This window comes from Neomonachus schauinslandi, chromosome 10, assembly GCF_002201575.2.
Source record: "Neomonachus schauinslandi chromosome 10, ASM220157v2, whole genome shotgun sequence".
In the NCBI taxonomy this organism is placed as follows: Eukaryota; Metazoa; Chordata; class Mammalia; order Carnivora; family Phocidae; genus Neomonachus; species Neomonachus schauinslandi.
This window is the reverse complement of record NC_058412.1, coordinates 75,786,150-75,927,169: the sequence shown is the minus strand read 5'-3', so window position 1 is coordinate 75,927,169 and position 141,020 is coordinate 75,786,150. Positions and strand designations below refer to the sequence as shown.

The window sequence follows — 141,020 nt, the reverse complement described above, 5'->3', positions numbered from 1 at the left end:
AAAGGATCAGGGAAAAGCTGATGGATAAAGAAAACCAAGGAAAACTGTTAAGCCCAAAAATGGGGCCCCTAAAGTAGAAAACCTACACCATGGCACAGAATATTTAAAAATATAATTTAAGAAAACCCACATGGGAAAGAGATAGTCTTTTAAACAAATGGTGCTTGAAAAATTGAACTATTCATATACAAATTAATTCAAAATGGATCATACAGCTAAATATAAGAACTAAAACTGTAAAACTTTTTGAAGATAGGAGAAAAATATTCATGACCTTGGGTTAGGCAAAGAGATCTTAGATATAACACCATAAAAGAAAAAAAGTTGGGGGTGCCTGGGTGGCTCAGTTGGTTAAGCGACTGCCTTCGGCTCAGGTCATGATCCTGGAGTCCCGGGATCGAGTCCCGCATCGGGCTCCCTGCTCGGCAGGGAGCCTGCTTCTGCCTCTGACCCTCCCCCCTCTCATGTGCTCTCTCTCTCTCTTTCTCTCTGTCTCAAATAAATAAATAAAATCTTTAAAAAAAAAAGAAAAAAAAAAAGAAAAAAGTTGTATTTCATCTTAATTTAAAATGTTCGCACTTCAAAGACACCATTAAGAAAATGAAAAGACGAGCCACAGACTATTTGCAAATCATATAGCTGATAAAATACTTGTATCCAGCATATATAAAGAACTCTTACCACCCCATAATAAGAAGACAGACAACCCAATTTAAAAACTGTGAAAAAAGAGCGCCTGGGTGGCTCAGTTGGTTAAGCGACTGCCTTCGGCTCAGGTCATGATCCTGGAGTCCCGGGATCGAGTCCCGCATCGGGCTCCCTGCTCGGCAGGGAGTCTGCTTCTTCCTCTCCCGCTCCCCCCTCCTGTGCTCTTTCTCTCTCTCACTCTCTCTCTCAAATAAATAAATAAAATCTTTAAAAAAATAAAAAAAATAAAAAAAAAATAAAAACTGTGAAAAAAATTATACCACCAAATAAATTATTAACAAAATAAAAGAAGATTCGAATCTACCCATGAAAGAGTACAACACGTGCCAGGGACAACTGACCCCAAAGGATCAACACTTCAACATATCCTGGTGAAGTTAGTAGACTTGCAAGATAAAGGATATTTGGGCAGCTGGACAGAAAGATCAAGAGATTTACAAAGAAAAAATATCAGAAAGAGATAAGGTATTGGTTATGAAACTTTAAGAAGCCATAAACTTCTAGAGCAAAACATGAGAGAATTCCTTCATATATTTGGAGTGGAAAGGACTTTTCTAATTATGACTCAAAAGCCAGAAGCCATAAAAGTAGTTTTGAGTACATTAAAAAAAAAAGTCTTCATGGGAAAAAAAATCCCAAACATCAAAGACAAAGATAGGAGACAAATATGGGAAATATACTTACAGCTCATATCATAAGGGCCTAATCTCCCTCAAATATGAAGTGTCCTAGAAATCAATAAGAAAATGACTAGTATCTCAAGAGAATAAAAGAGAAAATTACATAAACAGGCAATTAAAGAAAGGGAAATACAAATGACTTTTAAACATACGAAAAGATACCCAACCTCATTTATAATGAGAGAAATACAAATTAAAACTACATTGAAATACCATTTTCACTTACCAGACTGATAAAAATCCAGAAGTTTATACCAGATTTTGACGAGGCTCTCAGACGTTGCTGGTGGAGTGTTGAGTGGTACAACATTTATGGAGGATTATCAGTCAGGGTACAGCCAGAAAAAGAAAAAGACCATGGTAGATATTTGACATAGAGGGATTTAATAGAGAAAATGTGTTGAAAGGGAAAGTGAGGGGGCACCTGGGTGGCTCAGTCGGTTAAGCGTCCAACTGGATCTCAGCTCAGGTCTTGATCTCAGGGTCGTGAGTTCAAGCCCTGTTCTGGGTTCCATGCTGACCCTACCTAAAATAAAAAGGTGGGGTAGGGAAGTGAGCTTCCCCAGAGATTAGTAACAGGAGGAAGAAACTACTGTTTCTAGGGGCTGGGGAACAAAAGTCAGGCAGTGGTGTGACCACAGACAGGCACACCATCAGAGCTGTGCTATCGAGGTAGCTGCACAGGATGCTGGAGCCACCAAGAAGGTGACGCCCAACCAGCAGTTGCATTGCAGGGGAGCTGCTTGGCCGAGGCTGGAACCATGGAGGAGTGGCCAGCAAAAGCTGGGATCTCTGAAGGCATGTAGCTACTTCCAGAGATGCCTCCTGAATCGGTGGCAAGAAGGAGGGAGAATGAGAGGCAGAGAGGCCAAGTGAAGAGATGGGGAGATAGAACAGAATGACAGCATCTGCCCTTTTATCAGCTGGCATGGGAAGGTGGGAAATGTAGTTTGCAGGTGTTCGGCCCTGAGATATTAAATAGAGCAAGGAAGGGCAAGAATGAACCTTGATCTAGAGCAGAGCATTCAGTCTCTCCTTGCTGGAGATGCTGAGAGCAAACAAGAAAATGACCAGCACAGGGGGGTGCCTGGATGGCTCGGTCATTAAGCGTCTGCCTTCGGCTCAGGTCATGATCCCAGGGTCCTGGGATCGAGCCCCATATTGGGCTCCCTGCTCTGCGGGAAGCCTGCTTCTCCCTCTCCCACTCCCCCTGCTTATGTTCCCTCTCTCACTGTCTCTGTCAAGTAAATAAATAAAATATTAAAAAAAAAAAAGAAAATGATCAGCACAGAGGACAGTTTTGCAGTATCTGCCAAGATGCAAATACACTTTGACCAATTCCACTTTTTTTTTTTTTAATTTTTTTTTTTTTTTTTTAAGATTTTTTTTTTTTGACAGAGAGAGACAGTGAGGGAGAGAAAACAAGCAGGGGGAGTGGGAGAGGGAGAAGCAGGCTTCCCGTGGAGCAGGGAGCCCGATGTGGGACTCGATCCCAGGACCCTGGGATCATGACCTGAGCCGAAGGCAGACGCTTAACGACTGAGCCACCCAGGCGCCCCTCCACTTTTTTTTTTTTAAGACTTTATTTATTTATTTGTCAGAGAGAGAGAAGAGAGAGAGAGCAAGCACAAGCAGGGGGAACTGCAGGCAGAGGCAGAGGGAGAAGCAGGCTTCCCGCCAAGCAGGGAGCCCGATGCATGGCTCGATCCCAGGACCCTGGGATCATGACCTGAGCCGAAGGCAGACGCTTAACCGACTGAGCCACCCAGGCATCCTTGACCAATTCCACTTTGAAATCACTTATGCAAGACTATATCTTGACACCATTACTTGTAATAGTAAAAGATTGGAAAAGTTTGTGCAGACTTATCAAAAGAAAAGAAGGTGCGTGTGTACACACACACACACAAGCCCCCCTCCAAAGAATAATATAAGGGCGGCTATTTTTAGATATTGCTGAGATAAATAGATAACAGCAAGAAACTATGGCGGAGGGGCGCCTGGGTGGCTCAGTTGGTTAAGCATCTGCCTTTGGCTCAGGTCATGATCCCAGCGTTCTGGGATTGAGCCCTGCATGGGGCTCCCTGCTCAGCGGGGAATCTGTTTCTCCCTCTCCCTCTGCCTTTCCCCCTGCTCCTCATGCTCTCTCTCTCTAAAATAAAAATAAATAAAATCTTAAAAAAAAGAAACTATGGTGGAAAATAGTTTGATGGTTCCTCAAAAAGTTAAAAAGAATTACTATGTGATGCAGTGATTCCACTCCTAGGCATATACCACAAATAATTAAAAACAGGGACTCAAACAGGTATGTGTACGCTGATGGTCATAAGCAGCATTATTCACAATAGCCAAAAGGTGGAAACAACCCAAGTGTCCATCAACAGATGAACGGATATACAAAATATGATACGTACATACAATGGGATATCATTCAGCCGTAAAAAGGAGTGCAGTTCTGACACATGCTGTCAGTTGGATGAACTTTGAAAACATTATATTAAGTAAAATAAGCCAGACACAAAGGACACATATTACATGATTCCACATATATGAGGTATAGGCAAATTCAGAAAGACAAAAAGTAGAATAGAGGATTCCAGGGGACAATGGAATTTATTGTCTAATGGGTAGAGTTTCTGTTTGGGATGATGAAGTCACTCTAGAAATAGAGGTGATAGTTACACAACATGGTGAATGTACTTAATTCCACTGAACTGTACATTTAAAAATGGCTAAAATGATACATTTTATGTTATGCCTATTTTGCCACAATAAAAAAATTTTAAAGATACTATGAACAATTTTATGCTGCAAATGTGAAAACTTCAATGAAATTTATAAATTCCTAGATGAGTTAAACCTACCAAAATTGACTTAAAAAAATAAATAGAAAAGCTGACTAATTAAAATAAATCCATATTTAAATCGCTGCATTAAAAAACCCACCAGGCTTATATTTAGAGGTGAGCCCTATCAAACTTTCAAGGAACGGATGATTACAGTCTTACCCAAATACTCACAGCAAGTAAAAAGAGGAAATGGTCCTCAATTTCATGAGGCTAGCATAACTTTGATATTAAAACCAAATGAGGACATTATAAGAAAGAAAATTACAGATTCATCTTGTTCATACAGATGCAAAAATCCTAAACAAAATATTAGCAAACCAACTCTAGAATGTATAACAAAGGTGAAAACCCAATTATACTATTGTAATTGCACTTTATATTATATGTAACAATTATATGTGAGTATATATAATATACTATCATATGTGAAGTGATTATAATATTAACTCAAGGTAGACTATGACAGGTTAAAGATCAGTATTTCAATCTCTTGAGCAACCACTACAACTAATCCACAGAAGCAGAGCCAGTAGAGGAGGCAACTGCAATACTAAAAACAAAACGAAACACAGAAAAAAACACTGGGTTAGAACAAAAGAAGACAGGAAAATTCCAGCAGGCTTTTTGTAGAAACTATCGAGCGGATGCTAAAATTCACATGAAAATGCCAAGGAACCAGAATAGCCAGAAATTGTATTATTTTGTTAAAGAACAACAAAATTGGAGGACTTACACTACCTGATTTCAAGACTTGCTTTAGAGCTATAGTAATCAAGATGGTGTGATATCGGCATTAAAGATAGACAAACAGATCAATGGAACAGAATAGAGATTCTAGGGGCGCCTGGGTGGCTCAGTTGGTTGAGCGTCTAACTCTGGACTTCGGCTCAGGGTGGTGAGATCGAGCCCCGCACTGGGCTCTGTCCTCAGCACAGAGTCGGCCTGTCCCTCTCCCTCTGCTCCTCCCCTCCACCTCTTAAATAAATAAAATCTTTTTCAAAAAGAGATTCTAGGGCGCCTGGGTGGCTCAGTTGTTAAGCGTCTGCCTTCGGCTCATGTCATGATCCTGGGGTCCTGGGGTCCTAGGATCGAGCCCCACGTCAGGCTCCCTGCTGGGCGGGAAGCCTGCTTCTCCCTCTCCTGCTCCCCTTGCTTGTGTTCTCTCTCTCTCTGTCAAATAAATAAATACATAAAATCTTTAAAAAAATTTTTTTAAATTATAAAGCTTGTAGAATGAAACACAGGAGAGTATCTTTACGATCTTGCGGTAGACAGTATTTCTTGGACCAAATAATGTACTACTATAAAAGAAAAGATAATCAACAAATTTGATTTCATCAAAATCAGAATTAATTAATTAATTTTTAAGTAATCTCTACACCCAATATGGGACTCAAACTCACAACCCCGAGATCAAGAGTTGTATGCTCTTGCGACTGAGTCAGCCAGGCGCTCCTCAAAATTAGTATTTCCTTTATCAAAATTAGAAACTTTTGATCTTCAAAAGACACTGTTTGGAAATTGAAAAGTCAAGCCACAGAGTGGAAAATATTAGCAAAACAGATTTGACAAAGGACTTGTATCCAAAATGTAAAAGAACTGGAATGCTACATAAAAAGATAAACAACTCATTGAAAGACTGGCAAAAAACTTGAGCAGTGCCTTCACTATAGAAATATATGTGAGCATGAAAAGATGCTCAGGATCACTACTGATTAGAGAAATGGAAATTAAAATTACAATTACGGACAATGTCATACTCACTAGAATGACTCAAATGAAAAAGACCAACAATACCAAAGTTGGCAAGGATGTGGGGCAAGTACCAATCTCAAACACTGCTGTGCGGGTGTAAAATGGTACAAATACTTTGGGAGATTGTTAGCTATTTCCTTTAAAACCCAAATTTTGGGGTGCCTGGGTGGCTCAGTTGGTTAAGCATCTGCCTTCAGCTCAGGTCATAATCCCAGGGTCCTGGGATCAAGCCCCGGTCGGGCTCTCTGCTCAGTGGGAGTCTGTTTCTCCCTCTCCCTGCTGCTCCCCCTGCTTGTACTCTCGCTCTCTGTGTCAAATAAATAAATAAATAATTAAAAAATAAAAATAAAACCTAAATTCCACTCTGAGGTATGTACTCAAGAGAAATGCAAGCACATGTCCATAGAGAGACTTGTACAAGAAAGGTCACAGCAGCTTTATTCATAATACTCCAAAAGTTGAATCAATCTAAATGTCCATGAACAGGAGGATGGGTAAATAAACCGTCATATCCACATAATGAAGTACTATCAGAAATAAAGAGGAACAAAACACTTATCCATGAAACAACATGGGTGAATTCCTAAAACGTTCTGCTGAGCCAAAGAAGCTGTAGAAAAAGAAAGAATCATATGTCTGATTTCATTTACATGAAGTTGTAGGAAAAGTAAAACAAATCTATAGCGATAGACAACACAACAATGACTGACCCCAGGGACTGGGGAGACTGACTGAAAGGGGGCAAATGGCAGCTTTCTGGGGTGATGGAACTTTCTTCCCCTGGTGGTTACATGGGTGTATTTCCAAAATTCATCAAACTGTACACTTAAAATATGCGCATTTTATTGTTTGCAAATAAGACCTTAATAAAAAGAAATAAAAAGTTGTCATTAAGATGAAGATGAAAAGCCCCAAACTCAGGGAAGGTATTTACGATACACCCATTAACAAAAGATCATTCCCAGAAAAAATAATATACAAGCCAGTAAGCAAAAGACAGCCAAATAGGGGCACGTGGGTGGCTCAGTCATTAAGCGACTGCCTTCTGCTCAGGTCATGATCCCAGATCCTGGGATCTAGCCCCGCATTGGGCTCCCTGCTCTGCAGGAAGCCTGCTTCTCCCTCTCCCACCCCCCCTGCTTGTGTTCCCTCTCTCTGCCAAATAAATAAATAAATAAATCTTAAAAAAAAAAAAGACAGCCAAATAGAATGATGGATAAAATATATTGATAGGCTCTTTTTTTTTAAAGATTTTATTTATTTATTTGAGAGAGAGAGAATGAGAGAGAGAGAGAGCACATGTGAAGGTGGAGGGTCAGAGGGAAAAGCAGAGTCCCCGCTGAGCAGGGAGCCCGATGCGGGACTCGATCCTGGGACTCCAGGATCATGATCTGAGCTGAAGGCAGTCGCTTTACCAACTGAGCCACCCAGGTGCCCCATATTGATAGGCTTTTTACAGATGAGAAAAAACAAAAGTTTGTAAACATATGAAAAGATGCCCAACCTCCATTTGTAATCAGGAAAATATATATCAAGATCTTACAAGATACCATCTTACATCCAGCATTGGCAAAAATTAAAAGGCTGGGCAACATCAAGTACTGGTGAGAAGGAAGAGCAAAAGAAATTATACCAAATTACACTCTCATCAGCTCAATATGAGAATTTCTTTTGCTCTTCCTTCTCACCAGTACTTGATGTTGCCCAGCCTTTTAATTTTTGCCAATGCTGGATGTAAGATGGTATCTTGTAAGATCTTGATATATATTTTCCTGATTACAAATGGAGGTTGGGCAACATCAAGTACTGGTGAGAAGGAAGAGCAAAAGAAATTCTCATATTGAGCTGATGAGAGTGTAATTTGGTATAATTTCTTTTGCTTTGAATTCCTCTTTCACTTCAGGGTATATAATTTAGAAGAAGTCTTGCACTTGAGACCAGGAGACATGAACAAGAATGTTTATAACACAATTATTATAGTAGGAAAAAAAGATAAGTCCCAAGTGTCTACATATACCACATAATTGGTGCTATAATCATACAGTAGAATATATACAGAAATGAAAATGAACTTCAGCTACACATACCAACATAAAAAAAACCTAATATTGAGGAAAAGATGGAAAACAGATGAATACAGACTGAAAAGTTCCATTTGTATAAAATGCAAAAAATAGTATGCTGTTTAGGGTTGCATACATTGATGGTAAAAATTAAAAAGTAAAGGAAGGGAGTAATTACCATGAGGGTCAGGACTGTGGTTATTTCTTGAGTAAATGGGTCTGGGAAGAACACTGAGGGAACTTCTAAGATGCTGACAATTTTCTATCTTTTAAGCTGGGTGGTGAGTTCTGGGGTACTCATTTTATTCGTCTTTAAACTGTATATACACATTTAATATACTTTTTGTGTATATTTCATAATTTAAAAACAAGTAGAATGTTAGGCTAAGTGAAAGAAGCCAGACACCAAGGACCACATATTGTGAATCTACGTGTATGATAAAATATCCAGAATAGGAAACTGCACAGAGACAGAAAGTAGATTAATGGTTGCCTGAGGTTGGGAATGCAGGGGAGAAATAGAGAGTGACTGCAAGTGGGTACAGGGTTTCTTTTTGGAGTGATAAAAATGTTCTAGAACTGACCATGGTGATGGTTGCCCAATTCTGTGAATACACTAAAAACTACTGAATTACATACTTTACATGGATGAGATGTATGGTGTGTGAATTCTATTTCAATAAAGAGCTGTTCTTAAAAATCCAGGGGAGTGGGATGCACGGAAAGGCTCTCAAGGGGCGATGAAATTAGGAAGCTGTTGAAGAGGAAGTTGAGAGCAGTGGTTCTCAAACTCTAGCATACATCTGAATCACCTGGTGGCCTTGTGAAAAAACAGATTGCGGGCCACCATCCCCAGGTTTTCTGATTCTGTAAGGACTGAGCTGGGGCCAAGAATCTGCATTTTTTTAAGAGAGAGAGCACACATGAACAGGGGAGGGGTGGGAGAAGGGGCAGAGGGAGAGGGAGAGAGAGAACCTTAAGTAGGCTCCTTGCTCAGCACAGAGCCCGATGCTGGACTCCATCTCACGACCCTGAGATCATGACCTGAGCCGAAATCAAGAGTCCGATGCTTAACCAACTGAGCCACCCAGATGCCCCTCAAATCTGTATTTCTAAAGGTTCCCAGGTGATGCTGATGCCCGGCCCAGGGACTGCACTTTGAGAACTGCTATTCTATACAGCCTGGTATAGGTGTTTAATAAGCATATATTGGATGAATGGATGAATGGATGGATGGGAGGTTGGTTGAGTGTTTGGGTCAGTGGATGGGTAGGAGTGGAATGGATGAAAGGGTGGATGGGTAGATTAATGGATGGATAGCAGGTGGGCAGATGAGTAGCAGAAGACGGTTGCATGGATGGATCAGGGATGGTTCAGAGTAATAGGGAAGAAGATGGGGCTGGGGAAGTTGTAGTGTGGAATGTAGCATAGAGAAGAACTTGGAGTGAACGCCTACTTTCAACTCTTGTCGTGGGCTCACCACCCACTAACTGTGCAATGTTTGGCAGGTGACTTCACCTCCCTGAAGCTCATTTTCCTCATGTGAGACATGTGGGTTAACAATGCCTATGAATTTCCATGAGCTAATACCCTTAAAAGGGCCAAGAGCAGAGCCTGGCATGCAGTGGATGCTCTCTACTCTTGGGTTGTATCTGACTATTACCATCATATATCACTGGACTGTACTGTGTGGTTGAGACGAGAGGCTTGTAATTCAGGTCCATCTTGTTTCCATAGTGGCCAATGCTGACCTCGAATTGGATCAGGTCCTTAAAGTTGGGCATCATGGTACAGGAAAGGAAGATGACGCACAGCCCATACTTCTGGCGGTGATGGTGCCTCTAAAACAATAAGCCCCCACATCCCCAGTACATAAGCCAAGGGATAAACAAGGCTCTAGAGACAGGCAGGGAGCCAAAGATGAGGTGCCCTGTTTCTTTCAAAAGCTATCTTTGCTTCTCTTCAGGGCGAGCTGGACCATCTTTGAACCTGTGCCCCCTCAAAATCCTGCCTTGACTCCCGCTCAAGGGCAGTTCCTCCCAGGACCTCTATTACCTGGTCCCCTCCTCCTAGCCACCTGGGGTTCCTTTCCTTCCTGAAAGGGAGGTTTCTCCCTCCAAGGCCCTGAGGGTCAGGCTGGGCTCTGACTTGGGCCACCTCATCCCTCTCCTTTTTGCTTCAACGCCCTCCCCTGATGAGACCTGGCGTGGGCAGGGGTGTGGTGAAGGTTGCACATGCACGCACATCTGCTCTGGGCTCTTCTCCAGCCGCCTCCTCCCACCCTGCCTCCCATCTGCTGGAGGTCCTCCATCTACCACGTCAGCCAATCTCACTTCTGTGGCCAACCCCTGCCCTCCTCTTGAGCTCTCCCAGTCTGTTCACTAGCCCAGGTCTGCCCTGTCATAAAAAACAACCCTCCTTCTCCCCTCTGAGCCTCTGCTGAGCCCCCATCTGATCTTGTCTCCTTCCACTTTCCAGCCAAGTTTCTGTGCACTTGCTTCTATGCAGTCTGCAACTTCCCCTTGCACCTGGGCGGCCTGGCAACTCTCCCCTTAGGGGGCTGCCTCAGTGGTCCTCTTTGCAGACTCTTCTGCAAGCCCCTCCTCCTCCTCCACCTGCCTTAGGCCGGGGCATCCTTTTACCCACCTACTCCTCCCAGGCACTTCCTTCACAACCCTATGTTCAGATGCTGGTGTGCTGACGACACACCATCTGTCTACAGCCTCGGGGACTGATTTTCATGGATGTCTCATCAGCATATGTCAACATTGGGATTCGTTGTCTCCCTCCCCCCAGACCTGCTCCTCCTTCAGGGAGCACGGATGCCACCCTGACCACCTTGCCACCTGAGGCAGAAAAGGGGAATCAGCTTAGAGGAGTTAGCCTCATTTCTTATGGCTTGTTGGTCTTTCGTTCTGATCATTCTGTTTTCAAAGGGTCTCTCTCTGGAACCTGCTCCCTCCTCTCTGGTTCTCCTTCCCATGACTGTATTCCCATTTTTAAAAATAAGTGGGTGGCTATTCTTAACACTGTTCCCCCTGCCCCTTCCTGCAGCAGTGGTCTTCCCCAGACTATAGGAAGAAATAAAAACTCCTTAGAAGATCATTTCTCCTTAACTAGATTGCACATTTCTTAAACAGAAACTTTATCTTGTATTTACTGGGTCCCTGACCACCCGGGATTTGGCACAGCATGAAGCCCTCACACGGGCTTAGTAAAGACTCAGGCAGATTGACCAAACATTCTCAGGCACCCAGGAGCTCATTCAGCTTGCGGCCGGGGCCTCTGCAGTCAGAAACAGGACCCGCAGTAGATCTGGGGTGGGCAGAGGGGCTCTTTCTTCCTGGGTTACCTGTTTCCTGTAGTTACCTCTATACTGGTCACTTCAGAGGAGAGATCCTTCCTCTTAAAGTCTTGATGGGAAGAGACGTGGGTGAATAACTCCAGGAAGACTCGGCCTCGATAAGTTAAACCATCCTTAAGAGGGTCGGGAATATTCTAGGGTAACAGGAAGGAAAATAGTGAGAAAAGGAATGAGAGAAAAAGAGCAGATAAATCTCCCTTGACACCTCTGCAGCAAAGACCGAGTTGTCTAGTGACTTCCTGCCTAGGGCTGACCACAATCCCGGGGCGGAATTCCAGACACCCAAAACATGCTGTGCCCAGAAACCTCTGGGCCCTGACCCCTTTCCATACCCCGAGGCCCATTCCTCCTCTTCATGCATTCCACTCACTAGTCAACCCCAAGTACCTGTTCCCCGCAAACGCTTCCTGCTCGTAGGGGGCTCTGATAACTACAGTGTTTGCGCTCCCAGTCTGGCCAATTAGAGCATGCCCCGCCTCCTTGGCAAGAGTGATTGGTCCAAGGGAAGTACACATGACATAAGGCAGCCAATTAGAATGCTCCCCTGGCCTTCCCTATTAGAGGCTCCGATGGCTACTTGTTCGCAGGGAGGCCTGACTGCCGTAGGAAAGAAAGCAGACCAGGCTGAAGAGCAGCAGAGCTGAGAGATGGAGTAAATGAGAGAGACTCTTGATGGCATGGAGGTCCCGGTGCCTGCAAATCAGTCCTCACTCAGAGTTTTTCCCAGCCCAGTTCCCATCTTTTAAGCCAATTGGAGTTGGCTTCCTGGCCTTTATCAGTCAGTCTTTAACCGCCCAGTGCTTTCTACATTAACCTATGCTGTTTTTTGTCTCCATGTCCTTTCCACCTGCTGGAAATCTTACCCGACGTTTCATCTCAGTGCTCCTTCCTCAGTGAACGCCCAGAGCTCTCCGTTTCTTTCTCATGCCACAACACACGTCCCATATACACATAACCGTTTACACACAGGTTACATGTCCTCTACCAGCGTGGTGGACAGACGCCAGGGTTGGGCCCTCCCCTGGCACTTCCCAGGCCCCAGGGCCTTTCATACGGTTGGTATTACCTCCACTGTTCCCTAGAGCTGTCATGAGAAGCTTACAGTGCCTTCTTCCTGGATCCTGAAAGGGGCCTTTTTACCCCCACGAAGAGTCAGGAAGCTGGGGCCAAAACAGGGTAGGAAGCCGGAGTACGTTCCTGCAAGAAAAGAGGGTGAGGGGGCGGGGCCAGGTGGTAGAGGGGCAGAAGGCAGAGGCTAGGGCGGAAGGCTTGCCTTCTATTTCTGCTCCGGTGGATGAGATCTGGTTGAGGAACAGGCTGACGGTCCCAATCTCATCCTGGCAACTGTTCTTGGGGCTGGAAAGAAACACATTCTGCAGGCTGAGCCGCTGGCCCAGCTCTGATTATCTCTTCCGCTGCTTGTTTTTCAGCCTCCACGCCTGGCTCACCAGTCCAAGACTCTGAACTTGATGTAGCTGGAGAGGCAGGGCAGCTGCAGGGGGAAAGCGAGAGCCAGGGTGGGTGCATGCCCGGAAGGTCTGGTCCTCACAGAGACTGAGTGCAGCTGGGAAGTGCCGGGTCTGGGTCCAAGGCCTGGCTCAGTCACCAGTAAGCCATTGTCACCAGAGCCAAGATGGATTTACCATGGGAGCGTATAGACCTGTGGCTGTGGGCCTCCCCACTTGCATGGGTCCCTTGCAAAGCCCTGGGAGAGTTCTACAACTCAGTTCTACAACTGTGTCCCCTTGTTGCTTTGTATTCTTATTCTTTTTTATTTTATTTTATTTTATTTTTTTTAAAGATTTATTTATTTATTTATTTATTTGAGACAGAGAGAACGAGAGAGAGAGAGAGCACACGAGAAGGGGGAGGGTCAGAGGCAGAAGCAGGCTCCCTGCCGAGCAGGGAGCCCGATGCGGGACTCGATCCGGGGACTCCAGGATCATGACCTGAGCCGAAGGCAGTTGCTTAACCAACTGAGCCACCCAGGCGCCCTGTATTCTTATTCTTAAAATGGCCCAATTGCATGAGCTTCAGGACCGAGACCTGACTCCACCCTGACCATGGGCTCAATGATTGCAGTCCTCATACAACCCTTCACTGTCACCAACCGTCTCACACAGAGGTTGTGGCTTAAAATGTCTTCTTCACGGTTAGCGGTTAACTTTTATTTTTATTTTATTTATTTATTTTTAGATTTATTTATTTATTTGTCAGAGACAGAGCACAAGCAGAGGGAGCGGCAGGCAGAGGGAGAAGCAGGTCTCCCACTGGGCAAGGAGGAACCAGACGCGGGACTCGATCCCAGGACCCCAGGATCATGACCCAAGCCAAAGGCAGACACCTAACCGCCTGAGCCATCCAGGCATCCCAGAGGTTAACTTTTAAACAGTAGGACAGGGCGCCTGGGTGGCTCAGTTGGTTAAGCGACTGCCTTCGGCTCAGGTCATGATCCTGGAGTCCCGGGATCGAGTCCCGCATCGGGCTCCCTGCTCGGCAGGGAGTCTGCTTCTCCCTCTGACCCTCCTCCCTCTCATGCTCTCTGTATCTCATTCTCTCTGTCTCAAATAAATAAATAAAATCTTTAAAAAAAAAACCCAAAAAACAGTAGGACATCTATCCCCTCCAGAGTAAATAATAGTAGCTGCTGTTGTGGGAAGGGTTTCTGTTGTCCCCTGGCTGTGCCGAATGATCTACATGGATCATCTGAGTGACTCCTCCCAACAACCCCATAAGCCAGGTGCTGTTATTCTGATTTCTAGACAGGAAAACTGAGGCACAGAGAAACTGAGTTCCTCAAGTTCTCTTTAAAAGCTCTCTTTAGAGTTCCTAACGACTCTGCCACAACCCAGGGAGGGGTGTGATTGTCCCTATTTACAGATGGGGAATGAGGCCCAGAGGGGTAAAAGGGCTTGTTCAGGGTCCCACAGTCAGGGGTGCAGTCACGACTGGAACCCAAGCTTCTGATTCTTATCTCCACTCTGCCACAGGGTCCCCTCAATTATGAAAACAAAAACCAATCCGTGTGTAAAACGGAGCTGCTGGGGTTGAGGCCTGAGTGGGACGCAAATCCTCTCAGTTGGGGCCCCTTCTCCTCAGAGCACTTCCTGAGGCATGGCTGAGAGTCCCTCGCATTCTCCATTCTACTCGTCCATTCTCCCCTTGCTGAGGAGCTGGGGGCCAGGGCAGAGTAGGGAAAGGGTTTTCCAGTTGAGCAAGTGGTTAAGAAGAAATGAGGAAAGGCCCCCTAGAATTGGGGAGATGGGCACCGGAAGGCATCCAGGTCTTCCAATATTACAAATTCTCCACATTCACATTCATGGCTGAACCATCTTTTCATCCACCCTGTTGAGAATTCTCTTCCCCTTTCCCAGTTCCTTGTCTTGACTGCCCTCCTGTCCTGGGGCCCTTGGATTGTAAGCTGGCATACACCCATTTTCAGCAGAGTTTCCCCTGCAGGCTGCCTTGTTGGGGCCCTGACTGGCTGGCCTCAGATGCTACTGTCTCTGTAGTCACCCTGCCATTCAGAGTGAGGGTCACATCTGCCTGCTGCATTTCCACAGGGCTAGTGACAATCAGGCTTGCATCCAAATGGCTCCAGCCTAGGAGACTGTGTTATGTGGGAAATGGGTGAGGGCCCAAGGGGTGTTTGGACATCTTTAAATGTTGGAAGGCCTCTTTCAGGGATGAAGGAGGGCCCAGCCTGTGCCACTGGTTTCTGAGCCTAAATGCAGCTGAACATGAGGGAGGACTTTCGAGGCTCTGAGCATCCACAGAGCATCTGAGGATCCTGGCCATGAGCCTCATCACAGCCAGAGACAGGTGGGAGGGATCAAAGACGGAGGATAAAAACTAGGCTCCCTTTAAAATCTCTTCCTAGGGCACCTGGGTGGCTCAGTCGGTTGAGCATCTGCCTTCGGCTCGGGTCATAATCCCAGGGTCCTGGGATCGAGCCCCACATCGGGCTCCCTGCTCAGTGGGGAGCCTGCTTCTCCCTCTCCCTCTGTCTCCCGGGTTGTGCTCTCACTCTCTCTGTGTCAAATAAATAAATAAAATCTTTAAAAAAATAATTAAAAAAATAAAATCTCTTTGTACTTTAAGAGTCTATAAAATTACTCAGGAAGGTAGGGATTATGAAGAATGGGTTAAAGATGATGCCTCACTAGGAGGCAGACTAGGGAAGCTTCTAGCAAGGAAGAGGGTCCCAGGAGAGTAGAGGGGAGTTCACGAGCTGATTTTACGTCACACAAATTTAAGGTATAAGGAAAGCAAAACACCCTCTGGGTAGCCAAATAGAAGCCACACAAAGTTCTATGCACTCATACTTAATGACAGTGCTCAAGCTATCTCAGAATTTCGTACTCTTTTTCTACACACAGTTCTTAGAAGCCTGGCATGGAGTCAAAACGCAATCAAGGCTCTCTCAGGGCTTTAAGAGGACTGGCATCCACATTCATGATAGGTGACTGAGAAGGACTGAAAAGCTCTAAAAATCAGACTACAGAATCCCACAAAGAAAAGTATCTTGGAGCCATTTAGTGTAGGAACAAATAGTCCCTACTCCATGTATCCCATATACTATGTTCCCACAATACCTCTAGGCCATTAACAAAGAGCTATAATTATCTTCAGGGCACTTCGCCTAGAAGATAAGAAAATGCATAATACGGGCGCCTGGGTGGCTCAGTTGGTTGGGCGACTGCCTTCGGCTCAGGTCATGATCCTGGAGTCCCTGGATCGAGTCCCGCATCGGGCTCCCTGCTCGGCGGGGAGTCTGCTTCTCCCTCTGACCCTCCCCCCTCTCATGTGCTCTCTCTCAAATAAATAAATAAAATCTTTAAAAAAAAAAAAAAGAAAATGCATAATACAATTTAGATTTAAATGATTTTTTGGTTTTGTTTTGTAATGTAGGTGAAAGGGCATTTTTAAGTTTTTGGGAAAGTTCAGTTGTATGGCCCCCTCATTTCTTAATACTGGACAAATAAAATAAGTTTTCCGAAATCTGTCCTGGGCTTCCTCATGTTCCCTATCAGGCAGATCTCACCCCCACTCCCCGCTGCCCCCAACGGTCCCCACCCAATGCTTCTTGGCCCCTACCTTCCATCCACACCCCTAGACACTCAAACTTGCCTTCCGTTTGTGGGCCAGGGGGAGGAGGGTGGTCAAGATGGAATAGCACGGGGTGCCTGGGTGGCTCAGTCAGTTAAGCACCCGACTCTTGATTTCAGCTCAAGTCATGATCTCAGGGTCATGAGAGCAAGCCCTGCATCAGGCTCCAGGCTCCACACTGAGCGTGGAGCCTGCCTAGGATTCCCTCCCACCCTCCCTCTCTCTCTGCCCCTCTCCCTGCTCTCTCTCTCTCTCTCAAAAAAAAAAAAGGATGGAACAGCAATACCTGAATCTGGAAGGTCAGGATCTGGTTCCATATCGGGTTCTCAGTCTGGGTCAGCACATTTGTCTTGAGCTAGGAACATCCCAGAGCACTGTCGGTGCCAGCCTGACCCCTGCTCCCTCCACTGACCTCACCTTCCAGCCCTTTCAGCCCAGCCCACAGATGGACGCTGTCTCTGGCACAGGGCTGACCATGGGAATGGTCTAAAGACATTTTGACAACTTCTCCTCAGCTACAACTTCAGTCCTTTGTATATCTGCCCAGATCCAGATTCCCTACTATTTGTTTTTAAATCATCTTTCAATTGACTTTGTTCTTAAAGAGTCTTAGGGTTATTAACTTTAGTATATGAGTGCATGCACATAGATTTTGTTGGATAAACTCTACAATCCCAACAGAAAAGTGAGCAAAAACCATGTCGACTATGGCAGTACACAATGGCATACCCCTTTCCAAAGCATCACTTGACTTCATTTTTAAACCTGACTCTGTTCTAAGCAATCGTGTCAGTGAAATCAAGGGTTGGTTGGACTGGTTAAACTTTTTAATACATACTAGAAAACCACAGAGATATTAAAATTTTTGAAAATTGTGTGCCACCTACCACCCAAGAGCATCTCACCTAGACCTGGAGCACCCAAACCACCTTTAGTGTGGTGGTTTTAAAATATGTCCACAAATCCTTTGGTACAGCTTCCTTTGAAAGGTAGACACTAATCTCTTTCCCTTTATGTGTGGATTGGATTTAATGATGCTTCTAATAGGTAGAATATGGTGGAAACAATGGTTTATGAATTCTGAGACAAACCTACTTAACTTTAACCCAACATTCCCCAAATTTGAACATAGGATCCTTTTTTTTTTTGCATGGAACGTCCATCAGCACACTTTGGAAAATGCTACTCTCTATTTATGGAGGATTATGGAATGTCAGCAACTCTCTTGCTCAGAACCTTCAATTTCTAGATGAAGAATCTCAGGCCCGAAGAAGACAGTGTTTCAGCATTGTTTGTTTGAGGGCATGTTGTTTCATTCACTCATTCGTGCCCTTCATGTACATTAGGCTTTCAGTGGGCACCTGCTCTCCATGCAGGGCTCTGTGCGTGGCTCTGGGAGACAGGGTGACTGGCCACGGCCTCCACCTTCACAGACTTCCTGGTCCAGTGGGGCCACGGCCCACTGATGGGGGAACTGACATCCGGATCCGGGGGCCCTGCCCACCAACTCCAGCCTTCCCACACACTATCTAGATGACAATTTCTCGAACCCTCAGACCCTTTCTACACTTACCTTTTCCCCAATTAGCTCCACCTCCAACATAGGATTCACTAAGTGCTGTTTCTCTGTGAACAAGAAGTTACAAGATTTCTGAGACAGCAGCATTTTTTTTTTTAAGGGGAGGACATGTAGAGGTGAGGTGACAGAATGACTGTCACACCCCTCTGCCATCATCTGGTGTGGTACCCCCCCACACCCGGGCAGACCTCCCCCATCTCCACTCTATCTCTATGTGTCATGGCCCATAATTGCAGCGAGGGTGGGTGCTGGCATAGGGAACCGGGAGTTTGCATCCAGACATCAAAGACAGGTCAGGGGCATGTGGCCCATTTTTAAGAGTATCTATGGGGTCTTCATGAAACAAATCTTAGTGGATTTCAGTCTCGTCCTCTCGCTCCCACACCCTGAATCTTAGGTTCACATCAAAATGGAACAGGGAAGCCCCATGAGAATCCAGGGTGCCACTGTGTAGGGAACCTCAGGGTCACTCCCCCCCCCCCCACCATCCTGACTCTAACTGAGATGAAGGTCCTCTGCGCAGTAGATGAAGAACTGTAAGTAGGCCATGTTGATTGGGACCACTGTTGACTTGAAGATCTGAGTAGTGGTGTCATCAGCCCCATAGGGCAGCTTTTGATCTACCTGCAGAGACCAGAGACCCGACAGGGTAGAGTTATAGGATGGTCAAGGCCATGGCCACCAGATTTGGCTTCCCGGCCTTCCACTTGGTAGCGGGGAGGGAGGGACAACCCTCAAGTGACACAGCAGGCAAATAAAAGCATGTGAAGATCAGTGGCCACTCTGAGGGCCAGGGGTACCCTATGAAAGCAGCCACAGTAAGAAATGTTGTTGGGGTGTCGGGGGCAGCCTCACCAGAGCCTGGTCTCCCACACCGAGGACACAGATGGTGACTTTCAGGTAGCCTCTCACACCACTGCTGGGTTCATTCGGCTGGCAGAGGCCTAACCATTTCCTCATGAGTGTGTGACCTGAAGGGGCAGAGGGCCCATGGGAGACCGGCCTCCAGTCTCCATCCTTCTTCCCTGAAACCAGTCTTTGTTTCTGTGGGAGAGGGTTGTGGAAATGGGTCTCATATATTCTGGTTCCCATACAGTAGCAGAGGAAAATGGGAGTCACTCCTACCAGTAAGCAAAGCTAGTACACTCAGCAGGCGTCAGCCATTGCCTTTAGGAAAGAGAGAACCCTCTTCCCCATCCTGGGAACTCACAGTTGTTGTTACTCTCCTGGTCTGAGAGAGGCAAGCATTTTCCCTAACCCTAAGCTCCAACCTTAACCTGCTATGTATGTTATGGCCAGATCATATGTTATGGTTACAGTGGAAACCTCTACTCAAATGCTAGTTTCCGAATACTGGCCTCAAAAAATAGAAATTCAAACCAAGGCTGTAATAAAAGTTTAGCATTTGACCCAAAGGGATGCCTTGAGTTTTGAAGAGAAAGATGTTATCATTATAAATATTATCAAATACAGAAAATAATTCATACCCTCTAATAGTCTCCCCTCGTGTGCTGAACATACAGGGATTTTGAAATATTTGGACAACTGGCCTGCTTTTTCTCAGAAGGCACACGCATTTGCAACAACTGATACCTACCTGGAGAATGGTAGATAAACCCAATATCGGTCTGAAAAGACAAGAGTAGAGTAAGGATTAGTTAGGGCCTCTGGCCAAGATGTGCAATATCAACAAACAATAGTACTGTACTGACAGTATTAGCCACCAATGCTTAAGAATTTGCCCTGCTCTAACTCCTTTACTCTTTACAACAGCCTACACATGGTCCGTTACCACCTCCACTCTGCAGAGGAGGATACTCTGTGAGAGAAGGGCCTAAAGTCTTACAACTAGTAAGTGAGGAGGTCTGGATTGGAAGGATTCTCAGCCACCACACAGCACTACCTGGCCAACACAGCGTTGACTCTTCCTTGGGTTGGGAAGGGTGTCTCCCATCCTGGGGAAGAGGCTGGTCAAGGGAGAGGCAAAGAGACTATGGGCTTTCCCTTTCCCTTGGGAGAAGGTTTCTGCCTGAGGCCTGAGGGATGTGGTACAGGACTGAAGGTGGCGTGGGGCAAGGCACTGTGGTATATTCAGGTCACCCTTGTATCCCACATCTGAAGGTTCCATAGAGCAGTCCCCAAATTCTGCATGTTAGGCCTGCTTTAAAAACTCAGTCACCCCTTTGGGTTAGGTAGGCCAAGATTTCTTAGCTACAACAACAAAAGCACAATCTATAAAAGAACAGTTTGATGAAGTGGACTCCAGTGAAATGTAAAACTTCTGTTCTTTGAAAGACACTCAAGAAAATTGAAAGACCAATCATATACTGGGAGAAAATATTTCCAAGTCATATATCTGATAAAAGGACTTGTATCCTGAATATATAAGAAAATCTCAAAACTGAGTAGTAAGAAAATGACCCAGTGAAAATGAGTAAAAGATCTGAAGATTTATTTAATTTTGAGAGAGAGAGAGAGTAGGGGGAAGGGCAGAGGGAGAGAATCTATCAAGCAGACTCCCGGCTGAGCAAGGAGCCAAATGCGGCGCTCGATCCCACACCCATGAGATCATGACCTGAGTCAAAAGAGTCAGTTGCTTAACGGACTGAGCCACCCAGGCGCCCCAAATGAGCAAAAGGTTTGAACAGACACTTAAAGAAAATATATAGATGACAAATAAGCACATGAAAAATGCTCAACATCATTAGTCATCAGGGAAGTGTAAATTAAAATCACAGCGAGGTAGCTCTACATATAATTAGAATGGCTAAAGTAAAAAAGATGGACTACAGGAGGGGTTGATGAGAATGGGGGGCAACTGGCACTCTAGCATACACTGCTGGTGGGAATATAAAATGGTAAGGCCTGTTTGGAATTGTTGGGACAAAAACGGTTAGGAATTTTCTCTAAAAGTTAAATATACACTTACCATATGAGCTACTCAATCCACTTCTACATATTTACCCAAGAGAAATTAAGATTTGTACAGTAAGATTTGTACAGTAAAGCAGCTTTACTGTAACAGCCAAAGACAAAATAATCTCATGTCCATCAACAGATGAGTGGCTAAACAAATTGTGATAAATCTATAAACGGAATACTACTTGGCGATGAAAAGGAATGAATTATTGACACATGCAGTGACATGGATGAATCTCAATTATGCGGAATGAAAGAAGCCAAACCAAAAAGGGTATATGCTGCATTATTCCATTTATATAAAATTTTAGAAAATGCAAACCAAGCTATAGTTATAGAAAGCAGACCAGAGGTTTCCTGGGGATGGGAGGGGATGGCATGGGGCTGAGAGGGAAGAATAAAAAGGCACACAAGGAAATTTTGGGGGATGATAGATGTGACAGATATGTTCATTATCTTGACTGTGATGATGGTTTCACAGGAATACAAAAATTATACATCTTAAAATATGTGTAATTCACTGTATGTCAATTGTACCTCAATAAAGTTGGAAGAAAACCAAACCAAACCAAATCCAGGCACCCCTAATGAAGCAACAGATCCAGGCAGTGATCATCAGTGGCTGTTAACAACATAAAAAGAGACCAACAGACATTCTGTGGCTCCCGCTGAAGTCATTTTGCCAAGTAATAGACCTAAATCTGGCAAGCCTCTGGGCAGAGGGACATGTGAAATGAACCTTCAGAGATGCAGTCAGCAAAATCCAGACTGGAGGAAAACTCTAGAGGACAAACTATCCAGTTTCCTTAACAAATTACAAGGCGGGGGGGGGGGGGGGGGTGGTGGAAATGGGCAGGATCCACAGAATCGAAGACCTAAAAATACATTTTATTTTATTTATTTATTTTTTTTAAAAGATTTTATTTATTTATTTGACAGAGAGAGACACAGCGAGAGAGGGAACACAAGCAGGGGGAGTGGGAGAGGGAGAAACAGGCTCCCTGCTCTAGGGAGCCCGATGTGGGACTCGATCCCAGGACCCTGGGATCATGACCTGAGCCAAAGGCAGTCGCTTAACCGACTGAGCCACCCAGGCGTCCTAAAAATACATTTTAACTACCTGCAATGTATGCACCTGGTCTGCATCCTAACTTGAACAAACTGTGAAAGGAATTCATAAGATAATTAGGGGAATTTGAACACTGGCTAGTTTTCGATGTTATCTAGGAATTATAAAGGTTTTAAAACGTGGTAATTACATTTGGTATGCTTAATAAAATCTTTATGTTTTAGAAATACATACTGAAGTATTTAAAAATAAAATGATATGGCGTCTGAGATTGGATTCAAAATAACCTAGTGGGTAGGGGAAGTGGGCCAGGTGTAGACAAAACATCACTGGCAATGAATTAGTGAAGTTGAGTGATTGGGATGTGGGAACTCAGGATACTATTCTCTCTGCTTTTGTGTATCTTTGAAATTTTCCAAAGAAGTTCTTTTTAAAGATTTTATTTATATATTTGAGAGAGAGAGAGAATGCAGGGGGCAGAAGGAGAGGGAGAGAATCTCAAGCAAGAATCTCCCTGCTGAGCTCGGAGCCCCATGTGGAGCTTGATCTCACAACCCTGAGATCATGACCCAAGCTGAAATCAACAGTCTGGTGCTCAACAGACTGAGCCACCCAGGCACCCTTCATGTCTATAACTTAACAGTTCATATCACTGGTCACTGTCTGAAAATTGTGCAGTGGTCTTTGTCGAAAGTACAACATTTTTTACCTCCTGCCACTTAACCTCTCAGGAATCTCTCAATCTCTAAGCCTATGCTGCTTTTTTTTAAAAAAACTTTTATTAATTTATTTGAGAGAGAGAGAGTGCACAGAGGGAGAGGGAGAATCAGACTCCCCGCTGAGCAGAGAGCCCCATGTGGGGCTCGATCCCAGGACTCCGAGATCATGACCTGAGCCAAAGGCAGATGCTTAACCCACTGAGCCACCCAGGTGCCCTGCCTATGCTGCTTCTTTAAGGAACAGGTCATGACTCTTCATGTGCGTATTACAAGTTGTGAGAAAGAAACCTTACTTTGATTTGTCCTAAATGTGCCTTTCCCAAGGTGGAAGCCTTTTTCCAGGGGTTGCCAGATTTGGCAAATAAAAATACAGATGCCCACTTAAGTTAGAATTGCAGATAGGGCACCTGGGTGGCTCAGTTGTTTGAGCGACTGCCTTTGGCTCAGGTCATGATCCTGGAGTCCCAGGATCGAGTCCCGCATCAGGCTCCCTGCTCATCGGGGAGTCTGCTTCTCCCTCTGACTCTCCCCCTTCTCATGCTATCATTATCTCTCTCAATTAAAAAAAAAAAAAAAGAATTGCAGATAAATGAGGACTTCATTTATAGTATACATATGTCTCCTGCAATATTTCATGAGGAGCCATGCAATATTTGAGGCATCCTTATATTTAAAAAGTATCTGTTATTTAAGCTTCAAATGTAATAGAGCATTCTGTATTTAATCTGGCAACCCTACCTTTTCCCAATCTTCCTGGATTTGGAGAATCTTTTTTAGCCCTTCATGACTGTGTCAACTTTCCTCATCTCTCAGCCTATGTCTTTCCAAAGCAAACCTTTTTATTCTATTCTCATAGGCAGCAATTTTCTCTGTGTTTCTCTGCCTTTTTGGATCTTCTGCTTCCATTTCCTGGAGGCAGAGATTCGAAGTGTGTCCATAGTATTATAAGTTTGGGGAATTCAACATGGCACATAGTGGTACACACTTTCATCCTTACAATGACTCTGGTTTGAGTATATCATTATTCCCATTGTATAGATGAGGAAGTAGAGGTTCTGAATAACTTGTTTAAGTCAACCCAGTTGGTAGGTGGATCCAAATCTGGATATTTCTGCATGAAAATTCAAGTTTTTGCCCCTAAACTCGGGCACGGAGCCCGTGGTAGGTCTCTGTTTCACCAAACCTCCTCCTTCATCCAGGGCTCACTTGGAATCTCCCGATCTCTGAGTTGAATCTCAACAGTGTGGAATTCATCACCTGCAGAAAGATCTCAGTTATTCACATCCCCCATTTCTCCCACCCCCATGGGAGGAACTGTAAGGGCACATTAGGGATTCTCCGGGATCTACTCAATACTTCCTAGTGGCCCACAATACCACATAAGTTTTCTCATTTAATTCTCAGAGGTACCCTGTGAGGTTCAGAATTTTAGTTCCATTTAACTGATGAGGAGGTTGATCAGAGGGTTCAATTCATTTGATGAACCCAAAGGTCAGCCCAAAGCAAAGTGTTGCACTCAACTTTCTCCATGGCATGCTGTCCTGATCGTTTCCCATGTGCCTGTGTTCCCAAGAACATGTACACTCTTCAAGGGGGAGGCCTCCTTGTTCTCCTTAGCCCTGTGCTGGGCACATAGGAGGTACCAGATAAACATGTTCATTGCTGTTACCGGGCTCCCTCTGGTTGGGGAGTGGAATGTCTCATGTTGAGGGCACATGTGAGGGGTCCTTTGGCGGCATGAGAATCCTGGCACATGAGAAGGGGCTCTTTTCTTCACCAGGGCCCAGCTCAGGGCCTAACAGTTGGCATTCCATAAGATTTGTTAAATGAATGAATGGGGAGTCTGGGTTGCCAGAGTGTGATAAAGGCAGTGGAGGATATGCCTTGGGGTCAGAAGGACCATCTGAAGTGACTGGCTATAAGGGAGGGGTGAGGGGCTGAAGTCTTTCCCAGAATTGAGGTGGGACAAGAAAGTGGGCCCATCTTGTTTGGCTCCTCACCTGAATTAAGATGGTCTCATCAAATAACTTAGCAGGCACCTCATAAAAATTCTGGAAGAAGATCTGAAGCAGAGAGAATGGGGATAGGGGTTGGATGATATTCCTTTCACCACTTCACCCAGGGACTCAGTAAGCCTGAAGGCTCAGAATAGCATGCTTCTTCCCCAGCTCTTGCCCATTTCATGCTCATGCTCCTCCTCCAGAAGCAGAGGCTTGCCCAGCTCCTGGAGGGTGTTCTGCCAGGGTAAAGGGCAGGGGCAAGGGTTCCCAGAAGCATTTGTCAAGAGTGGCTCAAGGCCCAGCTAGCTGCCCTGGGATGGAGTCCCGAGCCTCTGCCTCCTAGAGTGCCCTGTCAGTCCACTGCATCCCCAGCCCCTGCTGCAGCCAGAACCCTCTTTCCTAAATGCAAACCCGGCCCCATCACTCTCCTGCTTAACTCCCTCCATGGCTCCCCAGTGCCATCTGTGACAGGGTCCCAGCGCATTTTGCAGCCTTCCCTCCAGCCACAGCCATATCTACAGTTCTGCCAAGTCCTGCCACTTCTTGTTTCTAGGCTTCCGAAGACACTATAGCTTTTTTCTGAATTTTCTTTCTCCACGATGTCTCTCTTTCCCTGGTAGACTCTTCCTTCAAGGTTTCGGGAGCCCTTCCTGAGTCCCCTCATTCCTCCCTACTCTCACTGTGCTTTTATCTTTTTATTTATTGGCCTCTTTACCAGTTAATTCAGTGAGTATTTATCGACTTCCAACTGTGATCAGACACAATGCTATAGCTTAGGGCTTCAGCAGTGACAAGATGTAATGGTCTGGGTCTGCATTTCACAGCTGCATTAACAGCACCTCCAGATCTCTGCTAATCCCAGTTTTGCACCATTGTCATTGTCTATGTGTTCACAGGCCAATCCGCCCCCCACAGACTATTGGTTCCTCCAATGGGAGGTTTCAAATGATTTTGTCTGTATTCCCAGTGCCAGGCAGTGCTTGGCCCTCTGTAGGCGCTCAGCCAATGTTTGTGGAAGAAGCAAGCTTGCCTGATGCCTGCAGGTAATGCCCAGCCCCCAGCTAGCTCCCGGCTGGCCCCCTTGGCCCAACTGCCCTGTTCAGTTCTGAAGGGCACGTGCAGCCCACCTCATTGAAGAAAGGGTTGTTTCCCATCTTGATCCGTGTGTTGTGCTGGTGGCCTCCGATGACCACCTTCACCGTCGGCTTGATGTTGTTGCCCATGAGCTGTCGGGCTTCAAACACCTTCACTCGGACCTACAGACGGGGGGGGAGGGGGGACACAGGAGCACCTGAGGCTGTGGCCCGGGCCCCCTTCTCCAACAGGGACTCTTCTCTAAAAGAACAAAGTGTTCTGACAAGAGGCATCTACTGGGGATGGGAGGAGAACCACAGGGAGCTGGACTGCCTGAAGGCAAGTCCAAGAAAGGCCATGGCTCCTCCTGTTTCCTCTTCTGGGAACTGTCCCCTCCACTGCTTTGTCCTTTTCATCTTCTGTAGACTTAGTGTTTCTCAATTGCAATGGGCTTGTTACAGAATACAGAAATGAAATCTAATCTTTCCCAGTTTTTTTTGTTTTGTTTTTACTTTTATCTACAATCTTTTTAGAGAACTGAGAATTTTAAAGTTCCATGCCATTGAATCTCTGATCTGTGATTTGCTCTCTCTGATTTGTGATTTATTCTTCCCCTTTCTATACTTTACTGGGGCTTCAGTAAAGGGTCTATGACATCTGAGCCTAGAACTAGAAGGCGGGAGGGAAGAGCAATGCAGAGCCCAGGAGAGACCCTGGCCGGCTGAGGCCCAGGGGGAGAAAGAATGAAGATGGCCATGGCTAGGAGGGCACTGGTGTGGGAGCTTGTCATCTGACTGTGGGTAGTAAACAACATCCGGCTCTCCCAGCCCAGGCTGTGGCTCGGCCTTTCTCCATGAGGCCTCCTATGTCTCTAGGAAGTCCAGTGACCCTTTAGGGATCGATACGCATGCAGCTACCGGACCCTCAGAGACAAGAGTGGGCCAAACCAGGCAAACAGGTCGCACGTCAGGATTTTGCCCTAACCTCTAGGACAGAGGAGTAGTAGTGATTTGGGCACGATGACCCTCTATCCTGGGCAAACCAGCCTGATGAAAAGGGATGGGGCCCAGAGGGAGAGGAAAGGAAGGTACTCCAAAGGAGGAACAGCATGTGCAAAGGCCTGGCAGCTAGAGAAAGAGGCTTGAGAATGGGGACTGCAAGGTGTCCAGGATGCTAGAGCAGGGTGGGGAAGGGCGGGGGCAGGAGACAGAGTGGCTTGCAGAGATAGGTTTGTGTTATCAAGGGCCTAGGAAGCCATTGGAAGGAGTTTGGGTTTTGTCCTGAGGACATTAGAGCATCCTCATTTTTAAAAATTTATTTTTCATTTTATTTTATATTTTAAAATTAAAGTATAGTTGATACATGATGTGACATTAGTTTCAGGCCCACAACATAGTGATCTGACAACTAGATATTATACTACTATGCTCACCACAAGTGTAGCTACCATCTGTCATGGATATCCTCATTTTTAAAGGACATTTTTAAGCAGGTGCATGGCATGGTAAGAATGACATCTTTGAAAGACCACTTTGACTGAAGAATGGACAGGAGAGAGCTGGAGGCTGGGAGTTCAGGAGGAGCCTAGGAGGTGGTCCAGGAAAGCGACGGTGCTGGCTCAGGCCAGGGAAGTGAAGTGGTGATGGAGAGGCGGGGGCATTTGGGTGGTATTAAGAGCTAGGACTTGGCCATCGACTGGATGCAGCGGGGAGGGTGAGGAAGAAGGCAGTCAAGAATGACATCCAGTCTCCTGGGCAGGTGGCAGGCTGGGGAGCAGGTGAAACCATAGTAGAAATCTTAGGTTACAAGTTACAGATCAGAGGGAAGTTGGTGAGCCATGGGATGAGGGTTCCAGAAGTCATAGCGGGAACTCTCCTCAGCCCTTCCCATACAGCTCATTTTGCCATGAACATGGCTAGCCTTGTGTTGCCAACAATCCCGAGGACTCCAGGCCTTTTGCTCTGCCTCCCCAGCACTTGCCAGGGCCTGTTGGTATACATAGAGCCAACAGCGCCCCCTATTGCCGCAGCAGAGCTGTCTCTAGCTTCAGCTTCCTGCAGAAGTGGCTCAGAATGACCCCGGAGGAGCATGGGATGCAGTGAGGCTCTGAGGACCTGTAGCTCTGGCCCTCTGCCATGACCTTATGGAGAGACGGGGACGGCCTGGGATCACAGTGAGAGTGTCAGGTGAATCAGCCCAGAATCCTCACCTGAAAGTGCTGAGGCTTCGAAGACAGAGCCGTGGGCATGGTGGAGTTGGGGAACATCAGTTTCTGCCTGGCCACCTCTCCTGCACTTGGGCCCAGGAGGTTGCCATCGCCTGAGGAAACACAGTCTGGGTGGGCCTTCAGAGGCTGGGGCTCAGGAGGCTTTGAGGCATTACACCCATTTCATTGTTCCATCCCCAGTGACTAGCTTCTGACTAAAACCATGGCCCAGAAGTCCTGAAAGGGGCACATATCCTTCCCAGAACATTCCCATGGGAACCTCCTCTTATCCTCAGTAACCCTGGGCCGCATACTCTACATGTGGGGGCTCTTGGAAATGGCCATCCTTGCTTCCCTCCGCAGCCCACTGGAGGCTGGGCCTTATGTCTAGAGATGACAAGTGGAAATATTGGGGGATACATACATATATATATATATAACCTCAGCCAGGTGTCTGGAGATCTGGCTTCTAGATCCTAACTTGGTCACAGTCCTTCTGTAGGCCTCAAGGGATGGGTCCCAAAGGTCGCAAGTGTCCCAAAGAGCCTATCCAGCTATGTTTGGAGAAGAACAGGGGTAAACCCCGAGGACATACCTATCTTCGACGTATCCTGGTATCTCACAAGGGTCACCTGGAGAGTGACAGTGCACTGCAAGGCAAAGGCAAGGGGGGGGGGCTGTAAGCCAGATCTTGCAATCCTTGGCCAAGTCATAACACTGGAACCTCGCCCAGCCTGGCCAGGTTCATGCCCAGTTCCCCTGTGCAAAGCGATGCTGGCCATGGTACAGGGCCACGCCATTCCATGGGACCTGTGAAGTCTTGGGTGGAGGGAGGTTATAAACTGGTAGGGAGAAGCAATGGGTTATAGTGGAGGGAGTTAGGAGAATAGAGGAGGCATGTGGCAGTGGTGGTGACAAGGGGGTACAGCAGGGTGGGGAGGAGAGGGAGAGGTGCCTTGGGACCAGTCCAGAACCGCTGATGCCAAGAGCTCTTCTCCTAGCTCAACATCTCCTGGCCTCAGGTGGGGACTCCTGCAAATACCTCTTAATTGACCTCCTGACCTCCAAGTGCTCTGACTACTCATCCTACCTCTAGACCATCGCCAGAATTGCCCCCTAAAAATGCCCTAACCGATCAGAGTGAAGTCACAGCTCACCAGCACAGACCATAAGGCCCCTGGTCTCAGCTAGTCTCAGCTCTCCCACCAGCCCCTTCACAGCCTCCCAACCCCCATATGCCAGCAGTGCGGTAGCTCACCCTCCCCAAACCTGCTGCCTGCCTCTCTCTCCCTCCGGCCTTCACACATGCACCTTACACCCTTGCCTGGGATTCTCTTCCTTTCCCGTCCGTGGGGCAAACTCATGCCCGCTGAGAAACTGAATAAACAAATGGACAACGACCAGATCTTATGTAAAAATGGAACTCTGACCTACAATCTGCAGCAATTGATTCAGGAAACCAGCCCAATAAATCTGCAGTAACCCGCCCAGGAAGCCAGCCTGCTCTAAGTCAGCCTTGTAGGAAGTCAGAGTACTCCTCTAGCAACCAAACAATAGCCCCATCACAGTTGGCCCCAAATTGTCAGGACTTGATTCATAACTGACAGCTTCCCTCATTTCTGTCCCTTCTTCCCACTTAGGACCAGCCAGAGAAAGCCAAATACACACCCCTAATCAACCACATAGGATGCCCGGCTCCTCGTTGGTTCACTTATAGCTTCCCCTGTCCAACAGCCTCCAATCAGGGCACACTGGGAGCCTTCCCTGCTTCCGCTGTACAGCTTCCCCCCTCCTCTGCCTGCCTCTGAGTCTCTGCCAAAATGCAAGTGGTGGTGGCTGATGCCCTTGCTCTAGCCAGCTCTGCATAAATAGCCTTTGCTTATTCTCCTTCGGTTGGTCTTCGCTTGTTTCCATTTATCTTTTTTTTTTTTTTAATTTTATTTATTTATTCATGAGAGACAGAGAGAGAGAGAGAGAGAGGCAGAGGGAGAAGCAGGCTCCCAAGGAGCAGGGAGCCCGATGCGGGACTCGATCCCAGGACCCTGAGATCATGACCTGAGCCGAAGGCAGACGCCCAACCATCTGAGCCACCCAGGCGCCCTGTTTCCATTTATCTTAATCATGTCCTCTGCAAAGGCTTCTGTGACCTCCCACACGGAATCATTCACTTTGTCCTGTCTTCAGTGACCTAGTCTACCTGCCCCTTGTGCTGGACCTTTTGTCACTGGGAGGGATGCCTACTCCAGTGGACGTGGGCTTCACTCAGTTTTGTATCTCAGGCCTAACACAGGTGCTGTCATCCAATGGACAACTGACTAAATAATCAGTCTAAAAGGATGGATGTAGGGGTGGGAGGAAGGGTGGGTGGGTGGAGGGGTGGCGGGATGGGGAGGTCAGGGAGATGATAGCAGTGTGATGCGGCCTCCTAGGGCAGGAAGCGCTCTCTGGTGGGGGCACTGGCCCCCAACTTCACCGGCTGCCCCCACTCTTCCAGCCACCCTTCCTGGGGCCCAACTCACATCTGTGGACATCATGAGATGGTTAAGCAGGTTCAGGTCCTTCACGATAAGGACCTCACTCGGTTTCTTCACCAAGGGCTGGAGCAGTATCGTGGCCAGGCCAATGAACCTGGGGAGACAAGGAGCACATATGAGATCCAGAGTCAGGGGACACAGTGTCTTCTGTCCCAGGCATGACTTTATCTAGAGAGGGTTTTCTCTCCTACAGGCTGTGCTGTCCACAGAGAGAGGCTGTAGGAAGGAGGCAGTGATGTGGAGAACCCACCAGAGGATGTAGGGCTCTCATGTCTCTGAGAACTGACTTTGGGGCTATGAGCAGTGGGTGGCTCTGCCCTGCCCAGCTCCTTCCCAGAAGTTCTGCTCCCACACTCCTCCTGAATGGGAGCAGTGCCAAGTAACAGCTGATTGGACCAGGGGCTGGACACCTGATGGAAGCTGGGCCAATCAGAGTCTCCGTCCTAGGAATTTTGAATGGGGCCACAATAGGAAGCCAGGATCCGGCAGAGAGAAGCAGAGATTTGAGATCCTGTGGCTTCAGGATCTGCAAAACTGTCCCTGGCTTCCCAGGTTCCTGATTCTGGTCTCTCTGCACTCCCAGCCTCACCACCCTCCAATAAATCCCCCACCTTTTTTTTTTTTTTTTGGTCCCATTAGCTGGCTGGAGTGGGTTCTGGTCCTTGCAGCCTGAGTTATGGATTCAAGCCAGGAGATGCAGCCAGGGCTGTTGCTTTGGTCAGAGAGCCAGCCTCCTGCCTTTCTCTGCCTCACCTGTCCTTCTTTGCTGCGCCCATGTCCCGAAGGATGATTTGCAGAAAAGAGTCATTTTGTAGGGGGCGGTCCCAGAGGTACCAGATCAGGGTCTGTGGGAGGCACAGAGAGATCAGCATCCTTCCTCCACCCTCCCCTTCCCATCCTTCTAGAAAATGGGGAAAGATGCAGGGAACAGGCTGGCCCTGTGTTTCTCTTGAACTAAGGAACCTCTCTCAAGTCTAGTTTCCTTTTTTTTTTTTTAAATATGAATCCTCAACCCGGACTTTTTTTTTTTTTTTAAGATTTTATTTATTTATTTGACAGAGAGAGACAGCGAGAGAAAGAACACAGGCAGGGGGAGTGGGAGAGGGAGAAGCAGGCTTCCCGCGGAGCAGGGAGCCCGATGTGGGGCTCGATCCCAGGACCCTGGGATCATGACCTGAGCCAAAGGCAGACGCTTAACGACTGAGCCACCCAGGTGCCCTCAAGTCTAGTTTCCTAAGAGGATGGCATTAGCTACCTTTCACCAAGGTGCTGAGCATCCTACCTGGGCTCTGCAGTGTAACTGCAATATCATGGGTGTGTCAGGAGTGAAGGGGTGTGGGGACCCGGGGTGGGGGTGGGGGACATGGATGGATGGAAGAGGAGAGGGATGGATCCTACACAGGGAACCCTGTCTCTGCTTCAGGTTTCTGGGAACATGAGTATGGCCAGGTTGGACAAGATGGCCATATCATGGTCCATCCTCAGAGTGGAGGAGAAGGGCCAAGAACAGCTATGGGCCCTCAGGCCCACACAGCCGTATCAGCTCAGGGGCTGCTCCCAGTCCAGACGCCCTGGACTTGGGGAAAGCTTGTGCCGCTCCCGGTCCTCTCCCTAGAATTCTGAGCATGGCCAGGACCCGACCTCACTCTTAGGGTTGTCATTGCTTCTTTTGGGTTTGTCCTGATGAGTTTTACCTCATTCCATGTGGGGTTATTCCCTTCCGCTTCATGAGTTCTCTTCTTGATATCTGCGAAGATACCAAGGGGCAGTTATTGGTGGCAGGAAATATTTCAAAGTCTAGGTTGAAGTGTGGTAAAGAGAGGTAGGACTCCAAGAACACTTCAAGTCTATGTTGGAAGATGTGATATGGCATGGATTCTTACGCTGGGGGGTTTCAAAATTTCTCACTTTTTGTAAGAGTAACATCATGCCATGTGACAGATGCTGTGTTCACTTCATTTTCTTCCTTGGAACGTAGTTCCTAGCCATCTTGCAGCCAGGTGGTGCCTTGTGACTCGTTCTGGCCAGTGCAGCGTGGGAGCGATTTTCACCACTGCCACGACTGGCTCCTAAAATCTCCCATGACATTCTTCCTCTCCCCACTCCGCACACCCATCCTCACCATCTGCGGGCAGGGTGGTGCCAGGATGATTTTGCAGCCACAAGCAACAAGCAGCTGGTCCCTAAACCGCTGCTTGGAGGAGCCCCTCAGGATTGCTGCCCCCCTTGATGCAGGACTTGGTGTGAGCAAGAGGTAAACTTTTATTGTATTAAGGCACTGAGATCTAAAGTTTTATTTGTTACCAGAGCAAAGCCTAGTGGACCCTAAGACATGCCAAAACATCTCTAATGGGTTAAAAGTTCTTCATCCACTAAAATTCCCCTCCTCCAGAAACATCTTTAAAAAAGAACAGCTGATAGCCCTGCAAAGAACCTTTAAATTGCTAAATTACTTTGAGATTCTTCCCAAGGAAAGAATGTATGAAAGAGGGGGAGACAGTGTGTGTGCAAGCATGTACCTGTTGGGTAGTCGGAAGGGGTGCAGGGTAGTGGATGGTATATGGGGGAAGAGGGGCTCAAAAAGGTGAAAAAGGAATAAAAAATATCAAACAAACATTCAGTTATTAAGAATTTATAGGTAAATTTGTGAGCAAACCCAGGAGTCTGGGACTTAGGCATCTTTGTAAGAGGTATTTCTGGGAGGAGAAAGATCACGTCCGTGGGATCGTAGGAAAGAAGGCTCAGAATCAGGCTGTTCCCTGGCTCATGGCAAAGACACACTGAATGTCCACTATGCCTCTCTAAACCTGTACCTGGGGACATAAACGCGTATGGATTGTCCTGTGAGCCCAGAGTCCCAAATGTCCACTCTCCGAGGGGTGTTGTCACGTTCAGTGAGCACAGTTTCACAAACCAGAAAAAAACTTAAGGTCTTCATTCTTTACTCATACCTATTATAGAAACAACTGTGCCTTCTTTCTCTTGACCCCGATTTTCTCACTCCCCACACGTGCTGGGAAACCTCATTTGCCCATATCCACCAGCAGACAGACTGTCCATTTCTCTTGCCCTTCTTCCCTTCCTGCTCCCAGCTCTGTGTTGTGTAGACACGCTTAATCTCTTTCGTGTTGCCTCCTAAATCCTCTCACCCCCCCCCGCCCCCCCGCCAACCTTCTTGGACATTTTTCCTTACCTATAAAAAATGGAGACAATAAATCTTGCCTCATTTGCCTCATGGGATTGTTGTGAGGAGCAAAAATCATTATGTTTACGAAAAGGCTTTGTTGGTTGTAAAGGTCCCTCATTAGGATCGAACAGTTACTATTGGAGGTTGTATGAGAGCTGTACATATATTGTCTTTTAAAATCCTCACATCAAGCCTATGAAGCAGGTGGTTTTTTTTTTTTTTTTTTTTAAACCTCAATGTGTGGCACAGTCCTAGTTCACAGAAGCGGCTCGGGAAGTATTAATCTTCTCTTTTTCCCGTAGCCATTCCCCTGGAAAAAATGGGAGGCAGAGATGTCATAATAGGAGAAGTAATGGCAATAAAGCTAAGTTTCTTCGAAAGAACCGGATGATGTCTACCCCGCCTTTCTGCCACACAGGGCATCTTTTACAGAGGAGGGCCCCCATGAGTCTATTTTTTCACCAAGAGCATGTTGCCTCTCAGGGCTCGTCTCCCCCATCCCAGAGCCTGGCTCTCACCTCGGAAGTAGGCAGACACGCAGGGTCTGGGTGGGGGGCTGAGGGGCGGGTTAATCGTGGCTGACTCCACCACAAGCCGCAGCATGTCCTCCCCCTACTTCCCTCCTTTTCTCTGCAGCGGAGCCTCCTTCTTGGAGCACCTTGGTCCAACGTTCTCCCAGGGCTCACGGGGTGAGGAGAGCCCCGGGCCTGTTGCTTAGCAGTAGAGGTGATGTCACAAAGGTGGGAGGTTCTTGGTTCTGGAGAGGAACGGAGGGGAAGGACAGGAGGAAGTCACAAGGAGTACGAAGCCAGTGGCTTGAGGTGACTAGGCCTGTACAAACAAAATGATTTGGCTGCTTGGCGTTTCCTCTTTCTTTTTCTTTCTCTCTTATTCTCACTGTCCCTCTGATTTCATGATCAGGTATAAGGGTAGTGTTTCCTCTTTATATAAATAAGCAAGTTATCTGGAGTGAATCAATGCCAAAGTCCCACAATTTAAATGAGAAAATAAGAGAAGTGAGGTGATACGGGAAAAGGAATAGGTAAATCAAAGACCATTTCAAGGACAATTCAGGAGAAGCCCTTCTTAATGCATAAGCAAATATGTAGGCCTCTTTTTTTTTTTTTTAAAGATTTATTTGTTTATTTGAGAGAGAGAGAGAGAGACAGAGAGAGAGAGCACTGGGGGAGGGGCAGAAGGAGAGAGAGAATCTTAAGCAGACTTTCAGCTGAGCTTGGAGCCTGACACAGGGCTCGATCTCACAACCCTGAGATCATGACCTGAGCTGAGATCAGGAGTTGGACACTTAACCAACTGAGCTCCCCAGGTTCCCCAAGCCTCCTTTTTCTAAAGGGAGCCTAAGTCCAGATATGAATCTGTCTTTAACAAAGGGAAATGAGCTTTTTAATTAATGAGCTTTTATGCCAGCTGATTTTAAGGTTAAAAAAAAAATCTCAAGGTCAATACAATTTTGCTGTGGCATCTTGACTGCTCTCAAGGCCTCTCGTCATGAGGATGGAGTTGGGTCATTTGCTCTTGTCTTGTCCACACTAAGCGTTTTACTGCTTCAGGTTTGAATATTGTATAAATTACATCTTATCCAATAGCAGGAAGATTAATGGACGTTTTAAAAATGTGTCTTAGTTGATGAAACAATTGAATAGTAAGCTTACTGTGCCTTCTTTTTTTTTTTCCCTAAGATTTTATTTATTTGAGAGAGAGAGACAGAGAGAGTGAGAGCATAAGCAGAGTGAGGGGCAGAGGGAGAACCAGATTCCCCACTGAGCAGGGAGCCTGATGCAGGGCCTGAACCCAGGACCCTGGGATCATGACCTGAGCCAAAACCAAGAGTTGGATGCTCAACCAACTGTGCCACACAGGCTCCCCTAAGATTTTTTTTTTTTAAGTAATCTCTACATCCAACATGGGGCTTGAACTCACAACCCCGAGATCAAGAGTTGCATGCTCCACCAACTGAGCCAGCCAGGCGCCCCTAACATGAACTTTTATAATTTAGTAAGAAGAAGATGAATACTCCCAAGGAAGATGAGGGAAAGTTTACAATAGGTGATTGCCAAATGGACAAACAAAATGATGTGAAAAAAAATTCAGTCTCTTTAATAATCAAAGAAACTCAGTGAGATACCATTTATCACTTTGCCAAATTGGATTCAAGAGCCAAAAAAAAAAAAAAGAGAGAGAGAAAGATGTAAAAAAAAAAAAATTCAAGCCCATTAATAAGCAAAGAAATCCAAGAAGATATCATTTATCACCTCCCAAATTAGAAAAGAATGAAAAACAGTAAGAGTGACGTGCTGAGGAAGGAACAGGGGCAGAAGGAAGATACGAATCCCTACACAGCACCAATGGGAGAATAAATAGAAAAAGAGCAGAAGCCTGGCCTGGGATAAGTGCCAGGGAGAGAGAATAAACAGTGGGAGACAAGGGGCAGGCACTGCTCATTTTGGGTCACTTCTTCTAGTATTAACCTCTGTGTTTCTAAATAGCATCCGTTGAATTTTTCAATTTGAGACACTGGCTATTAAGTCAGCTCTTACCCCATCCCTCACTCCTTCCTGCCTTCTAGTTTCTCTCTCCCCCAGTTCCCCATTCATCACTTTCAGACATGGCTACTGCTGTTTATTATGCATGTGAGTTTAGCTCTCTCTCACTCTGCCTTTCCTACATCCCTGCATCCTCTTCTCCCAATACAATTACCCCTCATCTGGGGACTAAACCTACACCCAGTCTTTTCATTATTATGCTGATGTATATTGTTTCATTGAAGATCAAGGAATATACAGTTGACCTCTGAACAACATGGGCTTTTTTTTTTTCCCCATGAAAAGAGTATTTTATTGTTTTTGTTCATACATGCCAAGTTTCAACTTTCAATAATAAAATTCAATAAATTTGATTCCTCAATCATAAAAACTTGCTTTACACATTATTTACATGTTGCCAAAGTCTACAGCCACATAAAACATCACAAGGATTTGACTCTATGCATGGTACCATCACACAGAAGGGAGCTGATCAAACAACATACAATCAAAGATTAAATTGAAGATAGGCACCGTGTATTTGGCACTGTTCATTAACATTATAACACCTTCCTCTGAGAAACAGGTATTCTTTTTTTTTTTTTTTGAGAGAGAGAGAGACTGGGGGTGGAGGGGCAGAGAGAGAGAGAGAGAATCATAAGCAGGCTCCATGCTTAGCATGGAGCCTGATGTGGGGCTCGATCTCATGACCCTGAGATCAGGACCTGAGCTGAAGTCAAGAGTCAGCTCCTTAACCGACTAAGCCACCCAGGCACACTGAGATAGGTACTCTTAAGCCACAAGATACCAGAATTTTGCTATTCACATCAAAAGCAGCTTTCAAACTTTGTGGTAACAGTAATCAGTTTAAAGAAACAAGATACAACCAGAATTGGGAATGGAATTCAAACACTCCAACTTTTTGCTGTGCTCCAAGCTGCCATTCTTTTTTTTTTTTTTTTAAAGATTTTATTTATTTATTTGACAGAGAAAGACACAGCGAGAGAGGGAACACAAACGGAGAGTGGGAGAGGGAGAAGCAGACTCCCTGCCGAGCAGGGAGCCCGATGCGGGACTCGATCCCTGGACTCCAGGATCATGACCTGAGCCGAAGGCAGTCGCTTAACCAACTGAGCCACCCAGGCACCCTCTTTTTTTTTTTTTTTAAAGATTATTTATTTATTTATTTGAGAGAGAGAGAGCACATGAGAGGGGGGAGGGTCGGGAGGGTCAGAGGGAGAAGCAGACTCCCTGCCGAGCAGGGAGCCCGATGCGGGACTTGATCCAGGGACTCCAGGATCATGACCTGAGCTGAAGGCAGTCGCTTAACCAACTGAGCCACCCAGGCGCCCCCAGCTGCCATTCTTAAAGTCAGTTTAATTTGATGATTTTTCCATTGTGAACAACTTGGGTTTGAACTGCATGGGTCCCCTTGTACGTGGATTTTTTTCAATAAATACAGTGCAGTACTGTAAACTTATTTTCAAAATATTTATTTATTTATTTATTTATTTATTTGTCAGAGAGAGAGAGAACACAAGCAGGGGGAGCAGCAGGCAGAGGGAGAAAGACTCCCTGCTGAGCAGGGAGCCCGATGCGGGAGCTCGATCCCGGGACCCTGGGATCATGACCTGAGCTGAAGGCAGATGCTTAACTGACTGAGCCACCCAGGCATCCCAACCCTATGATTTTCTTAACATTTTTTTTTCTCTAGCTTACTTTATTGTTGGAATATAGTATGTAACACATATAACATACAAAATATGTGTTAATCGACCATTTATGCTATCGGTAAGGCTTCTGGTCAACAGTAGACTTAGTAGTTAAGTTTTGGGGAAGTCAAAAGTTATACATGGATTTTCAACTGTGCAAGTTGGGGTGGTCGGTGTCCCTAACCCCCATGTTGTTCAAGGGTCAACTGTACTCTAATTCCATATCCTTTTTTTTTTTTTTTAAGATTTATTTATTTTAGAGAGACAGAGAGTACACAAGCATGTGTGAGTGGGGGGGAGGGGCAGAGGGAGAGACTCTTCAAGCGGATTTCCCGCTGAGCACAGAGCCCAACCTGGGGCTCGATCTCACCGCCCATGAGATCATGACGTGAGCTGAAATCAAGAGTCAGATGCTTAACCAACTGAGCCACCTGGGCGCCCCCATATCCTTTCTTATATATAGCTTTGTGTTTTCCTGTAAGTTAAGAATTTGTTTTTTCATTTGCTTGCTTATTTTGAAAGTTTGACCAAGTCTTCCAACATCCTTCAGTAGCTCTGTGATACTCCTTTTTTTTAAATGTTTTTTTAGTTAATGTTTTGTGTTTTTAGATAATGTTTTTTTAGTAATCTCTACACCCAACATGGGGCTCAACTTATGACCCCAAGACCAAGAGTCGCATGCTCTTCCAACTGAGCCAGCCAGGGCCCCTTACCATGTTTTTGGTGTCACCATTGAGTTTTTAGCCATTCTAGTGGATGTGAAGTGGTAAAGATTTATTTTTCATCTTGAACCATGTCTCTTGCCTTGGTGTCCTGCTGTCAACGAATCCATCGATCATCAATCAGTCAACACAGAAACCACCCCCTATGTCCTGGGCTATGTTCTCTGAAGGATACAAAGAAGGTTAATGCCCCTGACTTTGAGGATCTACTCTTTACTATCTATGGTCAGTACCAAAATTCTTACTGGGGCATTTAGGGCCCTGCAGGCTCTGGCTATGTCTCTTTCTCAACTTCATTTCTTTCCACTTGGTGACCACTGTTTCCTAGTTATCTTTTTTTAAAAATGTTATCAAGCTCCCTTCTGCCTCTCAGAGCCTCCCCCCCCCCCCCCCCGTTCCTTCTCCTAGAGATCTTCTCTCCCAGCGTATACCATGTTACCTCATTCTGCTCTTGGTTTCAGTTTCAGTGTCACCTTCACAGGGACACTTACCCCATCACCCAAGCCAAGGCTGGCTCACTGTTCTGTATGCTCATCACCTTGCCCTTTAACTAATCACAGTAGGTATGGTGGGGAGTGGAGTTGTGAGGGGTCAAATGCCTAGGTTCTGGAGCCAGACTGGTTTCTAGTTCTGCCTTTGATACTTACTAGCTATGTAACCTTGGGCAAAATACTTTACCTCCCTGGATAGGACTATAATAAAACTTAGCATATAAAGCCATTGAGAGGGTTAAATGAAGTAGGTCATTTATGTCACTTAGAACTTGTTTGGCATTCTCTAAATGCTAGCCCTTATTTTCACGGTTGTAAATTAAACAATTATTTATGTAGATTAACAAGAAGCATGCCTCGTCAGTGCTGTATCCTCAGCACCTAGCATAGGACTTATTGCATAGTAGGAATTTAAGAAATATTTGTGAACGAATGACTGAATGCCAAGTGTATCCTCCAGGATATCAGAAGGAAAGACATTTTAGAGAGGAGATGGCCAACTCTAATCAATTGGTAGTGACAACCTAGAGTCCTGTATGGAGAAAATGATTTTGAAGTTGCACCTGGGGTCACAGTGGACTGTGATTGATTAATCATGTCCGCCAAGGCACTGGAAAAACCTCTGCAAAGAAAGTGTTAAGGGTTTGACCTCTCTGCTATAGAGAACACTCACTATCCTGTTGGAAATCGTCCAGAATCGTGAAATGACCAGTTTGCCTCCCCACTCCCGGACCTTCCATCTTTCCTCTGGGCACTGAGGGCTCTGTGTTGCATTGCACACACCCTCTGAAGCACTGTGTTTCTTTCTTTTGGCTGGTCTCTGGACCTACTTCCATCAGTGTTATCTCAGTTGTCTCAGTCCTGCCCTGAGAGGCAACCAAAATGAGCTGAACCAATCCACTAATCACCCCAGAATGACTGGACTTGACTCTTGATTGTTTTCCACCCCAGGAACACCTACACTTAATTCTAGCCTGGGGGTGGGGCGTGTGTGCCTGTTTGTGGTATAGCCTGGGTAATGAATCCAAATGCCAGGGGGGCCAAGGACACCTAGTGAAGGTGGCCAGAGTGAGGGCATATGCAGCCTCTATGCCTGCCACGCTGGAAGGTGAGTCCCGTGCTGCCACAGCCTCCAACTTTTTAAGAGAGTGCATAAATCTGGATTTTTACATGAAATCTCCCTAGTTTAAAAATGTTTGCAATTAGGGAAACCTGGGTGGCTTAGTCAGTTAAGCACCCAACTCTTTTTTTTTTTTTTAAACATTTTATTTATTTATTTGACAGAGAGAGAGGGAACACAAGCAGGGGGACTGGGAGAGGGAGAAGCAGTCTCCCCGCTGAGCAAGGAGCACGATGTGGGGCTCGATCCCAGGACCCTGGGATCATGACCTGAGCCAAAGGCAGACGCTTAACGACTAAGCCACCCAGGCACCCAAGCGTCCAGCTCTTGATTTTCGCTCAGGTCATGCCCTCAGGGTCTTGAGATCAAGCCCTGCCTGGGCTCCGTGTCCAGCGGGGGGTGGGGGTGTGGGGGGTGGATCTGCCCAAGATTCTCTCTCCCTCGCCCTCCGCCCCTCCCCCACTCGCTCTCTGGCTTGTTAATGCGCACGCACTCGCGCGCACGCGCGCTCTCTCTCTCTCAAAAAAATTTTGCAATTAAATAAAATTTTAAGAAAGCAGTGGGTAAACCAAAGAAAATGGTATTGGGCTGTACTTGGCCCATTTGCTGTCCCCTCCTGGGCCCTTACTAACCTTTCCAATCCCTCTGCAATGGCCTGGTCCTTCAGAGTTCAACCTTAGGTGACTTCCCCTTCATGACATCACCCCAATTCCTTCGTGGTACATCTTTCTTCTTGTAGGACACTCTGGGGACCCCCCATGGTAATTACCATCCTGAGATCTATTTGTACTCCTGCCACGTTACCAGAATTACTCATTTCATTCTCTCAGCGGCCCAGTGAAGTACTTGCACATTTAGAGATGAGGGGGGACGCTGAGATCTTGCTGGGGTCATAAAGCCATGGAGTTAAGGGTTGGAGCTGAGATTCCAACCCGCCAAGTCTGATCTCTACCTTGAGCCGCAACTGCCTCATTAAACTCCTCAGCGGCAGGGCGGCGGTCTCAACTCTGGACTGAGTGCTGACTTTCTGCTTGGGAGACCCGCGTGCCTCCTGGTGCTCCTCTTCCCGCCTTCCCGCCTTTGTGGCCGCAGCCACTCCCTTTCCGGGTTTTGCCGCTCACCGCCCTCCTCAGGCGATAATCCGCTTCCGCATTTTGCGGGGCGCCGGGCGTGGAGGCGGTAACGCGCACGCGCGCAAGGATCCGGCCCGGGCCGAGCGCGCGGCCCGGCCATTGCGGGTGAGGGAAGGGCCGGCCTCGGCGGGGTGGCGGGGTGGCGGGTCCGGCGGGTTGCGGCCCGGGGTCGGGGAGAGCGGGGGTCTTGGCGAGGGCTTCAGGACTCCCGGGGCATGCGGGGATCGGGGGCTAAAGCCCGGGGCCAGGCGGCTGGGGTCGGACGGGCGCGTTGGGCCGGGGACGGACTTGGGCCGCCGTGACGCGGGAGCCCGGCCGGGCCCGGGCCCGTGACGCGGGCGGGAGGCGGGTGCGAGGCGGCTCCTCCTCGTCGCGAACTCTCGGTGACCTTGGCCAAGTCGCTTCATCTTCCCCCGAGCCGGCGCCTCCGTCTATACAGTGCGAATTATAAGCCCTGCCTACTAGATGGGGCGTTTCGAGGCTCAGTGGCGAGACCCCCGGAGGGGGACGTGGAGTACCGGGCGGTTTGCCGGGGACTACCCACCCTGGGGCGGGGGAGAGGGGGCTTCCTGGGATAGCGTTTTGCTGCAGCCTTTGGGCAGGAGCTCTCATTTGGGTATTTTAAGGACTCCAGGGTATTAGCAAGTAGTTGCAAAACTTTTAACATAAGAAAGAGGCTTGAAGGGCTTCCTAGAGGCCCATGTTGCCCTGCTGTTCCTGGGGTGCTCCCGCTCTGGCCGCGGAGACGGCTCTGAGTATTTGGGGAGTGGTGTGAAGCAATGGAGCGACGGAGCCCCTTAGCTTTGGAAGAATGAATGTTTGTGATTCGTGTTTGCCAGAACCCTTCCTGCCTGCATAGGAATTTGTGGTGCTGGCCAAGCAAGTTCAGTATGTGTCCATGTGAGGCCTTTGTGAACAGTGGAGTCAATCAGCTGTCCAGTAAACGAATTTTGTAGGGGTTGAGTATGGAGGATCCTGTGGTGCCAATAGCCTTTTTTGGGGGTGGTGTGGGATCTCAGGAGCCCTTCCTATGGTGGGCAAGGGTCTGTGGTGTAATGGATACCCAATTATGAATGATAGAAAGTCACAAAAGTAAGAAGGATATTAGATACTATTCTAGGTTGGAAGAAATTTAGAATCTTTGAATTGCCTTAAACCGAAACTTTTCACTGCAGGTGACTAGCATGCAGATACCCATTCTCTGACTTGCTGGCCCTCTACTGACATGGCCCACCGGGGTGGGGAGAGGGACTTCCAGACTTCAGCGCGGCGTATGGGCACCTCGCTGCTCTTTCAGCTTTCAGTGCACGAGCGGGAGCTGGACCTGGTTTTTCTGGATCATAGCTATGCCAAGCCATGGAGTGCCCACCCCGATGCCAGTAGTGCTCGCCCCACGCGCATGCTCTTTGTTACTCCCCGGAGGCAGCATGAAAGTACCATGTGAGTTTGGGCTTCTCTCCTAAGGGCTGCCCTTGCCCTCTAACTGGACAGTAATCAGATGGTGGGGATTAGAAAGGATTTTATTGTGGGAGATTGTATGGGGGCCTTGGATATTTACTTAAGGCATCTCTGTTAGGCAGCGTGAGGTTATCCGGCCTATATGTAGACATCTGCATTCAAGACATCTAACAAGTTAGGAAAGCAAACAAACAACATATTCCACGTAGTTAATAGGACTTGTATGGAAAGAGGATTATTTAGCTGGTGATGAAAAAGACAGAAGAGTTGATTTTTTAAAAATTGTCGCTCAGGATTAGACTCATTTCCTTTACTCCAGTGTTCTGGCTTGCTCCATCACTGGCAATGATAACCTTTTTGAGGTAACGTGATTTCCTTTTTCTGGCTTCACTCAGCAAAGTTTAGGAGCATATTCCAAGACATATTCCGCCTTGCTTTCTCTCTTAGCTTGTCACCCACGGGTTGATGTAAACCCTTCCTAGGTCTGATTGTATTTTCAGCTGGCCTACATTATAGGGTAAGGACTTTTTTTTATAAATTTACTATGTAATATGTGATACAATTACATTTGGCCTAAATAAACTTGTTTAGCAGTTCTTTTGAGCTTTAAGTTATTCTAATTTTATTTCAAGATTGATTGATATATTTTATTTTGATGATCATATCATACCCTTAATAATTTTGTAAACTTTTTTGGGGGAAAGAGACTTTTTTTCTTTCTTTGTTTTAATCTAATCGAATGTCTTATCTTTCCTCTAGGACAGGTTTTAGGTTTGTTGATGAATAGAGATCTTGTATTTTGCTTCTTTACATCTCCTATTGAGCCTTAATGAGCTAGAGATACCATGATGTGTGTGTTTTAAACATGAATAGAATAGTGGTGTTTTTTTTGTTTGTTTGTTTGTTTTTAAAATTTTTTTTTTTTTTTTAAAGATTTTATTTATTTGACAGAGAGAGACACAGCGAGAGAGGGGAACACAAGCAGGGGGAGTGGGAGAGGGAGAAGCAGGCTCCCGGCCGAGCAGGGAGCCCGATGCGGGACTCGATCCCAGGACCCTGGGATCATGACCTGAGCCAAAGGCAGACGCTTAATGACTGAGCCACCCAGGCGTCTGGATTTATATTTTTAAAAGATTGCTTTGAATTTTTGTTGAATAGATACAATTCAGTAGTGGAAATAGAAGACCTGCTAGGATGCCATTGCAGTAGTGGGGGCCAGAGATCATGATAGGTTGAGTAGAGGCAGGAATAGTACAGATGAAGAAAAAAGGATGACCTTGAGATGTGTTTCATAGGTAGAACCAACAGGACCTGCCGTGGTGAATTGGAAAGACAGGGAAAAGGTGAAATTAGGATGAGTCAGATTTTTGGCTTGGGTAGCTGAGTAGTACTGTGAGTTGGGGAAGACTGGGGGATAGGTTAGGAATGGTGAAATCTGGAGTTCTCTTTTAGGCATACAAGTCCAAGTGCCTAGCTCAGTGTCTGGTCCAGAGAAGGTAATCAGCTCTTTCATCCACCACCAAATCTAGCTGCACATATTTCAGTTCATTTCATAATGATGTAATTATTCCAGCCACTGGGAATAGATGCAATAAGATCATCATTGGGGTCAAAACGTTAAAGTGATGTTTGATAGACAGCCAGTAGACCATTTTTTTTTTTAAAGATTTTATTTATTTATTTGAGAGAGAGAGAATGAGAGAGAGCACATGAGAGGGGGGAGGGTCAGAGGGAGAAGCAGACTCCCCGCCGAGCAGGGAGCCCGATGTGGGACTCGATCCCGGGACTCCAGGATCATGACCTGAGCCGAAGGCAGTCGCCCAACCGACTGAGCCACCCAGGCGCCCGCCAGTAGACCATTTTGATTGGCATAGAATTTTGAATGACTAGTTTGGTGCAGTGAAGAGCCCTTATGGCACTAGGATTTAATTAACATTTTAAAATATGAAAGATCCATCACATATCCATTTCTGTTTGTTTCTGTTCTAGACTCCTTAAACAGTGAGTTAAATAAAGTGTCTACATTCCAGGTGATTTGTCTTAGACAATCATAGGCTTTTATAGCATATAATTACCAGTTGACTTGCTTATGAAAGGGGAAGTTTGTATGAATAATTTAAAACCAGCACTGTCCAACAGAACTCTTTGCAATGAGAAAAACGTTCTGTATCTGTGCTGTCTAATGTGGGAGCTGCTAGCCACATATGTCTATTGAGCACTTGAAATGTGGCTAGTGTAACCGAGGAACTGAATTTTTAATTCTGCTTAATTTTTATTAATTGAAATAGTTGCATGTGGCTTATAGTTACTGTATTGGAAAGTACATCTAGGCCGTCAACTGTTTGCTTTATGGAATATTTTTGTCTTTTAACAAAAATAGCTGTTTGTCATTTTTTATGTAGACGCATTTTAAAATGACTTTGTGTGCTGACAGCATGTCAGAGGGCAGAGATCTAGACAAGTGTGGGAAAGATGACTTTGGATCATAATTTTCTTGTGGGTATAATGTGCTTATGCATACTTTCAAGCTGATTATATTTAAAGAGTCATTTTTTGGCAACCAGATGATCGTTAAACACCTGTGTTGTGTGAAGTACGTGTGGCCTGGTCCTATTTCCTCACCTGTTTACAGTGAATCAGACGTCCCAATAGATGTGGAGACAGTCACATCAACTCCTGTGCCGCTCTATGACAATCAGAAGGCACGCAGCGTGATGAATGAGTGTGAACGGCATGTCATCTTCGCTAGGACCGATGCAGATGCCCCTCCTCCACCAGAGGACTGGGAGGAGCATGTCAACAGGTAGGCCACTGCTCAGGAGGACTGGTCACTGCAGGGGTAATGGTCATCGCATTGTCAGTATTTTGTATCATCATCTTCATTGAAACACATCTACTAGGAGTTTATTTCATTTGTAGCCACACGAGTGAGAATGTTTTCTTAACTCTGTGTTATAACTCTTAGCTCAGGATGCAGTGAGGTGCTTGAGAGGAGGACTTTTGTCTCAACCTTCTTTGCATCCTGACCCTAGGACACTGCCTGGCACGTAGTAGGCATATAATAAATGCTTATTGAATAAGTAAATGAATTGAATATGATAGGTATGACTAGTTCTGTATCTTATAGTGTAGGCTATGCTGTCGGAGTTACTCTGCCTACAAACAGACAAGCCATTAAATAAGAGTACATTTGTAAGATACTGTATTTATATGGTCTATAACTAGAGTAATGAAAATGTTTTGGAGTCACTTGAAAAGCTAACAGATGTTTGATTTGAGTAGCTTTTAAAAATAGATTTACAGTCTATGGTTTTGAGGGAGTTTTCATGAGTTTGTTGGCTGATTTTATTCTCTTGCTTCCTGCTGACCCAGGGGACTCCATTCCTCTCTGGCCCATTTGTCATTGTTCCTTTAACATACGTTTATTTTATTTATTTTATTTTTTTTAAAGATTTTATTTATTTATTTGAGAGAGAAAGAATGAGACAGAGAGAGAGCATGAGAGGGGGGAGAGTCAGAGGGAGAAGCAGACTCCCCGCTGAGCAGGGAGCCCGATGCGGGACTCGATCCCGGGACTCCAGGACCATGACCTGAGCTGAAGGCAGTCGCTTAACCAACTGAGCCACCCAGGCACCCTAACATACATTTATTTATCTTTTACTTACTGCAAACAACTTTATGAAGATAAAATTTACATACCATACAATTCACCTGTTTAATGTGTACACAATCAGTGGTTTTTAGTATATGCACAACCACAGTCAATTTGATGAACATTTTTGTCATCCACAAAAGAAACTCTGTACCCTTTAACAGTCACTTCCCATTTCCTCCCAATCCCTTCATCCCCTGGCAACCACCAGTCTACTGTCTTTCTCTCTAAATTTGCGTATTCTGGACATTTCATATAAATGGAATCATAAAATATGTGTCCTTTTGTATCTGCCTTATTTCACTTAGCATAATGTTTTCAAGGTTCATTCATGTTGTAGCATGAGTCAGTACTTCATTCCCTTTTATTGCTAAAATTCCATTGTGTGGGTATAACACATTTTGTTTATCCATTCATCCATTGATGGATATTTGGGTTGCTAACACTATTTGACTATTTTGGATAATGTTGCTATGAACATTCATGTGCTTTTTTTTGTGGACATGTGTTTTCAGTTCTCTTGCATATATACCTAGGAATGGAATTGCTGGGTCATATGGTAACTCTGTTTAACTTTTGAGGAATTTCCGACTATTTTCTAAAGGGGCTTTGCCATTCTACATTCCCACCAGCAGTGTATGAGAGTTCCAGTTTTCCCACATCTTTGCCAACGCTTGTTATTGTCTGCCTCTTTTTTTATTATTACCATTCTAGTGGATGCAAAGTGACATCTCATTGTGGATTTAATTTGCATTTCCTTGATGGCTCTATCTCTATCTGCTGTGTGTAAGGGAATGTTAAAATCTTCACATCAAGAGTATGTAGGTGGTAAACTTGCCATAATGTTGGCGAGCTCTTGTTTTATAATAATGGAAGAGGAAGAGGTAATTAGATAGGAAGAAGGGTAGGAAGGTTTGAGGCCATTGGCACGGTTTCTGAGTCTGGTCAGAAGCAGGGAATGAGATTGAGCAGGTATGCTTGTGTGAGGAGGGTAGTAGCTATGGGAGGAGGAGCAGTTCTCCACCTGGATGAAGAGCTTGTGAAGAAGTAAGTTGTTTGGGGTGTTGAGTTGGAATTACTGTTGTGCCCTAAGAAGGGAAAATGCTCTCCAGAGCTTCAGCTAAAGAGGGAAACTTCTGCTGTGAGTGAAGATCAACTACTAGAGTATTCCTGGAGTCACTGAATGCAGCAAAACTGCATTGTTTTGCCATTGTTGCGGTTAATAATAATAAAAAAAATGGTGACAGTGGTAGTACCAAAAAGAACTAACATTTGTTGAGAGCTTTCTAGGTGCCAGGCACTGTGCCACGTGCTTCATATGCATTATTTCTTTAATCCTCACAATAATTCTCTGAGCTATATCCCTTCTTCGTCTCTATTTTATAAGATGAAGAAACTAAGCTCGGGGAGTTTAATAAACCGTAGTTTAGGAAGTGATGGAGCAGGAATTTGTTCAAAGCAAGCCGTCTGACTCCAGAGCTCAGTGTTCTTGGCTATGTACCCTTTCTTTAAGGGCAGACCTCTCAAAAAGAGAGACCAGTTAGTGGTGGCTGAACAAGGCAGCCTTACACCGTTATGTGTCCCTTTGTGGTGTTACCAGTTGCCTTGTCCTCGGTTTTCAATTTCCGAAACTGCGTGGGAGAACTACATGAAGTTCTTTTTATCTGTTCACCCATGGTCATGATCAGGAGGTTTTTAGGGACTCTTCATACTTACCAAAGTCATCAGAGACTTAATGCATATGAATATCTGATTCTTAATTTATAAGAAGAGAAATAACCTGTAAGGCAGATGAGACACTGGGGTGGCCTGGCCAGAGCATCAGTTCTCAGTAGGAGAGTTTGGGAAGCTATTCCGTTCCAGAAGTGGGTGGTGAGTGGACAGTCTGTCCTGGAGGCCCCCTCCTTCAACAAGGCGGCTGGAGGCACCCATCTTTCCTGAAAGCAAGATGGGCCCACAGAGTAGGCCAGGGCACACCATCACCTGCCCTGTCCTGCAGAGAAACACTGACAGAATCTTATCTTTGGCTTGTCTTTCTCCATGTGGACCTCCATCCTTCTGTTATGACATTGCCACAGATTGATATGATTAATTAGCGCTCAGTTTATCTCAGATTATTTGTTTTTTAGTGTCTGATGAGATTTTGGAGGAGTCCTCTCATTAGCAACAGGCTTACAAACCATCTCTTCAGGTAGGTCACTTTTGCACACAGCTAATTTCATTATTTGATGATACTTACTGGCTTCAATTTCAGAGGTCACCATTTTATGACCTTGTCCCCGAATTCTGGATGTGTAGCCTGTGTAGAGCTTGCAGTTAGTTCCTTGTGCTCTGATTATAATCATCTTGTTGCCATTCTTTCCCTTGACTTGATTGTTAAATTGCTGCTTCTTTTCTTCCTGTATAAAATCCTGTAAAATTACAGTTTCCCACATCAAGAACTCATGGTCTATAGGACAGTGCCCTAGAAATCTGTTTTTCCTCAGAGCTTGCTGATCTATCAGTAGAGTCAGAAACTTAATTTTCTTTGTTGGAGCCCTATTTCCCCTCTTGAATTATTTCAGTAGAAACTGCCTTTAGATAGCTTTCTTTGTATAGATAATGAAGGCCCCCTCCTAACCCCAACCAACTCTGATTTTCTCTAGTAATGCCTGATATTTTGTGAAACAATTTAAATATCCCTCTCTGCCTGATTTAATTGCCTAGATCAGGGGTTGGCAAACTATGGCCCATGTGCCAGATTTCACCCATTGCTTGTTTTTGTTTGGCCCATGAGCTGAGAATGGTTTTTACATTTTTAAGTGGTTGAAAAAAAGTCAAAAGACACATGAAATCAGATTTCAGTGTCCGTAAATGTAGTTTCATTGGAACACAGCCATGCATGTTATTTAGGTATTGTCCTTGTCTTCTTTTGCACCATCCCCACAGAGTTGAATCCTTGTGACCCGGGCCATGTGGCCCACAAACTGAAATATTTACTATACAGTTCATTAAAGAATAAGTTTGCTGACCTCTGGTCTAGATCATGCTCTTGTGTCTGCATGTCAAAGTCATGTGGCTTGTAGAGCCTTTGGAAATGATTTACATTTGCTGTATAGCACTGTCGTCCTGAGGAAGTTGGACTGGCTTTTTTTTTTCCCCAGATGTTTTATCAAATGCCAAGTTTAATTAGATACACAGCTTTTGAAAGAGATTTAACAAAATACTCCTGGCACATGATATTTCTCAGCATGGTCAAATGGATGTTAGGACATTTCCAACATTTCAGTAGAAGAATCTAGTATCCTTAAGCAGCTTATCTTATCTTAAAATTCAGAACTTCTGAATTTTGCCAAAGGAAAATTGTTCTCCATTTAAAAATTTGCTCTAATTATATCTCTCGATATTGTATGTACCTGTCTGTGTATTAATCTTAGGTTGGATATTTGAAATTTTGAGTCCAAGATCTTTGAGTTATTTTTCCCTCTCCCCCCTCCCTCCCTCTCCTTCTCTTTCCTCTTCCTTTTTTCCTTTCTCTTAGTGTTTAAGTAAAGAATTTTTATAATCTGGAAAAAAGTAAGTGTGGCCTATTCAGTCCCTCTGATGTTCTTTGTCTCTCCCTGTTTGACTTCTGGTTAAAAAAAAAATCCTTTAGACATTTTAATATTGAATTAGTCTCCCTTAAAACAGTATCAGAGAAAGAATATTACCTTTGAAAACATCAGGCTTTTCTGGGACCAATGTGACTTTGGCTGCTTTGGATAAGATGAGCCAGAGGTCAGACATCAGTCAGGTTCTATCAAAGCATGGGGAATATGAGATTATCTGATCTCATCTAAGAAATGAAGAAAAGGCACTTTTGCACTCATGAAAATTGAATTGGTTTAGGTGGGGGGAGCACATTGACTCATCACAGTTCCCATCAGCTATTTGACTGTTTAGACTTGTATTTAAAGTTCTGTCTCCTGTTTTTAAATTTTTCCTTAATTATATCTTTTGCATGCTCTTTATCTTAATCTTGGGTTAGATCATTTTTTTTTTCCTGCCCACTTAATTTTCCAGCCTCCCACGAAGCTGACAAAATATAGAGAACACGTTTCAGTTCTTGGAATCACTTTGTTATATATCCAGCAACAATCTTAAGAACTTTTTCTGGGATTTTAGACTCTCAACATTGTGGTTTTTCAATTTAATCTCAACTGTCGTTGGTGTATGGTAGTAATTTCTAAGTAGCTTTCTAGCCCCCTCCCATTTTGTTCACGTCATTTTTCTTGCTCCCATCATTTTGGGTTTCAGAATAAATATAGAGTAAGAAAAACAAATAGGGAAAACATCCTGTTATATAATAAAGAACAGGATAATTTTGGAACTGCTGTTGGTGCCTTGTAAATAAATTATACCTCATTCTCTGTCCTTGGAATTAAAGTTTGCAACATGATCAATAGACTTTGAGAAAGCACAAGAGATTGTTGAACATGAAGGAATTGTATTCGCTGCTTATCCTGTTTGATTAAAAGTGAGCAATGTTGCCTGGGGTGAGGCTACAGTATAATACCACTTTTGAGGTCCTGCAGTTTTTTTATACATATTATTTTCACACAACTGGAAATTTGAAAATTTTGACACAGATAGCCTTTGATCTTTCATTTCCACTTGAAATTTATCTTACAGAGATACTTGCATGCCTATATAAAGATGTAGACAGATGTGTGTAGTGTGTATTGGTGGGGAAAGGAAGGGTGGTCACTGCAACCATTTATAATAGCAATAAAAGAGGCACAACCTAAATGCCCACCAGTAGGGTGGAACCAGCCATTAAAAACAAAGAGGTGTGTTGATATGGAAATACTGTATTTCCAAGTCCACCTGAGAATTGCTATACATGAGAAAGCGACTACTCATGTGAATGTGCTGTGCATTTAAATAATGTGGAGGAAAATGAGATTGTGAACCAATGGGCTGGAGCTACTTTCCCACAAACCTTCCTGATCCCGAGATATCCTGAGTTCCAATGTTGAGTTGAAGCCTCTCCCCACCTCCCAAGTCAAAAATCTCTGAAATATCAAACCGCAACAAAAACTGACTGGATCCTAATGAAGTAGCAGGAATTAAGCCAAGAGAACTAGGGGAAAATAAGAAAAAGGACAATTCCACAAAACCCAAGACTGCTTTTAGTACCCCATAAGGGGGTTATGAAGGGTGGGAGGCTTGGGAGGTTAAGGGATTCAGCTGTAGCAAGAATAGCTACTGAAGATAGAGGGTGCTTCTGAATTCTCCATCGTGGACTCAGCTGTTCTCTTACTGTTGTGCTTCCATCAGTCAGCATAGCTGAGATTTTGGTTGCTAGAAGCAACCTTGGAGACCAAGAGGTCCACATCTATTTTATAGTCAAGGAGCCTGAGGACACACAGCCAGCTCTTTATTGCAGAGCTGGTTAGAGTCCTTGCTCCTAGTTAGTGTCCTCTTGGACTCTGTGTGTGTGTGTGTGTGTGTGTGTGTAACTGTAGTCAGTCGTAAAACTGGAGATATAGGTGGAGATTTTATTTTACAGAGGAAATGAAGGCCCGTTATTTTCTCCCTTTCTAGAGGGTATTTACTCTAAGGGCAGTAGGATCCTTGTAGAAAATGAATAACAAAGGATAATTTGTCCTCCATCTGCATATTTATTTGAGCCTTGTTACTAGTATTCTTAGATGACCTGTAGAAAATAGGGTATCTTGCTGGTGGTATATGATGGAAAAGATACTAGTCTGTTATAAAGTAAGAGAAATTGAGATTGTTGAAGCTGTTTCCAGCAGCTTCCCTCGGTTTGCCCACCCAGGTATGCCCACCCACTCAGTTTACAGTTGAACCTGAATCATGTAGCGTTCCTCTCCTGCTCAGTGCTTAGTGTGGTAGGGAGTGTAGGGGTTGGTGTCTGCACTCAGCTATTTACAGGACTTGGAATGTAGTATGCATACAGTTCATCCATTTATTTATTCAGCAGATGTTCAAGTGACTCTTGTGTGTCAGACACCGTTCTACATGCTGGGGATATAACACTTAAACAAAACCAACAAAAATCCCTGCCATTTTGCCCTTTACATTCTAGCAGAGGGAGACGCACTAAACAGAAGTAAAATGGGTAGAGCATGAGGTGGTGATATGGCTGGAAGAGGGGTAGGGAATCTGGGTATTGGTAGTTTTAAATAAGGGTGAGTCAGGGGAAGCCTCAGTAGAAGGTAACATTTGAGCAATGACCTGGAGGAGATTGGAGAGGGAGCCGTTGTTTGAGGTAGAAGGAATAGATGACCAGGGCCCAGTCTGTGATGTGGGAGCATGGAGGGTGTGTGTGTCAGGTGGGATGGGGCAGTGTGGTGAAGCCCAGTAAGTCAGGGCAGTGATGGATGATGAGGTTGGAGGCAGTGGGGTCCAGATAGCCTACTGCAAGGAGGTGGTTCGTTTTGTTTTTTTTTTGTTTTTTAAAGATTTTATTTATTTATGTATTTGAGAGAGAGAATGACAGAGAGAGAGAGAGAGAGAGCACATGAGATGGGGAAGGGTCAGAGGGAGAAGCAGACTCCCTGCCGAGCAGGGAGCCCGATGCGGGACTCGATCCCGGGACTCCAGGATCATGACCTGAGCCGAAGGCAGTCGCTTAACCAACTGAGCCACCCAGGCGCCCCGAGGTGGTTGGTTTTAACTGATTGAAATGGGGCCACTAAAGGCCTTTGAGCAGAGTGACATGATTTGACTTAGGATTTTTGATTGATTTTTTTTCCTCCATAATTGATTTTCCACATTGACTTTCTAAAAGGTTGTACTAATTTATATTTCCATCAGCAAAGTATGGAGGGACCTATTTTCTTACACACTTACAACATAGAGTATTACTAGATTTCTTAATTTTCACCCATTTGATAGGTGAAAAGTAATATTTTACGATTTTCCTTTGTATGTGTGATTTTGGAGGGAGTTGACTACTTTTTTTGTGTGAACTGCCTTTTCGTGTTCTTTGCCCATTGTTTTTGTTTTGAGTATTTTATCATTTTGTCACTAATTTTCTGGAGGTTTTTTCTATTTTGATGAAATGACAGTTACTTTTCCATTGTGTTTTGACTTTGTTTATGATAGTTTAGTTTTTTCCTTTACAGAAGTTTGAAGTTTTTATTTATCTTTATATCGTTAATATTTATCTTTCTTTTATGGGTTCTAGGTCTTAGGTCATACTTAGAAAGGTCTTATTCATACATTATACACCCACACCCACCACTTTTTCCTATTTAGTAACTTTATATTTTAATATTTAACTTTTCTACTTAGAATTTATTTTGGTGTAAAGAGTGATGTGTAGGGGTCCAGATTTTCTTTTTCCAGTTGGCTAGTTGTTGTCTCAGCCCTATTTACTTTAACCCTACTGATTGAAATACTACTATGATCTCATTCCAGGTTCTCATTTGAGTCTGGCATCCACTTAAATTTGTTTTTTTAAAGGTAACTTAATTACCAGTTTTTTTGTGTGTGTGTGGCAGGGAGAGTTGATAAATATTAATTGGGCATCTTCTGTTACCTTTCTCTTAAGTCTCTTTAGGAAGGTTACTGACCAGAGTTCGAGTATCAGAGTCATTAAGATTGCCAGGAGTGGGCTGAGGGGGGACTTAAATAAGCTCCTCGCCACTGTGCTGGGTGTGATGAGGTGGGAACAACAGCAATAGGACTAGTTCCTAATTGCAGGAGTTTACTGTTGAGTTGGAGGACACACTAAGCCTTCCTTAAAGTAGAAGTGTGTATACCAGTGTCATGCGGGGATGGTATAGTGTTAACTTATATGGAACAGACCATTCAAAAGTAAACATGCTAATTGTGTAGTATACAGAAAAATATAAAAAATATACATGGAGAAGGGAGAGAGATAGTGTGGGGTGCAATATTAGGGAAAGGCTTCATTTGTTATGTTCCTAAAGGTAATTTAAATAGGTCTCTTATCTTAGTCTGAGGTTTTAGTATACTGAAATACTTGTTCATCCTGTCTTTTTGTGTGAAATTAATTTAAACATGTGAAATTCAAATACATCTGTGCAATGGTGCCATGCTTTTACTTATTAATGGGTTATTTTAGCCTCTAGATAAATAATTAGCTTTGCTAGCACTGAAAAAAAACTTCATTCATAACTGGTTTTGACTTGTAGTGTATCTATTAATACAAATGTATGCTGAGATGACTTATGGGCAGGATTGGGACTAGAATCTAGGTCTTGTGCTTTAGCTCCGTGGTCTTTAAGCTGCTTTCAGTTATATTATTTCATAGTGCTGACAAAAAACATGGCATAATCTTTGTACAGTGTACATGCATGAGGAGTGTCCCCAGCGTTTGACTTTAATTCCTCAGAGTTTCTCTTATAGGACTGGCTGGACAATGGCCCAGAACAAGCTATTTAACAAGATCCTCAAAGCCCTGCAGTCTGACCGGCTTGCCCGCTTGGCCAATGAAGGGGTAAGACTCTAGAAATTGGCCCATTGGTGTTCTCTTCCTAGTTCAGCCTTACTGGCTGACTAACTTGTCAGTCCCTCTCCCGCCTGCCCCAGTTGTTAACAAGGTGGCCCTCATGTGTTACCACCTCACCTGCATCTTCTAGGCTTGCAATGAGCCAGTGCTGCGCCGTGTTGCTGTGGACAAGTGTGCGAGGAGAGTGCGGCAGGCTCTGGCAAGTGTGAGCTGGGACACCAAGCTGATCCAGTGGCTGCACACCACCCTGGTGGAGACCTTGAGTCTGCCCATGCTGGCCGCCTACCTGGATGCTTTGCAGACACTGAAAGGGAAGGTAAGGCTATGACTGGCGTCTGCCCTGTCCTGGGTTGGCCAGCCTCTGCTGTGGGTTCAGGAAGTGGGGTTGGGCAAGGTCACTGCCTGGTCAGCCTGGAGGACATGACTGAAGCGAGCAGGTTTGCTATTAAAAATAGGAGACATGGTATCATTTCACGTTTTGTCTGGTATAAACGTCTTTAGCCCTACTGTCTCCAGGATGAAGTGTGAGGCCTGAAAACCATTTAGCCTCTCCAGCCCTGCAGCTTGTGGTTTGAGTCACCTCTGAGGTGAGGTGAGAAAAGAATTAAATTATCATGGGGGAGACGAAGGGCTTACCAGAGGGTGTGTTGAGGAGGCAAGAAGCAGACTTGGGTGTTCGGAGTGCGGGGCTGCGGAGTAGGGAGATTTCCAGAGTGCTGTCCATTCTAGACTATGCTCTCAGCAGTGGTTCCTATACTGACAGACTCTTGTTCTCTTAGACTGTCAGGTTCACAATGAATACTTTGGTTGTTTCTCTCTAAAACTTTTTTGAATTTATTTTTAATTTTTAAGTATAGTCGAGATACAGTGTTATATTACTTTCAGGCATACAACATAGTGATTTGATAATTCTATACATTACTTAGTGCTCACCACAATAAGTGTAGTCACCATCTATCACCATAGAATGTTATTGCAATATTATTGACTGCTCCCTATGCTGTGCTTTTCATCTCTGTGACTTAATTTGTTTTATAATTAGAAGTTTATATCTGTTAATCCCCTTGCCTATTTCACCCATCCCCCTAACCCTCTTTCCTCTGGCAACCAGCAGTTTGTTCTCTGAATTAATATGAGTCTATTTCTGTTTTTTAATTGTTCATTTGTTTTATTTTTTAGATTCCACATATAAGTGGAATCATACGGTATTTGTCTTTCTCTGACTTTATTCACTTAGCATAATATCCTTTAGGTCCATCTATTTTGTTGCAAATGGTGGGATCTCATTCTTTTTTATGGCTGAGTAATACTCTGTTGTGTATATATACCACATCATCTTTATCCATTAATCTAAATGGTTACTTCCATATCTTGGTTATTATAAATAATGCTGCAGTGAACATAGGGTGCATATATCTTTTCAAATTAGTGTTTTCTTTTTCTTTTTTGGATAAATGCCCAGTAGTGAATTACTGGATCATATGGTGATCTATTTTAATTTTTCGAGGAACCTCCATACTGTTTTCCCCAGTGGTTGCATTACATTCCCACCAAGAGCGCACAAGGGTTCCCTTATCGCCATATCCTCTCTGGCACTTATTATTTCTTGTCTTTTTGATTTTAGCCATTCTCACTGGTATAAGGTGGTAACTCCTTGTGGTTTTGATTTGCATTTCCCTGATGGTTAGTGATGTTGAGCCTTTTTTCATGTGTCTGTTGGCCATCTGTATGCCCTCTTTGGAAAAGTGTCTATTCAGGTCCTCTGCCCAATTTTTGTTTGGATTATTATTTTTTTGGTGTTGAGTGGCATAAATTCTTTATATATCTTGGGTATTAACTTCTTATCAGATATATCATTTGCAAATATCTTCTCCCATTCAGGAGGTTGATGGTTTCCTTTGCTGTGCAAAAGCTTTTTATTTTGGTGTAGTCCCAGTAGTTTATTTTTGCTTTTGTTTCCCTTGCCCGAGGGGACAGATCCATAAATACGTTGCCTGAGGCCAATGTCCAGGAGGAGGTTACTGCCTCTGTTTCCTTTTAGGAGTTTTCTGGTTTCAGATCTCACATTTAGGTTTTTAATCCATTTTGAGTTTATTTTTGTGTATGGTATAAGAAAGTGGTCCAGTTTCATTCTTTTGCATGTAGCTGTCCAATTTTCCCAACACCATTTATTAAAGAGACTGTCTTTTCCCCATTGAATGTTCTTGTCTCCTCTGTCATAGATTAATTGACCATATAAGTGTGGGTTTATTTCTGGATTCTCTATTCTGTTCCATTGATCAGTGTGTCTGTTTTTGTGTTAGTGCCTTACTGTTTGGATTCTTGTAGCTTTGTAGTATATCTGGGATATACTGTAGTAAGTTTGGGATTGTGATACCTCCAGCTTTGTTGTTCTTTCTCAAGATTGCTTTGGCTATTTGGGGTCTTTTGTGGTTCCATACAAATTTTAAGATTATTTGTTTTAGTTCTCTGAAAATTGGTATTGTAATTTTGATAGGGTTTGCATTGAATCTGTAGATTGCTTTTGGTAGTATGGACATTTTAACAATTTTAATTTTTCTAATCCATAAGCATGGAATATCCATTTCTTTTTTTTTTTTTTTTTTAAGATTTTATTTATTTATTTGACAGAGAGAGACACAGCAAGAGCGGGAACACAAGCAGGGGGAGTGGGAAAGGGAAAAGCAGGCCTCCCACTGAGCAGGTAGCCTGATGCGGGGCTTGATCCCAGGACCGGACCGTGGTGTCATGACCCAAGCCAAAGGCAGACGCCTAACAACTGAGCCACCCAGGCGCCCCTGGAATATCCATTTCTTTGTGTCATCTTCAATTTCTTTCATTAATGTCTTACAGTCTTTAAAGTAAAGGTCTTTTACCTTCTTTTAATGTACCTGTTGGATGGAAATGCAGGTGAATGGGATCATGCTCTTTGCCCAGCTAACTTTCAGCATTAGTGAAGAGAGCCATTGTGAAGAGAGCAGAAAAGGTATACACCCTAGTCTCTTAATTTTCTGTTGAGAATGATGCAGTGTTGGAAAAACCAGCTGGACTTGGTCTGCCTAGCTCCAAGCAGAGGTTACTGATTAATTATTTCTAAGTAGTCTGTATTGACAGAAGGTGAGTTTCAAGGCTTTATTGTTTCAGAGTTGTACTCTGTTGCCAGATAAAAGCTTTTTTTTTTTTTTTTAAAGATTTTATTTATTTATTTGAGAGAGGGAGAATGAGAGAAAGCACATGAGAGGGGGGAGGGTCAGAGGGAGAAGCAGACTCCCTGCCGAGCAGGGAGCCCGATGCGGGACTCGATCCCGGGACTCCAGGATCATGACCTGAGCCGAAGGCAGTCGCTTAACCAACTGAGCCACCCAGGCGCCCGCCAGATAAAAGCTTTTAAAGTCTAATTCGGATTAGATCTTCTGCCTCAAGGTGTTGAGTGGCTTGTAGTTACCAAATAAGTTACAAAAAAAGTGGCCACTTTGTAGTGAAGATCCTTTGCCTTTGTTACTGTCCTTATGTCCTCCCTGCTTCCATACTCGAATCCCTGACTTCAGGCCATCTCGATCTAGAATAAGCCCTACAAAGTCTCGCTTCTGTCTGGTGTCACTGATTGGAAAGCATTTTTCCCACGTTCTGTTGGAATTCTGCAGAACACATCTCACTTCACATGCTGCATCTTCAGATGAAAATTGCCTCGACTTCCTCCTCCTCTGTTGGATGGTTTGAATCAGCAGTGTGGGGTTTCTGTTTTTTCTGGCAGTTATAAATAGCCTCTTTTGTTATTTGTGTGTTTGTCTTCCTTACCCCTAGTAGATTAAGTTCGTTTGCAGTACAAGCCTGGTGTCTTGTAACTGCAGCTGTGGCATCAACATTTGTTTCCTGAATTAAACTGAGACGGTCTCATGATATATTCCCCCTAATTTCTCAGGCAGAAATCGTTTTAGTCTTGATTTTTTTAAATTAGTAGTACTGTCTGTGCTTGTCATTGCCTGGTGCAGCTTACTTTCTTGTGTTGTCTTTGAACTTTGTGACATATAGCATTTTATTCGTTTCAGCTGTACAACATGACTTGATATTTGTATATATTGCAAAATGATCACCAGAGTAAGTCTAGCTAATATGTGTCACTGTGTATAGTTATAAAATTTTTTTTCTTGTGATGAGAACTTTTCAGATCTAGTCTTAGCAACTTTTTTTTTTTTTAATTTTATTTATTTATTTGACAGAGAGACAGTGAGAGAGGGAACACAAGCAGGGGGAGAGGGAGAAGCAGGCTTCCCGCTGAGCAGGCAGCCCGATGCGGGGCTCAATCCCAGGACCCTGGGATCATGACCTGAGCCGAAGGCAGACGCTTAACAACTGAGCCACCCAGGCGCCCCTTCTTCCTTTTTTATGACTGATTTTGAGTTCGTGTTTTTATTTTCTTTGGGTAAATACCCAGAAGTAGAATTGCTGGATCATACAGTAGTTCTATTTTTAATTTTTTGAGGAACCTCCATCCTGTTTTCCATAGTGGCTGTACCAGTTTACATTCCCACCAGCAGTTCACAAGTGTTCCCTTATCTCACATCCTTGCCAACACTTGGTATTTGTCTTTCTCCTAATAGCCATTCTAACAGAGGTAAGATGATTTCTCACTGTAGTTTTGGCTTGCATTTACCTGATGATGAGTGATGTTGAGCATCTTTTCATGTGTCTGTTGACCATCAGTAGGTCTTCCTTGGAAAAATGTCTATTCACATCTTCTACACTTTATTTTTTTTTAAAGATTTTATTTATTTATTTGACAGAGAGCGACACAGGGAGAGAGGGAACACAAGCAGGGGGAATGGGAGAGGGAGAAGCAGGCTTCCTGCAAAGCAGGGAGCCCGATGCGGGGCTCGATCCCAGGACCCCGGGATCATGACCTGAGCTGAAGGCAGACGATTAACGACTGAGCCACCCAGGCACCCCCAGATCTTCTACACTTTAATTGGATTGTTTTTTGCTATTGAATTGTAAGAGTTCTTTATATATTTTAGATATTAACCCCTGATTGGATATATCATTTGTAGATATCTTCTGTTCAGTAGGTTGCTTTTTCATTTTGTTATGGTTTCCTTTGCTGTGCAGAAGCTTTTTAGTTTGATGTAGTCCCAGTAGTTTACTTTTGCTTTTATTGCCTTTGCTTTTGGTGTCAGATTCAAAAACTTATCACCAAGACAGATGTCAAGGAGCTTAATGCCTGTGTTTTCTTCTTTTTTAAAGATTTTATTTATTTATTTGACAGAGACACAGCGAGAGAGGGAACACAAGCAGGGGGAGTGGGAGAGGGAGAAGCAGGCTTCCCGTGGAGCAGGGAGCCCGATGCTGGGCTCGATCCCAGGACCCTGGGATCATGACCTGAGCCGAAGGCAGATGCTTAACGACTGAGCCACCCAGGCGCCCCAATGCCTGTGTTTTACAGGAATTTTATGGTTTCAGGTCTTATGTTGACATTTTTGATCCATTTTGAGTTAATTTTTTTTTTTTAAGATTTTATTCATTTGAGAGAGAGAGACAAGAGAGCGCACAAGCAGGGGGAGAGGCAGAGAGAGAAGCAGACTCCCCGCTGAGCTGGGAGCCCGTGGGGCTCCATCCCAGGACCTGGAGATCATGACCTGAGCCGAAGGCAGATGCTTAACCATCTGAGCCACCCACGCACCCCATTTTGAGTTAATTTTTGTGTATGGTATGAGGTAGTGGTCCAGTTTCATTCTTTTGCATGTGACTGTTTAGTTTTCCCAATACCATTTATTTCCCCATTGTATATTCTTGGCTCCTCTATTCTATTGTAAGTTAATTAACCATGGATGCCATATGTTTGTGATTTTATTTCTGGGCTTTCTGTGCTGTTCTATTGATCTATGTGTCTGTTTTTATGCCCCAGTCATACTCTTTTGATTACCTTAGGTTGGTAATATAGCTTGAAATCAGGGAGTATCGTGATCCCTCCAGCTTTGTTCTTTCTCTTGATTGCTTTAGATATTTGGGGTTTTTTGTGGTTCCATACAAATTTTAGGTTGTTCTATTTCTGTGGAAAATGCTACTGAAATTTTGATAGCTATTGCATTGAGTCTGCAGATTGCTTTGGGTAGTTTGGACATTTTATTTTATTATTATTATTATTATTATTTTTTTTTTTTAAAGATTTTATTTATTTATTTGACAGAGAGAGACACGGCGAGAGAGGGAATGCAAGCGGGGGAGTGGGAGAGGGAGAAGCAGGCTCCCCGCAGAGCAGGGAGCCCAATGCGGGACTCGATCCCAGGACCCTGGGATCATGACCTGAGCTGAAGGCAGTCGCTTAACCAACTGAGCCACCCAGGCGCCCCTATTTTTTTATTATTTTAAAAATATTTTATTTATTCATTTGAGACAGAAAGATGCAGAGAGAGCATGACCAGGGGGAGAGGCAGAGGGAGAGGGACAAACAGACTCCCCACTGAGCCAGGAGCCTGATGTGGGGCTCGATACCAGGACCTGAGATCATGACCTGAGCTGAAGGCAGACGCTCAACCATCTGAGTTACCTGGGCACCCCTTGTTTATTAGTTCTAACAGCTTTTTGGTGGTCTTTAGGGTTTTGTAAATAGAATATGTCATCTGCAAATAGTGTTAGTTTTACTTCTTCCTTTTTAATTTGGATTCCTTTTAGTTTTCTTGTCTAATTGCTCTAGCTAGGACTAATAGTAATACAATGTTGAATAGAAGTGGTAAGAGTGGGCATCCTTATCTTGTTCCTGATCTTAGAGTGAAAGCTCTTAGCTTTTCACTGTTGGGTATGGTGTTAGCTGTGGGCTGACTTTTTACAACCTGCATCACCATAGTACTTTTCATTCTCTGGTTTTCCAGAATGGTTTTGTTTTAAAGACAGAGAGAGAGAGAGAGAGAGAGAGAGAGAAAGAAATCACAAACAGGGGGGCAGGGTAGAGGGAGAAGCAGACTCCCCACTGAGCAGGGAGCCCGATGTGGGACTTGATCCCAGGATCCTGGGATCACAACTTGAGCTGAAGGCAGATGCTTAACCAACTAAGCCACCCAGGTGCCCTGTTTTTGTTTTTTCTGACGACTACCTTTAACATTCAAAAATCTTTCCTTTCCCCTATGTCACTTTGACCTTTTGTGCGTAATGTGGAATTCACAGCGATATTTCTTTCTTTTTTTTCACAGAGATATTTATTCTCAGTGTAAGCATCAGCATGTCAGAAACCTATACTTAACACATCTGTGAGGTCACATTTTCTGGTGAATAATGAAAAATAGGATATGGTATAAGTCACAATATACACAATACATAGGATATATTATTTTGGGCACAGTAACGATTTCTTTAACATGCCAAAGCTTGAAGGCAATACTCTAGAAGAAAATGCAGATTCTTTTTTTTTTTTAAATTTATAAAGTCAACTGATGTTCATTGAGGAAGTTTAGAAAATACAGAAATCTAAAATGGAAAAAACTGGGAGTGCCTGGGTGGCTCAGTCGTTAAGCGTCTGCCTTCGGTTCAGGTCATGATCCCAGGGCCCTGGGATTGAGCCCCTTGTTGGGCTCCCTGCTTGGCGGGAAGCCTGCTGTTCCCTCTCTTGCTGTGTCTCTCTCTGTCATAAATAAATAAAATCTTAAAAAAAAAAAAATAAATAAAAAGGAAAAAGCTGTCCATAACTCCATAAAGATAACTATTAATATTTTGACATATTTTCTAATAGCATTTTTTCGGAGTAGAGGTAATTTTTTATGTTTTCTATTTTTGCTTTAACATTTTAGCAAAGTAATTTCCTTATTACAAATTCTTTGAAGTATTTTAAATTAACCTTTAATATCTAGTTTTGTGGATAATTTGCTTAATCACTCTCTTATTTCCCACCTGATTCCTGCTAGCGGGCAGGTCTCCTGCTTCGCACTGGAAACATTTTTGCTTTTACTTCTAGATCCCTACTTTGATTGACCGGATGCTTGTGTCATCTAATACGAAGACTGGGGCTGCAGGAGCTGAGGCCTTGTCCCTCCTGCTGAAGAGGCCCTGGGATCCTGCTGTGGGGGTACTTTCTCATAACAAACCAGTAAGTCAGAGCAGCTCAAGACTTAACTATGACCCACAAAATTTTTAGAATCCAGTCTCAGAACCTTAGCAAGAAGATAATAAATGCCTTAACTTTTCATTAATAACTGGTTGTGTATAGTGCTTAGCAGAGTTTCATAAGGAAATTGGCATTGGTTGAGGTAAGAAAGGTATTGGGATACTTGAGATTTTGTGGAGTAACACCTCACCCTCACTGGTTCTCTGTTGGGGTTCTTTCTCCTTAGAGCAAGCTCCCCGGCTCTCCTCTCATTCTCATTGCCTCCTCTGGGCCTTCTAGCTCCGTGTTCCCCACCTCACGCCGCCACCGCTTCTGGCAGTCTCAGCTCTCCTGCTTAGGCAAGGTATGTGTGGGAATAAGAGGAACTGTCTCCGGGGTTGGAATAGAGTCTTGGAAGACTGAGCACACAGAATGTGGGAGGGAGTCAAAATAGATGGACTTAAGTGTTGAGCATCCCCCACTCCCACTCTTTTTGTTTTTAATTCGAATGGTGCTTCTCCAAGGTTGAAGGGATTTAGGGTAGGTTAAGCAGAATTGAGAGAAGATTTGAAACTTCATCTCTGCTGGCATGGCTGCTACTTTCTTTCCTTTAGGTCATCCCCGTAGCCACCCATCTGCTGAACAATGGTAGTGGGGTAGGAGTTCTGCAGTGTCTTGAGCATATGATTGGGGCAGTGAGAAGCAAAGTGCTGGAGGTGAGAATGCCCTTGTTTCAGGTCATTGAAACATGAAAACAAACAGCATGCTGGGCTTGTTTTGCACCTGGCTGTGGCCTCCTGTCTTACTGTCTTCTTTCTCTTCCCACAAAGATTCACAGCCATTTCCCCCACAAACCCATTATCTTGATTGGCTGGAATACAGGAGCTCTGGTGGCCTGTCACGTAAGTAATTCCCATCTCATTTGGAGGCTGTCTTGGGATAGAATACTGATGCTTTTACTGATGATTGCTACCATTGAGTCCTTTTTTATGTTCTAGACACTGTGCTAGACGATCTCCATACATATATGCATTTTAAGGTGTGGAAGACTAACTTTATTTTTTAACTTTATTGTGGAAATTTTAAACAGAAACTTAAAGGGCGAACAGACCTATAATAAATTCTGTGGGCCTTTCACCCAGCTTTACCAGTGATTAACTCATGGCCAGACTTTTTTCATCTTACCCCTGCCCACTTTCTCTGTCCTCCAGTTATTTTGAAGAAAATCCCAAATATCATCTATGTTATATATATATATATATATATATTTCAGTGTGTATTTCTGAAAAAAATTCCTCCCCCACCCCCGAACATAAGTACTATTCTCCCACCTTAAAAAAGCAGGCATAAATTTTAGTAGCTTTGGAATTTGATGTTGTGTCTATATTCTGTCCCTTTCTAAGACATCAAGGAATTCTGTTTTTTATTATTTTAAATACATTTGTACGTACATTAGTTTGTATAAGTGTCCCTGACCTGTCCAAAGCCCCAGTTCTCAAGTGGGTCAAATAAGTGGAGTCCCTGCTGCTTCATGTGGTCTGGTCAAGTATGACATCTAGGGCCACTAGAGGAAGGAGGCGGTCTCCCCACACTCCCTGGTCCTGGGAATGAGAGAATTCAGTCAGCAGCTGCCCTAACAAATTTGGAGTGTCTGGGAGCTAACCATTAGATTCAAAAGGGAGAGATTTTTCTTTGCTTAAGGAAGAAGAGCAACATTTGTGTCCTCCTGATTGCATTTGCTATTAGTGGAGGAAAAAGTGAATAGGAGGACTCAAGTCTAGGGAATTAATAGGATGGAAGCATTGAGCTTCCCATGCTGCGGTTCAGCCCCCTGCTGCGGTTCTCACAGGGCTCCATCTTGTGTCCTGGGATCTTGTGTCTTGTGATCTTACTGCTGCCACTATGGCTGGTACTCCTGGGGATTAGGACTGGGGAGGAAGAGATGGGACTGGCTGGTAGATCTGGACCACCTCTCGACTCTGGGTAGGGTGTAGCTGCAGTAAAGTCAGTTGACCTTGAGACAAACTATTGTATTATTTCTAGGTGTCAGTGATGGAGTACGTCACTGCAGTTGTCTGCCTTGGGTTTCCTTTACTTACCGTGGATGGTCCCAGAGGGGTAAGCATGGGATGCAGCTGATTGCTGGGTCACTGGCTGGTGAGAATAAGGGGGTGCGTGCGTCACCCAAACCGGCACTTAGCGACTACAGTTGCCCAGCTGACTCCCCTCAGCGGACTTGACAGGTCAGTGCTCAGTGAATAGGAACTGGCTGATTATAAAACCTGTACATGTTTTAGGATGTGGATGATCCCCTCTTGGATATGAAGACTCCAGTCCTCTTTGTCATTGGGCAGAATTCCTTGCAGTGTCATCCCGAAGCCATGGAAGATTTCCGGGAGAAGATTCGGGCTGAGAACAGCTTGGTGGTGGTTGGGGGAGCTGACGATAATCTCAGGTATGTGGCTTCCCCCAGAGCTGTGAGAGAGCCATGTTGCAGTGTTGGAGAGATGCCTGTGAGGTGGTGATGTAACTACAGACTAAATCTGCTTCCGTGAAGCGGGGAGCCATTTTACATTTTAAACTAATTCAGATTTATAAAAAGTTGCAAAAATAGTATAAAAAATTCTTATATACCCTTAACTCAGATTTCCCAAATGTTAACATCTTAAATAACCAGAGTATAATTACCAAAATGAGGAAGTATTTTATGATGCTATTATCTAATCTACAGATGCAGATATTGTCAGTTGGCTCACTAATGTCCTTTTCCTGTCCGGTATCCAGTCCAGGATCACATGTTGTTATTAGTTGCCTTGTCTCCTCAGTCTCCTTGAGTTTGATACTATTCCTTAGTCTTCCATGACCTTGACATTTTGAAGACTTCTGGCTGGTTATTTTGTAGGCTGTCCCTCAATTTAGGTTTTTGACATTTTTTGTGATTAGGTTGAGCATATGAATTTTTGGCAGGAATGCCAGAGATGATAAGCCCTCAGCGCATCCTTCCTGGGGATACATGATGTTGATGTGTCTTATCACTGGTGATGTTAACCTTGATCACGTGGTGAAGGTGGCATCTTCCCAGTTTTCTCCACTGTCAAGTTACTCTATTTCCCTTTGTGATTAGTAGTTACCTAGTGGGAAGGAGATACTTTGAGACTCGGTGAATGCAGTTTTGGTGCTTTCAGTGGGGTGGCGTAGGCATTTCTTTATATTTTGTTCCTTACTGAGGATGTACATGAACGTAGATTTTATTTGTATTAAACATTCTTTTATATATTTTGGAGTAAAAACAGCTGGAGTTTGGAAGGGGCACTTAGGTCATTCAGATGGCCACTGGTCCCTTAAAGACTGGTTTCCTGTAGGGCCTTTAAAAATGCTTTCATGAAAATGTACTGAAAAAGAGGTGTGTCATTTGTTGGGCTTCCTTTTTTTATATGTTCAATTTTAGAGATTAATTTCATTTGTGTGCTTTAGCTAGTGAGCTTAAAGCAAGTACCTGCTCCCACCTGTCTTGTCAGTTTCTTACCGAGGGATGTTTTAGAGAGGTCCTTCTGGTCTTTGTCATTTCGCTGTTTCTTGTGGGTCTAGAATCTAATCCTTTGGTGCTCAAGGCAATATTTTCTTGTAAATACATTGTCTTTGTTGGTTATTCAGACATTCTTATCTATTGGAGGGTAGCATGTGTGTGTGTGGATATGTGTGTGTATGTTGAGTGGCAGTGAGGGAACAGGAGAGGTAGGAACACTTTAGTGGGAGTTATGTTGTGAGGCTGCTTATGAGACATGTTTGCAAGGTGCTTGAGTGTCGGCCTGCGAATCGGGAGACCTCAATTTAGTCTTGGTTGCTTTGCTAAGAAACTTGGGTAAACTGCTTAACTTCTGGGACTTGCTGTCCTCATCTGTAAGATGAGGGTGCTACACAAGGTCAGAGGCCAACAGCCAGTAAATTGGGGTCTCAGAATTTGGAAGCTCAGATGTTGTTCTCCACCCTGTCACTTGGGGCCCTGTTTTTCCTCTCTGCTGAGACCCTCAGCCAGAAGCCAGAGGTATTAAAACTAGCTTCCAAAGAAGGGAATGTAGCCATCTGTGGCCATTTTCTTCTTCTTCTTTTTTTTTTTCTTTTTTTAATGATTTTGCTTATTTGTCAGAGAGAGCACAAGCACGGGGAGAGGCAGGTAGAGCAGGCAGAAGGAGAAGCAGGCTCCCCACTGAGCAGGGAGCCCGATGTGGAACTTGATCCTGGGACCCTGGGATCATGACCTGAGCCGAAGGCAGATGCACCCAGGCATCCCTGTGGCCATTTTCTCTTATCCTTTTAGAAGTAACCTGCGACCACCTTTCCTCTTCTACTAATCTCATTTCTATAGCGTCCAGTAATCTCAGGGTTTGGGCCTTTGTTGGGGGACTTCTAGAGGTTGAGGTCTTAGAAGTCAGAGTTTATCTGGGAAGCCATGGGTATAGGACTTTTGGATTGTACAGTCCTAGGCAATTTTCATATGTTCTCTGGTTCTCTACATTAGATTTTTGTAATCCCCACAAGTCCATGAGCGAGGTGTTACGATTCCCCATTTTGCAGATGTGGAACATGATGTTCAGAGAGGTGGTGATACCTGCCTGAGGGCTAACGTAGTCCTCCTTCCTGGGCCCAGAAAATAGCCAACACAGAAGAGAAATCCATATTATGCCATGGAATGTTTAAAGTAAACATTTCCTCCTCTCTGTCTCTTAGAATAAGCAAAGCAAAGAAGAAATCAGAGGGGCTGACTCAGAGCATGGTGGACAGATGTATTCAGGTACACCGTTGCTTTATGTGTTTTTCTCAGAGAGGCTTGCCTTTCTATAACCTTTTAGGCTTGATCTTGTTGGCAGCAGTGTCTTTGGCTCTGAAGTGTGAGGGAGTATCCAGTGGGGCCTCTCGTAGAACTAAATCATAAAGAAAAGGGGAAAGACAGAGGGGAAGAAGTAGAAATGTGTATGGAGCATCAGGGGAGAAGGGGTTTATTGGAGGAGTGGGGGGCACGACCACCCCAGAGTGCCAGCCCACCAGAGGTATCGGGGAGCAGGCTCCTGCTGGTCTTTGGCTGAGGCTGGGGTTTGTGCCTGGCTCGGTGTGCATGGAGAGGGACCAGCACACCCGATGCCAGAGCTGGCGTTAATTGAATGGAGTTGAGCCTTTTGGGGAGGTTCCTGTTCCCTAGACTGAGGACTCAGTGGCCCGGGCCCCTCTTCACACTAGGATGAGATCGTGGACTTTCTGACTGGAGTGCTCACTCGCGCTGAGGGGCACATGGGCTCTGAGCCTCGGGATCAGGATGCTGAGAAGAAGAAGAAGCCTCGGGACGCAGCCCGAAGAGACCTGGCCTTTGACGTGCCCGAGCGGGGCAGTCGGCCCGCCTCACCAGCTGCCAAGCTGCCTGCCTCACCCTCAGGCTCAGAGGTAACACGGGAAGGGAGGGAGCACTTTGCTGGGGAAGTAGGACTGTGGAGTTGGTTCCTTCACTTCCTGGGGGTGCTTGTCTGTCTTGCCAGTGCTGTGGACCTTTGAGTTCCTAGGAGGAGAATTCCTGAGCAGGGAATTCCAAGGGGACATGATAATTGGTGGTCAGATCCAAACAGCTGGCTCAGCTCTTATCCTTCTCGCCCTACTCAGGATCTTTCCAGTGTGTCTAGCAGCCCCACCTCCAGTCCTAAGACCAAAGTGACTACAGTGACCTCTGCCCAGAAGTCCAGTCAGATGGCGAGCTCTCAGCTCCTGAAGAGACATGTGCAGCGCACGGAAGCTGTGCTGACCCACAAACAAGCCCAAGGTAGAGGCTTCTTGGCCCAGTGGCCTCTTGGTTTATCTTCTGGAGTGATGTCATGTGGCATTTGAAAAGTATTGGCATCTGCAGCTTTTTCCAGGGGCATGTGAGAGGCACCCTTTCCCACATTTCTGTCCGAACAAAATTAGGTTGAAATGAATACCCAGGATTGTTTTCAAGGGTAAGACATCACAGAAGGTCTGTGCGTTAGTGGAGCTGTATAGTTCCACTAATTATAGCTTTGCTTTGGTGTTCTGGGGAAGTTAGGCTTTATGAGCTGACTACGTGTGTATTTGCCTCAAAATTTTTTCTGACTCCCAACTGGGGAAGCTACTTGCTCTGTTCTAGGCCCTGCCCAGCCACTCGCGCAGTCCAGGCGCTCTTCAGACCATGTGGACAGGGTGATTAGCTTTATTCCTCAAATTCCAGGGCAGTGCAGCTGGTACCATGCCCTTTCTTTGTTTTGCCCTTAAAGAGTTCAGATTCCCACACTGGGACTTTCAGGGAAGTTTATCGGGGTTTCTGCAGATAGGCTTTAGATTAGGCTGGGAAATGTTTGTATGGTTGAGATTAGAGTCTGGAGAACAGTGAGTGCTACTGAAGCTGTAGAAAAGGGACAGTGTTTTGGGCAAGGAGAAAAGAAATGGTGGCTTTTCCCCTTGTCCCCACTTTGATCCGGTTGGGCAGCCCCAAGGTAAGGCCTCTTGGGCATTGTGTTTGATGAGGTATCCAGGAACATGTATCATCTGAAGTCTCAGGTACCTGGGAGGAGGCAGCACCAGAGTTGATTGTCAAGTAGAGAGACTCAGAGGTGACATAGGCTGATCTGCTCACTTCCCCTGTGTTTCTTTTAGTGGAGCCAAAGGGTCAGGACTTCAATCCAGGCCTCTTATGAGGGTGCCCTTAAGAGTGGTGCTAACAAGGAGCACGTTTGAGTGGATCGGTGAAGGCAAAAAGACAAAAAAAGACCAAAAAAAAAAAGCCAGGCCCCTAGGGTCCACGTGGATGGTCTGTGACCTGACTTCTTAAGTGGTGTCATGCGCCAAGTTCTGGGTGGGTGGTGTTCACTTAGGCTTTTGATGGAGAGAGAGCCAGTGGTCGGCTGTGCTTCTGGAGGGGAGAACCTAAGGAGTTCTGGAAGGCTGATGGGTGATCTGGGTTTGAAATGGGGCCCAGAATACCATGGCGCCAAACAGCGGCCATAGCACCCTGGCTTTGGCAGGGGTCATAGGCAAGAGGTGATAGTCATAGATAACTTTTATGGAGCCATGACTACGTGCCATGCCGTTTTCCTAGCACTTGACTTGCTGTTGCTCACTGAATCTTGGCAACGGCCCCATGAGGCAGGTACATTTATTATTTTCAGTTTATAGATGATTCCATGGAGCTGCTAGGAGTTAGGTTTTAAACCCATGCAGTAAATCTGAAAAAAGCCCTTGTTGACCATTTTCTAGAACATTTTCATATCTTTTTCTTACTCCCTCTCCTTTTCTCCTTTCTCTGGCTGGCTGTGATTCTGTAATTTTCTGATTCATTCCAGCACAGTTTGCTGCTTTTCTGAAACAAAATATGCTGGTGAGGAAAGCTCTTCCTCCCGGCACCTCCTCCTGTCTCTTTGGTGAGTATTGCTCTTCCTCTCACCTTTTCACGCTCTGCTCTCTGCTTCTCTCCACTTCTCCCTTGTTTTCTTCCCAGTCCTTCCTCTCATTTGTCTCTGGTTTCCTCCTGTTCTTTTCTCTCTTCCTTTTTCTGTCTTCTGATTCCTTTCTTGGCTGACTCCTTTTGCTTACTCCTCCATAGTATTCGCTTTTTCTCCATACTTTGTTTGCGTCTCATGGTTTTTCCTTTTTGGTCTCTTGTGGTTCTTGGCTCTGCTTCTGCTATGTGTGCCTGTGTCCCATTGCCTGTGAACCTCAGTTTCCTTGTGTGTTTTTCTCCCTGCCTCTGGTTTCCTGCTTCCATCCTGGCCGCTGCAAGCACACCAGCCACTGTCAGCATAAAACCTGTGGCTCCTTTCTCTTTCACCCTCCTTCCTATTCTGATTTTAGTCAATGCATTTATCCCCTAAGCGATCCTTCCAGCTGGTTATGCCCTGTGACCCAGGCCAGGACCCCCATTCCTGCTTGCCTTCCTCATATGACTACTGCTTTCCTCCCCATCCTACCCCTGATTGCCTATGCTAAGAAGAGGGCCTGGGGTGGGCTTCTGGTTTTAAAGAGAAGGGAATCTCTGAGAAAGCCTGAAGGATAACTTCAGAGTCCAAGAGGCTTGGCCATGTGCAGGACGAGTCTGTTTGATTCAGCGGAGGGGGGAATCCCATGTGTGAACAGTTGGCCTTTCTCTGTACTAGTACAAATGACCTGGGGACTAGTTATGACATGGGCCACTGTTGCCCTGTTGCTTTTGGGCAGGAGCAGTAAAGTTGTCTTGGCTAAGATGCTCCCCTGCCTAGTAGCTACTCAAAGCCAGCCTCGATTCCTGGCAATAATCCTTCTTGTTGCCTTCATTTGGCCAGCAAACCGTCACCTTTGGTCTCTTAGGACAGAGGAGGACTCTGAGAGCCTTGTGAAATTCTCCCCTTTCGAGAGGACTGGGTAGTATGCTCCTTTACTGCTTCTTTGTGGAATGTTTACTGTTCCCCAGCTGTGTGATACGGGGGTGGGCCTGAAACAGGAAAATTAAGACACTGAGTCCAGGAAGCATTGCTTAGATGTATTGTAGTGAGTCCTCTGTTTTTTGGTTGGCCTTTGCTAGGCAGGGTCAGGGTGTCTTCTTTCTTTTTGTTCCCACCGACTCAGAGCCCCCTTCCTTCTAACTCCAGAACAGGGTAAGGGCTGGGGATGGACCCATCCTCTGAGCGGGCAGGGTGGCCTTCTGCCGCAGGTGGGACCTGAGTGAGATGGGACTGAAGCATTGGCAGTTGCCTTTGAAGTGTGACTTTGTGTGTGACACACAGTCATGCCCGTGCTGCTGCTGTCAGTGTCTCTCGGGCTTTTTTGGATTATGGAAGACCTTATTTCAGCTCCATCTCTTAGTTCCCATTTCATCAGATCAAACAGAGGAGGCAGAGAAAGAGGATCTTAGGGTCCAGCTGAAGCGCCACCATCCCTCCAGTCCTCTTCCTGGCAGTAAGACCTCCAAGCGACCGAAGATTAAGGTCTCTCTTATCTCCCAAGGGGACCCAGCTGGAGGGCCTTGTCCTCCTTCCCAAGGAGGACCTCCAGAAGGTGAGTTTTTCTTGGCCTGTTTAAGTAAAAACTGAGCTCTCTCAGACCACATAACATTGCTTTCTTGGTGACTACTTGCTGTACAGCTCAGCCTCTACTTTAATGCAAGGTGTGCCTGGAGCAAGGAGGACACACACGGTAGCACATGGGGCAAAAGTGGGCAGTGACCTGATCTGAACTAGGATCAGGGAAGCAGAACGAGGATCAGAGGGAGCTGTGGGGTCAATGAAAGCATCATTATATTTTGTTCTTTATCAGTTTCAATTAAAGATAAGAAAATATTCCAGGGATGCCTGGCTGGCTCAGTTAGTAGAGCATGACTCTTGATCTCAGGGTTGTGAGTGTTAGCCCCACGTTGGATATAAAGACTACTTAAAAATAAAATTTAAAAAATGATAAAATATTTCAGAAAGTTTAAAAAATAGAAGAAAAAAATAACTCTCTACTATACTTACTCTTTGTTTTTCTTCTTCTTCCAGTCTTTGTCCATAATATTTTGCATTTAGCCTGGGCTGTGAAACCCTGAAAAGTAGGGGCCAGGCAGGACTGACCGGTGGCCTTGGGGTTTTCTGTTTTGCAGCTGCGGGAGGGAAGCCCATCACCATGACACTGGGGCAGGCTTCAGCAGGGGCCAAGGAGCTCACAGGGCTTCTCACCACTACCAAGTGAGTCTATTTCTTGGCCTTTCTGGTTCTGTTCCTTTCTTTCTCTTCACCTTTTCTCTGGTCCATTTAGCGCTTTGGAAACCTGGTAGAGTATTCTGTCAGTTTTGGGAATATGACTTCTTTCTGAGTGGGATCTTTTTTGCGGGGGGGGGGGGCGGTCAACTCAGAGTTCTTTTTTACTTAAAGTTTGCAAAGCATCTCGTAGCTCTTGCTTCAAGGTTTGAAGTCTTTACTTTAGGCCTGACTTTGAGAAGGACTAGAGGCCAGATTCAGAAGATAGGACAAAGAAATTCTAGGTTCTAGTGTCCACTGCTGGAAGCATTGCTGGGCCCCCCTGTGGACCCTCCCTGTGTTGCCAGGGTCTGCTGCCCTCTGACCTTTGGATAATAGAGCTCCTGTCTTTGTCTCCAGGTCAAGTGCTTCTGAAGGGGGTGTCTCAGCCAGCCCAGCCTCCTCAGTGTCCAGCAGCACCACACCCAGTGCCTTGCACACACTCCAGAGCCGTCTGGTGGCCACCTCTCCTGGCAGCTCCCTCCCAGGTATCTGGTAGCCCAGCATTCCCTGCCGCCCAGCAAAGTCTCTTTTGGGCTGCTGCTGGAGGGTGGTCCTGGGAAAGCAGCTGTATCTGGAGGGTGCTCCTCTGAGTTGCGGGCTTTCATAGAGGCTTGATGTGAAGCTGGAATTAGCTTTGAGGTGGGGGAGTTCTTGGTCTCAATATCTACAGTGAGTAAATATCCCAGTCTGCAGGTAGTATCTCTTGTACTGTAAGGAGGAGAAATAGCTGGTGGGAGATGTGTATTGTGTTCATTGTGGTGTTTTTGAACACATCTGATTGCAGAAAACTGGAGATTGTGCTGTACTAGCATTAACAAAATGAGGCACCTTTCTGCCTCTGCTTGTTTCTTCACTTTTGCCACCCCACCCTGCATGGGAAGGCTGGTTGCCTGAGCCCAGCTGGCAAGGCTCTGCAGGTGTCCTCCTTCAGGAGGACCTCCCTGTTTGCTTTGTGGCTGCTCGACTGTGTGTAGTGAAATGTAAATCAGGTATTTGGAATTCTTTTGGCTTAAGAAGCTGTCCTTTTCTCTGGAAAGGATGGAATTTAGATTTCTGAAAAGTGGGTGGGGTTCAGGCTCTCTTTGGTTTTCCTAAAACTGTCCAAAAAGTAAGATAGGTGGTTTGGAGCAGGTTGAGATATGTGGAGCAAATCCAAGGCAGTGTGTCTAGCATAGTACCTTTCCTCGTGTGGGCATGCAGTGTGCGTGCCCAGGGAGCCCTTCCTGGCATCTTCCCGAGAGCACTGGGAATGTCCCAGGGAAAGAGCATTGGTATTTTAGCTGGTTGTTGAGGGTGGATGGGTGTGGCTTCTCTTGGGAGAAGGAACTGAGCCTGTGCTGACATCTGTTCTGCCCTCTCCTAGGGGCCACACCAGCCAGCAGCCTCCTTCAAGGCCTCAGCTTCAGCTTGCAGGATATCAGCAGCAAGACCTCTGGCCTCCCAGCAAATCCTTCCCCAGGGCCAGCCCCACAGGTGCACATCTGCCGTCCACGGGGCTGGGCAGCTGTGGGGAGGAGGCCTCAGTTTAGTTGGTTTTGGCAGGGCAACTGGGTCTGGGGTCTGGGTCAAGACAGACAGCTTTCTGACGTCACGCCTGGGAGCTACCAAAGGTTAAGGCTCCATGACTTACTGTGTGACCTTGGACAAGTTTGTTGACCTCTCTCTCTCTTTGTTTCCTTGTCTGCAAAATTAGGATAATGATAGTATTTCTCTCAAAGGGTTGTTTTGAGTATTAAATAAGATAATACTTATCTTATTTAAAATGCGTGGAAGAGTACCTTGCATGTAGTAGGTGTGCAGTACATGGTAGCCTTTAATGCTCTGGGCCCTTCACACTTGAACTTTGCTTGCTGTTGGGCAGTAGCTTCTGATCACCCGAGCTTGTGTGTCCCACAGGCTACCAGTGTGAAGTTGCCCACCCCCATGCAGAGCCTGGGTGCCATCACCACGGGCACCAGCACCATTGTCCGTACCATTCCTGTGGCCACCAGTCTCTCCTCCTTGGGTGCCACTCCTGGTGGGAAGCCCACAGCCATCCACCAGCTGCTGACCAATGGGGGCCTCGCTAAGTTGGCAAGCAGCCTCCCTGGCCTGGCTCAGATCTCTAACCAAGCATCAGGTGAGTCTCTCATGACAGCTGTGGGGACTCTTGGATATGGGATCTTTCCCTAGGACCTTCCCATCTCACATGGGCAAGGCTTGTTGTTGAACCCAACTCAACAGGGTCCTGGTATTGACCCTCAAGGATTCAGCTGTGTGGGTCCATCCCCCAGAGAGGTCGGAAGAACACAGCTGTTTCTTGTTTCTTTTAGAATGACTGATAGGGTGGAGCTGACCCAGCTGGGGAGGATACTGAGGTGGGCGGCCGAGGGGGTGGTGTGTGATGTGAAGAAACTCTCCGGGAGGAGAAGGTAGAGGCTGTGACAAACAACCCTCCTTCCCCCTTTCTCTGTCAGGCTTGAAGGTCCCTACTACCATTACTCTGACACTGCGTGGCCAACCGAGCCGAATCACTACCCTGAGCCCCATGGGCTCGGGAGCAGCCCCGTCAGAGGAGTCCAGCTCCCAGGCTCTGCCGTCCAGCTCACAGGTGAGTCCGCCTGGGAAAACGGAGGACATAGGCTCCGATACTGGGAAGTTTGGGGCCGGCCCACTGGCTCATTGGAGGAGCTGCCAGTGCCCTGGACTTCAGGCAGACTGCATTCAAATCCAGACCTGGGGCTTTGTAGCTTTGTAACTTTGAGCAAGTCATGGACCTCTTTGAGTTTCCTCTTCCGTAGCACTCCCTGGGTTGTCAGGAGGATTAAATGCGTAACTGTGTTTGCGTGTGTAGCGTCCTCGGTGTTTTAAGTTTTGTTGGCGTTCCCTCTCCATTCGTTTTCTCTTCTGCTTCTCGGCTCCATCAGTCAGAGGTTGTGGTAGAGGCCAGCAAGTTGATTAACACCCTTTCTTTGACCAGCTTTCCAGCTCTTGGCATTCAGTGCCATCTTTTTAGGACACACTAGGTTTCTGTAGCTCTTACCCACGAAGCCACCAGCAGTTCCTTGTAGTCGATCTGATTTCCATTGTGAGCTCTTCACGTAAAACGTTTCTAATCTTAAATGTTGGTCTGAGAGCCACTCAGAGTTCAGAGATGAAAGAAAAAAATAATTGGGAGTCCAGTGTGGCGTGTGCTTTCCTGCACTGTGCACTGTCGCAGCCACGGCCTTCCTCGTGGGGACTGCTGTGACTGAAGGCCTGGCCCTGTTCTCGTCACTCCCACCACCCCAGTCCTGCGTGGGAACTGGGGGGCGGGCTCCCAACTGTTCCAGACCATCTTCTGCCTCCTCCTCTTAAGGGGAAAGTACTGCAGAGATTGTTACCTGGCATTCATTGGGATCATAGTTAGCCCTCGCTGCCTTTTTTTTAAAAAGTGGAGGTGTTTTTCTTTCTTTTATTTTTTTCCTTATTTTTTTCAATTAGAAGAGTGATTGTGCTTAAATAATTCAAACACTACAGAAATACTGTAATTTAGAAAGTGAAAATTTCCCGTGGTACTACTCCCAGAGATGATATCCACTATTAATAGCTCAATATGCATTCTTCTAGATCTTTCTTCCTATACAAAGTACATTATTTTACTTTTTTTTTTTTTGACAAAAATGGAATCAAAGAATGTGGACTTTTTGTAATTAGCCTTTGTTTACAACGGATGTTGTGACGTGTTTCCCCATGGGTTACATAGAGACTTATCTTCTTGTCAGTAGCTGCCTCGTGTTTTGCTGGGTGGATGTATGAAAGGATATTTCACCATCTTCTGTTAGAGAGTTGGGCTGTTTTCTTTTTGATACAGAAAGTAGTGTTTCAGTGAACACCGTTGTTCCTGAGTTTTGTGTGCCTCTGGGGGATTTCTGCAGTCCAGAGACCAGTAAGTGGAGGGCACGTGTGTCTCATTATCTGTCTGACTGCTGGCTAATTGCCCTTCAGAGCCTCTGGCAGCTTACAGTTCAAGCCATAGCAGTGATAATACCCTGTTTTCACATGTCTTTGTCAGCTATGGAAATCAGTGTTTTAAATTTTATTAATTTGATGAGTGAAAAATGAAATTGTTTATTTTTTTTTTAAGATTTTATTTATTTGTCAGAGAGAGAGAGCAAGTACCAGCAGGGGGAGCGGCAGGCAGAAGGAGAGAAGCAGGCTCCCCGCTGATCGGGGAGCCCAACACAGGGCTCAATCCCAGGACCCTGGGATCATGACCTGTGCCGAAGGCATACGCTGACTGAGCCACCCAGGCGTCTCAATGGAATTGTGTAAATGTGTATTTTCCTGATTACTTACAAGATTATATGTCATTTATGAATGGCTCATCATATTCTGTCTCTACTTTGATTTATAGCAGCTTTATACATTCAGATGTTAATCTTTTATTATACAAGTTGTGTATCCTTTACTTCAGTCAACTGCTTTTCTTCTTTTTTTTTCTTTCTCTTGAAGTATTAAGGACATTTGTTTCATACATTAAAAATTTATATATAACAAAATCTTCAAATCTTTCCCTTCATAGCTCCAAGGTTCATATTCTCAATGGCTGCACACACTTGGGCCTTTTTTGTCCCCATGACCCATCTGTTCTCATATTAGTTTTATGTAATTGTTTGATAATGTAAATTCTCCAGTTAAGCAAGTGTCAGGTATGTTTCTAGTTTGCTACAATCATCGTTATTATTTTCATTTTTCCTGATAAATAAGGTGTTGAATTTTGTTCATTGCTCTTTTGGAATCAGATGAGTGAGCATAAACTTTTCTTCTGAATCAGTTAAATGATCAATTACTTTATTTTCCTAATGTCAGATCGTCTAAATTCCAGATTCAGCGCCCGGCTAGCTCAGTCGGTAGAGCATGAGACTCTTAAATTCCAGATTCTGTAGCTTGTTCAATATGTCCTGTTCTCTCTCTTTTTTCATATGCCCCAGTTTATTTGAATTGTGCACCCATAGGAAAGACCCTATCAAAAGAGAACAAAACAAAAAAGAGGCCAAGTGTTTCTTGATTTGCTTTTATTTTACTTAGGATCTTGGCCTCTATTAGTGAGATTGGCATATAGTTTTCTTCCCATCCACCCCTGCTTTTATGTGTGTGTGCTTTCCTTGTCCAGTTGTATAAAGACATTAATTGTATCCTTACAGAATGAGGTGGAAGCATTTTTTTTCTCATATTCTAAAACATACATCGCATATTCTAAAACACACAGCACAGAAATTATGAGTTCCTTGATAGTTTGATGCAAATTATCTATAAAGCCATTTGGGCCTATTTTCAGGCAGTCTTAACCTTTGCTGATACTATATTAATGCCCAGCTAGAACGCATATCCCTATCATGTGATGATACCTTCCCCCTCAGCCTGCTGCAGCCTGGGGGAACTAGTTCACGTTAAGAGGAGGCTAGATGGAGCTCATTGAGAATCGTTTTACATGGCTAAATTGAAGCACAAAATGAAGATCAAGATCTGACTTGTGACCTGATGGTATTAACTTAAGAGCTTAGTTTTTATCTCAGTAAAATGAGTGTATAATTACTAGGAGGGTTCTAGTGGTGATTCTCTTATTACAGAGAAAGGATGCATTATTAGATTAAGATTTGCTGACTCAAAAGCTTCTAATGGTTACCTCAGTGTTCACACTGCCAGACAGTATGATATCAGTGGGCTATGGGTCTGGCCCTCTGTCTTCAGCCAGCTGTGTGATCCTGGGAAAAATCACCCAACCTGTCTTGGTTTTGGTTTTCTTTTTTTTTTTTTAAGATTTATTTATTTGACAGAGAGCGACACAGTGAGAGAGGGAACACAAGCAGAGGGAGTGGGAGAGGGAGAAGCAGGCTTCCCGTGGAGCAGGGATCCCGATGTGGGGCTCTGTCCCAGGACCTTGGGACCATGACCTGAGCTGAAGGCAGACACTTAACCAACTGAGCCACCTAGGCGCCCTGGTTTTGGTTTTCTTACCTGGTCTAGTGAGGAGGTTGGCCTAAGTTAGTGATTATTGTGGTAGGATTGATTAGGGGCTGTCTCAGAATCTCCTCAAGACTTTGGGAAGCTGAACTTTTATTTTTATTTTTTTTATTTTTTTATTTATTTTATTTATTTATTTTTTTTTTTAAAGATTTTATTTATTTATTTGAGAGATAGAGAATGAGAGAGAGAGAGCACATGAGAGGGGAGAGGGTCAGAGGGAGAAGCAGACTCCCTGCCGAGCAGGGAGCCCGATGCGGGACTCGATCCTGGGACTCCAGGATCATGACCTGAGCCGAAGGCAGTCGCTTAACCAACTGAGCCACCCAGGCGCCCTATTTTTATTTTTATTAAGATTTTATTTTTAAGTAATCTCTACACCCAATGTGGGGCTCGAATTTACAATCCCGAGATCAAGAGTTGCATGCTCTACCAACTGAGCCAGCCAGTCACTTTGGGAAGTTGAATTTTTAAATGTTGAGAAACAAACCACCCATTTATGATGTTTATGAGACAGTTGGAAATATAAACACAGGGTAATTGCCGATATTAAGGAATTGTTAACTTTTTTATGTGTGATAATGGTGTTTACATTGGAAAAAATAATCCTTTTTTAGTTTTGGGTTACATACTCGTGATATTTATGGATAGAATGAAAAAGAAAAAGATTGTACACTGACTAGACTTCTCTAAGGTCTATGCAAGTACTTAATTTTATCTGTTCTGTTTCTGGCACTGATGAATATTTACTGTGTGTTTCTTTTACGGAACTGGACTCTTACGTACTCTTTACAGCTGAAAAGCTGTCAGAGGAAGAGGAGAGACAGACTGTGTTGTGTCCTGCATCAATGGACTCGTTGCCTGTGGTCACAGACTCGTTGCCTCCTCTCTGACCCACACTGTGGTCTGCCCAGTCGTCTGCCCAGCCAGGGTGCATCCCTGCAACCCTCACAGGGGCCCCTGGGAGAGCTGACTCACTCACTCAGTTGTATTCCTAATCAGGACAGAGTAATCCTCTGTGCACAGCCTTGCTTTTGGGTAGGGTGAGCAAATGTAGGCAGATTCTTTGAAGTTTTGACTGTCAAACCCTTTCGTATCCGCTTTCCTGTGCCTTCCACCTTCCCCTATTTTCTGCATTCTCAGAGACCTCTTAGGAGTTTTCCAAAGGTGAAATCTAGAAAAGTAGGGAAACCCCTGGTGAAAAAAGGCCAACTCTTTCTACCTTGCTTTTTTCTTCCTAAGCTGCAAGGCTCAACGGTTTGTGGCATCCATCCTCCATAACTAAAAAATGAGTAAGACCTAAAAACCTATATTGTCAGAACAGTCATGGAAAACTTCAACTCTCTCACCCTTAACAATTTAGGCTTTCCTTTTCCCTGCATTCTCTTCCTGCCGTTATGCATAATAATAAGAGCTAACCTTTGTAGTTGAACTCCTTATACTCGAGGTACTTAATGCAGATTGTCTCATTTAATCTCACAGCATCTCTGGAGAGTAGGGGCTGTCAGTGTGTTTTACAGATGGGGAAAAGGAGGCTCAGAGAGCATTCATCACTTGCCCTATAAAGTGGTAGAGGTGGGTCTCTGCAGAGTCCACATTCTGGTAACCATTTGGCTGCTAGAACACATGCCCTTGTACATCCAGCTTTTTCCCCTATCGAGAATTACTTCTTTGTAATAAAGTCTGAGGAGTTGGGGTGATGGGGTCAGAGGGTTGGGTATGTTAACCTGGCAAAGTTTTAACTCTTGCTCACTCCCTGTCCTGCCATAGCGCCTGCCTCCAGCACCCTGAAGATGCCGAGTGATGTATCTTCTTCACCGGGTTGGTGATGGCTGCCATGCAGTGAGCCCTGGGCACACGTGCTGTCCTGCTGAGCTGTCCACTTGTCTGAAGACCTCTTAAGATCACCATTTTTGCCTCCCTGCCACCTGTTTTCAGAATGGGCTTCTGGGTCTCGTGAAACCATTAGACTAGGTGATATGGTATGCCAGCAAGGGGAACGTTGTCCTCTGGCATCTATGGGTCTGGTTCCTGGAATCGCCAGGTTCCTCAGCAGATCTGGCTGTACATGGATTGGAGGCATTTCTTCTCCAGCATTAACTATGACTTGACCCAAGTAGCTGTGTTGGACTGCTCACTGCATTTAATAAAGGAGTTCCTTTTGGAAGTCTGTGCTACCCCCATGCCAAGTTGGGAAGGAGACATCCATATGGTCTGGGGCTTATTAGGGAGTTAGGATTGAGAGCCCTTTGCTGAGGCTTCCGGGATCATCCTGGCCCATCGACAGTTTTGCAGTGCCAGAGGGCTGGTTTTGGACATCACTGTTGCTTTCACTGAGCAGCCATGGGACAGCGTGTCCCATACAACTCCTCCCTCTTAAGAACCACATCAGATAATGGGTAGCCTGCTGAGACCTGGGAACTCCTAAGTTCAAACCCATGATAGGGTAAAGAGGACTGGGCTGTCATCTTTCATTCCCTTTGGCCACTGTAAATGGCGGGAAGCAGCTGTTGCCAGGAGGTGAAAGCTGGCCCCTTTCTTTTTTTCATCCTGCTTTGGGCAGTTCCTGTATCCAGAAAGTCCAGAAAGGCCAAAGAAGAGGAATGGAACAAATGAAGTGGTTTGAAGGATGTTCCAGTAAGTCCTGTGGAGAAAATGATTGGGGCATGAAGCTTTGCACCTATTACCTAAGGAACTGTTGATTCAACATGAGGTGAGAGGAATTTGCCAAGTCACGGGGGAGAAAGCCCAACCCCTGAAATGTCCATCTCCAGTGTGTGGAGGTGAAACAGGAATAACCAGCTAAGTTAACATCTTGGCCGTCCCAGGACGCTTAGGCATCAAGATGATGAAGGCCATGTTTTAGTGTTTCTATTTCTATTCCATGCAACTTCTTGTCTTCTTGCTTGGAATTGGGAAGGTTATTGGCATTGACTCTTACTGTGCGGGCTCTTGGTACCAGCCTGAGCTCTGGAGAAGTGATCACTGAAGATGGAGCTCTGAGCCTGCCCTTACGTTCTCACAATACTTGTGTGCCAAGGTAGTTTTAGATTTGACGTCATACCTGCCCTCCAGATCATGTCCCTGCCCTTCCATACTCTAGAATGTTTCCTGCCAAGGTGACAATAAATAGAGCAACCCAGAGGTGATGCTGACTCTGTTCAGTATCTGTAGGCAGGAGGGTATACAGCATGCTGTGGCCGTGGTCCATGGTCTTGACCCATGGTGCAGCATATATCCAAACCAGGCTACCTGTCTTTAGTCCAGGAGCCTCACCTGCCAGTCTGACAGGGAGTACCTAGTGTGTAGGAGTCTGAAACAAGGCAGAAAGGGGTGTTGTGGGCAGAGAGGGGGGCGTGTGTGATATGTAAGAGTATCTTGAACACCAGGCCCTCCCTCCCTGACCTCCCGCAGAGCTGGTCTCAGCAGTGATGTGCACAAAATTAGGCTTCGTTCTCAAATTAGCTGGTAGGTAACTGCTTTTGGAAATTGATTTAGTAAGTTTGAGGAAGATACGAAATCTGAAAGAGGCATCCATAGGTCAGGGGTTTGGTAACTTTACAGGTAGGATTATACACCAATAGACCCGAGGACAATAAGACTGTGTGAGACTATATGAAGCTTTTAGGAATCATTGAGGACAGGCAGGGGGTCCTGAACAACCCACTCATGACTTAGGAGTACAGCTTAGACAGTGCTGGAGTGGTTGCTCCTGAAAGATGCTGGCCCAGTGTATGCTGGGGCCAAAGGAAAAACCAATGCATTGTCCTGTGTTTGTGCAAACCCTAATATGCTTCCTATGGATAACTTTCTGAGGCTTGGGTTGTACACCTTGAAGAAAGCCAAACCTGAAAAGGGGAGTTGTGAGAACACGGACTCTTTCTCACCTTGGAGGGACAGGCTAAAGGGGGAGGTGGTTGAAGTCCATAGAGTCATGTTCTTCAACTCCACACTTCTGCGCCTGCTCTTCTCGAAATGCGAGAGGAAGCTTTCCTTTACCTATCACGTATCAGACCTGGAGTCCATAACCTCAGAAGGCAATACTACCAGCTGAGAATGTAGAAGGATCAAGAAGGCTTTAGCTAAATTCTTGACATTCAACGTGACGGGTGCATGTTGATGCCCTATGGAAGATGTCCTTGTGCTTTAAGAGGTCACTGACAGAGGAAGATCTACCTGTCCTTGGCCCCACAACCAGAACAGTCTTGGGCTGGGTGGGTTATAAAGCCGAGCCACTGTCACGGTTCTGTTCTTACGTTAGCTGTAAAAACAATTAAAAAAATAAATACAACTTTGGATTTCTTCAACTTGTTTTAAACTGACTTCTCTTGTTTATTCTGATAGCCACTCGGTGAAGTGGCACAGGAAATAAAAGCCAAGATACTGTTGTAATGCCAGTGATCGTCTTGCTGATGCTGGTGCCATGAGGTGGATACTGTAATTCCCTCTTTACAGGCGAGGAAACGGAGGCACTGAGAAGTCAAACAGGGAAGTGGCAGAGGTAGGACTAGAACCAGGCAGTCTGCTGCCACTGTCCATTCTTTGCATTGTGCTGGGGTTCTGAGATGGGACACGGGAGTGGACATTAGCCCAGGAGGTGAGATGAAAGCCTTCATGAGACCCTTCCCCGTTCACTTCCCAGCGAGCCTGAAGTGATTGCTGCTGCCCTGGTGGGGCTCGTGGCTGGGCCTGTGTCAGTAGCGGGGTCCCTTGCCCTTGGTCCTGAGAGGTTGAAATCCCTTGCACATCCTGTACTTTTTCTACCTGCTCCGATAAATAAAGACTTAGAGATGAAGGGATTCCAACGTCCAGATTATTTGTGAACTTGTATCCACGAGGACCTTCCTTCCTGTCCTTGAATTCCAGGTCCCTCCATTTAGCATTGGGACCCTTTATGGGTGGAAGTCATAGTTCTGGTAGACTACTTGGAGTATCCTAGTGCGTGTGAGCTCATCTTGATACCATCCTTTGGAGAGACCGGGTGCATTCTTTCCCTTCCAACTCTGGTTTCACTGACTTGGGGGGAGTCAGATGAGGTGAGAGACGAAGGTTAGACTGTTCAAATGATAACGGTCGTAAATTTCAGGAATATAGGGATGTGGTCATAGCAAAACACACTGCAGAAACATTTTCATTACCTTTTTATCTCTCAAGCATGTTTTTGTCAGGATCAATAGATGCAAGAAGCAGAAACCATTCACCACCACCATTAGTTCTAAAGGCCTCATATTCTTTCTTTTTTTATTTATTAGAGAGAATGAGCATGGGGGGAAGGGCAGAGGGAGAGAGAGAAGCCGACTCCCTGCTGAGCAGGAGCCCGATTCAGGACTCCTGAGCGAAAAGCAGACACTTAACCAACTGAGCCACCCAGGTGTCTGGCATCATACTTTTTCAACAGACATTCTTAACAGGGAGCCTGACAGATTCTGCTACTTGCCTTTTGACCTCAACTGCCGTGCACCTGCTAGGGGCTGGTTTTGATCCTGCCACCACAGGACTTTGCAGCTGTGGAGCCCTCGGTGGATGGCCAGTCCCTGTCTTTTGGGTCACATTCTAAATGTGGTGAGCCTAGTTGGCTCAGCCTGCCTTGCTCCCTGTTCCTAACCTTGTGCCTAGGCCACCTCCTCTCTTGCTTCAGTGACCTCAGCCTTCCCTACATGCCAGCTCTTCTCACAGTGCTGTGCCCTGTCCCAGAGATGCTGTTCCCTTTGCTACTTTTCCTTATCCTCCAGGATTGAGCTTGCATGCATCACTTCGCTGACACTAGGCAGTTAGCTCTTCTGTGCCCCCAGCTATGCATTGCTACGTCCAAAACCTGGGATTACACTGGCTTGGGTTGCATTTGGTCCACTTGTAGATCAAGCCTCTCCCAGGCTTGGCCTGGAGGGGTCAAGGTCAGAGTCCGATCATTGGCCTCTGTAGCTTCGTGTGTGGCCCCTGGTGGGAGCCCAGTAAATGCTGGATGATGAGTGGCTGTGGGCTGTCAGCCCAGCCTTTCCTGCTCTCCCCCTGCACAGAAGTCCCCAGAGTAAACTCATGGATGCCATTTGCTGTCTCGGGATATTAGGAGAAAGAAGAGAAAGCCCTGCTCCAAACTCACACGAAATGGTGCAGCTCACCCAGGGGACCAAAATGATGTTTGGAACCCAAATGTAGGAGATGGGGTCTTTACTCATCCTGCCTCCAGCTCACCACATACCACCATGGGTGCTGCCGCCGCCCCCACCTGTAGGAAACCCTACACTTCATCACAGTTTGCCTTCCTCTCCTCTTCCATCCCTTTTCATTCCATCTCCCCCTCCCTCACCATGTAAAAACTACCTTCCTCACTCAGTACTCTGGCATCTCAGTTGTTCCCATCTCCAAGCCCTGGAGCTGGGTGAGAGCCAGAATCACTGTTCCCATTTCATAGATGGAGAACTATGTCAGGATCAACGTTAGGACCAGGAAGGCCTTCCATGCAGCGGGAGTGTGGAGGCAGCCTGAGTCCCTGCTTGTCTCCCATGAGGGACATCCAGACTCCCTGTAGAGAGGGCTTTGTGAAGGGCGGGATGGCCCAGCTTGTCAGGGAGGGGGCAAGGAGGATCCCGGGCAGGTCAGGAGTGGGCCCAAACTGTGACTGGTGTCTACTCTAGGGCTCCTCAAGGGGAAAGACAGCACTGCAAAGAAGCTATGGGAACCATTTGGGGGAATGGGGGCCGGGCAAGTGAGCCCAGCGGCTGAGAGGGTGGGTGGACATGATGGTGCAGTAGATGAGAAGGGGCCAGTGAAGAGAAGACGGAGGAAATGGTACACGGAGCCCCACTTGCCCATAGAGCCACCCTGGCCCACAAACGCGGGAAGAGATGGTACCAGATGGAAGGTGCCTGGCGTTCAGCACACAGTGCATGTTTGTGCCCTGGGGGTGAGGCTCCATGAGAACGTGCTCAGTCCCCAGCCTCCAGTCTGACTTGGCAGTTCCAAATCTCAGGCTGAGGTTGGGCTGGCCCAGACTTGGCCCGCTCCTCCCCATGGCAGAGGGTGGAGAAGTGGGGAGTCCCTAGGAGTGGCTCTACCAGGGTCAAAGAGTTGGCAACAAGGAGGGAGGTATGGAGCAAGGGGCCATGGAGGGCAGAGAGGCATGAGGAAGCCCCTTGCAGGGCCCAGGCAGCACACCCTTGCTTTGAGAGCAGCTGGGGAGTTTTCAGAAAAGGAAAGCAGGCTGGAGACATACCAGGGAGATGGTATCCATCCAACCTGTTGTCCCCCAGGGCACCTCCCTCCACCTGACATGTTCTCCATCTCCCACCCCAACATCCGCATTACTCCTGGGTGCCTCCCTCCCGGGGCACGGGTGACTCCTAGGCTTTGGCCTCCATTCCTGAGGACTTGTACCAGAGGGAGAGTGTCCCTGTCTGTGACATGAGAGGGTTGGACTTGGATTAAAACTCCAAAGGGAATTGGGGAGATAGGACTTGGTGCCCTCATCAGACCCTGTACCTGAGGTCTGGAGGCCTGTGGCTGAGATGGTAAGTGGAGAACCAGTTCCATCCTCTTCTGTCCCGCCAGTGGGGAGGGCATATGTGCTCATTCTTCTGAGGTGGCCAGGGTTGGGGGCACATGGGGTTCAGGTGGTGCATGTTCGGGACCTTACTGACCTCTAAGTAGCCCTTTGAAAAGCCTTGAAGGCTCTGCCTCACCCTCCCCCAACCCAGATTAGAAAATTTCTTGTTTTCCAGGATACAATTAAGAGATTGGAGTAGAAAATGCGGATTGGGTCTGCACAAGTATTTTAGGAATTTGTCCTAAAAGCCGTTACTAGTCAGTGACTTCCCCTGTGGATAGAAGGGCTAACCACTACCCCTCTGCCCCCCGCCCTCCCCTCCAAAAAACCCCCCAAATTCATGCCAGGTATACACCTTGTGCCTGGGGGACAACAGATGGGTTAACCCAGATGGCTTGACACTGACCACAGGCATACCAAGCAGAGCAAAGGAATAGAGGTGGGCAACATGGCTTTGGTCCTGGAAGAGGGCTATGAACCAGCCCTGTGACTCTGAGGCTCCTGCCCTTAGCTGGAGTCCTGTCCTGCTTAGGTAACTGTCACCCCAGGTTCCAAAGCCAGGGAAGGGTACTTGGGGCTGAGGAAAGCCGTGGGAGGAAGCCCGAGCTGAGCCAGGAGCCTGACCTGGATGGAGGGCAGCACTGAGTCCTTGGTGCGCTGGGCAAGAACTCAAGGACTGCAGAAGGGGAGCTGAAGGCCAGAGAGGAGCAGGGGTCTCCCAGGGATCAAGATGAGCTGCCCTTCCTATGACCCGGAGAAGCATTCTGCCTAGAAGGATACTGCAGTCCTCCAGGAGCAATGTGGAAGGATGGTGCCCTGGGTGGCTTCCTCACTCTGTCCCCAGTGTTTCCCTTCCTCCTGGGGCACTCACTTTGAACCCTATTGACCCTGGGCCAGATGGTCCGAAGACATTTATTGGGTTTTCCTTAGAACAGCTGAGGCAAACTTGCATTTTCTTTTTTTTTAATTTTTATTTTTTATTCTTATGTTAATCCCCATACAGTGTTCCATGATTCATTGTTTGTGCATAACACCCAGTGCTCCGTGCAGAATGTGCCCTCCTCAATACCCACCACCAGGCTAACCCATCCTCCCACCCCCCTCCCCTCTAGAACCCTGTTTGTTTTTCAGAGTCCATCGTCTCTCAGGGTTCGTCTACCCCTCCGATTTCCCCCGCTTCATTCTTCCCCTCCCGCTACCTTCTTCTTCTTCTTTTTTTTTTTCTTAACTTATATTGCATTATTTGTTTCAGAGGTACAGATCTGAGATTCAACAGTCTTGCACAATTCACAGCGCTTACCAGAGCACATACCCTCCCCAGTGTCTATCACCCAGTCACCGCATCCCTCCCAGCCCACCCCCCACTCCAGCAACCCTCAGTTTGTTTCCTGCGATTAAGAATTCCTCATATCAGTGAGATCATATGATACATGTCTTTCTCTCAAACTTGCATTTTCAAAAGGAAGTTTATTAGCGTTGAAAGGGACAAGTTAGAGATGACGGAAAATGTGGCTGTCCGATCTCCAAAGCAAGACTTGTGCTCTCAGTCCTCACACTCTGGCCCCTGGACTGGGCAGCGGGGTGGCCCTTTGTCTGGAGGGGAGCTGTCACAGCCCCTGCCTGTCTCCACCTGCCATCGGGCTCTTTCCTGTGCTCTGGGGATGTCATCTGGGACACACTGCTGTGTAAGGTCAAGACCCTTTCCTTCCCCTGCCACCCACCTGGCTCCTGCAGATGTCCCGCTGGTTGAGGCTCCCTGTGCTGGCAACCTTTTCCCTCCAGGTAGAGCCTGGCCGTCCTTCCTCCTGCGGCCCTGTGAACCCCCAGTCCCGGGAGGGGCCTCCTTACTCGAGCGGGCCCTCCAGCGAGACCTCGGCCTGCAGCTTCTCCGCAGCCTGCGCCTCCCTAGAGGCCTCCCGGCGCTGGGCGGAGGGCTGGTAGGAGCTCTCGTCAATGGCTGGGCCCTGCCAGCCCTGGCTGAGGCCCAGCAGGGCCCGGACCTGGCGGAGGAAGTTGGGGCTCGAGAAGCAGTAGAGCACGGGGTCCAGGACACTGTTGAGGTAAGTAATGGCCAGGGAGCTGTGGAAGAGCTGTGTGCAGAGGTCGAGGGCGTGGCAGGCATGCAGGCGGAAGGCCACCATGGAAGCCATGCCGAAGACGACGCTGGGCAAGAAGCAGATGATGTAGACGGCCACCACCGCGGCCAGCAAGCACATGGCTCTCCGCGGGCCCGCCTGCCCCCCCAGGCTGCGGCGCCAGATGGTGAGCCTGATGTTCACGATGGCAAAGAGGATGAGGGCCAGCGGCAGGAAGAATTCCAGCATGAACAGGGCCTGGTGCCAGCGAAGTGAGGCCGAGGACTTCACGCCCAGCCGGTAACTGAGGCAGGAGTGGTCGGTATAGGCAGCCAGGAGCAGGTGCCCGTTGAGGAGCAGGATGCCGGCCCACAGCCCCCCGGCCACCCTGGCGGCCGCCCACACGGAGGCCCGGCTCAGCACGTGGTGGGGCCTCACCACCTTCAGGTAGCGGTTGAGTGCGACGGCCGTGAGGAAGACCACACTGGCCGAGCGGTTGGTGGACAGCATGAAGAGGTTGAGCTTGCAGGTGGTGGCCCCGAAGCGCCAGTGCTCCTGCAGGAAGTAGTAGTCCACGCGAAGGGGCAGGTTGATGATCAGGAGAAAGTCGGCAACGACCAGGCTGACCAGGAACACCGTGTTCGACGTCCAGGGCCGCGTGTGGAAGCAGAAGATGAAGAGCGCCAAGCTGTTCCCCACCAGGCCCAGGACGAACTCCATACCCAGGATCGGCGCCAGGAAGGCAGACACGGTGGGGGAGAAGGCTGGGAAGCAGGAAACCGTGGCCTCTCTGGTGGCCCCCAAGTCTGTGGTGAAGGCTGAAGGAGAGGAGGAGAGGAAGGGAGGGAGGGAGGTGGGGAGGGAGGCAGGGAGAGCGGAGGGAGGGAGAGAAAGGAGGGGAGAGGAAGAGCTCAGGTTATGAGATTCCATGAGAGAAGTTTCCAGGCTTTCTACCCCTGCAAGAGTGTTCAGGGCAGAGTGGAATGATGCTCACTACCAGCTAGTCACCACAATGACTCAATATCCTGGGGTTTTTTCATCAGCATCCTTGCAGCCACTGAGAAACACCCAGCCAAAGGGGAACCCTGCAGCCCTACCGCCCCTCTCCCTCCCCCCACACTGAGTGACCTGGCTGCAAGGTCTCTGAAGGGCGCGGGGGGAGTCTGGGCTGCCCCTGGCACAGGAGGAGAGCAGGGCTCAGCAGGGGTGAGACGGAGGCCCAGGGAGAACCTAAAGTGGGAGGAAGGCCCAGCTGGGGTGAGGTGGGGAAGAGTGTCCACAGCGCCAAGGGCTCAGACATTTGCTTGCCCGAAGGCCGGAGCTGGTCCTGGCAACCCATAGCTCTCAGGGTCATGCAGGCCACCCTGTACACCCCCGCCCCCCCCATGTACAGATTGGGTGGCTGCCTCCCTGCCCCCACCAGCTCTGGCAGCAGGGAATGTGGAGCTAACAGGATGTTGTCCCCGGAGAGGGAGGTGGGGATTCCAGCCAATACCTTGACCACGTGCTCATGGCCTTGTGGCATAAGCCTGTTTGTGCCCTGCCATCCCCAATTCCCGATGGTCCAAAGTCCATGTCCCCCACGAAATACCCCCCACACGCAGAGAGCTCCCCTGCCGGTAGAAACTGGGCTCCTGCCCCAGATAGAACAATCCTGAGAGCCTTCGAGATGCCCTGTCCACTGTCCGCCCCCCTCCATCCGCACCCAGCATTCACCACAGACAGGGCAGTAGATTCCGGGCTGTCTTCAGGCAAGGTTTTCCTGTTCCTCTACTGCGTCGTGTTCTCAGGAGCCCCTGGGGCCTCGGACTCCTCCTGACGTGGGACAGGGCTGAGGAGCCTGCGGCTCCGGGCTGCAGGACCTGACACCCGCCCTTGCCGGCTGGCTACGGTCAGCAGGGTGCGTGCGTGCCAACCCTGCCTAGGCCTCCGGGCTTCAGACACAGTGGCCATTGGCCTCTCTCTCTCAGAGCCTCCAGGCCTCTCTCTCCTCTGTCCTGGGCTCCCATCTGGCCAAGGCTGAGGGAGACAGGCCGTAAGAGGCTGTGACCACAGGATGCCGGGTGGTGAGACCACCAGCCTGAGCTTTGAACGCAGACAGGCCTTGTTTGGAAACAGTGGCTTATTTGCCAAACGTCTCCGGGAACTCCCTAGCACGGAGCTAATGTTCAGAAAAACAGAAGATCTCATTTTTGTTATTTTCTCAGGTTAGGTCTGTCCTGGGCACTAGGGACAAGCTCGTCTTCTCCTGGCCGCCTGGCCCTGTGCAGTGGGGGGCTCTGCGGGACATTCCCCGTGTTCTCTCCTGGGGGAACAGAGCAATACCCTGCTGCGGCCCACGTTCAGACTAGCCTCTGCCTTCACCTCCTGGACTGTGTGAGTTTGTGGGGGAGGCTGCCAGTGTTTCTTCTTGGCTGGTGGGAGAGGAAAGCCTTAGGGGTAGAGAGGTGGGCACAGGCCCTGGGGCAGAAACCCTTTCAGCAAAGCCAGGTTCCCATCTGCTTTCAAAACAGATGGCGGAGCGAATCAAGACAGTGGGCCACAGTGGGGGAAGGCAGGGTTTAGCATCCATGTTTTCCAGAGGAAGCTTTGACCCTAACCAGGGACCTGTTCCATCCAGATCCCACTTCGATTACCCCCACCTGCCACCCCTTCTGGACTTCTCACTGAAGTCCCAGGAAACCGGGCTCTGGTCTCCGCTGGAGGTTCTGGGTTTTGTCTCTACCCACGGCTGCTTCTAGGGTTCCTGGCACTCCTGAACCCCGCAGAGCACCCAGGAGCCTTCTGGGTCTTTGGACACAGCGACTGTACATAGCGGTGGGAGCGTTACCGTGATCTTCATGTGCTAACCGTGGTTAATTCTGCGTGGTGGATCTTGGGTTTTTAAGTATTTTTGTTTTCTATGATTAGTACACATCACTTGTTACTGGGGAGAAAAAACCCAACAGACACTATTTTTAAAAGCCATGTAAAAAGAGTAAGCGGGAAAGATTCAAGAGGGGGACGGACAATATGAGCTGTGTCCCCAGGATGAGCACAGGACCGGGAATGGATGGGCCACACACACACAGTGAAGAGAGCCCCTTTACGAGTAGGGACACCCACTAACAGACCGTCCGCACATCTACGTGCACCTGGTGCCCCTGACACACCACACGCATGAGTCACAGGAGTACAGGGGGTCGGCCATCCATGACAGCCCGTGTGCATGCAGACATACAGGTGTTTGTCCACGAGGAAGCCTTTATTGAGGGCCCTCTGGGTAGCAGGCAAGTGCTGCCCTGGGCCTGTGGGGACAGGGATGGAGAGGTAGTCCGGCCTCCATCAAGGAGCAGACCGTGCAGGGCAGTGGGCAGAGGGCTGTTAGAGGAGAAGGGGCACCACCATCCCCCCAAGAGCCTGGCATCTCGGCCGAGAGGACAGGAGGAGGGTGGATGGCGATGTCCAGGGCCCAGCTCCGGGGACACAGAGTGGCTCAGCAGCGGTACCTCCAGAAGCACAGCAGGCAGGGGAGTTATGTGGGGGAGGGAGGCACTGCTTCGGGGCCGCACCCAGAGGATCAGCCCAGGGGCTTCTTGCGGGCGGGGTCCTGGGTCACAGCCAAGGCCACAGAGCCCTGCCCTCGCTCCCAGGTGTACCTGTGGAGACACAGGTGGGCTGGGGTCAGACAGGTGGGCCCTGAGGATCCCAGGGGAAGGAGGGTGGTCCCACAGCTTGGGGGGGCGGCAAGTCCTCCCGTGCACTCACGCGTTCCCGGCTGGCACCAGAAGGCTGTCATCCGGGGACAGGCTCAGGTGCTGTTCCCCCATCGTCACCACAGAGGAGCCCTCCTGGGAAAGAGGAGCAGGAGAATGGGAATGGAGGCCGTTGGGCCTCAACACCTGTCCAGGGGTCCCTGAGTCTGCCTTGGCAAGGAGGCCCTGGGAGCCACTCCAGGCTCTGGGCGTTCAAGGCCCAGGAGCAGCCTGGTCCCCATGGGCAGGAGGATGTGCCACCCTCTGTCAGGGGCCCCACTTGCCAACTGCCACAGCCACACATCCACGTCCTGTCTCGGGCCTTCGCTGCTGCCTTGTCCATGGACGATCACCTGGCAGGAAGCGACATACATCTTTCTGGTGCTTCGGCCCCACACAGGAGATGGCCTTGAACCTGCCCCCCAGACGCTAGGCCCGCAGCACCAGGCACAGCCTATCTTCATGTGTAGGGCCAAGACCAGGACTTGGAGGGGAAGGCTGCCCGGCCGCGGGCCTCCCTGCTGCCTCCCTGCTGAGCAGCACTGCCCGCCGTCCAGGACCACGCCTGCCTGCCCTTCACATGCACATGCGCATCGGATGCCTCGGCTGCCCATGCCCACGACTGCTGACCCATATGAAGGCATGACTGCCAGGGGCACGCTCGGGACACACGCACTCGTGTGTGCACGGCTTAGCGTGGACTCGTGTATCACACACAGAGCTCTCCAAAGAGTGCCCACCTGCCTTCTTCCATGGGATTCTGGCCTGAGGAGGAGGGAGATGGGAGGGGACGAACTTTTTGACCTGCATCAGCCGGCAGCTACTGTGCAGGTCTCGCTCCTGCTGGCCCAGAGTGGGACTCAGTAGATATCTGTTGGCATAAACTGAAGCAGGTGGGAGCAGGCGTGTGCACGAGGCAGAAGGCAGCACCGGGAGGCCAGCTCGATGCCGAATGCCATTGCCGTGATGGGCTGGGAGGGGCTTTGTGGCGTGCCCCTGTTTTCACAGCCCTGTGTAAGCTCAGGTGTCTGTAGGCCCGAACTTTCAAGGCAGGTGTGTACCCAGGGAGCATCCCTCCATGAGGGTGTCTGATTCAAACTGCAAGGTATGCGCCCATGGCAAACTGTAAAGCACAAACAAGCCCGAGCCTTGCCCCTTGTCCAGCCCAGGAGACCTGTCAGGACCTGGGCACTGCCTGCTACTCCTGCCATCCAGCCATGGTGCTTGCTGCCCCCACTCCCCTGCCCTGGCTCCTGCCAACCTCAGCTACTTGCAGTGCCAGGCTATTGCAAGCTTCCATGCGTTTACCCATGCTTTTCCCTTACCTGGAATGCTCTCTCAGCCTCCCTTTCTTCCTTTTGCAAACTCCTATATTTGCTTTAAAATGCAGCTTACACGTCACCTCCTCCAAGAAGTCTTCCCTGACTTCCCTCCCAGCCTGGGTTCCTCCTTCATTGTCCTATGGCTTCCTGAAGCTTCTCTACCAAATAACATACCACCTGATTGTGGTAATTGTTGATTAACTAGTCTGTTTATCACACCATACACTCTTTGAGGCAGTGACTCTTTTTCTCCTACCAAAGCCTGAAACATAATAGGCATTCAACAAATGCTGAATGAAAGAAGGCCAACTTTGTTTGGGTGGGTCTCTCTCTGTGCACCTCTCCACCCAACCCTCACTGCCAGGCACCTCTCTTCCTTCCGGCTCCCCAGGCTGAGACTGGCCAAAAGTTCAGGAATTCCTAGTAGAAGGATAACTCTAGACCCCCAGGAATCGGTCAGCCTATGGGGCAACCCCCCACTCTGAAGGCAAAGAAAGACTGCTTGAGACCACGTAGCCTCCACTCCTAGCAAAGCCGTCACTCTCTGAGTCAGGCAGGAAACAGGAAGACCTCTGTTTGTGTCAAAACCTCTGAAACTCTGTGTGTGTGTGTGTGTGTGCGTGCGCACACGTGTGTGTGGGTGATTAGTTCCCATTTCCTAGGGCTGCTGGGTAGATGCCCTGGATGGCCCAGGGCCTCGTTACCTGTGTCTCATAGGTGTCCCCAAACAGGCTGAGGGGTGTGCCTGCCTGCAGCTGTCTGTGGTGGCCATCCAGCCAGGCCTCCAGGGACATGGGCTCCATGACAGATCGTGTGCTCAGGGGGAATGGCGGTTCCTGGAGCAGCTGGTCTGCGCCCACAGCACAGCTATGTCAGTGGCCTCTGGCCCGGCCCGCCCAGGGCCCCAGCAGGCCCAGGGCTCCCAGCTCTGAATCACCAGGATGGGCCCTGGATCCAGCTCGAGCACCAAGCAGCCACGTGGGGGACACTATTTGGTGCCATTGTCTCGTACCTTGAGTACTGGGGCAGAGAACTCAAAAGGAGACTGGTACTCTGGACCAAGACCCATTCTATTCTGGGAAAGCAGAGAGGGAGGGAGAAAGGCGGTTCCCTGGGGGGCTCACCAGGGATGGGCTTTCCTGTTTTGTGCTGCTCAGAGCTGAAGAACCTGCAGGGAGAAATGGGGAGGAGGACGAGTGGCCAGCATTCCCGAATGAGTGGCCAGGGAGACACACAGTACACACACACTCATACGCTCTCAGGTGCAGGAGCCCACACTCTCATGGGGCCCTACAGAACTCGATGGAGGTCCACCCTCCCCTCCCTTCCAGCCCAGGCCCTCCCACCCTGGGAGGGGCAGACTTTCCCCCCACATCCCAGGCACGCTGGCCCCAGTGTGGTGGGCACTGCTGGCTGGATCTGCCCTCCCCAGCCAGAGCAGGGGGCCTCAGAGAGCAAGGGGCAGGGACCGGGCTGGGGCTCACTCCTGGATGATGGGGGCCAACTGTGTGCCAAGGTCCTTGCAGTAGAACCACTTCTCGAACAGGACGTCCGTGGTGTCCTCCATGTAGTACCTGCCAGAGCAAAGGACAGGTAACCCAGCTCCCCACCTGGGTTGCCTCGGGGCGGCTCTGCTTGTGGAAGTCTGGACCCTGGCTAGCCCCGCAGAGCTGGCCGCCGCTTCACCCTGTTAGCACAACCTAGTGTCCAGCGCTCACTCACCCACCCCTGGCTCTCCCAGAAGCACTATGTGCCCCAAAGTCGGTGGGCTATTATCGACCCCATTTGCATTCCTGGTTCCCCAAACAACCATTTACAAAGTGGATAGAACTCTGAGGCTCGGAGAAGCTGGGTAACATGGCAGAGATTACAAAGCCTGTGAGTGGTGGGTGCAGGACAGACTCGCGACAGTCTTAGAAACACAGACAAAAAATCAATAACAAGTGTCTTCATTTTCCCAGAGAGGAAGCTGAAGCTGAGCCTGAATACAGGGCCTGTGCAAGGAACCTTATGGAACCAACATGCAGAAGATACCCCCCAGATGAGGTGTCCTGCTCCTTTAGGAGTCACGGATGCCTTTGAGAATTGGAGCAAAGGCTGGGCCTCTTCTCCGGAGGAAAGTCCACCTGCGTGTACACATAGCCTCTCCGAGACTCTCGGAAGCCCACCCAAGCCCCAGCCCGGCTCAGTGAGCAACTCCGCCAGGCCTCAGGCCCCTGGTGTGTGCAGCACTTTGTTGACTGAATGTCTAAGCCTCAGGCCCAGCTCCCACGGCCAGGCCCACTTTGTCCTTTTCAGCTTCTCCCGAAAAAGAGAAGTGGTCCTGCTTATGGGACATGGTTTATAGACACCCAGCTCATCCTAAGTTCTATCCTGGGACGGAGCTGGACACCAGAAAGCTTGCCTTCAGAGTGGCATTTTTAAAGTTGAGTCCCTGGCTTTTTTTTTTTTTTTAAGATTTTATTTTTCCATTTGAAAGAGAGTGAGAGGGGGAGGAGCAGAGGAAGAAGCAGACTCCCCACTTAGCAGGGAGCCCAATGTGGGGCTTGATCCCAGAACTCCGGGGTCATGACCTGAGCTGAAGGCAGATGCTTAACCAACTGAGCCACCCAGGCACCAAGTCCCTGGCTTTAATTAAAGGTCAAAAGCAGCCAGGGGCGCCTGGCTGGCTCAGTCAGTAGAGCCTGAAACTCTTGATCTCGGGGTTGTGAGTTTGAGCCCCATATTGGGTGTAGAGATTGTTTAAAAATAGAGTCTTAAAAAAAAAAAAAAGGTCAAAAGCAGCCAGATGAAATCTGTTATAAATTTGCTGTAAAAATGTTATTGAGGACGGGGTGCCTGGGTGGCTCAGCCACCCAGCTGAATCAACTGACTCTTGATTTTGGCTCAGGTCATGATCTCAGGGTCATGAGATCGAGCCCTGCATTTGACTCCGTGCTAGGCATGGAGTCTGTCTCTCTTCTTCTCCCTCTGCCTCTTCCCCCACATGCGCATGTGCAAGCTCTCGCTCTCTAAAATAAATAAATTAATAAATAAAAAAAAAATTTTAAAAAGTGTTATTGAGGACACTGTCCACTGTCACTAAAAACTCCTTTCATAAAGCCCCATATGAAAGATTTCTTTTGGAATTGAAGGCCAGACATCTGTTTCTACAACAGTAGGTTAGTATTATCATTGTGTTTTTGAAAAGCATTGAATAGTATAAGGAATGCTCAGGAGTTTTTTAAGTAAAAAAAATCAAAATTCAACCCCATGTTTGCTAAGACTTCAATGCTGTAAGGTGTAGATATGCACAGAAAAGAGGCAGGATGGAAGGTTAACAAGCTTTGTTAGGTTTAACTGGTAAGATGACAGGGTTTTTTTTGGTTTTCTCTTTATTATTGTTCATTTCATTTCATTGAGACGTCATTCACATTCCATAACATTTTCCCTCTTCCTGACATAGTTTTAACTTTATTTGCTTTCTTTTACTTTTCCTGACTTCAAGACTGAACGTGTATGACTTTGCTGATTACAAAAAGGGGAAGCGTTAAAAAATAATCCATTGTAACAGGAGATGGGGGCAAAGTATCCTGATCTCAGGAACTTGTTGAGAAATTTTAATTTTATTAAAAAATACAAAAAATAGTTTCGCTTGGGGCGCCTGGGTGGCTCAGTTGTTAAGCATCTGCCTTCAGCTCAGGTCATGATCCCAGGGTCCTGGGATCGAGCCCCGCATCGGGCTCCCTGCTCGGCGGGAAGCCTGCTTCTCCCTCTCCCACTCCCCCTGCTTGTGTTCCCTCTCTCGCTGTGTCTCTCTCTCAAATAAAGAAATAAAATCTTTAAAAAAAAAAAAATAGTTTTGCTTTTGGAAAAATCTGTGTCCCTCGGAGCCACAGGCTGCATCAGATAATAAGTGGGTGACAGATTGCAGCCCACTGGGAACTCAGCTCCGGGAAGAGTCGCCGCCCCCCACGTGGCACCAGTGTTTGTCCCCTCCTCGGTGCTGACTCACACTCCTATCTAGACCATCCTGACCCTAATTTCCTATTTCTCTACAGTGCCAGCGCGGCTGCCTTCTAGCAAACTCAACTTCCCTGTGCCCAGTCTTCTTATCTGTAAAGTCCACACTTGCGGCTGCTTGCCCCCGTCTCTGCCCCGGATGTCCGGACAAGGCCCATTTACCTGAGCCCATCTAGCTCCGTTTTCAGCCGCCTCCGTTCGATGACCAGTCCCATGGTGTTGGCAAACCTCTGTGGAGAGTGGGGTACCCCAGCGGGCAGGAGGAATATCTGCAGTGGTGGAGACAAGGTGCTAGCAAGCGTGCAATGCCCTCCAGGGACCTGGGTGCCCGCAGTGTCCTGGCCTCCCCAGCCGGCCCACGGGGTCCGGCAGCCCCCCTCTCTGCTAGCCTCTAGCCCGGAAGCAGAGGAAATGTCAGGCCTTGTGAGGATGGGCAGCTCACAGGAGGAAGTGCCCAAGGGCCAGGAAGGGAGGCAGGACAAGCCAGGGAGGACACACTCCAACCAAAGCCAGCATGAGTGGACCATGGGTTCCTGCTCTTTGGTCCTTCACCTTCCCATGCCCTGGGGCCCAGGCTCACCTCTCCCTGCCGAATGGTCACGGCCCGGTATTTCCCTCGCTCCAGGACTTGGAGAACCATGTCGCCCTCTAGCTGGTAAAACACCTGTGGGACAGGAGGGCAGACAGGCTCAGCCCCTGCCCCCTCCCTCTTCCAGGTCCTTGGCCTGAGTTCTGACCCGGACACCTGAGAAATTTCCTGAAGGCCTGTATAAGCAGTTCTGTCACTCCTGCTCTGAGGCCCCAGTCTCCCCTGACGTGCTACAGACCGGAGTGCTAGGGCCACAAGACGAACTGTATCAGCTCAGGAGGATGTTAAACCGAATCTGGCCTCCAAGGCCTTACAGGGGTGGGGGCGGTCCAGAGAGCCAGTGTGTATTAAGCCTCTTCTCTGCCCCCAGCTCTGTGCACACGCACACTCTATACATATGGACTCCTTCCCCCAGGCAGGGGCCAGTGTCCCCATGCGCTGCATGGAAACAGGCTCAGAGAGGTGGCACGATGTGACCTGCCTGAGACCCCACGGTAGTAAGAGGCAGAGCCTTCAGCCCAAGTCTGGCTGACTCCCAGCCCAGGTCCCCTTGCATCTGTGCACCCCAAGAGAAGGAGTCGGGTAAATGGAGTACTGTGTGGTGGGTGGTGGAGCTGGGGAACCCGAAGGGCTGTTGCAGAAGCCCGAGCTCAGCAAGGATGACGATTGGGCTCAGTGATGCCTTTTCTCTCACCAGGGAGGAACCTGGACAGCTCCTACAGCACAGCCTGGGGAAGAACAGCAGGCACAGAGAGGAGGCTGACCCTCAGCCCTGTGGCCTCCCAGGGCCTGTGGCTGGTACTCTCCCCGACCCCAGGATGAGAACAAGCTGGCACAAACCCACTTCTAGCCGAGTTCCTCCCAGCCACCTGAGTGTCCCTCCTGAGAGGGGCCGCCTACTCAGGCCAGCCTTCCTCATCCGTCAGCCACTCAGCTGAGTCACTGCTTGGCCTGGACCCCTCAGTGGACACCCATCCACACTACCAGAGCAGCTTGGGGAGGCCCAAAAGTGGGGTGTGGGGCAGAGGCGATCGGGGCCAAGGGAAGGCAAGAGGGAGTGAGACGGGAAAGGTGGGTACTGACACCAGGGCTAACAGAGTGGAAGCCTTGGGAAGGCAAGTGGAGGGGCCTAAGGCTGACTGAGGCAAGCAGAGAAACCCGCAACCGGTCTAGTCTACCGCACGGCGCGGTGGCCACTCCCAATCCAACCCTGTCTCCCTGTCTTCTCTCGGCAGCTTTGGCTATTCTTGTTGATTTTTGCCACAGAGGAAAACGGTCTCCCATGAGGTGTGGTGAGAAGTGGGTGGCTGGGAGACGTGAGGGGTTAGCTGGCCTGCTCTGGGAGGCTTTTCCCTGCTGGCCCGGGGTCCTCACTCCCCTGCCCGCCCCGCCCACTAGGTGCTCTGTAAATATTTGTTGAGTGAGTGATTCTCCTGTGCTCCCTCCAGTCCCTGGCTGTGGCTGGGAGGCCAGGGCTGGGGGTGGAGGCTGGTGACCAATCTGGACTCTGGACCTTGAACCCCTGTGTCAGGCCCCCCACGGTGATGGGTGTCGGTTCCGTCTACTCTTCTTTCGTCACCAGAGATCCTGAAAGCTGGAAACCCACCTGTGTCCCTCCCTCAGGGGGGCCCATCTTTTTCTTTTTAATTCTACTTTTGTTTATTTATCTTGGCGTAGGTAGGTAGTACAGAAACACAGTTCAAAATTCAAGGTACAAAAGGGTATTCGGTGCAAATTCCCCCCACCCGCCCTCCCCCTCCGTTAAACAGCTCCCAGGAACTCGTATGTCTTGGGCCCTCCAGATAAGGAGGGGACCTCCCGGCCCGACCCTTTCCAGAGAACTCAGCTCCCGGGACCAGAGTGGAGCACCCAGGTCCCTGTCAGCATTTGGGTCTCATTTGGGAGGCCAGTCTTCCATATTCAGATTCGAGGGGGAGGGCACCAGGGCGTCGCGCCTGGCACATGGATGGCCAGGGGGTGACGCCCAGCGGCTCGAGCCGCCCTCTCACACCCACAGAGCCTGGGCTCTTTCCTGGGGCTCCCGCAGCAGAGCTGGAGGATGGGGCTGTCACTGTGTGCCCAGCCGTTCTGCCCTGGGATTTCAGTAGCGCCCCCTTCATCCATCAGCCACCTGACCACCCCCCCCACCCCTCCTGTCCACTGGCTCTGGCTCTTGCTTGGGAAGTGTTCCCCTCCTCCAGGGCTATTAAAGAAGGGGGCAGTAGCAGGCCTACCTCCTCACCCTCCTCGATGTGGTAGTCCTTCCTGACGTTGGGGCCCCCGACGAACATGACTTTGAGCTGCTTCTGGTGCCTGCAATGGACAAGGGGAAGGAGGTCCTGAACCAGCTTGTGGAACAGGACAGGAGGGGTGCAGGGGCCCGTGGGGGGCCTGGAAGGAGCCTGGGTACACCTGGGAGAGGTGACAAGGCTATTTCTATAACATTGCCCCTATAGTCTCTGACATTTGTCCCCTCCCTTCTCATCTCAGTATGGCTATGCTCCTCCAAGTGTGTGTGTGCGCCTGAGGCTGTATGTGTACGTGCGTCTTTCTGTATCTGTGTCTCAGGGGTTTTGTGTGTGTGTCCCCGACATCCTCTGACCCGGTAGTGGGGAGCAGTGTGGTGGCAGATCTACCGCTTCATCACCCAGGATCCCGGGCCTCGCTCAAGACCTCCAGTTACAGGAGAGCAAACTGTAGGCACCACTTCCTGGGCTAGAGGCAGCGGAGGGGTAAGATGGCCTTTATCTGACTGCCTCTCCCAAGCCGTCTGACTGGGAGACTCTGCTCCCTGCAAACTGCTGGCTTGAAGCTGTGAGACACCTGGGGAAGGAAGTGGAGAGGAAAGTTGGATGCAGAGCCCCTGAGGCTGGAAGCACTGGGGGTCCTGGTGGTGTGGGAGTGGGAGTGGTCTTGGGGAGCAATGGTGAGAAGGTGGAACGAGGTCACCCCAGGCTTCAAGAACTCAGCCAAGGAGTTTGGTCTTGGCCTGAAGGGTGCCAGGGAGCCTAGGAAAGTTTTTTTTTTTTCTTTTAAGTTTTATTTAAGTAATCTCTGCACCCAATGTGGGGCTCGAACTCAAGACCCTGAGATCAAGAGTCACATGCTCTTCTAACTGAGCCAGTCAGGTGCCTCAAAGTTTTGGTTTTTTTTAAGATTTTATTTATTTGACAGAGAGAGACACAGCGAGAGAGGGAACACAAGCAGGGGAAATGGGAGAGGGAGAAGCAGGCTTCCTGCCGAGCAGGGAGCCCAATACGGAGCTCGATCCCAGGACCCTGGGATCATGACCTGAGCTGAAGGCAGACACTTAACGACTGAGCCACCCAGGAGCCCCAGTTTTTTTTTTTAAATCAACTTTCCTGGGATATAATTTAGATACATATGGAATGAGCCCACTCAAGAACTACTTCCACCCATCAGCCAGATCATATCCCTTCTCTGCTCACCCCTCCCCACCGCAGTGTCATATGGCCCCCTCACCCCCAAATTCCTATGTTGATGTCCTACCCCCAGACCTAGGAATGTGACCCAATTTGGAAATAGGGTCATTGCAGATGTAACTGGTTAAGCCACAGTGAGGTCACACTAGAGTAGGCTGAGCCCCTAATCCTTATTAAAAGGGGAAATTTAGGGGCACCTGGGTGGCCCAGTCAGTAAGCGTCTGCCTTTGGCTCAGGTCATGATCCTGGGGTCCTGGGATGGAGCCCCCCATTGGGCTCCCTGCTCAAAAGAGTCTGCTTCTCCCTGCCGCCTCCCCCCCCCGCCACTCGTGTTCTCTCTCTCACTCTCTCTCAAATAATAAATAAAATTCTTTTTTTAAAAAAAAGGAGGGGGGAATTTAGACACAGACACATCGATGGGGAGAGTGCCCTGTGAAGATGAGGATAGAGATCAGGGTGATGCAGCAGAAGCCAAGGAAGGCCAAGATCGCCACCAAGCCACCAGGAGCTAGGAGAGGCCTGGGGCAGACTCTCCCTGACAGCCCCAGCCAACATGGGGTGGGGGGCCGCAGCTCTGTCCCACCCTGTGGCCCATTATGCCGGCCTGCCTCCAGCCCTTGTCTGTTTGTACATGTTGGCCACTTCCTCTCACCCAAATGTCAGCGCCCCAAGGAAGTGACCGTCAGTTTGTTGTCTGTTGCATCTGCAGTGCCCGGAACAGTGCCTGGCACATACTGAGTGCTCAGTGAACACCTGCTGAACGAATAAGGCAGCGCCTGCATTTTGTGATGCTTAATACTGGGGCCTAGCCGGAGGCCTGGGTGGGGGGTGCCTGGAGGCAGGGGCAGCCTGCACCACTCAGGCTGGAGGTGACAAGGGTGGCCCCAGAGCTGTGGCCAGAGGGCTGGAGAGGAGCAGAGAGATGCGAGACACTGTTGGGGCACCCTGGGGGGTGCACAGGGATGAAGTGGAGGAAAGGGGTGAGGGCCACGACAGTGGTAGAAGACACGAGGCCCCTGGGTGGGGTGGGGGGCGGGTGGCCGTGAGCTGGTGGTGGTGCTACACGGTGACCAAGAGTGTGGACTTGGGAGTCAAGCTCTTCCATGGGCTGGAGTCTGGACCGCGGCCCATACTAGCTGTGGGACACTGGGAGAGTCACTCATTAGAATCCCACCTCCAGGAGCTAGTGTGAGGACTAGGTGAGGGGGTGTAACAACACTGGGCACGGCCTCTGGCTTGTCGAGGTGTGCCAATGCAGCTGTGTGGTTTGGGGTGCCGGGCCGTTGGGGATGTTCTGCAGACCTGGCAATGTGAGCCAGGAGCTGGGGAGCACACCAGGCCCGGCCATGGGGCCCAGGGCAGGGGAGGGAGGTGAAGGGGCCACAGGGGAGGGCCCAGGTCTGCTGGAGAAGGACTGCTGTGGACCACCACCGGCCCTGCTGGGTGCTGTGGGCAGAGGTGGCCAGGGACGGCCTGGTGGGAGTGTGTATGCCTGCAAGGAGGAGCCTGGGGAGAGCACTAAATCAAGATCTTCCTACAGGAGCTGACCCTCCACTTGCCCTCTGGCTGCAGGTTCTACTGCAATTCTGGGACATCAGAAAAACCACCCTCCCCAGACTTCTGTCACTGGGGGGTTGGAGAGCTATTTCTAAGCCCTGGGGACAGGTCGGTGACCTGCCATCTGCATCTCTCCTAGTCTCAGTCACCCAGCCATCTTCAGAAGTCAAGGTCACAATCTCCAGGGCACAGTCATCAGAAAGAGGAACAGATGAGGGTGGGGGAACCCGGAACAGCCTGCCCTCCCCATCCCCCGCCGAAGGCACAAGAGGATGGCAGCCCCTTTCTGCAGGCTCCTGGGTCAAGGAGCTGGGGGCTGGAGGGTGAGGGATGAGGGGTGCGGACGGGGGACGGGAGGTGGGGGCAGAGGGCAGGAGGAGGGCGGCGTGCCTGGGACTCACAGGAGCTTGTTGCAGACCGGGGGCAGGAAGGAGGCTCGGTTCTCCTCCAACCAGGTCTTCACCTTCACGGGACGCGCCATGGCAGCCCGGGAGCCCACTCTGGAGCCAGGTGCCCCGGCGGGTGTCCGAGGGGTGCGGCTCTGCCCAGCCGCCCATTGGCCGCCTCGCGAATCGGCGACCGGGGGGGGGGGGGCCAAAGGGCGGGGCAATGCCCCCCGCGCCGCCCCCACGACGGTAGCCCTTGCCGGACTTTGGTCCCGGGCCCGCCCGTCCCCCGCGCCGCCCCGGGCTGCCCCCGCCCAGCCCCGCGGCCTCCGCGCGGAGGAAGCGGGGCGCCGGGTGGGGGCGCCCCTGCTTTCCGCCGGGTTCGGGCTCAGCCCCCCTCACGTGCCGGGGCTCCCCGCGAACGTGAGCGGTCCCCTGTCCCCAGGCTTTGCGCCTGGACCCCGCGGAGGCCCCGGAAGACAGACTACGACGGGAGGAAGGCGGGCTTGGAAATCCGAGCACGTGAGTACGGAGGTGCTGGCCCTGGACGGAAGCCTCGGTTTCTCATCTGAGAAATGGGAATGTCTACACAGCCATCCCAGGGTTGCACAGCGGCCACCATAGGCCTCCGATGGCTGTCAGTGCCCATCCGCGGACGAGGACGGCGGTCAGGCCGGAGTCCCCAGGTTTAGCGAGTGCCGCTCTCCTGGCTCAGCCTCAGGCTGGGTGAGAGCGGCGAGCGGGGAGGGGACCGGGCGCGCCACGAGGGATCCCTGGCCCTCGCCTACATTTGCAGGTGGCAGACAGAGCACCGACGAAGCGCCCGGCACTGTCTGAGCTCCTGACGTGTCTTAGGGACATACTCAAGTCACACGACACTTCGGTGAGAGTTTTACCGACGAAGAACCGGGCACTCGGTGTCCCAGCCCTCGGGAATCTCGGGGTCCTGGGGTGGGGTGGGCGGACAAACCTGTGCCCAGGCTTCCAGCCCGGTTACCCTGGGGGCGGCGGGGAGGGGGGGCGATTGTGAAATCGGAAAACCGGGTGGGGACGAGGAGGAGGGCAAGACAACACGACACCTCTTTTCTTCTCTTCCTTCCGGACTTAGAATTTTTAGGAAAAATGTGCGTGTGTTAGAGGAGGGTGGGGTGGGGAGAAGGAAAACAGCTCAGGCTCTGACGCCGGAATCCAGACTACAGAGTTTAAGAAATTCAGCTCCTCCAGCTCCTGCCCTCCCAGCCCCCCTTGCCCCTTCCCTGCAGCCTGGGGTGGGCTGGTTTTCTCAGCACCTTCCCACACACAGACCCGCCCCCCCCCAACCCTGCGCAAATCAGAACCCAGTCAGAGAGGCAGAAGATTGCCACCCACCTCTGCTAGGAGGACCCTCCTGTTTCCTCTCCATCCCCATCTCTATCCCCCCTTTCGCTGGCCCTTTGTTTTCTTTGTAGTTATTATTTAGAACTTTTTTGCTGAGCATTTCTTTCTGGAATATTGCTTGGCACCTAAAGAACTCAAACCATATTCTTTGTCTCTGTAAGTAATCCAGAGGAGAGGTAAACAGGGACTGGTGAAGCAACAAGGATCCCTGATAGATTAGGTTTGTTTTGGGTGTTTGTTACCTGGATGGATGGGTAGGTGGGTGGATAAAGGCATGAATGAATTCACAGAACAGATGTTCTGTTACATAGTACAAAGGAAAGGACAGTTACCCTGTATATTATTTTATTTTAAAGATTTTATCTATTTATTTGACAGAGAGAGACACAGCGAGAGAGGGAACACAAGCAGAGGGAGTGGGAGAGGGAGAAGCAGGCTTCCCGCCGAGCAGGGAGCCCGATGCGGAGCTCGAGCCCAGGACTCTGGGATCATGACCTGAGCCGAAGGCAGACGCTTAACGACTGAGCCACCCAGGCGCCCCGACCCTGTATTTTAATGTATGCAGTCAAATAACGTGAATCATTGAGACCACAAGTAGAATGTTCTGGGTCTGACTTATCCAAAAGAACCCTAAACACAGGCTAAATAATCTGCTGTCTGGTCACTGTCAACTCTGCTCTCTGGCTTGTACCGTTTAGATAAAAAAATCACATGTGTGCAATTGGCAGTCTTCCTGGTTTGAGTGTCGGGTACCTTTTGACTCCAGTATTCAGAAAAATGACAGTTCCCATTTTATCCCAGTGTTTTGGCATTGTCTAGTCACAGCCAGCTGGAATCCTCCTACATGTGGAGCTGTGGGCTCTTTCCAGTACCTCCTTGCAGTAGCCACCTCTGCTTTCTGCACACAGGAGCTCGTTAACACTGTGGAATCAGAGGCAAACAGCATCTGCCCTAGGATCAGAGCTCCTTAGAACCTGGTGCCTTGCTCTGGCCTCCCTTGGATGGCAGTGACTCCCTCTCCAAGTCGCTGAGTTCAGTAGATGCTTCGAGGCTTTGGTGAACCTGAATGGTGATAACTGTCAGATCCCTACCATCTCTCCATAGACAGAACCAGTTGCTTCAGCCAATCCCTTTCCCTGAGCTTCTGGGTCTGTCTTTGCCTCCCTGACTCTCCCACTTTCCCACACTTTCATGTAATTCAGCAAGTATTTAAGAACTGATAGCTTTAGATGAATAAGAGGGCTGGGTTATGAATGGTATTGGTTACTTGGAAATCTATGCTTTGGGCCTGCTATCTCTTGACTTATTTAGAAGTCTGTTTTGAAATTTCTAGACCTATGGTTGGTTTATTTTTGTTGTTGGTTTTTTTGCTGTTGTTTGGCTATCACTCTGTTTTTCATTTCTAATTTTATTGCACTATCGTGAGTGAAGATGGTCTGAGTATTATTTTTGGGTGGAGGGATATGTTAATATTTCCTTTGCAGCTTAGCCTGTGGTCGACTTTGTGAATGTATATTCTCTTAGAATGCAGTTCTAAATGTTTCTGTTAGATCAACCTGCAGTGTCACCCAAATCATCATCATCATCATCATCATTATTATTATTATTTGAGAGAGAGAGCGACTGAGCAGGGTGGCGGGTACAGAGGGAGAGGGAGAGAAAGAATCTTAAGCAGTCTCCATGCCCAGCATGAAGCCCAAGGAAGGGCTCAGTCTCATGACCCTGAGATGATGATCTGAGCCAAAATCAAGAGTCGGTTGCTTAACCAACTGAGCCACCCAGGTGCCCCATCATTATCCTTATTTTTTTTTTTTTTTTTTTAAAGATTTTATTTATTTATTTGAGAGAGAAGAGAGAAAGAGCACAAGAGGAGGGAGCGGGAGAGGGAGAAGCAGACTCCCCGCTGAGCAGGGAGCCCGATGCGGGACTCGATCCCGGGACTCCAGGACCACGACCTGAGCCGAAGGCAGCCGCCCAACCAACTGAGCCACCCAGGCGCCCCTATCCTTATTTTTTTTTAAAGATTTTATTTATTTATTTGAGACAGAGAGAATGAGAGAGAGAGCACATGAGAGGGGTGAGGGTCAGAGGGAGAAGCAGACCCCCCGCCGAGCAGGGAGCCCGATGCGGGACTCGATCCCGGGACTCCAGGATCACGACCTGAGCCGAAGGCAGTCGCTTAACCAACTGAGCCACCCAGGCGCCCCATTATCCTTATTTTTAAAAACAACTTAATAGGGGCGCTTGGATGGCTCAGTCATTAAGCGTCTGCCTTCGGCTCAGGTCATGGTCCCAGGGTCCTGGGATCAAGCCCCATATTGGGCTCCCTGCTCTGCGGGAAGCCTGCTTCTCCCTCTCCCACTCCCCCTGCTTGTGTTCCCTCTCTCCCTGTGTGGCTCTCTGTCAAATAAATAAATAAAATCTTAAAAAAAGAAAACGACTTAATATTTTGGTTTCTGAGAGAAATATGTTGGAGTCTCCACTGTAGTTTTTGGTCAGTTTCTCCTTATTCTTTGAGCAGATTTTACTTTACATATTTTGAATCTACATTGTTAGATGTAAAAAGCCTCAACTATTTTACCTTCTTGTAGTGATTCTTAATCAATATGAGCTATTTCTTCTTAGTTTCTTTTCACCTTGACTTCAGCTTTGTCTGACACTGATATTGCTATACCTTTGTGTGTTTGTGTATTTCCCAGGTATTATAAGTTTATTTTTTTGTAAATATTTTATTTATTTATTTGATAGAGAGAGACAGCGAGAGAGGGAACACTAGCAGGGGGAGTGGGAGAGGGAGAAGCAGGCTTCCTGCTGAGCAGGGAGCCCTGTGCAGGGCTCGATCCCAGGACCCTGGGACCAGGACCCGAGCCAAAGGCAGATGCCTAACAACTGAGCCACCCAGGTGCCCCCCCCAGGTATTGTAAATTGATCAAAAAGATGCCACGGGGCTCATGGCTGGCTCAGTCAGTAGAGCACGCAACTCTTGATTTCAGGGTTGTGAGTCTGTGCCCCATGTGTAGAGATTACTTAAAAATACAATCTTAAGGGGTGCCTGGGTGGCTCAGTTGTTAAGCGTCTGCCTTCGGCTCAGGTCATGATCCCAGGGTCCTGGGATTGAGCCCCGCATCAGGCTCCCTGCTCAGCCAGGAGCCTGCTTCTCCCTCTCCCGCTCCCCCTGCTTGTATTCCCTCTCTAGCTGTCTCTCTGTGTCCAATAAATAAATACATAAATAAATAAATCTTAAAAAAAAATGCCAAAATAACTCCTTCCCGTCTCGAATCCATACGCCTTGCAATGTGACTTTGCCATTCGTCCCATCAAAGGTGAGTGTGTTTCTGCCCCCATGGCACATAACTGGAGTTTAAAAATCTCCAGTCTGAGAGCCTCTGTTAGGAAAAGGAGATCAAGTCTTCCATGTTTATGTAATTATTGCTAGGTTTGTAGTAATTTGTTTTAGCAGCAAGTGGAAACTAACACAGCATGGCAATTAGAGAACAGAAAATAAGATGTCAGGAGTATGTACAAACCTAGCAGGGCTTACAATGACACACATTTATTATCTTACAGTTCTGTACATCCGAAGTCTGAATGGGTCTTGTGGGCTAAAATCAAACTATTGTCAGACCTGTATTTTTTTCTGGGGGCTCGAGGAAAGAACCTGTTTTCCTTGCCTTTCCCAGCTTCTAGAAGCCACCTGCATTCCTTGGCTCAAGGCCCTTCCTTCATTGGTAAAGGGCATCACTCCATCCTCTGTACTCCTTGTCACACCTCTCTCCTGCCTCCCTCTTTCCCTTATAAGAACCTTGATGATTACATTGGACCCTCTCAGATAACGCAGGATAATCCCTCCATCTCTAACCCCTTAGTATAATCACACCTGCACAAGTCCTTTTCATCATGTAGAATGATATTCACAGATTCTGGGGATTAGGACGTGGAGGTCTTTGGAAGGGAGAATGGATGGGAGAGTGGGGCATTATTCTGTCTACACACATCCCTCCTCGTTTTTTCTTTTTTTCCCTCTCTCTTTCTTTCTTTCTTTCTTTTTTTTTTTAAAAGATTTTATTTATTTATTTGACAGAGAGAGACATAGTGAGAGAGGGAACACAAGCAGGGGGAGTGGGAGAGGGAGAAGCAGGCTTCCCGCCGAGCAGGGAGCCCAATGTGGGGCTCGATCCCAGAACCCTGGGATCATGACCTGAGCCGAAGGCAGACGCTTAACGACTGAGCCACCCAGGCGCCCCTCCCTCTCTCTTTCTTTCCTAGTTTATCAGGATGCTCCTGGCTGCAAGTAACAGAAACCCCAGTTAGACAGTGGCTTAACCAATAGAAAGTTAAAGGCTTGTGTAACTGGATACCCAGTGGGAGAATGAGCTTGTCACCAGTGATGTCATTATGGACCCTGATTCTTTCCATCCTTCAGATGTGCTATCTTCAGCATCAGTTTTATCCCAAGGCTGCTTCTTTGAGGGATCAAGGGATGTAAAGTATCCATAGCTTTTCCTTTAGACTAGGGGTTCCTGACCTTGGCACCACTGACATTTTGGGTTGAATGATTTTTGTGGGGGGCTGTCCTTTGCATTGTAGGATGTTTAGCACATCCATGGTTTCTCTCCCCTAGATGCCAGAGCTCTTCTCCAGTTGGGACAATCAAAAATGTCTCTAGACATTGCCCAATGTCTCTGGGGGTCAAAATTGCCCCCAGGTGAGAACCGGCAATCTAAGGCTCACATGACCACATCTGAACCAGTTATTGGGGCAAAGGGAGTGGGCTACTCTGATTAAGTCAAATTAAGATTTGTACTTGAAGCTGGAGGTGGAGTCGGTTTCCCCTGAAGTCTGTGGCCAGATCCTTACACAAAATTCTGGCTCATGACTGGGATGTAGGAAATGATGCTTGGGAGGTAGCTAGCCATGTCCATTACACCTGGCTTTTGATTACATTTCCTTTGATCCATTTCTCCTTCTATATTCTATTCCCACGTATTTAGGGGTTATTCTTTAAATACATGCATTTATTTAAATTTGTAGATTTCTAATAATGTGTATTGTTAAACAGCATCTGTATCCACCCCTAGAACCTAAGGCAAGAACAAAGGAATCTGGGCAAGCTTTAACTTTCTTCTGGAATTCCCTACTGGCAACTTCCATGTTGATTTTGTTTAGATTATTATTTAAAAATTTTATACAGGCCATACTTAGATGTCTTCGTATGTTTCCCTAATGTATTAACTTGCAATTACTTCTTATAATCCATATATTTTTTGGGAATTATTTTTTGTGTGTGTGTGTGTGTGTGTGTGTGTGTGTGTGTCTTTCTTCAGATCTGGGAAATTCTTGGCTTTTATAAAAAAATTGTTTCTCAGGGTGCCTGGGTGGCTCAGTCGTTAAGCATCTGCCTTCGGCTCAGGTCCTGGGATCGAACCCCACCCACATTGGGCTCCCTGCTCGGCGGGAAGCCTGCTTCTCCCTCTCCCACTCCCCCTGCTTGTGTTCCCTCTCTCGCTGTGTGTCTCTCTCTGTCAAATAAATAAATAAAATCTTAAAAAAAAAAAAAAGAGTTCTGCTTCTAATCCACTCCAGTGGGGCTGGGGTATGGTGATGTTGGGGGGATTTGGTTCTAAATCTAGTAAGGCAAAAGTTGCATATAGTTAAAATCAAATTAGAATATTTTTTATATCCCTTATAAAGCACAGTATGTAGTAATTCTTAGACATGAAAGCTTGGGAACCACTGAGCTAGAACCACCAAAGGGAGTCACAAAGGGAAAACCAATATGGCAGATGCTTGGACCTTTGGTCTCTTCTGCTCGTAAGATAACCCTCGTCTTTCTGGGTGAACAGAGGATGGGTGGGTTGTTCTCAAAATGTTCCTGTTTGCCTGCAGGGTTACTCCATTCTGTGTGATATGAAGCCCTTTGTGCCAGTTATTAACTTATTGTCTCTCAGCTCCAAACCCATGGTTTATATTCTGCATTATGATGCAGGGGCTGGGATGCTGCAAACTCCATTGATGCTTCCCAGCTGGTTCTATTAGGCCCTGCCAGATGGAGGTAAGGGAGGGAGTCTGCAAGGATGGGGGTGGGGGTAACGGGGTTGGGGGGGGCTGGCTCCTCCCTGATTGTTTTCTGTCCGTGCCCTGCCTGCCTGTGGCTCCTGAGCTCTACACCCTGGGTCCTTAGCTTCCCTGTCCTGTCCTCTGCAACTTGCAGCTTCCCTGTTCTTGCGGAATCAGCTTTAAAGTGACCGCATCAGAGATACCAACACGAGAAGCTGGTGTGCCCCCTCGGAGGTCAGTTTCAATTCTGCGCAAGTCCTCCCCCACCTTCCGAGTTTTAGTAATTGTTCCTTCTTTGGTTGCCCTCAGCCCTAAGGGTGGTAGCTGCTTCTTCCAGCTCCTGTGGTGTCTGGTACTGTAGAACTCTTTTTTTTTGGCTTTTCAGTTACCTAGTTAGCAACCTTAAACCTAGCTAATAGGGGCGCCTGGGTGGCTCAGACGGTTAAGCGTCTGCTTTCAGCTCGGGTCATGATCTCAGGGTCCTGGGATCCCTGCTCAGTGGGGAGTCTGCTTCTCCCTCTCCCTCTGCCCCTCCCCCATTCATGCTCGCACTCTCTCTCTCTATCTCAAGTAAATAAATTAAAACAAAACAAAACAAAACAACCTTGCCAATAGTTCTCTGTAGTAAATACTTTGTTAAATAACTGGCTTGGTTTCTGTCTCCTGACTGGCATATTTTTATATGCTTAATTTTATATATTAAAAGATTTGTTGGGGGGGGCGCCTGGGTGGCTCAGTTGTTAAGCGTCTGCTTTTGGCTCAGGTCATGATCCCTGCTCAGTGGGAAGCCTGCTTCTCCCTCTCTCACTCCCCCTGCTTGTGTTCCCTCTCTCACTGTCTCTCTCTCTCTGTCAAAAAATAAATAAAATCTTAAAAAAAATAAAAGATTTGTTGGGGCGCCTGGATGGCTCAGTTGGTTAGGTGTCCAACTCTTGATTTCGGCCCAGGCCATGATCTCAGGGTCATGAGATCGAGGCCCCCCCCAACCCCCCCATGGGCTCTGCACTGCGTGGAGCCTGCTTAAGATTCTCTCTCTCCCTCTCCCTCTGCCCCTCCCCACCTCCTCCCTCTCTCTCTTAAAAATTTTTTTTTGTTTATAGTTGTGATTTGCAACTCAGGGAGGGTTAGGTCCTAAGATCAGGGCATCAAATAATAAAAGTGGTTGGCCCTCCAGTATATTGCCTCTCTAATGTGATCACAGTTGGCTGTTGGCCCTGGGATGGAGCAGTCTGTGACCTCAGCTGAGACCCTACTAGACAGGGCAGGGCAGGTTAGGAGAACGCCCTTCATCTGCACTGTGGTCACTGTTTGTTTCCCAGGGCTCTGTAAATAGAACAGGAAGTTTATGTCTCCCTGTCACCTCACAGGTGGAAGGTCCTTGGGGAGACATTCATAGGCTAGCTCTGCTTTCAGTTTAGCTTGTATGTCTGCTCCATTTCCATTTTCTCTGGCTCCAGGGCCAGTGGGCTCTCCCCTACTCTTTCCTCCCTCCTCCCTCCCATGGAGGTATTCTACAGCTTATCTTTGCCAGGAGCCACTGAATGCTCCCTCCCTTCAAATCACTGGTAAACACTCCCCACCACCTCACCCCTCCACCCGCCCCCTGTGGCATTCCCTTAATTTTTCCTGGCATGGAACCTACATGCTTTGGATGAGAGTGGGGCTCTTATGAATCCAGGGCACTGTGGACAGTGGCCAACCTAGGTATTTCTTGGAGTCCATGTGTCCTGGAGGAATTCATACCTGCTACCTGCAGATGAAGAAACTGAGAAATATCAGTCACTCCTACAACTTAATAGAAAAGACCCAAACCACCCCCTCCAAAAAAGCCAACAAAATAATGGGTGAAAGATGTGAACAAACATTTCACAAAGATATACAAATAGCCAATAGGTACAACAAAAATGCTCAACACCATTAGTCATCAAGGATATACAAATTAAATCTACAAGGAGATACTATTACATACCTAGTAGAATGAATACAGTTAAAAACTGACAATATCAAGCATTGACAAGGATGTAGAGCAATTGAAATGCTCAACATCGCTGGTGAGAGTGTAAAATGGCACAACTACTTTGGAAATAAGGGTCTGGCAGTCTCTTATAAAATATTGAACTTCATCAAAGTTAAAAACTTTTGCACATCAAAGGTCACTATCAAGAGAGTGAAAAGGCAACCCACAAAATGGGAGAAAATATATCTAGTAAGGGATTAATATCCAGAATATATAAAGAACTCCTAAAGCTCAACAGCAAAACAAAAAATCAAATTAAGAAAGGGGCAGATGGAGATGGATGGTGGTGATGGTTGCATAACAATGTAAATGTGCTTAATGCCACTGAATTGTGCACTTAAAAATGGCTAAAATGGCAAATTTTTATGTTTATAAGTTTTGCAATAAAAAAATGCTTTTACGGGTCACCTGGGTGGCTCAGTTGGTTAAGTATCTGCCTTCCGCTCAGGTCATGATCCCAGGGTCCTGGGATCGAGCTCCCTGATCAGCAGGGAGTCTGCTTCTTCCTCTCCCTCTGCTGCTCCCCCTGCTTGTGCTCACTCTCTCTCTGTGTCAAATGAATAAATAAAATCTTTTTTAAAAAGTTAAAAAATGCTTTTACAAAAACTATACATAATCCTACCTTATGATCTAGCAATTTCACTCCTGTATTTACCCAAAAGGAATGAAAATGAGAAGCCGTGTACAAGAATGCTCTTGGCAACTTTATTTATGAAAGCTCCAAGCAGGGGCGCCTGGGTGGTTCAGTCGGTTAAGTGTCTGCCTTCGGCTCGGGTCATGATCCCAGGGTCCTGGGATCGAGCCCCGCATGGAGCCCCGCATGGAGCCCCGCATGGAGCCCCGCATGGAGCCCCGCATGGAGCCTGCGGGGCTCCCTGCTCCGCGGGAAGCCTGCTTCTCCCTCTCCCACTCCTCAGCTTGTGTTCCTTCTCCTGCTGTGTCTCTCTCTGTCAGATGAATAAATAAAATCTTTAAAAAAAAAAAAAAAAGCTCCAAGCAGGAAACCATCCAAGATGTCCATTAATAGGAGAATAGCTAAACCATGTGTTGTTAACCTTACAAATAAAAACTGCCAGTTTATTTTACCAGCAAAAGATGGGTTTATTCGGGAATAAAAGAGAATAGCAATCTGGGACAAACAAGCTGGGACAAAACCGTAGGCAAGTCTGGGGAACAATGGAGAGGTACACTCTTTTAACGAGAAAAGGAGTAAGTTGGGAAGGCTGTTATAAACTAAAAGTCCATTGGAATAAACTGGGAGTTCCAAGTGTGGTGGCTTCTCATTGGCTAAGCTGTTGCTCGGGGGATGAGGAAAGCGTGTCTCTGGCAAGAGTAATATATGATTTAAAAAAAAAGGTACGTCTGAGTCTGTCTAAAAGAGCGCTTTAAAAAAAAAAGAGATTTTATTTATTTACCTGACAGAGAGAGAGAAAGCACAAGTGGGGGAAGCGGCAGGCAGAGGGAAGGGCAGACTCCCCACTGAGCAAGGAGCCCCGATGCGGGACCTGGGACCATGACCTGAGCTAAAGGCAGACACTTAACCAACTGAGCCACACAGGGATCCCTAAGGGAGCTTCTTAAATAAGTTTATAATAAAAAGTCAAAGTGATATGAAAGCACAGCATCACAGTTAAAATGGCAGCACTTTTTTCTCTCTTACTGGTACATAAAATAATGGTATATTTCCCAGTTTAGGGCATCTTAGAGTTGGTGAAATATGGTATATTTGTTCCCATGAATGAGTGTCTCTAAAGGACAGATTCCTAGAGGCAGAACTGCTGGGTCAAAGGATACATGCATTGGAGAGATTCTGCTGACCTGTCTTAAAAACAAAAAACAACTGTGTCCGTTTCCCACACTCTTACCAGTGTTGGGTGTTAGCAATCTTTTAAGTTTCTTCTCATCTGATGGGCTCTTATCAGATCTTCAGTTCAGCGTCAATCCAGAGTGAAGGGCTCTGTGTTTCCCCAAATTATCCTGCTCCACTCCTGAGTATAATCAGTTCAGTCTGCTTCACACTTCCCTGGAGGTTGGGCCTTGGGAGCCACACATCTTTCTCCTCCTCAGGGAAAATAAAGGGTCTTTTGCCCATGTGGTGCCAGAGAGGATTGTGGGCTAATCAGCATAGGAGGGGATCTCAGATGCTGCCTGGTGCCAGGGGCTCTGAAGGGCATTCAAAGTGTTCCACACTGTTATTGGTGGCAGTGACATCTTTTAAACTTCTAGTCTGAAAAAAAGTAATGAAAGGAATTCTTCAGACAACCTCTTGCCGCATGAAAATGGGATCCCTCTGGGAGCCTCCCAATGCATTTCCCCCGCACCTGCAGCAGCCCCCAGATATGTGCATATGACTCAGCCACTCCTGTGGGTCCTATGTGGGTTTTGACTACTCGATGGCAACTCTTTTTAGTCCTAAACTGCTTAATATATGCTCACAATGGAATGCTGGCTAAAAATGTAAAATGTGAAAAGTTTGCTGAAATAAAGCAAATGAAGACCATAACATGAAAATTCCACAATATGACTCAAGATGATCTTCATTCAATAGACGTGCAAATTGCATTCAGCTGATCAAAATGTTTATCTGGCTCATCCTGATATCTCTTCTATGTCAGAAACCAAAGCCAAAAAAGAGAAAATAGAGCGACCGTTCTATCCATTATAGCCTTTCATTATTAGGAATAAACATGAGCCAGACCCACTAAATATTATTTGCAGAATGATGCTTGCATATAGCAGCCTGAACCCTTCTGTTTTATCTCATCGTTTGGACACAAAAACATGAGACACAAAAACATGCCATTTTAACATTTAAACATGAGAGTAATAAAAATAAACCAGTTTTTTTAAAGTGCAAAAAGCACAAATCCCAAACATTCATTTAGAAAAGCAGTTTTTGTTCATTTTTGATGCTATAATGAGTCATTAAATTTCATACACTTTTTTTTTTTTAAGATTTTATTTATTTATTTGACAGACAGAGATACAGCGAGAGAGGGAACACAAGCAGGGGGAGTGGGAGAGGGAGAAGCAGGCTTCCCTCTGAGCAGGGAGCCCAATGCAGGGCTCAATCCCAGAACCCTGGGACCATGACCTGAGCCGAAGGCAGATGCTTAATGACTGAGCCACCCAGGCGCCCCTAAAATAACTATTTTTAAAATAACTAATTATAACACATCATAAAAATTATTACATGATTTAATAATCTCAAGGTGTTGGCAAGTATATACATGATAAAAAGAGTTTTCCAGTCAAGATAGGCTAGAAAGCTCTTATTTGGTCTAGATCCCTCAGATTATAGATGAAGAAGTTGAGGTCCAGAGAGGGTAAGAGATTGACTTAAGGTCACACAACCAGGGAGGGTCACAGCTCAGACTCTTAATTCATGGCTCTTCAGAGTCAGTCCATATGAGTTTAAGTGATTTGAAGGTCTTAGGAGACTTCTTGCTGGAAAAAATCTCTCTGGTAGCAGAGGTTCTGACACTGTCCCCCTCCAGGTTCAGCATTGCCTTTACTAGGTCCTTCCTTTAGAGCCCCACTTTCTTTGGGGACTAAGCTATTTTAGTTCCCAAAGTCTGTATGAGGCTGCCTTCCCCTCTCATGCAACCAGGATCAGTTAATATCTGCTGAACCAATGAAAGAGTAAATCCAGGATGGGAGAAGCGAGAGGGAAGTGGACCACCAGGGGCCAACCTTGCTGCTCGTGGTTCACCAGGTGTGTTCTACCTGAGGGACTTGGAGGGAGGAAGAGCAGACTCTGGAGATGCTACTGGATTTGAGAAGACACTATGTATAGGTCCATGACTTACTTTCTTGTTCATCAGGAAATTAACCCTTTCCAATTTAAAATTTAAAAATTTGGGGCACCTGGCTGGCTCCGTAGGTGCAGCATGCAAATCTTGATCTCGGGGTTGTGAGTTCGAGCCCTACATTGGGTGTAGAGATTACTTAAAAATTAGATCTTAAAGAAAAGTTAAACCTTTAAAAATAAACATAAAATTTAAAAATTTGAAAAAGTATTCCCACCTCAGAGAAACCATGTGGTTACGTTAATAGCCTGTTCCAACTCATTTATTTCAAAGTCTCACTCTCTGCTGCCCTCAAAGTATTCTGGACTTGGCCAGGCATACTCCAAGGAGCCCTAATCCTGGCGAGTTCCAAACAACTCTGCATCCCACCACCTGCCTGGTGCCTGATGGGATCTGCTCTGGACTTATGTCTCTTACAGTTCAAAACTACCTGGAGAGTCTCACTTACCTCTTTTCTCTGGGCAGATAACCCAGTAGGCCCCGGGCACCGAGCTTCCTAAAAACACCATCTTCAGGAGGCCCCTGCCTTACTGCTATTGTCTGCCTGATCAGTCTAATCAGTTCCGCTTGAATTTCAAGGCTTTTTACAGTCCTACTGCTTGACACTGTCACCCTAACGCAACCTGTTACCTTGGGCAGTCACCAACAAAGTGACTACATACAGGATCTTTTTTCTGCCTCCCATCACTTGCTCATACTAGTTTCCTCAATCTATTATCATAGTGTTCTGTTGTTTGCTCTCCCGGCTCTGGTCAACCAAACAGGGTGACCGACATCCCCACAGAGGCCCAGGAGACAATCGAGAGGCAACCTGGAGTAAGACGCTGGGAGGGTGGTGCGTACTCTGTAGAGGTGGCTGCCGCTAACCTCCCGGGGCAGGGTGCAGGTTCGGCGGGGCCGGCGGGGAATGCAGGTTCCCGGCGGAGTTACCAACTAGGTACAGTAGCCACAGTACCTAGAGCCCGCAAAAATGTTCACATTTTAAATTCTTTTGAGATCAGAAGAAAAAAGAAATACAATAATCATGTTGTAACAATAAATCCTGCCTGGATTATATTTGTCTTTATTTGCAGGAATAAAATACCATTAGTTTTTTGTTTTTTAATGGAGGAAAGGGTCCACGAAGACAAAAGTGCCTAGGGCACCGGACAGTTATAATTTGGCCCTAGGTACAGTGTGACCTTGTCTGGTTAAAAAAGGAAAAAAAAAAAAAAAGAAAGAAATGGATATCCAGATATTTGTATGAGACCTCTTGATTTTAAATACTAGGAACCAGTTTTACAATTAAACCAAACAAATATGTTGTGGCCCAACAAAACACGCGGGGCTTAGCAGGCACTCTCTGGAAGGTTCGGGCTATCGTCATGTCCCCTCAATGCCCGTGGCTTGACACGACTTCGGGGACACGCCTTGTGCCTGCGCTCAGGATGGACGAGGGGCCGAGGGAAACCTCCGGGGCCGACCAGGCTCTGATGCTGAAGCCCCCGCCCTGTCCGGTTCCGGAGGCCCCGCCGGCGGAGGCCGCCCTCGGTCCACCCCCGGCCCGGGCGCCGCCTGGCTGCCCCGCCGGACGGCTCCGCTGACTTCCAGGGCGGCGCGGGGAGTCCAGGCCGGGGCCTGTCGCTCGCTGGTCACGCGGGGCGCGGGCAGGGGGCGGCCGCCGGCGAAGTGCGGCCGGTGAGCCGAGGCCGCCCCGCTCGGCCCCACCCCTCGACCCGCGTCACCACCGCACCGAGGCCCGCCGCCCGCCCGGCTCCTCGCGGGGCCCGCTCCCGAAGGCGAAACTCCCGGTAGGACGCCGAACGCGGCGGCCGAGGCTCCTCCTCCCGCGCTGCTCGGCGAGGCGGGCTGCACTCTTTTCAACGCCCCAGTGGCCTGCCCGTGGCGGCCCTGCCAGCCGGCCCTTCATCCCCGGGGGAGACCCTCGCAGGACTCCCCGCTCACTCCGCCGGGAGCCGCGAGGCCCGCAGCTGCAGGCGACTCGGGGCCCGGGCCCGGTCCCGCCGAGCCCCGAGCCGCGAGTGCGCATGCTCCGCCGAAGCCCGCACCGGGCCTGGGTGAACCCTGATAGAGCCATCGCGAGGCCGGCTAAGCGGAGCTCCAGTGGCGCAATCGGTTAGCGCGCGGTACTTATACAGCAGTACATGCAGAGCAATGCCGAGGTTGTGAGTTCGAGCCTCACCTGGAGCACGACCCTTTTGGACATCCGCAGCCCCCTTTTATCTCCTTACCCAGAGGAGCGAGTTAGTCTCTCTTTAGCGTTCTCAGTTCCCGTCGCTGACTGCCTATGTGCGCTTGTCGCTGCACCGCAGGCAGGCTGCCGCTCGCGCTGGAGCTTCTTACCCGCAGTGCGAGCTACTTGTTGCCCCCACGCACCGTCCAGCCACTCGAATCTGGACCTCTGCATACTGCTTCCTCCTACTTCTCTTCCCAGGCCTTTCCTTTAACGGCATCCAGTCCCCGGCCACAGTACCGGCTGTAAGGAAGGGAGATCCCGGGGCGCCGCACTGGGCATCGAGGTCGAAAATCGACCCGGCGTGCCCCAGCTCCCGGCGCCGGGACGAGGTCCGGCTCCCCGTCCACGGCCCCTAGCCCACGGCTGGGTGGGGCGTGGCGCGGCGCTCTGTGGGTGGCGGGTCGCGAGCCCGGGAGCACTCCCGGGAGTTGGGACCAGGGGCTCAGCGCAGGGCCAAAGTGGAGCTGCTGCTCCCCTCCCTCCGAACTGCGGACACCCCGAGACCGCGGGCCCTTCTCCCCTCCCCAGGCACACAGGCCTCCCTGGGCCGACGTGCAGAGTTTGGGAAATGTGCACTGGGCGTTTCCCCTCTCCCCATTCTGCGCCTCCTCTCGCCGGTGTCAGTCTGCGGTGGTGCAATTCGCCGGCGGACCTGAGAACAGACGCTTTCTAGTGATGTCCGAGTGGCGGCTGTCCTTTCCTGCATGCCACAAATGCTAGGTTCAGAAGTCCTCTGAAGGGGGGGGGGTGGGTGGGCGGCGGAGAGACAGGCAATCTGTTTTTGCAGCCAGCACGGGAACACTCCTCGGAAGCGTGGGGGCTGCTTTGCCATGGGGTGGATGTGAGCCCCACATTCCCAGGAGGTGTGGGCGGAGCAGGGAACAAGTTTAGTGGGGTGACAGTCGTCCCAAACGCGTTCTCCCCAAAGAGTGGTTTCTCCTGTTTTATGGACAGGATGGTAGTAAAATCCTGGGATGGAAAGACTACCTGGAGCGCTGAGAAGTAAGATCGAGAAGGCTCAGAGAAAGTGGGTGGAGGCTGGAGCTCTGGTCTGTCTCCTCGGCTACTAACCCTAGCCCCAGATCGAGGATGGAGAGCCTCATGCCCAGTGAAATGCGAGAACGTCTGCCCTCCTCACCTAACCCGAGGCCAGGCCCTCCCCCAGCCAGAGCCTTTTGCTCACAGGCTCATCCTCAGCAGATGGTGAGAAATCTAGCTCAGGCCTGGAGACAAGTATCTATCCATTAATAATAATAATAATAAAGTTCGCTTAAGTTAAAAAAAACAGTTTTAAGAAATAATTCACATATCATTTTAAAGTATACAATTCAATGGATTTTAGTATATTCACCGAAGTGTGTAACCATCACTACCTTCAATTTTAGAACATTTTCAGCACCTCAGTAAGCAACCCCATATCCTCTAGCTGTCCCCACCCTAGCTCCCCAGTTCGGCCCTAAGCAACCACTAATCTACTTTCAGTCTCTATACATTCCCCTACTGGGGACTTTCATATGAACGCAATCATAGAACCTGTGGTCTTTTGTGACTGGCTTCTTTCCCTTAATGCTTTCAAGATTCACCCATGTCCCACCCTGTATCATTACCTGATTTCTTTTTATGGCTGATTAATATTCCATTGTATGGATTCTCTTCATTTTTGAACAATGGTGGAAAGGTTGGCATTTAAAAAAAATTTGCCAAAAACTGTTTTTGTTAAGGATTTTATTTATTTATTTGATAAAGAGAGACATAGTGACAGAGATAGCGAGAGAGAGCACAAGCGGGGGAGAGGCAAAGGGAGAGGGAGAAGCAGGCTCCCCGTGAAGCAGGACCCTGGGCTCATGACCTGAGCCAAAGGCAGTTGCTTAACGGACCGAGTCACCCAGGTGCCCCCAAAAACTATTTTTTAAAAGGGAACTAATTTAAAAATACACAAAGCATAAAAATGATCAGACTTGCCAAGCGAATGTTTCTGTCTGAGAGTACTCACTGCAAGAACTGGTCAGAAACTTCTGAGAGCTGAGCACAGAGCAGATTCCCCACATGGACAGAAATAAATGAAGGTAAGATCATTCTGCCCAACTTCGCCTCCATGTCGGAATCCCTTCTACAAAACCCCAGCTCCTATTTGAAGATTTCTTGCATCAGATTGTGTTTTCTTCACAAGGCAACCCATTCCACTTCCTGTCAACTCTCAAGGCTAGAACTTTGAATTAAATATTGTTTCTGTCCCTGTTGGGTATTGCTGGAGTGGTGGTGGTTTAGGGGACTATTTTTCTGGTTAAATGGTGAGGTGGGAGGGAAGGAAGTGAAATGAGTTGCCCTTTCTCTATTTACTCTAGAAATCCCCTGCTGGGAAATTAGTAGTGGGTTAGACACGAACAAATAGACTATTGGCAGATTTGTAGTCCAACATCTTAATGTGACATTGATTGGCTTTTTAAAGACTTTGAGAGGTGACAAAGATCAACTCAGGATATTATGGGAAAATGCTTTAAAAACCAAACAGTACTATGCAGACAGGAGGAAAGGGCATTATTAATACCATGATTGGTGGGTTAGGCCTGTGTATGATGTAGGGTGGCTTTAAGGAGGCAGATGTGTAAATACGAGGTGGATGAACTTGGAAGGGAGGGTGAAGTTATAGGTGAACAGTTGGAGATCTCTAGCAGGAGAGAAGCCTGACATAACCCAGGCTGACATTAGCTTTGTAATTACTTTGGATGAAGACAGGCTTATTGTGCATGATACAAAGCTGGACGGGAGTGCAAATTCAATAGAATTTGGAGGACAAGTAGAGACAAGCCAGAGACAAATGTTTCTGACAAATGACAATATGCAATTCGACAGAGATAATCGTGCGCCTGTGTTCAGTTCAGAGTTCAGTGTGGGGGATGCCTGACTCGACAGCCATTTGCATGTAAAGGATCTGGGGGTTTCAGATGTATGCAACCTCACTTGTCCCAGTGTGTGACCGAAATGGTAAAAATGTCAACAATTATTAATGCCTCATGGCACTGTATAATGCATTACATGCTGTGGTGTCAGAGATCACAGAACAGCAGTCTGTGGAACAAATCTAGCTTCCTGACAGGTTTTGTTTGACTTTCTAGCACTGACCGGCCCAGTGTTCAAAACATTTTTAATCGTTTGCCTACATCTTGGGAGATTTTACTGAAATGTCCAGATTTCAACTTTCTAATGAAACATCAGAGATGTTGGCCATCTGGGGCTCCTATTCCCACATAGCAACATTAGCTGCCCCCTTTGGATTGGCCATGTGATCTTCGGTTCTCTAGGGTCCCCCCATTCTCCATGAATCCACAGCACAGGGGTAGGTGCCAACTACCATTCCTTTTACCTGCTTGCTTGCTGTTTTCTTAACCCCTGACTCATTTCTCTCCTGTGCGCCCCGCAGACACTGAACATGTGGTCTCCGTGTGGATCAGGGAGGAAATACTCCTGTTGAACTCTCAGTAAGTCAGAACTCAGCCTGAGAGCTGGGAACTGTATGGATACAACCTATTTAAAATTCAACAGAACAAAACCCCTGTTCTTCTTTTTTTTTTTTAAAGATTTTATTTATTTATTTGACAGAGAGAGACACAGCGAGAGAGGGAACACAAGCAGGGGGAGTGGGAGAGGGAGAAGCAGGCTTCCCGCAGAGCTGAGAGCCCGACGCGGGGCTCGATCCCAGGACCCCGGGATCATGACCTGAGCCGAAGGCAGACGCTTAACGACTGAGCCACCCAGGCGCCCCAAAACCCCTGTTCTTTATTATGGAAGATATATCCCAGAGTAGGGGAGATAGTATATATACCCGCACCCCGTGTATCCATCCATTATTACTTCCAAGACTCATCAACACTGTTTCACATATGCATTTCCACATTTCCCCCTACCCCTGCACCGTGGTCACTGGAATATTTTAAAGGAAACCCCAGATATGGTTTAATTTATCTTGTGAACACTTCACTATGTATACCCAACAGCTAACTACTTAAAAAAAAAAAGCATAATCATGGTATCATTATTACACCTTGTAAGATTTATAATGCCCCTGCATCACCTAATTCCTAGTCCGTGTTCAGATTTCCACACTTATCCCTGAAAGGTATTTTTGCAGTTGCTTTGCTTGAATCGTGATCCAAACAAAGTCCACCCATTGCATTTGACCGACATATCTCTTAAGTTTCTCTTAATGTATACCAATTCCCTTTCTCCCCACTCCTTTTTATGATATTTATTTGTTGATCTGCAGAATTTCCCACAGAATTTGGCCAATTGCACCCTCAAGACACCCTATAACAAGCTCTTTGAGCCCTCCTGACAATATGCTCTAGAAGCTTGATAATATTGATTCAATTTTTTTTTTTGCAAAATTATATTCTAGGTGGTACTATGTACTATTGCATCACAGGAGAAAGTACATAATGTTCCACATTTCATGATGTTAATTTTATTGGTGACTTCAGATGTGGTCAACCTAATCCATCCATTATTAAATTCTGCCTCAGCCTTTAACCTAATGGTTTCAGCAGCCATGGATGCTCTTTGTCTAGAGTTATCATTTTATTAAGGATTACACAATAGTGATTTTCTAATTCTATTATTCGTTCTGCATTTATGACTGTGATTCTAAGGAAAAAAACCACCCCCCCTTTTTTTTTTCTATTGACTATTTGGTTTTCCTCAAGCACAATTCACTTTAGAAAAGCCTGGATAATATTGTTTGATTCTTTTCCTTTTTCTACGAATCTTTAAGAATAATAAGTTGATACCTTCACAATTCCCAAAGGTGACCAATTAGTTTTTTATTTTACAGGGTTTTTTTGAACAATAGTTTACATACAATGAACTACGTAATGATGTTGAGTAGTCTTTTGAGTGCTTATTAGACATTCATATATCTTCTTTGTTGAATTGTCCATTCAAATCTTTTGCCCCCCCCCTTTTTTGGCGTGTGTGTGGGATTGTCTCATTATTTTTATTTATTTTTTAGAGAGAGACAGAGTGTGCGCCCCTGCACACTCAAGAGCTGGGGTGGGGGAGGGGCAATGGGAGAAGGAGAGAGAATCTCAATGAGACTTTATGATGAGCACAAAGTGGGAGGCAGGGCTCAATCTCACAACCCTGAGCCGAAATCAAGAGTTGGACGTTTAACGAACTGAGCCACCAGGCACCCCTGTCTTTAATTTTTGAGTTGCAGATCTAATTCCTTTATTGGATATATGCTTTGTAAATAATTTCTCCTAGTTTGTGGCTTGGGGTTTCTTCTTTTTTTTTTTTTTAAAGTAGGCTCCTTGCCCAAGATGGGGCTTGAACTCTACACCCTGAGATCAAGAGTCACATGCTCCTCTGACTGAGCTATCCACCTACCTGTGTTTTCATTTTCTTAACGGAGTCTCTTCAAGAGCAAACTTAAAGTTTTGATGAAATTCAATGTATAAATTTTTTTCTATTATGGATGGTAGTTTTGATGTCATATCTAAGAAATCTTTGCCTAATCTGAGAACACCAAGATTTTATTCTATGTTTCAGCTCTTACATTTAGGAGTTCATTTTTGTGTATGATGTAAGTAGAGGTCTAATTTTGTGTGTGTGTGTGTATGGATAGTCAATTCTGGCACCATTTATTGATATATTTATATAATATATAATATATGTATATAACATATTATAATATATAATATATTATATTATCCTTTCCTGGTTGAATTGCTTTGGCACCTTGTCAAAAATGAATTGACCATAAACATGTGTTGGTCTTTTGCTGGACTATCATTCTATTCTATTTGACCTATATATCACTGTGATGTTATGCCGACACCACAGTGTATTAGTTACTGTAAGTTTGGAAACCAGACAGTGTAAATTCTCTAATTTTGTTCTTTTTCAAAACTGTTTAGGCCATTCTAGGTCCTTTACCTTTCCATATAAACTTTAGGATCAGCTTGCAATTTTCTATGAAAACGTCCTGGGATTTCTAAAAGAATTCCATTGAATTTGTTGATCAATTTGAGAATTATCTACTTAACAATATTGAGTCTTTGGATTCCATAAATAAGGTACAACTCCCCACTTATTTAGGCCTTTAATTTCTCTTTTCTTTCTTTCTTTCTTTTGATTTATTTGTTTATTTGAGAGAGAGAGAGCAGGGGCGGGGGAAAGGGCAGAGGGAGAGAGAAACTCAAGTAGACTCTGCGCTGAGTGCAGAGCCCCACACTGGGCTCAATCTCATGATCCAGAGATCATGATCTGAGCTGAAACCAAGAGTTGGATGCTTAACCAACTGTGCCACCCAGGCACCCTTAGGCCTTTAATTTCTTTCAGCAATGTTTTGTAGTTTTCAGGGTGTAAGTCCTGTATTGTTTCTTTGTTAAATACTTGGCAGAAGTCACTAGTGAAGCACTGTGGGTCTGCAGTTTTCTTTGTGGGAAGGTTTTTTTTTTAAACCCTATAAGTTCAATTTATTTAGTAGATATGGGGTTATTCAAGTGATCAGTTCTTGAGTGAGCTTTGGTATTTTGTGTTTTTCAAGAAATTTGTCTTTTTTGTTAAATTTGTTCAATTTAGGGGCACCTGGGTGGCTCAGTCATTAAGCATCTGCCTTCGGCTCAGGTCATGATCCCAGGGGCCTGGGATCGAGCCCCGCATCGGGCTCCCTGCTCCGCGGGAAGCCTGCTTCTCCCTCTCCCTCTCCCCCTGCTTTTGTTCCCTCTCTTGCATTCTCTCTCTCTGTCAAATAAATAAACAAAATCTTTAAAAAAATTTGTTCAATTTATTGGCATGAAGTTATACATAATATTCCCTTCTTGTCTTTAGGATCTGTAGTGATGTCCTCGCAAATTTCTGATATTGGTAATTTGTATCTTTTTTATTTTTCTTCCTGATCAGTCTAATAAGAGGTTTTTCACTTTCATTTATCTTTTTCAAATATCCAGTTTTCAGTTTCATTTCATTTCAGTTTCATTTCACGTTCTCAATTGTTTTCCTGCTTTTCATTTGATTTTGATGTATGTGAAGAGAATGTGTATTGTGCTGTTGTCGAGCAGAGTGTTCTGTCAATGTCAATGATATCAAGTTGGTTTCTAGTGTTGCTCAAGGCTTCGATAGCTTTGATTTTCTCTCTACTTGTTCTGTCATTGAGAGAAGAGTATGAAAATAACCAACTACAGTCATAGATTTTTCTATTTCTCCTTTTAGTTCTGCCTTTTCCTGCTTCATGTAGTTTGTAGCTCTGTTATTGGCTGCATTGGTGTTTAGGACTGTTACGTTCTCATGATTCATTGGCCCAGCTATCACTGTTGATGTTTGATCTGTCTCACGTTTGGCCAGAGAAAGTGCCATAAAGTTGGCTCCTGGGTCTTTTTGACATAATCTTAGATCTTTTTATTTTTTTATTTTGAAAAGATTTTATTTATTTATTTGACAGAGAGAGACACACAGCGAGAGAGGGAACACAAGCAGGGGGAGTGGGAGAGGGAGAAGCAGGCTTCCCGCGGAGCAGGGAGCCCGATGCGGGGCTCGATCCCAGGACTCTGGGATCATGACCCGAGCTGAAGGCAGACGCCTAACGACTGAGCCACCCAGGTGCCCCTAATCTTAGATCTTTGATAGTCTTCTTGTTCCCAGCATAACAAGATATTCCAGAATACATTTTGTATTTTTCTTTCTTCAATCCTGGAATCGGCTATTCTCCTAGGAGTCTGGTTCTTTTTGCTGGGAAATGTTCTTATTTAGGAGACCACTATCTATGTTCTAGAATCGATTGTTGCTACTCTGTGGTTATCGTATTTCAAAGTCTTTTCAGTGGACAGAACTAGGAAATGCATACTTTTTAAAAAGAGAAAAATAAAGTCTGAGTTTATAGTGATATTTCCATTTAAAATTACAAAATTTATGCCATTAAATTTTATATTTGGATGTCTTTTGTCTTGTTCTGAAAATATTAGTTCTTTACAACTCTTACATAATTACTTAATTTACTTATTTGCTTTATCCTACTATGCACCCCCCCCCCCCACACGTTTCAAAATAATATTATCAGGGCACCTGGGTGGCTCGGTTGGTTAAATATCCAACTCCTGATTTCAGCTTAGGTCATGATCTCAGGGTTGTGAGATGGAGCCCCGCATTGGGCTCCACGCTGGGCATGGAGCCTACTTAAGATTCTCTCTCTCCCTTGCCCTCTGCCCCTCCCATCCCCCCTCATCGCATGCTCAATAAATAAATAAATAAATAATGTTATCAATATTATTTCTAACAATAAGCTTATTGATTGCAGTTTAAGATTCCTTTGTGATTCCTTTTGTCCTTAATTTATATTCCAAATGCAGTATTCAAAGTATTGTGTTTTTAAAGTCAACGTAATTTTTCTGTTATGGCTTGATAAACAGTGAGGGACATTTGATTCAGTTTGTTTTACATTTTTAGGGATTCTTTTCTTTTTCTTTTTCATTTATTTATCTAAAAAATTTACATGCTTCCAAAGTCAAAACTATAAAACAAGGTTTATTCAGAGAAGTCCAGCTTATATCCTTGTCCCTTAGTCCTGTTTCCTCCTTCTCTCTGTAGGTAATATTTTGAAAATTACATTTTTGGTTATCTTTTTATTGTTTCTCTTAAAAAATACAGGCAAATACGCACTTATGTTTGTGTTCCACTTCCTTTCCTTCTTATTCAAAAGCTGTCCTATCCCTCACTGATTTCACTAACAGTATATTCTTTTTTTTCTTTCTTTCTTATTTTAAGTAGGCTCCACACCCGACGTGGGGCTAGAATTCAAGACCCTGCGATTGAGAGTCATGTGCTCCACTGAGCCGGCCAGGCACCCCTCAGTAAGAGCATATCTGAAGATCATTTTAATGTTGCAGATAGAGCTCTTCCTCCTTCCTTAGTACTCTGCTCATGTGGGCATTCTACTCCTCTACTGATGAACCCTTGGGTGGTTTTTAGTCTTCTGGTTGCAGAGATAGTGCTGCAGTGAGGAGATTTGTTCACATTGCTTGGAATTTTTGGCCAGTATACTTTTAAGATAGATTCTGGATGTGGGATTGCTGGTCCAAGGGGTAGATATCTATCTATAAAATATATACAATCATGTATATAATAATTTATATATAAGCTATAATGTGATATATAATTTGTGATATTATATAATATGTTATATATAACATATAAGATATATAATCTATATCTATTTTATATACATGTGAAATTTTACAGCTGTGTGGAATCACCTTTAAAGAGGGTTTCTGAGGTGGCAATCCATGGGCACGAGGCCTCTAGAATCCACCTCCTGCAGGCAGTGGCTGAGGGGCCGGGTTGACTGAGGCTGGTGGGGCATGCGCTTGTTCGTCAGTTCTAGGGAAGCCCCCACTGAATGCCTTTCCCCCACAGCGATTTGAGGACGGGGCATTTCCTGGAGGCTCTGACATAAGGCATGGCCTGCTCGTCAGAGGCGTCCCAGCTTGCAGGGGTGGCCTGAAGGCAACCCCAGATTTAGCAGAAGCCCAGGAGACTCTCCTCTCAGCCCTGCCTGGTGCTTCTGGCCCTTGACTCTGTCCTCTTGCTTTCAGCATCACCTTCTAGCCTTATAATGTTTAAAGTCACTTAAAAATATTTTTATGGGGGGCGCCTGGGTGGCTCAGTTGGTTAAGCGACTGCCTTCAGCTCAGGTCATGATCTCAGGGTCCTGGGATCGAGTCCCGCATCGGGCTCCCTGCTCTGCAGGGAGCCTGCTTCTCCCTCTCCCACTCCCCCTGCTTGTGTTCCCTCTCTCGCTGTGTCTCTCTCAGTCAAATAAATAAATAAAATCTTTAAAAAAAAATTAAAAAAAATATTTTTATGGGGCGCCTGGGTGGCTCAGTCGTTAAGCGTCTGCCTTCAGCTCAGGTCATGATCCCAAGGTCCTGGGAGGGAGTCCCACATCGGGCTCCCTGCTCCGCAGGAAGCCTGCTTCTCCCTCTCCCACTCCCCCTGCTTGTGTTCCCTCTCTCGCTGTGTCTCTCTCTGTCAAATAAAGAAACAAAATCTTTAAAAAAATTTTTTTATTTAACTGATTGTTATTTTATTACCTGAATAGCCCCGAATTATTCTTAATATTTTAAATTTTGTTCTGTCATAACCCTTTCATTCCTTTACACACCCTTTTGTTAATGAGGATGTGCTTTCCCTTTAAAACTGTGATGCCACCTTTCCCTCTGTACTTCTTTTATTTTCCTCTGAGCCTTCTTTTAACCTTTTCTTCTGAATTTATTTTTATCTCATCTATTTTCTTCTCCTTCTTTTTTTAAAATTTTATTTTATTATGTTATGTTAATCACCATACATCACATCATTAGTTTTTGATGTAGTGTTCCATGATTCATTGTTTGCGTATAACACCCAGTGCTCCATGCAGTACGTGCCCTCCTTAATACCCATCACCGGGCTAGCCCATCCCCCCCCACCCCCCTTTTCTTCTCCTTCTTAATGTAAATGGTAAAACTGGATTCTCCTTACCTGTTTTTATGCTCCCTGCTGGCTGGCTGGCCCCTTTCCTCCTTCTGTGGGTTCCCTGCCTTTCCCCATCAAGTCCTTGATTCAACAACCCCTGGCCTCAAGGATCCGGGGGACTAGATGCCCCTCCTACTCCCGTCACAACGAGCTATGCATGAAGACTACAGGTGCAACTCCAAGGAATCTGGATCCTGGAGGAGTGGGCTGGAGAGGGATGTATGTGCTGCTTTCAAATATCTGTGAAAGGAGTAGATATACTCACTGTTGACCTAGAGGAAAGAACATGAACTTAGACTACAGCCCAAGGGTGATGACGAGAAGGAAGCACATTTATTTTTTAAAAGGATCAGCGCCATTGAGAAATGGGGTGGGTTGGCTGGTGACGGGAGTAAGTGTCCCAGCTGCAGCAGGAGCTTGAGTCTTGCGTTGGTCGGAAGGGGGCTGAGGCTTCCAAGATCTCTTTTGGCCATAAGATCCTGAGTTCTGTTTCAGAAAAGTGACACTGTGCAGTAGACCCCATTCCCTTTTCTTCTGGTTACAACATACCGCGCCCCTCAGCACAGCTGAGCACTCGGCCAGTCACGCCCAATCAGCTCAACTGCACGCTGGTTGGCTTGGAGATGGGCATGAGACTCCGAGTGAGCCAATCAGAATTTCTATCTTGAGGTGGGTTTGTTTGTTTGTTTGTTTTGAGAGCCGCGGGGAGAGGCAGAGGGAGAAGCGGACTCCCAGCTGAGCAGGGAGCCCATGGGACTCGATCCCAGGCCCCTGGGATCATGACCTGAGCCGAAGGCAGATGCTTAACCGACTGAGCCACCCAGGCGCTCTTCTATCTTGAGTTATCTGGGAAGAGTCGTTTTCTCTTTCTGTTTAGAAACATAAAAAAATATAAATCCAGAGCTTCCTGCTGTCCCCAGAAGGTCTCTTTCTAGCAGGCATCCTCCTAGCTGAGGATTTGGCCTGGGAGAATGAAGGCTACATTTAATGAGACCTGGAGAAGAGAGAGAGGTCTGGAAGTGTTTGTGTCTCTGATAAGATAAGCTTCACAAGTTCTCCTTCTGTGGTTTGATTGTGTGTGCCAGAAAAGTGCCCCCCCCCCTTTTTAAAGAGTATTTTTAAAAGTTTTATTTAATTAATTAATTAATTTATTTAAGGTTTTATTTATTTGAGAGAGAGCAGGAGTGAGTGGGGGAGGGGCAGAGGAAGAGGGAGAGAGAATCCCAAGCAGACTTCACCGCTGAGTGGGGAGCCAGATGTGGGGTTCCATCCCATGACCGTGAGATCATAACCAAAGCGGAAACCAAGAGTCCCATGCTTAACCAGCTGAGCCACACAGGTGCCCCCAAAAGTGCCCTTTTGCATTAGCCTGTGAGGCTTGGGTTTCTGCCACTTGTAACAATGACTGATGCTATTGTTATTGTACAAAACAGCATTTTACATTGATGGCCAATTTTTCAAATTTCTTAATAATGAGATTTCCTTTCAGAAAGAAAAGGCAGCATCCATTTCTAGCTGAACTAAAATTTACTGTAATCTTTCACACTATGAAGCTGGCCTGGGGATAGAGTTAATAGATGTTTCCCTGTGCCTTTGTACAAAGCCCAGCCCTATCAGCACACCCATCTCCTCCACCAAGATGACTCATTCAAAGCACGGCACGGGAGCTTTCCCCTCCCAAACCTGCTCCTCCCCTAGTCTTTCCCATCCCACAAAATGTCTCTTTCATCCATTCACCTGGGTTCTAAGTGAAACACTTAGGAGGCAGCCTTCCTTGTACCCCTTTGCTCCCCCATATCTAATCCACCAGCAAGTCTGTATCTCCCTCCATCCCTGCTGTCCATCTGCACTTCCTGTCATCTCCTGCTTGGACTATTGCAGCAGTCTCTTAACTGACTCCCTACTTCCACTTCCTTTATTTTATTTTATTTTTATTTTTAGATTTTATTTATTTATTAGAGACAGAGAGGTGAAGGACAGAGGGAGAAGCAGACACCCTGCTGAGCAGGGATTCCGGGATCATGGCCTGAGCCAAAGGCCCTCCCTACTTCCGCTTCTTACCCTCTCCAGTCCCTTCTTTACACAGAAGCCCAAGTGAGCTTTCCTTTTATATTTTAAAGATTTTTAATTTTTAAGTAATCTCTACACCCAACATTGGGTTTGAACTCACAAATTATTTAATTTGTGAGTTCAAGTGAGCTTTTAATAACACCCCCAAGTGAGCTTTTAATAACACGAATCAGATCCTATCATTTTCTTGCTTAAAATCATTGACGGCTTTCCATTGCATGCAGAATAAAATGCAAAGGCCTGCAGAGGTCCAGAAGGCCCCATATGCCTGAACTGGCCCCTGCACACCTCCCGATCCTCAGCTCCTGTAGCTCTGTCCCTGCTTGCTATGCTCTAGTCACTCTACTCTTTCTATTCCTTGTTTCCGCCTCGGGGCTCTTCCTTCTCCTGGAACACCTTCGTCCAAATCTTGGGGTGGCTAGCTCCTTAACCTTCAGGGCTCAGTCAAATATCACCTTCTCAGAGATGCCTTTGAACGTGGTATGGTACTGTTTACTCCTATATATAGTGTTTACTACTATTTTCACTATCTAAAATTATTGTGCTTAAATGCAAGTGGCAGTTGTTTCTTTCCCATCATTAGGATGTACATTCAGAGGCCAGGCCAACAAGTGCTCAACAAATCCTTAGTGAATGAATGGAAGGATCATAGAGGAGCAACACACGGCAGCCTGTGGAGCTGAGTAGGAATGGGTCCCGCTGCTGTTGGTTTGCTTTGCAGATCCTGGTCCAGAGCCTGGTTTTTAGAAAGTTCTTTGGAGTCTTTCCAAGGTCTTGTCACTGCGTGTGTGTCATGTCTCAGGTGGCTTCCTGTCTAGTTGGTGAGTAGTGTTCCCACCAGGAGCCCAATAAGAAAACACAGAGAGTGCTGGGGTGGGGTGGCCACTGTTGTTCACAAGCATCACCGAGGGGAGAGTTATAATGTGGATTCCTGGGCCCAGCGAACCGGACTGTGAAGCAAGGTAAGGAGGGGGCGACCGACTCATCCAGGTTGGCCAGGGACATCCCCACCTTTAGTGCTGAAGGTCCCTCACTCTGAAAACCCCTAGCCCCTGGCAAACCAGGCGTCTTGGTCACCCTAAACGAGATGTTTCCGAGAGAGGCAAAGAGTGTCGGACGAAGTAGCTCAGAATGCTTTCTTGGAGCTGCTGAGGTAGAATCGTTTCCCATCCTAGGCTTTGGGTTTTGACTGTCCCCTCAACCCTGCCTTTGAGTAAGTCCGGGTTCTCCAGGCATCAAGCCCGGGCAGAAAGGAAAGGAAACTGTTGTTTCTTGAGCCCCTGCGGAGAGCCAGCCCCTACTCTAGGGCCTTTATTACCTAATATATTCCTTGGCAGCCTTTTTACTGCCCCCATTTTAGAGGCAGAACACTGAGGCTCATGAGGTTATGTAATTGCCTGAGCTCAGACATCCGCTGAACAGGTCTCCCTGACACAGAAACCCAGGCCCTTTGTAGGTGTTTTGCTTTGTGTATGGGTGTGTGTGTGTCAGAGATGTGGCTAGGATCTCAGTTTGGCAGTTGTCCCTCGATCCTCAGGGACGGGGCTCTCCTGGGATCTAGGGAAGACCCCAAGGACTGGACAGTGGAATAGTTAAGGAAGAGGCCCCTACGTAGGAAGGTTCTTTGGGCTGGCTCTGGCCTGGCTGCGCGTGTGGCAGTCTACCACGAGGTGGCGCTGTGGCTCTGCCTTAGGAGGCTCCCCCCAGCACTCCCCTGGTGCAGAGCCAGCCGCAGGACCAGCCACTGAGCTTTATTTAATCTGCAGCCTGCAGGCAACCTGGGGCCTGTCCATAGCTTTCTGTCTTGCCTGGACTCTGGCAGACCAAGAAGAGAGGGCAGAGAAGGTCAGGAGGTCGGTCAGGAGAGGAGGAGGCTTGGGCCAATGCAGAGTCCTGGCAGTGAGGGTGACTGGTGAGCACTGCTCTCAGGAGGAGGGTAGAGGTTGCTGTTACTGGAACTAAGGGGTTTATAACACCGGCCCAAATCATCTCCCAGCGTGCACAAAACACATCAGGACAAGTGGACTCGCTCCATGGTGGGAGGGTGGTGTGGGGCTTGGGCTGAGAAGAGGCACCTTTTCTGTCCCACAGACTGTTTTGGCCAAGGGAATGCCTCGGCTGGAAGGGCTGGGAGGCAGAGATGGCCTGGGGGCCCCCAAGCTGGGGGCCTTCTGGGCCAGTCATCTGCCTGTCTGCCCCCTGCTGACCACAGGACATCCTCAGTGGGGGCCATAGAAACGGTCCCCATCTGTCCTCCAGGAGCCCTCGCCATTGGGGAAAATGGCTTCGAGGACGCTGGCCCTTCGAGGACCCTCATCACCTATTTTGTATATAAGGACTCGGGCCTTCTAGATTCTCGTCAAGAAACATTACCACAACACACTTTTCACTCCTTTTCAAAGCCCACGCCAGCGCCAGGTGGTGACTTGCTGTGTACCGACTGCCTAACAGTGGGCTTGGCCTGCATGCTGATGTCAGCCTGTGACGTCGTGTCTGCACCATGAGGCCACACATGTGTCCTCAGCGCCTTGGCATGGGGGAGTTGAGCAAAGCTCGCCGAGGGCAAGAGCAGAGCATCACTGTGGTGAGTGGGGGAGCATCACGAGGGCTTCAGGAAAGAGGGGTGCTTGGCAGTGAGACAGAAGCAGAGGGTGGGGGCTGCTTTACAATTTTGCCTTTCCCTGGTCTCCGGGCAGGGTGCTGTGACAGGAATTCCCCTTAAGATTTTATTTATTTATTTGACAGAGAGAGACACAGCGAGAGAGGGAACACAAGCAGGGAGCCTGATGTGGGGCTGCATCCCAGGACCCTGGGATCATGACCTGAGCTGAAGGCAGTCGCTTAACCAACTGAGCCACCGAGGCGCCCAGGAATTTTTTTTAATATTAAATTTTCATTCCTCAACTCTTCACATGGAATCAATTAAAATATTTTGTTTCATTTATATTTAGAGTGTCATCCCCCCTCCTGTTTAATTTGGTAGGTAATATACTCACAGGGTCAAAATTCAGAGGGTTCCAAATAAGTCACCTTTTCCTGTTTAATATAGAAACAAACAGCCTGATGTTCTCAACAGAAAAGCAGCAAGGACATTAAAAGACAATTCATGGGGAAAAATGTCTTAAGGTGTCAACCTTGTTGCGGCACAAACCCTTCCCAGTGAATCAGGACAGGCATTGGTCAGGGCTTCCCTGGTCGCCTGCCTGCTCTTGTGGCATTTCAGAAAACGGAGCCGAAGCGGCCGAAATGATCCAGGCGGTAATGAGCGTGTGGAATCCTTAGGAAACGGAAGCCCTGTGGGCATATGTCAGGCCCTGAGCCAACGGCCGGGCTGCCAGTACTGCCTGGCGCATGGGTCCCAGCAGGAAGATTACATGCCCCCTCCCTCCCTCATACTATCTCCCTGGAGGCTGGAGATGGCCCTCTCAGCCGCGTGCGTATGGGGGCCCCTCTCATGCCCCAGGGCACCCTCGTCTGAGCACTGAGGAGGGGACACAGCTCTTGGTTGGGAGGCCGGAGACCAAATGTTGCCTTCAAGCCAGCCCCGGTAATGTGACTTTAGATGGCATTTGTCTCTTTCTTGGGCATGTTTCCTCATCTGTAAAATGGGATGGTGATCTTGCTCCAACCTGCAGACCAAATGGCCAAATGAAGGAATAGGTGGGACGCTGTTCTGGAAAAAGGAAAGTGAATCATTTGAGTGCAAGACTCAGAAGTGGTTTCACCCAAGGCAAGCGGCACATGGCTCCACAGCTGGGCTGTCTCTCTCCCAGGCTCCAGCAGGTGGCAGCACCGCCCTCCCCGTGTGCGGATCCCTCCTCCTCCCCCTGCTCCCCTCTACACCCCCTCCTACCAGGCACCATGTGTAGGACCTTGGACCTCACTCAGTTCACACCCCATAGTCCCACCTTCCCCCGGGGGAACGAGGGATCTGAGCGGCCTCTGAGAAAGCGGCCAGGGCTGGCAGCCCAAATGCCCTGGACAGGAAGGGCCTGGAAAGAGAATTAGAACGTTGTTCTTTCCCTCAGAAAAGCACAGACAAGCCAGGAGGTGGGGAGCTGGTGTGCATGAGCCCAAGAAGGCTGATGCGTGCACTTGGGTGGAAGGGCGACCTTGTCCTGCTCTGCCATGACCCCGTCCCACACGAGGCAACTTAGGATCCAGAGGCCAGGACTTGTCCTCTGCCGGGGTCATTGTCTTTAGTTGGAAAGGCCAGCTGGCATATGGGGGGGGGGGGGCGCGGGGTAGAGGTGGGCGGGTCCTCTATTTTTGTGTGTGCAACAGGGCTGAAAATTTAACTCACACTTCAGTTCATCTGTGCAGAAAAGAAGTAATTTATTTATTCATCTCTAACGAAATCTGGCCTTTCTCCCAACCCCTACCTGATGATTAGGGAGAAAACCAATGAAATAGTCAACTTGATTTTAACCAGGGCCTGATGGTTTAGCTTGTCCTGTTTGGGGATGGTTTGTTTCTCTTGGAGGAAGTGCTCAGTTCTCAGACCACCTTCCCGAGCTTCTGCCACCAAGACGGTGTCAAGGCGTGTGGACACACAAGAGCGGCTCATGTGGCACTGGGTGGCAGCAAGGAGTTGTCCAGGGTGTGGTGTCCTCTGGGTTCCCAGCAAGGTCTCTTGTCCCCGGGCAGCCATGGATTGCACCTGAAGCTGAGTTTATGTAACTCTTGGTCTGGTCCCTCTTTGTCTGCCCAGGGCCTCGGCATGTCCCCGGCTGACCAGCCTGCTGCACCTGGTTCATCCCCGCTGCCTCCGGCAGGGCCTCCCAGTGATCCAGCAGTGTTACCTCTCCTGCCGTGGCATCTCCTCATTGTGCCACCAGGGTCCTGGCTGGCCTGCTGGCTCACAACGTGGCAGCCAGCCCTGTGGCAACTGAGGTTGGCTTGTGAAGCCCAACTACTGAGGCTGATTCCTCCGCTTTCGCCCGGGAGCCCTGGTGTCAGAGGCGGAGGCCGGGCCGGTTCAGAGCAGCCTGGGATGCTGTTCCTCCCAGAGTTCCAAAGGGAGATGGGGACGGGGGCTCCTCCCTGGGGTTCCTTCTCTGGAGCAAAGCCAGATGGGACTGCTTCGTTTTCCTCCCAGGCCCTTCCTGCTGTCCCCTGGGCAGGAAGGAGAGGGCCAAAGCCCTTTCTCCTCTGGCCTGGGCAGCTGTTACATAAAACACTATGGTCACACCCAAGAAGGAGATGAAGGAAGGCATCCAGAAACTGCGCTCTTAAAAGAATAGCCTGGTTCAGAAGACTTTTGACCTAACAGAATCTTATTTTGCATGTCAGATGCCAAACATTACAGCATTTTTTTTTCCCCCTGTTCATTCTGCCTACATCAAACCTTCATCCTTGTCTCTCTTCAGGCAGAGATGGATGCCTCAGGCCAAGGAAGATGAAGGTCACGAACTCATGAGGGCAAGAAAGAAAAGCACATTCATCCATTTGCAAATAGACTTTTATGCTTGAAATGTTACCCTGGACAATGGAAGCAAAGGAACCATGACAGGTAAAATGTGAAGGCTTTCTCCACAGGCAGAATCCGCTATCTTGCCTTCATCTCTCACACAGCTAACTCAGGAAGGGGGGCTCACTGGGCGGGGCTGAGAGGCCACGCCCACAGGTCCTCCCTGGCGCCTGTGGCTGGACACGCGCTCAGCTGCTCACATTTGCGTGTGTTTGCACGTGCATACCTGTAGAACTCTTAGAGCAGTGAGTGCCTGACACAGTAAGCATGCAATAAATGCCAGTTGTCATCATCACTGGGTGCACCGGAAGTTCTCAAACACACCGAGACACAGACACCCAGATGTGGACCTTCTCATACTCAAAGACCTACAGACGCCCATAAATCTTTACATGGGAGCGCTTGAATCTACGTTTGCACACGTGGATACGGTCATACAAGGTCATGCTGGCAAACGCCTATTGGAAATTTACTACCTCTTGGAAATTTAGTAGGTGTTGTTCTAGCATGCATGAGGGTTCAAGCAATGGAATCCTTACAACAACTTTGTGCATTAGTATTGTTATTCATCCCAATTAACAGGTGGGTGAATTGGGTCACATAGAGGTGACGGCTCAAGGTCATATGGCTAGTAATTGGCAACGTTGGGATTCAAGCCTAGGCAGTCTGGCCTCAGAGCCTGCACACATGGCTGCCTGCTGTTCCTCTGTCTTTCACACAGATGCCCCAGGCTCAATCACAGATCCTCCCACAGATGTGAGGAAACCTCTACATATAGGTAGATGCACTTCCATAGTCGTAAGACACTTGGCAAGGCATGGAATCCCTGCAACATGCATGCTGAACTGTGGCTCTGAACCTTGCAGAACCTTCTAGCCTTCTGAGTCAGTGGCCTAATATGATAGTTCTCAGGGAGTGAGCTTTCAAATGGCTCCAATACAGCACCTGTTATAGTGGACGTGGGTTCACAGCCCCCACCCATTTGGGGGTCTCAGCATGGTTTGGGAGAGGAGGCCAGACTTGCCTTCACCTCCAAGGGCTAAATCACATTTTGGCCTTCCCTGAGATCTCAGGTCCCTTGGCCTCCTTCCACCCTCTTGTCCTTTGTGAGTGTGGGTTACTGCCCTGGACCATGGTCTTAACTCCTCTGTGCTTGCCCAAGCCTAGCTCTTGTTCTTCACCTCCATCCCAGGGACAGCCCTACTAGAAGCTTTGAGGTGGGCCCAAGTGGGGAGTCCCCTGGGCTTCCTGGGCCTGGGGTAGAGCTCTCTGCAAATGGGGAGGGCAAGGAGGCTCAACCAAGCCCCAGGGGCCACCATGATGGCTTTCCTTGGCCCCTTGTTGATGTGGACACTGTGCTGGATGTGGGCTTTTGTCCAGGACCGGGCTTGGGTGGGGGGTGAGCAATCATTGTCCCAGAATGTTAGAGTAACTGGGGACTTTGAGTATCTAGTCCAGCCCCCTCATTTTGTAGACCAGAAACAGTCTCTGAGATGGGAAGGGATGTGCCTGAGGTCGCCCTGCAAATCTTCAACCTCAAGTCTTAACTTCAAGTCCAATGTTCAGTGTGTCATAGGATGAGGCTCCGTAGGGGGGAAGATAAGGTTTCCTAAGTGTACAAGAAATCCAGGACAAACCAGAGTCACTGGCATCCAAAGTCACATTTCCTTGCCTTGGGTGGCAATTTTAATCTGGACCCAAGGAGACCTTTTAAAAAATATTTTGGGGGGCGCCTGGGTGGCTCAGTCATTAAGCGTCTGCCTTCGGCTCAGGTCATGATCCCGGGGTCCTGGGATCAAGCCCCATGTCAGGCTCCCATCTGGGCTGGAAGCCTGCTTCTCCCTCTCCCACTCCCCTTGCTTGTGTTCCCTCTCTCGCGGTGTCTCTCTTTGTCAAATAAACAAATAAAATCTTTAAAAAATAAAATAAAAAATAAAAAATATTTTGGTTGTTGCATGGGCGACACCTCTGTTCCTGGCCAGGGCACTAACTCTGAACCACATGAAGATTTCCGGCCTGAAGAGATCTGAGTACTCCTTAATGCATCTGCATTTAACCGAGAAACAACGCTCACGGAAGTCTGCATTTACCCCATCTTTCTCCTGGACTGTTTTCTCTGCTGGCAGCCATTAACCTTAGCACTTCCCCTGTGCCAGGCTCTGTTCTTAGCACTTTACCTGTGTTACTCATTTAATCCTCTCAACAGCCCGGTGGGGCAGGTATGTCATCATCATCCATCATCATCATCATCATCCCAATTTTACTGATTAGGAGACAGAGGTACAAAGGGATTAGGTAATTTGCCTGAGGCCTCCAGGTTAGGAAGGGGTAGAGTGAGGACTCAAAACCAATGCCCCCTCCACACTGGAGCTGTGAGCCTGTGCTCCAGTATAAGGGTTAGCCATGCTCCTCAACTGCTCCCCTAGAAAGATCTGAGAGTCTCATGCCCAGAGACCCCCTATACCAGCAAGGAGAGCCCAGGCAGGTAAAGAGCTGCACCCAGGCCCCAGACATGTGTAGTCTTGGGACCAGATCATCTGCTGCACCAGCCCTGCAGAATTGAGACATAGGTGTGATCCTGGTCACACACATGTCCGGCTCTCCTGGTCTTCAAGAAGATCCACAGCTCCTGCCACCTCCTCGACTCAACCTCCTTGTCCCCTCTTCTCTTCTCCCCACTTGACACTTTTTTTTTTTTAAAGATTTTATTTATTTATTCGACAGAGAGAGAGACAGCGAGAGAGGGAACACAAGCAGGGGGAGTGGGAGAGGGAGAAGCAGGCTTCCCGCTGAGCAGGGAGCCCGATGCGGGGCTCCATCCCAGGACCCTGGGATCATGACCTGAGCCGAAGGCAGACGCTGAACGACTGAGCCACCCAGGCGCCCCTCCACTTGACACTTTTAACGAAAATGCGGACAGATCTTTTTCACCTTAATTTTACAAAGAAAAGATGAGGGTTTTTCAGATATAATTCTTGGAAGGAAACTATGCGGTAAAGGAAGCACATTCGCAATTGTAAAAATGATCGATGTAGAAAGCAGGAATCTCAGATACTCATTAGTAACAAATTCTGACTCAGTTTGACTATAGATCCCTCCTGGCCTAGCGCTGGGCCTGGACCTGAACCTGGGGGCCTCAGAAGGATGGGATGCTCCCCAGAATAAGTCAGGTTTCAGGACGACTCTGGGGATGGGTTTAGCTCTGTGGTGTTCCCGCACCTGGTCCCAGGCCAGCCCAGGCCATTTAAGTTTGGCCAGTGGAGCAGTGATTGGCTCTGCAGATGGGTCAGGTGGGCTTCTCAGCACCCCACTCCACCCCACCTCACTCCCCCCCGCCCCCGACCCCATGATCCTCTCTGGTCTTTTCTGGGGTGGTTGCTCGGGTGTTCCTTCCGGCCCAGTTACGTATCCAAGTTCCCTTCTGGCTATTGTGGTACCTCTGCTGCTCCCCCTTGGTCAGGCACCTGTTATATTGGTTCTGGTGAAATCCACTCCTGGGAGAAGGGTATAAGGGGAGGCCCACAGACCACATGTCTAAATATGTAAAAGTTATAAGTCAAGCTAACAAACTCTTCATTGAAATATGTTCTACCCTTCAACCTTTATGAGTTTACCTTCAAAATGATAAAATTGAAACTACATATATAGTTATGATTTTTATATGACTGAAAGTTTGCAAAATATTGAAGACAACTGAGTGAAATGATTATTAAGTACACCAGGGGTTCTGTGGAAGGGCCAGTGATGTTTGGATGAATAATACAATAAAGACATTAATAATTCATATATTAGCATGTATTTGTTCTTTGAAATTTATTTTCTTGTCTTAATTTCAGCAGAATCAGTCATCATGCTTTTATAATAGAGAACTCATAGTTTGTGTTCTAGTGAACAGTAATGACCTACAGAATTAAAAAC

General features: G+C 47.4%; 4 protein-coding genes and 1 non-coding gene across 7 annotated transcripts in view; 2 read left to right on the top strand and 3 right to left on the bottom strand.

The window, feature by feature from the left end:
* Positions 1-34,418, bottom strand: part of FER1L5 (fer-1 like family member 5) — a 58,115-nt gene extending 23,697 nt beyond the window's left edge. Inside the window, exons 1-19 of the mRNA XM_021701227.1 lie at positions 34,334-34,418; positions 32,323-32,375; positions 31,382-31,473; positions 30,614-30,722; positions 28,690-28,744; positions 28,098-28,207; positions 25,942-26,070; positions 24,815-24,877; positions 24,021-24,071; positions 19,705-19,735; positions 18,963-19,078; positions 18,608-18,731; positions 18,102-18,154; positions 16,815-16,883; positions 12,868-12,911; positions 12,693-12,775; positions 12,522-12,616; positions 11,425-11,553; positions 9,719-9,896 (exon numbers count right to left, since the gene is read on the bottom strand). Coding sequence (XP_021556902.1) covers positions 9,719-9,896; positions 11,425-11,553; positions 12,522-12,616; positions 12,693-12,775; positions 12,868-12,911; positions 16,815-16,883; positions 18,102-18,154; positions 18,608-18,731; positions 18,963-19,078; positions 19,705-19,735; positions 24,021-24,071; positions 24,815-24,877; positions 25,942-26,070; positions 28,098-28,207; positions 28,690-28,744; positions 30,614-30,722; positions 31,382-31,473; positions 32,323-32,375; positions 34,334-34,418 — 1,669 coding nt within the window. The remainder of the gene's footprint in view (positions 1-9,718; positions 9,897-11,424; positions 11,554-12,521; positions 12,617-12,692; positions 12,776-12,867; positions 12,912-16,814; positions 16,884-18,101; positions 18,155-18,607; positions 18,732-18,962; positions 19,079-19,704; positions 19,736-24,020; positions 24,072-24,814; positions 24,878-25,941; positions 26,071-28,097; positions 28,208-28,689; positions 28,745-30,613; positions 30,723-31,381; positions 31,474-32,322; positions 32,376-34,333) is intronic.
* Positions 34,419-41,584: 7,166 nt separating this feature from the next.
* Positions 41,585-83,259, top strand: KANSL3 (KAT8 regulatory NSL complex subunit 3). 3 transcript variants are annotated; one of them, XM_044918617.1, is made up of 22 exons: positions 41,585-41,641; positions 42,712-42,976; positions 45,627-45,797; positions 55,008-55,098; positions 55,241-55,426; positions 63,053-63,184; positions 63,429-63,545; positions 63,796-63,897; positions 64,012-64,083; positions 65,225-65,299; positions 65,479-65,636; positions 67,910-67,973; positions 68,417-68,617; positions 68,831-68,987; positions 70,522-70,599; positions 72,032-72,208; positions 72,789-72,873; positions 73,285-73,412; positions 74,291-74,400; positions 74,824-75,046; positions 75,384-75,517; positions 80,683-83,259. In XM_044918617.1, the coding sequence occupies exons 2-22, from the start codon at positions 42,762-42,764 to the stop codon at positions 80,701-80,703; spliced, it is 2,697 nt and encodes an 898-aa protein (XP_044774552.1). In that variant the 5' UTR covers positions 41,585-41,641; positions 42,712-42,761; the 3' UTR covers positions 80,704-83,259. The 3 variants fall into 3 exon arrangements, with proteins under 3 accessions (XP_044774552.1, XP_021556840.1, XP_021556838.1); XM_021701165.1 differs by lacking the exon at positions 70,522-70,599 and having other exon boundaries at positions 72,158-72,208; XM_021701163.1 differs by lacking the exon at positions 70,522-70,599 and having other exon boundaries at positions 72,017-72,208.
* A 4,675-nt stretch (positions 83,260-87,934) lies between these two features.
* On the bottom strand, positions 87,935-92,308 carry OXER1 (oxoeicosanoid receptor 1). The gene is made up of 2 exons (XM_021701204.1): positions 92,278-92,308; positions 87,935-89,336 (listed from the first exon to the last, which is right to left on the bottom strand). The coding sequence occupies exons 1-2, from the start codon at positions 92,306-92,308 to the stop codon at positions 88,300-88,302; spliced, it is 1,068 nt and encodes a 355-aa protein (XP_021556879.1). The 3' UTR covers positions 87,935-88,299.
* Positions 91,742-103,946, bottom strand: HAAO (3-hydroxyanthranilate 3,4-dioxygenase). Its single transcript, XM_021701205.1, has 10 exons — positions 103,579-103,946; positions 100,412-100,490; positions 98,169-98,252; positions 97,751-97,857; positions 95,071-95,160; positions 94,711-94,754; positions 94,291-94,436; positions 92,549-92,617; positions 92,278-92,360; positions 91,742-92,168 (listed from the first exon to the last, which is right to left on the bottom strand). The coding sequence occupies exons 1-10, from the start codon at positions 103,656-103,658 to the stop codon at positions 92,090-92,092; spliced, it is 861 nt and encodes a 286-aa protein (XP_021556880.1). The 5' UTR covers positions 103,659-103,946; the 3' UTR covers positions 91,742-92,089.
* A 14,974-nt stretch (positions 103,947-118,920) lies between these two features.
* Positions 118,921-119,013, top strand: TRNAI-UAU. Its single transcript is given in 2 exon segments — positions 118,921-118,958; positions 118,978-119,013. It is a non-coding gene; the product is annotated as a tRNA-Ile (tRNA).
* The last annotated feature ends 22,007 nt before the right edge of the window (positions 119,014-141,020 follow it).

Coding starts and splice junctions, on each gene's coding strand:
- OXER1 (XM_021701204.1), bottom strand. CDS start 92,308: ATGACAGCCTTCTGGTGCCAGCCGGGAACGC. Junction 89,337..92,277: donor CTGGTGCCAGCCGGGAACGC/GTGAGTGCACGG, acceptor CCTTCACCACAG/ACTTGGGGGCCACCAGAGAG.
- KANSL3 (XM_044918617.1), top strand. CDS start 42,762: ATGGCCCACCGGGGTGGGGAGAGGGACTTCCAGACTTCAGCGCGGCGT. Junction 42,977..45,626: donor AGGCAGCATGAAAGTACCAT/GTGAGTTTGGGC, acceptor ACCTGTTTACAG/TGAATCAGACGTCCCAATAG. Junction 64,084..65,224: donor GAGCTCTGGTGGCCTGTCAC/GTAAGTAATTCC, acceptor TATTATTTCTAG/GTGTCAGTGATGGAGTACGT.
- HAAO (XM_021701205.1), bottom strand. CDS start 103,658: ATGGCGCGTCCCGTGAAGGTGAAGACCTGGTTGGAGGAGAACCGAGCC. Junction 98,253..100,411: donor ACATCGAGGAGGGTGAGGAG/GTAGGCCTGCTA, acceptor CCTGTCCCACAG/GTGTTTTACCAGCTAGAGGG. Junction 92,618..94,290: donor GGGACACCTATGAGACACAG/GTAACGAGGCCC, acceptor GCTTCCTGCCAG/GTGATCGTCCATGGACAAGG.